Source organism: Myotis yumanensis, unplaced genomic scaffold, assembly GCF_028538775.1.
Source record: "Myotis yumanensis isolate MYYU_CA2020_CCGP unplaced genomic scaffold, mMyoYum1.0.hap1 SCAF_10, whole genome shotgun sequence".
NCBI lineage: Eukaryota > Metazoa > Chordata > Mammalia > Chiroptera > Vespertilionidae > Myotis > Myotis yumanensis.
In genome coordinates, this window is record NW_027223761.1 from 40,097,248 (window position 1) to 40,241,426 (window position 144,179).

General features: G+C 37.2%; 12 protein-coding genes across 12 annotated transcripts; 3 read left to right on the forward strand and 9 right to left on the reverse strand.

Annotated features, from left to right (window-relative positions):
- The first annotated feature begins 365 nt into the window (after positions 1-365).
- On the forward strand, positions 366-1,304 carry LOC139018088 (olfactory receptor 52E8). Its single transcript, XM_070426729.1, has one exon. The coding sequence runs from the start codon at positions 366-368 to the stop codon at positions 1,302-1,304; it is 939 nt and encodes a 312-aa protein (XP_070282830.1).
- Positions 1,305-9,796: 8,492 nt separating this feature from the next.
- Positions 9,797-10,738, forward strand: LOC139018087 (olfactory receptor 52E8-like). Its single transcript, XM_070426727.1, has one exon. The coding sequence runs from the start codon at positions 9,797-9,799 to the stop codon at positions 10,736-10,738; it is 942 nt and encodes a 313-aa protein (XP_070282828.1).
- Positions 10,739-21,432: 10,694 nt separating this feature from the next.
- On the reverse strand, positions 21,433-22,377 carry LOC139018395 (olfactory receptor 52E4-like). The gene has a single exon (XM_070427009.1). It carries the CDS (start codon positions 22,375-22,377, stop codon positions 21,433-21,435), a length of 945 nt encoding a protein of 314 aa, XP_070283110.1.
- Positions 22,378-29,913: 7,536 nt separating this feature from the next.
- OR52N2 (olfactory receptor family 52 subfamily N member 2) lies at positions 29,914-30,879 on the reverse strand. The gene has a single exon (XM_070426730.1). It carries the CDS (start codon positions 30,877-30,879, stop codon positions 29,914-29,916), a length of 966 nt encoding a protein of 321 aa, XP_070282831.1.
- Positions 30,880-38,383: 7,504 nt separating this feature from the next.
- LOC139018090 (olfactory receptor 52N2-like) lies at positions 38,384-39,346 on the reverse strand. The gene has a single exon (XM_070426731.1). The coding sequence runs from the start codon at positions 39,344-39,346 to the stop codon at positions 38,384-38,386; it is 963 nt and encodes a 320-aa protein (XP_070282832.1).
- A 13,790-nt stretch (positions 39,347-53,136) lies between these two features.
- On the forward strand, positions 53,137-54,102 carry LOC139018396 (olfactory receptor 52N5). The gene has a single exon (XM_070427010.1). The coding sequence runs from the start codon at positions 53,137-53,139 to the stop codon at positions 54,100-54,102; it is 966 nt and encodes a 321-aa protein (XP_070283111.1).
- A 6,024-nt stretch (positions 54,103-60,126) lies between these two features.
- LOC139018397 (putative olfactory receptor 56B2) lies at positions 60,127-65,087 on the reverse strand. The gene is made up of 2 exons (XM_070427011.1): positions 65,070-65,087; positions 60,127-61,083 (listed from the first exon to the last, which is right to left on the reverse strand). Exons 1-2 carry the CDS (start codon positions 65,085-65,087, stop codon positions 60,127-60,129), a joined length of 975 nt encoding a protein of 324 aa, XP_070283112.1.
- An 18,508-nt stretch (positions 65,088-83,595) lies between these two features.
- LOC139018091 (putative olfactory receptor 56B2) lies at positions 83,596-84,555 on the reverse strand. The gene has a single exon (XM_070426732.1). The coding sequence runs from the start codon at positions 84,553-84,555 to the stop codon at positions 83,596-83,598; it is 960 nt and encodes a 319-aa protein (XP_070282833.1).
- A 16,826-nt stretch (positions 84,556-101,381) lies between these two features.
- On the reverse strand, positions 101,382-102,341 carry LOC139018092 (olfactory receptor 52N4-like). Its single transcript, XM_070426733.1, has one exon. It carries the CDS (start codon positions 102,339-102,341, stop codon positions 101,382-101,384), a length of 960 nt encoding a protein of 319 aa, XP_070282834.1.
- An 11,613-nt stretch (positions 102,342-113,954) lies between these two features.
- On the reverse strand, positions 113,955-114,929 carry LOC139018398 (olfactory receptor 52N4-like). The gene has a single exon (XM_070427012.1). It carries the CDS (start codon positions 114,927-114,929, stop codon positions 113,955-113,957), a length of 975 nt encoding a protein of 324 aa, XP_070283113.1.
- Positions 114,930-125,551: 10,622 nt separating this feature from the next.
- LOC139018399 (olfactory receptor 52N4) lies at positions 125,552-126,526 on the reverse strand. Its single transcript, XM_070427013.1, has one exon. It carries the CDS (start codon positions 126,524-126,526, stop codon positions 125,552-125,554), a length of 975 nt encoding a protein of 324 aa, XP_070283114.1.
- A 6,494-nt stretch (positions 126,527-133,020) lies between these two features.
- LOC139018400 (olfactory receptor 52P1) lies at positions 133,021-134,034 on the reverse strand. The gene has a single exon (XM_070427014.1). It carries the CDS (start codon positions 134,032-134,034, stop codon positions 133,021-133,023), a length of 1,014 nt encoding a protein of 337 aa, XP_070283115.1.
- Positions 134,035-144,179: the final 10,145 nt, after the last annotated feature.

Sequence of the window (144,179 nt, forward strand, 5' to 3'; positions counted from 1 at the left end):
TATATTTCATATACATTAAATACAATGTATGTAACACCAGAAAATACAAAAAAACAAAGACCTTTATTATTTCTACTCCTTACCTTGAATATCAACTTCATGGGTATTCTCCTCTCTCTTCTTGTTCAACCTTTTATGAATCAGAATGATCCGAGGAAGAGTGGAACTGGCTTGATTCCTGGAGCCATCTGATGTCCAGGTAAGAATGGCAGGATAGTTTTAATAATATTGAATGAGAGAAAATGAATATTACAGTTATTTTGAATTTTATCAGGAGACTGGGAAAGAAGAAGTGGAGCAAGCATCCTTCATGGGAAGATGACATCTAACACCAATATGCAAAATCAACAACAGTGGCAGGAAGGATGTCTATGCCTAATGACACCCGGTTCCATCCTTCCTCATTCCTTTTGCTGGGCATCCCAGGCCTAGAGGACGTGCATGTCTGGATTGGATTGCCCTTTCTCTTTGTGTATCTTGTTGCCCTCCTGGGGAATGCTGCTGTCCTGTTCGTGATCCGGACTGAGCATAGCCTCCATGAGCCCATGTACTACTTCCTGGCCATGTTGGACACCATCGACCTGGGCCTGTCCACAGCCACCATCCCCAAAATGCTGGGGATTTTCTGGTTCAACCTCGGGAACATATCTTTTGAAAGCTGCCTTTCCCAGATGTTCTTCATCCACTTCTTCACTGCTATGGAGAGCATTGTGTTGGTGGCCATGGCCTTTGACCGCTACATTGCCATTTGTAAACCCCTTCGATATACCATGATCCTCACCAGCAAAGTCATCAGCATTATTGCAGGTATTTCCATTCTGCGGAGCCTGTGCATGGTGGGCCCACTGGTGTTTCTCCTCCTGAGGCTGCCCTTCTGTGGGCATCACGTCATCCCTCATACTTACTGTGAGCACATGGGCATTGCCCGTCTGGCCTGTGCCAGCATCAAACTGAATATAATGTTTGGCCTTGGCAACATTTCTCTCTTATTATTGGATGTGCTCTTAATTATTCTCTCCTATGCCAGGATCCTCTATGCAGTCTTTTGCCTGCCTTCCTGGGAGGCTCGACTCAAAGCCCTCAACACCTGTGGATCCCATATTGGTGTTATCTTAGCCTTTTTCACTCCTGCCTTTTTCTCTTTCTTGACACACCGCTTTGGCCACAATGTTCCCCAATATGTCCATATTGTCTTAGCTAATCTATACGTGGTTGTTCCACCAGCCCTCAATCCTGTAATCTATGGGGTCCGGACCAAGCAGATTAGGAATCGAGTTTTGAGGATTTTTTTTAAAGATGGTTAAAAATTGGTAATCTTAGAATATTTTATTGTTCATATTTTCTCTATATGCTCATTAGAAGGGGTTTAAAAGGAGGGAGCAAAGGCAAATAATCCTTTGAGTTTAAGGATAATAATTAATTTATTGATGATAATTTTATAATTTTAAGGTTCGCATCTTTTAGAAAGGTTTATGTTTGTACTGATAATCAAGACTGCCATATAATGTAGTTATTATAGTCACAACTTTTCCAATGAAAACTTGATATTTAGTTGTTATATATATAATTATATAATTGTTATATAATTCTTCTGAAAATCCAGCTGTTAGTGGGAGGTAGATTATTAAATAGGGTCGTTTTTAAATTGGTCCACTTTCTGAATCACCAAAGGAAATATGAAAGTAGCAGAATGAAATTTGCTCAGGGTTGTAGGTAATTTTGGTGACAAAATTCCCAAACTAATAACAATGACATTATTTAACTCATTAGCATATACTGTTCTAAATAATTTGCTGATTTTAGCACATCTATTTCGTATGTGAATTCTATGATGTGGTTACTCTTAGTATTTGTATTTTCATACGAGTAAAGTGTGGATCAGAAGATCCTTCATAACAAACTATTATCCAGATTTTGGCTCCTGGCACCTACAGAAAGAGAAGAAGGCACACATTTAGAAACAAATAAAGAGAGCAGGGAATAATCATGCATAATTCTAAAATATATATTCATTAAATGAATATTAATGATAGGCAGATGAAAATACAGAATCCTATGTCACAAGAAACTTATGCTATAGGATAGTATATTTATTTACATTTGGGAGGAACATTTTAGAAACTTTGTAATGATATTCAATAAATATTCCAAATACTGGGCCAATATATTTAAGATATCCACATAAAACTAGAAATATATTTGACTTGTTTTCACTTTCTAAAATAATCATATGGAAATTATTGATCTAGTCAAAAAGAAATTGTTATTTGAAACTACATACAAGAGAGTCTGCCTAAGTTATGTTATCTCTTTTACTTCACCTAAAACTTCTTATTTTTTCCATATATGAGCATAGAACTTCTACTTTCTGAGAAGAAAATATAGATATTGCCTTCTAAAAAATTAGCAACTGCCTTCTAAATCTTGTAGTTACATATAGCAAAATATTGTAAGTAGGACAGCTATTGGTCCCTTCACAAGCAAAAATAATATAATATTCAGATATAAGTGGATGTGAAAATTAATAACAGTTTACAGCAACTTGAGACTTTGGATAAAAGAATTACAGTAAGAAAAAAATTGTCTGAAGACTTTTGAGGAAGAATATACAACTTGCAAATACGTGTTTTAATAATCAAAGGCTGAAAATAAAAAAATATTTGTTTGGCATACTTAAGTTGGACATTTCCTGTGCTTATTGACATTTCCAGTTTTCTCTTTTTTCAAGGAACATGAGAGATTTATGTGTCCAGACTCTTGCAGTTAGATTTGGCCATGGGTCTTCAAGTATAAATAAAGTATTTGTAGAAGTAACCTGACTAGTGTCAATGCTGAGAGGGAATATTTAAGAGTGATGATGTACTTCATTTTCTTTCCTCTGTTCTTGTGTACCCTGGGGTGGCTCATTTGGTTGGAGCATTGTCCCATACACCAAAAGGTGGTGGGTTTGAGTCCCAGTTGGGGCACACACCTAGTTTGCAGGTTTAAACCCTGTTTGGGGAGAGTACAGTAGGCAACCCATCCATGTTTCTCTCTCACGTCAATGCTTCTCTCTTTCTCACTCTTTCTCCCTCTTTCTCTCTCTCTAAAGTCAACAAAGATATCTTCATGTGATAATAAAAAATTATATAGATTTCAAGTATACAATTTATAATATAGCATCTGTATATTGTATTGTGTGTTCATCATATTTAACCAAATATACCATTAACAGAGAAACTAGGCAAGCCAAATTGTATTACAGAATATTTAGGAACTCCTATAATTCTATAAGAAAAAGGAACACCCCACATAGAAAAATTAGCAAAGGACTTGTATGGAGATTTCACAAATGAGGATATCCAAATTTCTAATGAACATGAAAAGCGTCTCTATTTTCTTAGAAGAGAAATACATTTAAAATCACTGAGCAGTGCTACTTTGTCCTAATCAGAATGAATAAAATGAAAAATGTTAAGTAGTAGCCAATATGTTGGAGCAACTAGAATCTTCATATATTTCTGGTGAAAGGTAAATTGCTAAAATTATTTTAGAAAATTGTTTAGCAATATCTCAGAAAAGAATTGTGTATATATTCTATGACCAAAATTCTGCTCCTAGGAATATCCCAACAAAAACATTGCATAAAGCCATCTGAAGATACATCAATGATCACAGAAGCACTATATGCAATCATCAATAACTGATACAAGTCAAATGTACATTAGTAGTAGAATTTGTAAAGTAAGTGTGATATATTTAAACAGTAAAATACTGTACAGCAATTAGAATGAACAAATTGTAAGTATAAACGGCAAATAAGCCAGATAGAAAAAGATTACATCTATTTGGAGGTTTTTTTAAAAAAAGGAGTGCTAACACAAGAGCTGAATTGTCCAATCAGATTCACCTAAATGAATACCAAGGATTTATCCTTATTGTTTACCCTTAGAGTCATTGTTTTCTGTGGGCCATCCAGGGAAGAAAGAAAAAATGGTTTCAGGTCTGCTTTGCTTCCTAATCTATTTGGTGTACCGGTTAATAATGCGGATTTTGTAATCAGAGAAAACAATACAACAAAACAGCATACATATCAAACCGCAGATATATGTGTAACTCCATCTATTGAAAAAATCCGAATTAGTAACCGGTACACCTGGTACTGATCGCTACTGACAACAAATAATCAATTTGAACCACGCTTTGATTGTAAAGTGACCAGAATGGGCCAGAAGACACAGCAAAGTAATTTTGCTTCATGATAACACACCATCACACACTTCAAAACCAGTTAAAAGCACGTTAAAAGATCTTGCCTGGGAAGTATTAACCCACTCGCTGTATTCACCAGACCTTGCTCCTTCAGATTACCACTTGTTCCGATTGATGGCGCACACATTTTCTGAGCAGCACTTCAAAACATACAAAGAAGTGGAAAATTGGGTCTCTGAATGGTTTGCCTCAAAAGAAGAAAAATTCAATTGGGACGGTATCCACAAATTACCCGAAAGATGGGGGAAATATGTAGCTAACGATGGACATTACTTTGAATAAAGCACTTTTGATATTTCTCTTGAAATTATCATGTTTTATTTGATTACAAAATCCGCATTATTAACCGGTATAGTGTTAAAAGTCAGGTAGTAGTAACTGGGTGCTGATATGAAGTGGCTTCTGAATTACTAGCAATATTCTGTTATTGTTTTTTAATCTGTTTGGTGTTGGTACTTAGTGAAAAGGTATTAACCTAAACTCAGCATCTTATGCATTTTCCTAGAAGTCTGTTACACTTTAATGATAATATATTAACATATATCTCAAGAAGTGACAGAAATTTTAAAGGTAATACCTAAAACATTTAGAAGAACACATGAAAAAAATCTTTGTTTAATGCCAAGTATTCTTAATTATAACACCAAAGACACTGTTCTTTTTTCCTACTAAATTATAAATTAAACTAATACATTATTTAAGTAACAAAACCAAACCAAACCAAGGCACTATTGTTAAAAAAAAAAAAAAAAAAAGAAGGTGAGTTGGACTTTCTTAAAGTGCACTATTGAGGGAAGAAAAAGACAAATCACAGAATGGGCGAGAATATTTGCAAAACACATATTTGGTAAAAGACTTGTATCCAGAATATATAACAAATTCTCAAACTCAATAATAAGAACATTTTAAAAATGGGCAAATGATTTGAACAGGCATGTTACCAAAGGAAATTGTGTGGTTGGCAAATAAACCGATAAGAAATTGCTCAGCATCAGTTGACTTCAGGGAAATGCAAACTACAAGCGATTAGAATGGTTTAGAAACAATGCCGAGAATGCCAATTTCTGGTGAGCATGTGGACCCACTGTTACTCTATACATAGGAAATATCTGTGCCCTCTAGCCAACAACCACCAGGAATACTACATTTGTAGTAAAGGAAAAGCAGGGTTTGTTACTTGGTACAATAGGTGACATCACATGCAGTGAGGAAATATTAGGGGACTCAGAGTGTTCGAGAAAGGATTTGAGGATGAATTTGTGCTTGTTTTGGGGATGTTTCTCAGAAGCAGGTGATTTTTTTTTTAAAAGAAGGCTAATTTATATATTGGGTATCTTCATAATATCTATAATAATAAAAGCATAATATGCTAATTAGACCAGAAGTCCTTCTGGACTTCCTTCTGGACAACCATCCAGATAAAGCCAGGGCTGCGAGAGAAGCCCGGGTCCCAGTGCCAGAGGGAAGCCAGTGTTGGCAGCTGGGGGAAGGAAGACCTACTCTTGCATGAATTTCGTGCATCGGGTCTATAGTTTATATATAAAAAGTCAGAGGAATGTAGTGGAGACTAAAGGTATGTTTGATAAAAATAACCAGTCACTAATATTTCCTGGGAGGACAGTTCTTGGGGAAGGGGCAGTATATATATTTTCTCTTTGCTCAGGCATGATTATGGAAAGGTCTTGTTTTCATTTCACTACATCATCATGAGCACAGAGTAACCTTGTCTGATGTTCATATTTTGTGAAATTGTATTTTTTCAGTGGGTATCACCATGGTCAGGGTGTTGGTACCACGCCAGCTTTCATCTGACAGCTGTTAGAGCTGCCTTTTTTCCTTTATATAGAAAAAGCCATTCATTCTCCTGTGATTCTTTACTTATCCAGGCTACACACGATATCCAATCTTTCTGTAATGTTCTCAAATAATATCTGTTTCTATCTTACTTTGCAGTTTCTATTGTGCCACCTTTCATTTCCTTTCTAAAAGAAATTGAGTTAGAAAGCCTGGAAGATGTACTGGTTATCTGCATTTCTGTATCTCTATAGTTAGCACCAAATAACTTAAAACTTAAGTTTTGCATATTTATGTATTAGTGGTTACCGTAGACCAATTCCAGCATGTCATAATTTTAAGAGTTTCATCAAAAGGTTGATGAGACTTGGGACTCAACAGGGTTGAGTCACACATGTGGTCACCATCTGGGAATGGCTAAAGGCATTTCCCCAAACCTGAATAGTAAATTGATTGTGGCTGCCAGACAGTTAAAGGGCATCTTAATCTACATGTTATTGCCTCCTACTGGCCAAACACCTGAACAGCCGTAGGCTATTCCCCCATTCTGACAATGGACTCTGTATCCTTTGAAACCTTACCCTTTGAAGTGTATTATCTCCACCTTGCCTTAGGACAAATTGTGTTAATAAAAGCAAGGGTCCTAGACAAGGAAGGAGTTTTCAGTTCCTTTAGCTGAAGGTCCTCTGACCCCCAATGCCTTTCAAAATTACATCTCGTCTCCAGACTCTTTATTAGTCTCTGGATTTCTATGTCATCTACGTGCAGCCCCTTTTCCAGATTTCTGAACCCTTCTTGATGCTGGAACATAAACCCCTGAATAAATGAACGCCCGAAGTGGGACAAGAGAGACAACAATAGTGGTTAATATCTACTCACCCAGAATATAAGCTTTGGAGTGGGGGAAAGATCTACAGATGCAAAACACATCTGAGCAATACTTAATCTTAAATAAACAAGTGCACACTGGCTAACCTGACTTCTAGATCAAGTAAATAACATTTTTCTGGAAAAAAGTGACACAATCATTAGAGACTATAACAACCCTGGTGACAAGATGGAAAATTATAGGTTGGCTCAGACATTATCCTTATGGGACTGATGGCAAGAGAGCAATTAAGGATTGTTGGGAAATGAGAAATTCTTGCAAGTTGAGAACCTAAGGGGAGAGACTTGAAAGTCCCAAAGGATTCCTTTGCCCATGTGCTTTTCATATGCTCATAAACCTGTGTGAGAACTTGTGAATTCATTGTCTTCCATGCTCTCATCCCATGCAGCCCAAGAAGAGCAGCTGCTCCTGCTCAGGGAGAGGACTTTCAATCCCAGTGTAAACTTTTCTGCTTGAACCACAGTGATGATGCTGAAACATGCTTGGAGCAGTGATTAGTCTGATTTGCAGAATTCTTTCAATATTGGTTATACCTGGTGAGTTTTCAATAGCTTAGCTCCTATAGGTATTTGAATGTATAGTTTGGGAAGGTTTGGACTTGAATCTATTGATTTAATATTCTTATTCACTTTATGTATGATATAAATATTAATTTGAAGGTGATAAAGCAAAATAATTGCATGTTCATTTCAAGAAATTCAACATATTTTAGTGTTTTATCATTTTTTTCACAAGTATACCTACTTGTAATGATAAGGAAAGAAAAAGGAAAGGCTAAGCAAACAAGCAAGTTGTTTTGTTGATTATTGTTGAATTTATCTCCTCTTCTTTCTTTTCTCTCCCTCTCTTCCGTCTGTCTTCCTATTTCTCGCCTCTTCTTTCCTCTCCCCCTTTCCCTTTTTCCTTCCCCCTCTCCTATTCACTCCCCTAACCAATCCTTCCCTCCTATTTCTAATTCTCGTTTTTAGCCACTTCCTGCTCCCCTCTGTAATTGCACAAAGCTCTGGGAACTTGGGCATTGATTATGTACCCATACAAAGAGCTCTGTGGCAGAATAAGAGGGTCCTGAGAGAGAATATTAGCAGTGATACATTGATTCCAGTGAATGTGTCTCTGAGAATGGGTGTCTAAGGTGCAGACCTTGAGGACTAACAGCAGGATAATGCTGGTTCCTCTTGTCTTTTCCTCACATCTGTTTTGGGGATCCTTTGAACAGGTACATTTCCATTTTTAGAGATTTTAACTTTCTTACTTGTCTTTCACAGGGTCATGCCTCTTGCATTCCTAAAATCTACTTTGATTTTCTAAGACCTCAAATACATAGTGTACTATGCAATGTCTCCACTTCCCTTGCTTCTAGGAAAAGGTCATGTCTTCCATTATTAATATTGTTTCAACTTCTTCAATGGGCTATTTTTTAAGAATTATAATTAAGAACTTACTTTTGGTTCCCTCTTCTTTAAAAATGTGTATTTAGACCAATTATATTAGTAAAATTCTCAAAAAGTTGTAGAGAATGAGGAAAAGTAAATTGGGAAGAAATCTAGGACCCACACACAAACAAGAAATACACTTATTCAGGAACCAGAATCTGTCCTGTTTCTTGAGGCTGATATGAGTAGCAAGTGGTATGATTTATCTAAAATTTTCTTGTGAAACTGAAGTAATGTTAAATTCTGGTTTAACACTATTTTTTATAATTGTTCCTTTCCTTCTAATAGCAATGATAACAACAATATCCCTGATGCCCCACTTAGAAACTAAGTGGGAAATATTGCAGATTATTTAGAAATGAAATTAGTTCAAGTTGTCTGCTATGAGGAATAGGGGAAATAAATGGGGAGCCTGAAAGCTTCAGTCACTGCCTTAAGCCTGAGTCAATCTCTCTAAAAAATGGTGATTTCATATTTAAGATTAATTATGCTGCATTGAATTTTGTGAAATCAGTGGCCATGTAAGGCAAGGCTCTTGTTTCAAAGAACAAAGCAAATATCTTCATTCACTGATGACAATAATAAAAAGTAACAACACAAACTAAGAAGGAGCAAAAAATATGCTTAGATTTTAATCAAAGTTATTTATAAGCATGTTGAGAAATAAAGAGAGGCCCTCTTAAGTAGCACATTATAAGTGGAAATGCTCAGTGGTATTTAATGGACTCATATTTCTAATTAAACATTCAAATGATATTAAAGAATGCTCCTGAGATCTACAATATTGACAGCGCTCATGGATTGTAATCACTTATTCATGGGATATAAATTTAATATCCAGCCCTAACCAGTTTGGCTCAGTGGATAGAGCGTCGGCCTGCGGACTCAAGGGTCCCAGGTTTGATTCCGGTCAAGGGCATGTACCTGGGTTGCGAGCACATCCCCAGTAGAGGGTGTGCAGGAGGCAGCTGATCGATGTTTCTCTCTCATCGATGTTTCTAACTCTCTATCCCTCTCCCTTCTTCTCTGTAAAAAATCAATAAAATATATTTAAAAAATAAATTTAATATCCAAATTTATAATTAAATATTTTAAAGAGTTAGAACCTAATATAGAATCTTATATCAACTGAGTTGGTATACATTCACACTAAAATTAATTTAGATCATCTTGTGCAATGTCCAAATATCCATTTATTTTTTTAAGGAATCTTCTTCACTTTATATATATTAATGAAAGTAAATGAGAGAAAAAGAAATCTAAGAGAAAACATGATCTTACATCTGTGTTCCTAGATAAAATGTACCAATTACATATTTTTTTTGTTCTTATTCACTATTAGCAGTATTGATGAGGCACTGGGAACCTTTATACAGAACAAAAGATTCCTTCAAATGAGTGGATGTGACCATCAGAAGCCCTTGCCAGTATGTCTCCAGCCAACACATCATGTATTCACCCCTCATCCTTCCTGCTGCTGGGAATTCCAGGACTGGAAAACATGCAGCTCTGGCTTGGCTTCCCATTCGGTATAGTGTATCTCATAGCCTTCTTGGGGAATGTCATCATCCTCTTTGCGATCCACACTGAGCACAGCCTTCACCAGCCCATGTTTTACTTGTTGGCCATGCTGGCTCTCACTGACCTCGGCCTGTCCACTGCCACCATTCCCAAAATGCTGAGTGTTTTCTGGTTTGGCCTCAGTGAGATTGCCTTTGGGGGATGCTTAGCTCAAATGTTCTTCATACACCTGTTTACAGGCTTTGAAACATTCATGCTTGTAGCCATGGCTTTTGATCGCTATGTTGCCATATGCCACCCACTTCGTTACAACACAAGTCTCACCGACAGAACTATTTGTATTATTGCTGTTGTAGGCATGTTGAAAAATTTTGTGTTTGTTTTTCCACTTGTATTTCTCCTTTTGAGGCTTTCATTCTGTGGGCATAATATTATACCCCATACCTACTGCGAGCACATGGGCATTGCCCGTCTGGCTTGTGTCAGCATAAAGGTCAACATAATATTTGGATTAATCCTTATCTCCATGATACTGCTGGATGTTATTTTGATTGCTATCTCATATGTGACGATTCTACTTGCTGTCTTCAGACTCCCATCCTGGGAGGCCAGGCTCAAAGCTCTCAATACCTGTGGTTCCCATATCTGTGTCATCTTAGCTTTCTTCACTCCAGCCTTTTTCTCCTTTATGACTCACCGATTTGGCCACAATATTCCACGTTACATCCACATCCTCCTGGCTAATTTTTATGTGATAATTCCTCCTGCTCTCAACCCCATTATTTATGGTGTGAGAACCAAGCAGATTCGAGATCGGGTGGTAAAAATCTTCCTTTTTAAGGATGTTTGACTCTGAGCACTTGATTTGGGAATACTCTTCAAATCTTTATCCTTTCCATCCTTAAAAAGGGGAAGTGTCCTTAAGCTATTATGGGGTAAATGCTTTACAGAATATGATGTGAAATACAATGTTCCCTCAGTTATGGGCAACATCAAATTGGAAATAAATTTACATAGCAAATATTTGTTCCTAGACTAAATATAGATTTTATTTTTAAATAAATAAGTACCATTTATTTCTGTAATGGATATTAAAATCAGGGTTTGAAGGTAAAGACTTATTGAAACTCATGTACAGTACTAGTAAACAGTCTCTTTATTTAGAATTCATTGATTATGATAGAGGAGTGCTATGTTGTCAAGAACTATCACAATTGTAATGGGACTGACCCAGGGGTCCTCAAACTTTTTAAACAGGGGGCCAGTTCACTGTCCTCAGACCGTTGGAGGGCCGGACTATAGTTTAAAAAAAAAACTATGAACAAATTCCTATGCATACTGCACATATCTTATTTTGAAGTAAAAAAACAAAACGGGAACAAATACAATATTTGTATTTGCATGTGGCCCTCAGGCTGAAGTTTGAGGACCCCTGGTAGACAATGCTGGGTGTGTGTTCTAGGAGCACTAGTCAAAGAGGTTAAGCACAGATCTTATTTCTTCTATGGAAAAGTTGGGTCTTTTAATCATGTAACCAGATGGAAGAAATAATCAGTAAGCCATCATAGGCATTTTGTTCTTCATTTTTATAAATTTTGAAATAGCAACTGCATCAATTACACAGAGTCAAATATCTGAAAGGACCCGTGAGACTTCACAGGGTATACTCATTTTAGGCTTTAAGGTCAAGGTAAAGCACAGCAGGAGAAAGAAACAGGTACAGCAGGTAAACACAACTTCCGGGGCCCTTTCTTAGTTGCACAGGATGAACTTTATTTTTAACGTGAACCACTCTAAATTGTGTAAGCCAAGGCACAGTTTACTCAGGGTCTTTTAAACCTTACTGGTGGTATAGTCAAAACTATGGGTGGGCCTCATTCAATCAGTTGAGTGCCTGAATAGAACAAAATACTGACCTTCTTCAAGCAAGAGATAATTCTGCCAGCTGTTGAGTATATGTCTTTCAATTATGCTATCTGAAAATGGGTAAATAACCACAGAATGGTTTCTGGGGACACATTAGCTCCCTGTGAGATGAACCTGCACTAAAACTCCATTGATCAACTGACCTTCAAAAGTCCCTACTCTGCATGTACAGACTTCATAAATAAATATATATATATATGTATATATATATATATACATACATACACATACTAGAGGCCCGGTGCACAGATTCGTGCACCAGTGGGGTCCCTTGGTCTGGCCTGCAGGAATCAAGCTGAAACCAGCTCTCTGACATCCCCTGAGGGGTCCCAGATTGTGGGAGGGCATAGGCCAGGCCGAGGGACTCCACTGGTGCACGATTGGGCCCGGGAGGACCATGGGAGGCCTCCAGGGTATGTCTGGCCCATCTCTCCCAGTCCCAATCTGCCAGACTCCAGCAGCAAGCTAACCTATTGGTTGAAGCATCTGACCCCCCGGTGGTCAGCGCACATCATAGCAAACAGTTGGACACAGTATATTAGGCTTTTATTATATAGGATTTCCCAGAACACACTATTAGAAAATAAAAAATGACAGAAAATGAAAGCTCTGGACTGAGAGAAGTTACATGCAACACATAGATCAGATAATGAATTTTTATGCAGAATATGAAAAAAATTTTCAAGTCAATATTAAAAAGACAAAACTCTATTAAAAATAAGGTTAAATTTTAATACGTATTTCACAAACAGTATACAAATAGTCACTAAGTACACATAGTCACATGAAAAGATGCTTACCATCATTGGTCATTAGGGAAATGTAAATTGAAACCACAGTAGATAGCAATACAATTAAAATGGCTAAAATTAAAAAGATTGGCACTATCAAATATAAGCAAGGATATGGAGCAATCAGAACTCTCATTTATTGCTAGTTAGATTCAAAATGAAAAAGATTTGGAGGACAGTTTTGTAGTTTTAAAAATATTGTTTAACATACATCTACCATATGATCCAACTAAAGTACTCCTTGGTATGTACCCCCAAAAAAACAATTGTTCACACAAATACTTGTACCTGGATGTTCATAGTAGCTTTATTTGTAATAGTTTCAAAATGGAAAAAAAAAACAACACTGATAAACATACATGATTTTTCAACATAATCACACAAGGGGAAAAAACTTTTTGATATACAACACTCTGCACATTATACTCTGTATGTACCCTAAGATAACTAGTCAAACATATTTCTGTTAATCAAGAAATGAGCTAAAGGTAAGAACTCAAGGTAGTGCGAAGTTAGACATTATGAATATTGCTAGACTATTGAATATGATTCTTTTTTTGTTTATTTGTTTTTTTTCATAATCATATGCCTTTATTTACACACCTGGGAAAATGACAACCATGATATAGTAAATGGTGAGGGAGAATGAAACCAACATACAAGTCTGGAGTTCTCTCCAGATCTTTCTGTGATAATATCAACTATCATTAATAATTGATAATACTCTGATATTTTAAGGAGGTCTGACAAATCAGATGACCTATCCTATCCTCCTGTTTGCTGAAAATTATATCAATATGGCTTTGTATGGCTAGGTATCAATATGATATATTTCCTTTTTTCATCTCATTCCCTATTAACAGATTAGACTACTGTTTTTCAAATATTTTGGCTTGTGGCCCATATTAAGAACATATTTTATATCATGACCTAAATACATGTAAACCTAAATACAAATATATACCAATTTTTATTTTTATTAAAAAAATTTTTTTTCATTTCTTTGTTTTTCTTTCGTGATGAAGGTATTATGTACATGTCCTTATTCCCCTATTGCCCCCCCTACCCTACTCCCATTCATGCCCTCACCCCTCTGGTGTCTGTGTCCATTGATTATGCTTATATGCATGCATACAAGTCCTTTGGTTAATCTCTCCCCTGTACCCCCATCCTCTCCTACCTTCTCTCTGAGGTTTAAGCATCTGATCGATGCTTCTCTGTCTCTAGATCTGTTTTTGTTCATCAGTTTATGTTGTTCATTATATTCCACAACTGAGTGTGATCATGTGATATTTATCTTTCTCTGACTGACTTATTTCACTTAGCATAATGCTCTCCAGCTCCATCCATGCTGTTGAAAATGGTAGGAGTTCCTTCCTTTTTGTAGTATTCCATTATGTAGATGTATCACAGTTTTTTTTTTTAAATATATTTTTTATTGATTTTTTTTTACAGAGAGGAAGGGAGAGGGATAGAGAGTCAGAAACATTGATGAGAGAGAAACATCGATCAACTGCCTCTTGCACACCTCCCACTGGGGATGCGCTCACAACCAAGGTACATGCCCTTGATCGGAATCGAACCCAGGACCCTTCAGTTCGCAGACCGACACTCTATCCACTGAGCCAAACCAGTAGGGCATATCACAGTTTTTTAATCCAATAATATGCTAAATATGATTCTTAAAATATTCTATATATGCATGTTGAATATCCTATATAATAAAAGGGTAATATGCAAATAGACCAAATGGCAGAACAACTGAACAACCATTCAAATATGATATGCTAAGGCTGCTCAACCGCTCACTATGACGTGCACTGACCACCAGGGGGAAGATGCTCCGACCGGTAGGTTAGCTTACTTCTGGGGTCCAGCTGATAGGCACTGAGCGAGATGGGCCGGACATGCCTGGAGCCCTCCCATGGTCCCTCCCTGGCCCGATCTTGCACTGGTGGGGTCCCTCACCCTGGCCTGCATTCTCTCGAAATCTGGGACCCCTCAGGGGATGTTGGAGAGCCGGTTTCAGCCCTATCCTGCAGGCCACTCCCCTTGAGAGGGTGCCAGATGCAGGTCTCATTGCCGGTGAGCGCTGCTGGGGCTGTGCGAGCCTCTCCCAATTGGGACTGATTGAACATGAGCCCGCAGCAGGCACAGTGGGGCCAGGATGAGCAGGAGCAGCAGGTAGTAACTGCAGGCAGCATTGGACTGTGGATTTCGGCCCGATCCCTGCAGGCCACCCAGAACGGCCCCACCCATGCACAAATTTGTGCACCGGGCCTCTAGTTGTAATATAATAAAATATCTAACTATAAATTTAAGCAGTGAATGTTTCTAGAGTGTTTATATTTAATGGGTGAATATGTACCTTTGTAGGCATTTGGAGAGCTCTGCTAAAATACTCTATTCCAGGTCATTAATATAATATTTTCATCCTTACTTGTTGTTTCTGGAGACTAGGCTTTTACCAAGCACATTTAGTTACTGTAGAATTATATAAAACAAAAGAAACAAAAATAAAACAACCCAAAAGAAATAAAAATAGAATTTTTTCCTACTCAAATGAAGGAAACAGAAACAATTATTAATATTCTCAAATGCTTATTATACTTTAATTCATTTTTAATTATAGTTGTCATATGACGCTATATTAGTTTCAGGTGTGCACCATAGTGATTCAACATTTATATCACTTACAAAGTGATCACCACACTGTCTAGTAAGCATCTGTCACCGTACATAGTTATTACTATGTGATTGGCTATATTCCCTATGCTGTACATTATAACAACATGACTTATTTCATTAATGGAAGTTTGTACTTCTTAATCCTCTTCCTCTTTTCCAGTCATCCCCCTTACTCTACTTCCCTCTGGCAACTATCAGTTTGTTCTCTGTATCTATGAGTCTCTCTCTCTCTTTCTCTCTCTCTCTCTCTCTCTCTTACATTTCACAAATAAGTGAACTCATATATTTGTCTTTCTCTGTTTGACTTATGTTACTTAATGCAATACCATCAAGGTCCATCCATATTATCACAAATGGCAAGATTTCATTCTTTTTAAAAAAAATATATTTCAGAAAGGAAGGGAAATTTCAGCAAGAAAAGGAGAGGGAGAAAGAGATAGAAACATCAATGATAAGAGAGAATTATTGATCAGCTGCCCCCTTCCCCCTGTACGCCCCCTACTGGGGATTGAGCCCACAACCCAGGCTTGTGCCCTGACCAGGTATTAGACCATGACGTCGTGGTTCATAGGTCGACGTTCAACCACTGAGCACACCAAGTGGGCAAAATTTCATCCTTTTTTTTGACATAAAAAAGAATGCCACCTCTTTCTTATCTGTTTGCTTCAACATTTTGGTTATTGTAAACAATGCTGCAATGAACATATGGGTGCATAAATCTTTTTGAATTGGTATTTTTGTTTTCTTTGTATAAATACCCAGAAGTGGAATTGCTAGGTAGCATGGTTGCCATATGTTTATTTTTTGAGGAATCTTCAAACTACTTTTCTTAGTGGCTGCACTAGTTAACAATCATACCAACAGTGCATTATGGTTCCCTTTTCTCCACATCTTCATCAGCACTTGTTATTTGTTGTCTTTTTTATAATAACCATTCTAACAGATGTGATGTAATATCTCATTGTGGTTTTGATTTGCATTTCACTGATGATTAGTGATGTTGAGCAGATAGTCTGTTGGCCATCTGTATGTCTTCTTTGGAGAAATGGCTACTCAGGTCTACTGTCCTTTTTTGTTGTTGTTGTTGTTGCTCACCAGAGGATATTTTTTCAATTGATTGGTTTTTGTAGAAAAAGTGGAAGGGAGGGGAAGAGGGTGACACACACACGCACACACATACACACACACACATTGATGTGAGAGAGACACATCAATCAGTTGTCTCCTGCACATACCCCGACTGTGCTCAGGATCGAACCTGCAATCCAAGTATGTGCCCTTGACTTAGAATCAATCCCAAGATCCTTAGGTGTGCCGGCCAACCCTCTAACTACTGAACCACACCAGCCAGGGCCCTCTGCCCATTTTTTAAATTGGATTGTTGTTTTCTTTACTGCTGTATTTTTTAACTATATATTTTTATTTTAGTTTTTCCATCACCATTTATCCCCTCTATACCCTCCTCCATCTCCACCCATTCCCCTCTCGCTTCTACTCCCGGGAATCACTACACTGTTGACTATGTCCATGGGTTCTTTCTCTTTTGTTTTTCTTTTTTGCTCAATCTTTTCACACATATCCCCATCCTTTTCCCTCCAGAGCTGTGAGCCTGCTCTCTATCTATGAGTCTGTCTCTATTTTGTTAGTTCAATACATTCCACGTATGAGTGAAATCATATGGTAGAGACCCTAGCAGCTATGGGACATCTTTTCCTGATTTGGTGACTATTGAGATTCATGGTTATGTTCAGCTCTTCAGACAGGTCTCATTCCACTTTAAATGAGCTTGACCATAGCCTTAGTCTACTATTTCCTCCAATTAATTACCCCATTCTTGACATAACTACTTAAAGTCTCACCCATTCAGATTTATGATGGGGTAGCCTATATTTCTAGCTCAGGTCCTGAAAAATTAAGGTGGAATTGAAGAGTCCAGCTTTAAGCTGAAAATGTACATATAATTTTTTGGGCCCAACCATTGGCAATTACCTCACAGGGCAGGCCTCCCATGGTTAAGCTGCCCCCCCCCACAGCAGACTTGGTACATGGCCAGTTCATTGCTGCCTCAGCCATGCTCTTTTGCATAGTTATATTCTTAGCCCAGGCCCCTCCATTTGGAGGTCTCCTCATGGGGAAAGCTTGAAGACACTTTTCTGCACTCTGATTCAGTGCTCTGTATTTTTTTTCACTCCTAGCCCTTCCCCATTTGAACTCCCTGTAGCCCCCGTGTTCAAAACTGCAGGAGGTTTTTATTCAAGGCTCCCTTGGCAGTGAGTCAATCCCCATGTCTGTGCTGATCCACCTGACCCTCAGCTTGTGAACCGTGGGGCGAAATGGAGTGGAGAAGTTAGTTCTTCTTCCTGTTTAGCCTCTGCCTTATGCTATTGTAATAAATTATTCAAGGCTTCACTGTTCTTTTAATTTTGTCATGTTTTCAATTGGGTACTCTGATACCTGACGGCTTAGTCATCTCCAGTGCAGCAGAGCTCTGACATTCTCACAATCCAGGTATCAGGTCTAGGGCTTTCCCCTCTGCATTACCTCTGGACTTCTGAATGGCAATCAGAGCTCCTTGTACTGCCGGGCCATTAATGAGTGAGGAGGGTGAGCCCTGTGGGAAGCTTGGGTGGGCTCAAGAGAATCTCAGGGCTTAAGAAGCTTTCAACCTACAAGATCATCCAGGAAAGAGTGACTGAGAGAATAAATTAAGGTAACTAGAAGGAGAAGCACAAAAGGCAGTTCAAAAGAAAGAGAGCTGTCAGAGGGGATCCCACACTCAGATGATACTGCAAACCACCAGGATATGTGGAAGCAGGCAATGTATATATATATATATATATATATATATATATATATATATATATATATATATCAACATAGCCTCAATATATAAAATATTAACTAAGAAGCAAGGAAACATTAACAAAACAAAATGAGACATTTAAATACACCTATTATCATTAACAAATCTAGAGATTAAGATGAATAAAGAATAGTGAGTTTAACACACATAATTTACAAATTGTAAAGCTTGCAGAATAATGGCTACCCAAATGATCTCCTCATCCTAACACCTTGTGATTGTGTTAGGGTACATAGCAAGGGGGAATAGTTTCAGATGACTGTCAGATAATGCATAGACCTGAAAATGTGGAATTATCTTGGATGACTCATTGGCTCCAATGAAACCACAGGGATTCTTAAATGTAGAAGAGGAAGGCAGAAGAGGAGAGTCAGACGGAAATGTGAGTATGGGTGGAGGGCAGAAGTAACACTGTTGGCTATGAATATGGAGAAAATGGGCTTCACAGGAAAAGATATTCTCTTCCAGAGCTTCCATAACTGAAAGCAGCCTTCTCAACACCTTGAGTTGAGCCCAGTGAGACCTGTGCTGAACTTCCGAATTACAAAAACTATCTATGTATCTATCTATCTATCTATCTATCTATCTATCTATCTATCTGTCTATAAAAGGCCAGTGACCAGAATGGTGGAATGACCAGAATGACCAGTGGCTATGACAGGCACTGTGGCAGCCAACCAGCCTGATCCGGGCCCTGATCGCTGCCCCCTGGCCAACCTGGCCCCCGATCAGCCCCCAACACTCCAATGGGGGGCAGGAGTGGCTGGCCAACCACCCGTGGCCCCTCCCCCCACCAGCCTGGCCTGATGGGCCCCCATCGTGGCGGGCTGGCCAGACCCCACCCATGCACAAATTCATGCACTAGGTCTCCAGTAAAATAATAAATTTGTGGTGTTTTAAGTTTTATGGAATCTGTGGTAATTTGTTATAATTGCTATAGAAAACAAATATTCTGCATTCAATAAAAAAGGGTATTTGTATTTTTTATTAAGTTATAATTGACATATAACATTATATTAAGTTCAGGGGTGCAACATAATGATATGATATTTGTAAATATTGTGAAAAGATCATTAAATAAGTCTAGTTAACATCCATCACCCACATAATTACAATGTTTTCTTGTGATGAGAACATTTAAGAACTACTTTTTAGCAACTTTCAAGTGTACACTACAATATATCTTTTACTATATTTACTATACTCTACATTACATAGTTATGACTTATTTATTTTTATGCCTGGAAGTTTGCATCTTTTGACCACCTACCCATTTAGCACCCATCCACACGTTTAGCACCAATCTATTTCCTTTATCTGTTTTTGAGCTCAGTTTTTTTTAGATTCTACATATAAATAAAATCATACAGTACTTGTATTTCCCTGACTAACTTACTTCACTTAACATAGTGCCCTTAAGGTCCATCAGTGTTGTGGCAAATGGCAGAACTTCCTTTTTTATGGCTGAGTAATATTCTATTGTCTATATACCATATTTTATGTATCCATTCATCCACCAGTGGACACTTAGATTGCTTCAATATCTTGTCTATTGTAAATAATGCTGCAATAAACATGAGGGTGAATATATCTTTTCAAGTTAGTATTTTTATTTTCTTCGGGGAAATTTCCAGAAGTGGAATTGCTGGATCATATGGTAGCTCCAATTTTAGCTTTTTGAAGAACATTAATACTATTTTCCATAATGGCCGCACCAATTTGCATTCCTACCTGCAGTGCAGAAGTATCCTCTTTTCTCCACATCCTCACTCACCCTTATTATTTTTGATAATAGCCATTTTAACAAAAGCAAGGTGATTTCATATGTGTTTTTGATTTGTGTTTCCCTGATGATTAGTGGTGTTGAGCACCTTTTGATGTGCGTGTTGGCCAGTTGTTTATCTTCTTTGGAAGATAATATTTTTAAGTAAAAATTCAATTATTAAGCACTTTCACTGTGAGTAGCAATATATCATTAGGTAAACATTAACCAAATGCATATCATTGGTCAAAAACTATAAAACATGGATAAGATACTGAGGCTAATCTGATAAGCCACAAAGAAGTGCAAATGGAAAGGTCTCAACATTACAAGGCACTTAATAATTAATGAATTCATGAATGAATAAAATGTATGAATCTAAAAATAATTACTATCTCTAGCATTAGATTTGACCTTTGAAAACATAATTGACATGTATAGGATTTCGCCCATTTTGGAGTGTTCATTCTTGAGCAATCTATCTTCCTGCCATATTGATGCTTCTATGAAGTTCTCTATCTCTCACTCTCTTCCCTTTCTCTTTCTCTCAATAGAGATGGAGATAGATTAATTAAAATATAAATATATTTACATTTATATATGTTTTGAAGTATTGCATATATACACATCTACAGGCAGACCAGTTTACTTTGAACAATAAGTTACTTAATGGGAAGTTTGCATCTACATGATGACTCTGGGAAAATTCCACCCAAAATCTCTCCAAATGCTTCTTCTTATAAGACCCTTAAGATTTCATGTACATTTCTATATTTATATTTATATGACATCAGATTCTGGTACATAATAAAGTATCAATAAGACTGTGGATAAAAATAATTAATCAAGTAAGAAAGGAATGAATGAATCTGTTACAAGTATTAAATACCTGTAGTCCTGCCCTAACCGGTTTGGCTCAGTGGATAGTGCGTTGGCCTGCGGACTCAAGGGTCCCAGGTTCGATTCCGGTCAAGGGCATGTACCTTGGTTGCAGGCACGTCCCCAGTAGGGAGTGTGCAGGAGGCAGCTGATCGATGTTTCTCTCTCATCGATGTTTCTGACTCTCTATCCCTCTCCCTTCCTCTCTGTAAAAAAAATCAATAAAATATATTTAAAAAAATAATAAAAAAATAAAAATAAAAAATAGAGTTAAAAAACACACACAACAAAAACAAAAAAACCTGCAGTCCTTGATGTAGGCAAGTGCATAAATTTGGCAATGTGGCCAGCACAATTGACTTCCTGCAAATAAAAAGAAGCATTTTATTCCACACAATCCATTTATAAGACCTAATCCTAGTAAAATCTTATAACTTAATTATCTAAACATTGTAGGTATTCCATAAATTTTCATGATTGCTTTGACAGTAATCACATTATATATTCTAGTTAGGATGTCTAGAGCAATTATAAATAAAATAATAGTAAGGTCAAAGTCTTTTTTTGTTGCAAGAGTCTGAAATTGAGAAACACATTGTTTTTTCCTATTTTAAAATGAGTATCTATAAGAGTGTTTATGTTGATCTTTTTTTCAAAAAGAAGCTTGAAACCCGCTCCTGAATCTGTTTAGTCCTCACTCCATAGATGACAGGATTTAGGGCCGAAGGAACAACAACATATAAATTGGCCAGGAGGATGTGAATGTATGTGGGAACATTCCTGCCAAACCGATGGGTCATGGAGGAGAAGAAAGCTGGAGTGAAGAAGGCTAGGATAACACAGATATGGGAGCCACAAGTATTAAGAGCTTTGAGCCTGGCATCCCGAGAGGGAAGGCGAAAGACAGCTCGGAGTATTCTCACATAGGAGATGACAATCAGAACCATATCAACAAACATGATTGATATGAGAATTAATCCAAATATCATGTTTGCCTTTATATTGGCACAGGCCAGCCGAGCGATCCCCATGTGCTCACAGTATGTGTGGGGGATTCTACGGTGTCCACAGAAGGGAAGCCTCAAGATGAGAAACACCAGAGGGATAACCAAAATGAAACTGACACCAAACATCACAACAAGGATGAGGCCAATAGTTCGGTTGGTGAGAATCAGGCTGTACCGCAGAGGGTTGCAGATGGCAACATAGCGATCAAAGGCCATGACAACCAATACAAGAGTCTCCATAGCAATGAACATATGAATAAAGAACAACTGGGTGACACAACCCCCAAAGCTAATCTCGTTTAAAACAAACCAGAATATGCCCAACATCTTTGGGATAGTAGACGTGGACAGGCCCAGATCAATGGAGGCTAACATAGCCAGGAAATAAAACATGGGCTGATGAAGACTGTGCTCATTCTTGATCACAAACAGGATAGTGATGTTCCCCAAAAGGGCAATCAAATATACAGAACAAAAAGGAAACCCGATCCAAAAGTGCATCTCTTCAAGGCCTGGAACTCCCATCAGGAAGAAAGAGGAGGGGTGGAAGTTGGTGTCATTGGAGGGGGACATTTCCTCTCTGTTTATTTCTTTGGAATCAAATTGAAAAACAAACACATTATCAAAACATTTAAAGTCAAACCACATCAAATAAAACAATACAATTAATTTGAAGCAGCAATGAGCAGGACATTGTGAAGATTATATACCATCCTTGAAAGTATGGATTCATTTAGATATGAAAAAACACTAACAATTCTGCTAAGTATAGCAAAGAAATCAGACAAAATCTCTCACTCCATAATATTAAATATTATTAAAAATATGTATCATTATGTAAATGTGTAATAGATAAATAGATAAATATAGATGTAGGAGATGTAAGTGCCTTAAAGGAAAACAACGATGACAATTGGGTAATGCTGAAACTGGTGTAATTTTAAATTTATCATGGGGGAAGTCCTAACAAAGTGACATCTAAGCAGATATAAAAGTGCAATATGGGGATGATTTAATGTAAAATTAATAATAAACATTAAGTATCTTTAAGACATGGGATGGCATTTCAATTTAAATTCTAGAAGGAATATTTTTTTAGCCCTCTGGTATGTGAACAGCTTTAATAAGCTGTGAAACAAGGGCTTTAGGAAAGTCAATAGCTTTCTGAGGAAACAGGAAGCAGGTTTGTGAGGAGGAGTAAAGGAAAAATCAAACTCTGCCTCTTCCTTTTCCTTATTTTTTTCTTCTGTGATACATGGCTGGTGTGGTAAGTCAGAGTTAGGGGTACTTTTGCTTGAAAGGTTCCCTTAGCTAAGTGAGACTCAGGTAAGACAAAGGAAGAACTTACTTCCAAGGGCTTTTTAAAGTTTTCTATTGAAATTTATATAGAAATTAACTCTACAAATTCTGGATTGAAAGAAAATGTACGTTAAAAAAGATTAACCAAAGAACTTATATGCATATATGCACAACCCATGGACACAGACTATAGAGTGGTGAATGCCTGGGGAGGGGGCGAGAATGGGATGGAGGGGGGTTCAATGCGGGGGTGGGGGTCGGGGATGGGATGACTGTAATACTTTCAACAATAAAGATACATTATAAAAAACACACACATTCTGTTTGACCTACACTTTAAAAAAACTGAAATTAAGAAGAAATAAAGTAGGACATGGTGCCCTACCAAGAATATTAAAACAATACCTACCTTATAGGCCTATGTTTCACAGCCTCAGTTTCAGAGGTTTCTAGTTTGTCACTTATTTCTCAAACCTCATTTCTGGTGCCTCACTCCCAGAGCTCAGCCTTGAGTAGCATCACCTGTCTTAGCCATGACCAGGATCCTTTTAGGATCAGATTATAGCAGTATCTCTCCTGACTTTATTTGTCATGCCTACAAAGGAACATCAATGTTTATGCTGCAATAGGCTTCCAACTCCCAGCCCATCTCCCACAGGACCATTAATCCTTAGGGTCTGGAAGGTTCCTCTTCCTGAAAGAAATAGTTTATTCTCCTGTGACTATATTTCTGAACCATGGGATCTGTGGCTACCACCTTCCATTATTAGTCTCCACTTGGACCAACCCCACAGACTCCACCCCTGAGTTTCACCTTTGGCTTAGCAGCATTAAACTCTCAAAAGATGTTGGCTTTCATTTACATTAACAGAAGCATGATAATATAATTGGGAATGTATAATATATACTGGAGAAACAATAAGTATAAAAATAATGCTAATGCCATGACATGTAAAAAATGGTCTGGAATAGCAGTGAGCAGATAGGCTCTAAGGCAGCGGTTCTCAACCTGTGGGTTGCGACCCCTTTGGGGGTCAAACGACCCTTTCACAGGGGTCGCCTAAGACCATCAGAAAACACATATATAATTATATATTGTTTTTGTGATTAATCACTATGCTTTAATTATGTTCACCTTGTAACAATGAAATTGGGGGTCACCACAATATGAGGAAGTATATTAAAGAGTTGAGGCATTAGGAAGGTTGAGAACCACTGCTCTAAGGCCTCCTGAAATATTCCTACTCTGGGTTAAGTAAGGGGAAATGGCCAGACAATGCACAATGTCAAATCTTCTAGAATTATGCTGATTAGTGGAATTTCATGGAGATTGGAGCAGTAGCAGGTTTTTAGGTCATTACAAATTATGGTTGGACCATACACAGAGATCCAGAATCCCTTTTCCTGGGACCCAATACCATTGTGATTGGAAGTATCAGCCCTATTTAGCCATGTCAGAATTCAGAGCTCAGATATTCCTTCTCATGCTCTCAAAGTTCAATGTCCTTTTTGTTCAGACCAACATATAATAGCCCCAAGGGTCGAGACTGCACCATGGATGAATAGGTTTACCAAAGCAGGACAACAAAATAATTGGAGGCTAGGAATCTTCCAATATATAAGTGCATAAAAGTTAAATAGATGCAACATGAAAATCTGAGAAGCCAGTGAGACATGGGAGAATAAGACAAGGGGAATAAATAGCAGAGAAATAAATAATTTACTGCCCTATGTGACATGGCCAACTACTAACATTATCCACTTTCTCAACATTCTTCCATCATTTAATTTATTACTCATTTGTATCCAGTTTTCATGGCATTCTATAGGAGACCAGCTGCTTCTCTGAGTGACCAACCTGCCGGAAATCTGAAAGATTAACCCTTACTTATCAGTTGGACCACTTATTCTCAAGAAATGGTCTCTACTTGTCATACTCAGTTCCATCAGAAACCCAGGTTATTGAAATATAGAAGGCTGAGATGTGACAATTTGAAGATGATACTGGTCAATGGTGTTTCGAATATACTCATAAACACTGCCAAAGAATGACTTTATTCAGGGTGTTTGTATCACTAGGCAAACGGTTCATTTAATTCTTCAGGGGAAGCAGGCAGTCTTTGCGTCAGTCTTTGTGTCAATGTTCTCTTACCCCCAGACCCATGGGAGATACGAGGCATGAAATAAAAACTACAAAAGTTTGGATATCCTAGTGGTAATTATTTATCTTTACAGTGCTTCAATTGGTATGCAGTGGTGTCTACAGTTGGAAGTCAGTAACTCTGATTCAATCATCAGATAACTCTCCCAGGGAGACCTTTGGCATGGGATTCATCCAAGCTTACGTCTGTGGAATAACTACTTAGCAATTCTAACCTCAAAGGGATAGAGTACAATTTTGTAATATTCATTGTACTCATCTTCCAAATGGTTTACAGTCTCCATTATCATCCTCTGTATGCTATGAACTAAGTGATTGGTGCATGAGCAGAAAACCCTTTAACAATCATGGGAAGAGCCCCTTCATTCCAGTGTTTTCTTCATAAAACAGGGTTGGGAATACAGTAAATCTCATTACATTTGTCCCCTTAACTAGGGAAGCTCAGCTGTAAGTTCAGTGAATTCACTTGGTTTCCCTTGCAATCATTAACTTCCTGACTCGGGGGAAGAAGATGGAAGATCACAATCAAGTGGTCACATGTACCAGACACTGTAAGCCTCTCTCCTGGTTCCCATTTAATGGGGTTGAATATCATTGCGATGATAGTGTGCTAATATAACCGAACAATCAATGGGTCCGTGCTGCCTGTCACTACTTGAGCCAATTAAGCAGAGACAGGGTTGAATCACATATGAGCGTTTATTCGAATAAACCTGGCAGTATGGGAGAGCAGAAGGTCATCCACACAAATCTTCTCTGCAACAGCTGCTTATATTGGGTAGAAGGGCAAAGATTACATGGGGAAGTAGGCAAAAGTTATGCTAAATGGGCAGTTTATAAGTAATTCAGGTTGGAGATTTGCAAAGGCCTGCAGGTGTGCAAAGGCTGGGGGTCTTCAAAGCACTGGCAGCTCTGGTTTCTGCAACAAGGCTTTTAATCTTTCCATGATAATAGGCAGCTCCTTGATGGGGAGGATGGGCTGCATTTCCAGGTGAGCTCCCAGGTCCTGTCCCACACCCAGCCAGGTTAGAATGTGCCCTCTTTAACCAGAACAAAACAATCGCGGTTAACAGAGCATGATTAATATTTCTTACCATTATTGTTGGTCCCCAATATTCTATTTCTGCTACTATCAATAAGAGTGAGCCTCTCAGTTTGAGGATAAGAGTCAGGGAATTCACTTGTTTCACTTTGGTATGACATAGAGCAGGGATTTCAACCAGTGTGCCACAAGAATTTTTAAAACATGCAATACCTGGCTATTTAGTCAGGATCACTGACGTTTTTTTCCCTTAGATTGTCAAATAAAAAAATTGACCACAGCCAACACAACAATAGCCACCCTTTGTAAATGAATCAACATTATACTTATTTTTGTCAGATTGGCAAAAATAGAAAATGTTTTTGGTGTGCTGCAGAATTTTAGTAATTAGTTTATGTGTGCCGTGAGATGAAAAAGGCTACATGAATGTTGACAATTTACTGAGCTTTGTGCGCTGTTTTGCAAATGTGTTATAATTCACTTATTCAAAAAGTAAAGATTTAAATGAAAGAAACAATATAGAAGAAAATATGGGAGAATAATTTTTTTAAAAATATATTTTATTGATTTTTTACAGAAAGGAAGGGAGAGAGATAGAGAGTTAGAAACATCGATTAGAGAGAAACATCGATCAGCTACCTCCTGCACATCTCCCACTGGGGATGTGCCCGCAACCCAGGTACATGCCCTTGACCGGAATCAAACCTGGGACCTTTCAGTCTGCAGGCCGACGCTCTATCCACTGAGCCAAACCGGTTTCAGCTACTTTTATTCTAATCAGCTCAGATGAGCAAAAATCATTATAAACCCGGGATGAAACTTAGTAGTCATTAAAGAAAATAGTAATACATTTGGCTCTTTAAAAAATTTCTTATGACAAAATAGCCATAAACAACATCAAGAGAGATATGAGGGCATGGAAGAATGTGACTCATATCATGGGCAAAGGAATAAACAGCTAAATAAGTAAAGAGATCTACCAATTAATTGTTAAATGCCTAATAAAACACCAGTCAAGGTTATAAATAGGTAGCGTGCATAAAACTAAATAAATTATAAGCAGATAGAAATCTGGTTAATTTAATTCAAAATTGGGTAACATGTAAATAACAGTTATATTGTTTTACATCTCCAAATGGCAAAATATTTGAAACTTATTAAAATATTACTTAATGGGTGTTGGGGAAATGTTGATCTTCTACTTTACAAATTTGGGGTACCAATTGGTAATACCACCTCTCTAAATAAAGTAACAATGTGCCGTGATCTAGCAATTATTTCTAGAAATAGTTTTGAAGCTTCCAAATGGACAAAGTAAGCTTGGTAAAGTTTATGCACCCCAACATTGCTCAGACACACTCCAAATGTAAAAGAAAAAAATGTTTATACAAGATAAAAGCTGTTCTATACAGAGAGATATGGGATAAAAGAATATCACAAAATATTGTTCAATAAAAAAGAGTATTGTGTATGATATCATTTGGATTTTTAAAAGCCTATCATTGTGGAAGAATCTGGAAGAACATACAAGACTTGATGATGGTGGTTGGCTCCAGAGAGGAATAGTAGGTTGTGGTAAATTTTATTTTATTTACTACATAGAATTTGATAATTTTAAATATTGAATTTTGTACATATGTGACATATATATATATATATACATATATATATATATATATGTATATATATATATATATATATAGCTGAAGGAAACCAGGATTTAAAAATTATTCTGTGCTGAAGACAACAAAGAAGCAATAAGTACAAAATATTAAAGAAAGTGATATATATATATACATACATATATACATACATATATATATATATGAAGCAGTAAGTACAAAAATAGAAAAAGCGCTCCCTCTTTTTTCCTAGAGGCAGGAAATAGCTTCTTTTACTGGAGACAAACTCTTATTAGCCCAGCAAAGGTACCAAAGGAATCTGCTAACAAAACCTTGTTAAACTGTTATCTTCCTAGTTACTTCTTCACCATTTACTTCCCTAGTCCAAAGGTTTGTCAAGTTTTATTACAATTATTTTTTGTTTGTTTTACAAATATATTGTTTGCCTAACAAGTGTCAAAGCTTTCTTCTCTAGTCACTTCTTCAGGACTTCATTTTCTTGTGAAGACTCCTGTGTACATGTAAAAATTCAATACAGTTTGTATGCTTTTCTCCTGTTAATCTGTTTTTATCCATTTAACTTTCAGATCCAGCCAGGGACTCTAAAAGCACTGAGAAAAACTTTTTCTTCCCTTACAAAACAAAACAGATCACTTTCTAAAGCTAAAATTTTAAGTTGGAAGTATACTGATTGGCATGAAAAATGTTGATGGTATGTTAACCAATAAAAATCTGAGGCTGTTTTAAAAGTTTATTTTGGGGTCAAATCCAAGAGATGCAGATTCAGGTAGCAACCCAAAGTGTGCTCTAGAGAGAACAAGGAAAGGTGGGAGGATGAAAACTACAAGGAAGGAAGAGAAGTTCATATGTGTCCATGTTGCTCCAGCATATTTATGGCTCCAGGATGTTTCAGGGTTGTCCTTGAGCTGAGTTTAGCAACAAGTTTAGCAATTTAATAGAAGCTCTGAAAACTGAGGCACAAGATGTGCACAGGCCTCACTTCCTTAGTAGCCTCCTGAGTCTATTTTAAGTGTCTCTCTTAGCAATGCTTTTCTCTCTCTCTTTCCCCTCCCTTTATACTGCATCCTTTTTTAAAAAAAGTTATCCCTCATTTTTCTTTCATTTATGCATCTTTTTGTGTATCCCTGGCCAAAGTCTAGATTCTGAGCTATCTGAGGCCAGGGATTGTATCCTATTTCTCTCTCTCTCTCTCATTAAACCCTAGGTATGACCAATAATATCACCTACATAAATATATATATCAGAAAACGAATGAAGAATTGGATACATTTATTACATACTAATAATTTAATCAATGATTTTGGCTACTTGACTAGTAAAATTACAATTATATTTTTTAGGTGTAAAATCATGGAGATCCTAACCTGATGAAATGGGGAATACAGAACACTTAGACATGTCTTACATGGAATGTAGAGTATTTAAAATCAAACAAACATTTAGCCAATAATTAAAATTGGAAGATTTCACAAAACATCTAAGTCTAGATAGTCTTAAAAATATTGAAAAATTTTGCAATACTGGGCCTATGGTATCCCATGGCAACCATGTGCTCGAATGCTTGAATGGAATAGAATTTGTCCTTTGTGTAGAGGACATGCTTGCTCCACATCACCACAACTTCCTTTTCTTATAGGCAATGCATACACTACCACCAGGCCTGCAACCCTCATTTTGTTTCCTGTCTGTTCTCATTAGACATATGAGTCTATACATCCCTATGTAAAACATAAAATTTATGAGGAATAGATATGTTATCTCTTTCATCTGCATTCTCTTCTTTGGCAGATTTTTACACAAAAGAAACATTTCATAATATATATGTACTCACAAATGCTTCAGAGACTCTATACATGAGGACTCATGCTTTGAATACCATTTTTTCTCACATCTTTTACAAATTTCTCCTCCACCCATTTTTTTTTTTTATCCCCAACACCCCAGCAATATGTCTGCTTTATGATTTAGTTGTCTTGGGTAAAGACAACCTTGTCTCCAAGTAAAAATTTGATGACACCTTCCCGAATCTGTTTGGTTTTGACTCCATAAACAATTGGGTTCATTGTCGGGGGCAGTAGCAGATAAAGGTTGGCCACAATAATGTGTATGTGGTGGGGGATAGTGTGTCCCCCAAAACGGTGAGTGAAGAAAGTGAAAAAAGCTGGAACATAGGTGATCACAATGGCACAGATATGCGATGTACAGGTGCTGAAGGCTTTTTGACGAGCATCTGCGGATGACAAGCTCACGACAGCTCGCAGGATCATGGTGTAAGACAGGGAAATACAGCAGATGTCAAACACACCAATAAGGAGAGCAACCATCAGACCATAAATAGCATTGACCTTGAAATTGCCACAGGACGCCTTGGCCACAGACATGTGGTCACAGTAGGTATGGGGAATGAAGTTGCCCTGGCAATAGGGCAGGCGCTTGGTGAGGAATGTGAATGGGATGACGAGCATCACACCCCTCAGAAAGGTGGCAAGACCGGCCTTGGCAATGACAGGGTTGGTGAGGATGGTGGAATAACGTAAAGGGTAGCAGATGGCCACATAACGGTCCAGAGCCATGAGCATAAGCACCCCAGACTCCATCCCCGTCAGCATGTGGACAAAAAACATCTGAGCCAGGCAGGCATTAAAGTCAATCTCCTTGAGGTTGAACCAGAATATGCACAGCATATTGGGGACAGTGGTGGTGCACAGAATGACATCTGTGAAGGAGAGCAGGGCCAGGAAGTAGTACATGGGCCGGTGCAGGGCCTCCTCATGGCTGATGAGGTAGATGAGCCCACAGTTCCCCACGACAGCAATGATGTACATGAAGAAGAAGGGCAGGGAGATCCAGATGTGTGCAGCTTCCAGCCCAGGAACACCATTCAAGATAAAAAATTTGGGAGTCAGGCTGGAGCTGTTGGCTCCCCACATAATGGCTGACAGGAGGTGGGCATTTTACTTCCTTTAAAAGTGGAAGTTTGCTGGACAAAGAAGTGATTCAAAAGTGAGTAGAGGACTTGGAAACTAAATGCAAAACAAACGAACAACAACAGAAAATCCCACTAATAACATTTTGAATGTGAAGTGATCAAGTTGCCCTGGAGTCACATTGTCAAACTGTACATTCCATCTTGTTACCTAGTATGTGATACTGACATTTTTTAAACCATTTTGTGGCTCAGTTTTCTCAATCTAAAATGGGGTTAATAATTGTGCCAAACTCAGGAAATTTTTAGATTATTCAAATAAAGCCAGTTATGTACTGTGCTAAAATTGTGTGGAGTATATGATAAATACTCAATAAACATTAGCTGTAATACTACTGCGATTACTACTATTAGTATTATTTTCTACCACAGTATAAAGCGTCCCATGTGATCAAACTTAGCTTTATTAATATATCAAGAAAATTCAAATGAAGCTGCTCAACCCCACTGTAACTCCAGTGCCATTGTGTACTTTATGGTGGGAAAGGTAGTATGAGATTTTGAAAATTGCAGTTACATGGGGTGATTGAGAAGTGAACTTTAGAAAGCAAATGCTACTTACTAGGGACTCCAAGAGACTAAAATACATTCTCACATTTTAGACAGCAAACATTGTAAATGTCTCAACCCTGGAATGAAACCCGGGGACATCTTGTCCAGTTCAATCCCTGAAGGGCTCCTGCTGGTCTAGGTAACTAAGCACGTGGACACCGGAACTTCTGCAGAAAGTGAAAAAAGCTGAGATGCCACCTCTGAGGTCTACCTCCTTCTAAGACAGCCAGAGGGCACTGGAGCCACAAGACTGAAAAGAAAAGGCCAGGATATTCAGCTGTCAGAGGAAGAATTTTTGTCTTTGCAGGACTGGCTGGTAAACTCAAACTGATCATCCATCATGGAAAACCTCAGGCTCTTCCAAGCTTCAACACCATTTAATTAAACCATTGATCCACACTCAAATCACAACCAAACAACGAGCAGATAAACTCTGGGCCAGTCCTCCCCCCGACCCCCCTCTTCAGTATATGATCTTTCTTTATCCCTTCCCGGCCAGTTCTTTCTCAAAGAGGCACATGAATTCTGCGATTAGAGCATATTCCAAAGAAGGAAAACAAAACAGATGAGTGCCTGCTCTCAGAATATGAGAGCAGAGCTTTATTGCATGCTTGTTTATACAGACATGAACATGCAGACTCCATGAATTTCTAATACTAACTAGCTGGATGGACTTGAACAAGCTCGGCCGTCCTTTTTATAATTTTGTGACTTTTAAAGGAGGGGGGGGTGATAAAAATACACATTATAAGGTGTTAGAATGATTCAGTGAGAGTTAATCCTCCAAATGGTACCTGGAATCTAGTAGGTAATCTATGTATATTATCTATTATAATAATCAATAACAATTGCCATGTTATGTGCTAACACTTATTTAACAGATCTTTATTGATTGTCTTTCACATGCTAGGTATCCTTCTAGTTTCCAGGAATACATTACTGAACCAAACAGACAAAACCCTCTACATTTATGGAGCTAATATTTAATCCTGTATTCAAACTTACAAAAATGCCATGGACATATGTTTTTATCCTCATTTTATACATGAGGAAATGTAAATCCAGGGTGAATCAATAAAATGCCTAAGTCCACAAACAGTAAAAGTTGGTAGAGCCATGATTCAAATCCAGATGATTTTGACTTTGAAGCCATGGGTTTTATCAATCTATACCTGTTTTCCTAGCTTACTGATTATAATTTTAAGATATAACTGCATAAACTGAACATAACTAGGTTAAACAAATCATGATGGCATAGAAGAAAGCTTATTTTTAATAATATATTAGGGAGGAGATAGAACAAATGTATAAAGTCACAGAAAGTTAGTCTTTAGTAAGGGAGCTCTCTACATAGAGAATGCCTGTCTGTGAGAGAAAACTTGTCCATGAGAGAGAACCTGTCTGTAAGAGAGAACCTATCTGTGAGATAGTTGCCATCCTATTCCTGGACTTATCCACATACACAGAGTTCTATGGAAAGATTTTTATAGGGAAGCCCCTTCCAGAAATCTCTCTGGGATTCAAGTCTAATCTATTACTTATTCGCAAAGAACATTTCCACCAGAAGCTATTCTGATTAATATTGATATTCATCAATTCAGGAAAAACCCTCTTTTTTCCAAGTTGTTGGAGTCTACTATTGTCTAGACATTTTTATGTTCATGAAATTATGAGGTAATTTAAAATTTACTTCACAATGAGGGGAACTCTGCTTTTCTTCTTAGTCCCACAAATGGTCATCTATTCTGGTTGGAGTTAAGAAGAATTACTGAGCTTCCAATCAACCACATCTCAAACACTTGTATTTCTTGTACTACAAGCTTTACTTATATTTGGAGAAAATACAAGTTTTGGGAAATCATTTAAACTCACCTCAGTGTTGGCAAAGACCAGACTCATGGGCATGGCTGAGACTCCAGAGCATCAAAGAGTTCTACAACAACCAGGTTCCACTCTGCATAGCACATCTATACCCTTTGAGGGCTTTTTCAGAGGTGAGTGTCTACACCTGATTGGATCTCCATAGTAGATGCCCTCAAGAGGCTCTGGTGAGAGTAAAGATCCCTTGGGACTTCTGCGATTATTTCTATATTTATCAGCTTTTTAAGCAGAAGTAAAGATCAAAACAATAAATGTATTAATGTTAAATTTACTTAGGAAAATGCCCTACTTCACACACAACTCTTCCTGCATAGCACCTCTCCACCTCCTGGCACCACTTTGCACCCTCAAACCCATACACATTTGCCTACAAACTCTTTATTCCCTACTGTTATGTGGGATATTGGGTGTATTTGGGTGCATAAACATAGCATTAGTTGGAAAAACCAATCTGTGCTGTGAGAGTCTAACATAAAATCATCCAAAATATAGATAGGTATGCATAGTTTCTACAGATATTAATCGCTTCAAAGGAATCAAGGGAGAATCTCAGACCAATATTAAACCACTTTTCTATTGACTAAAGTACTTTGATTTCTGATCTCTAATATAAAAATGTTAAATTCAAAATTCTCATCTCTGATTCTCATCCTACAAAAGCCATTCTTGTGCAATCTTGTTAGTTTTTCTATAAAACTGGTTTGGAAATAGTTTTAGGTTTTGTTTTTGTTTTTGAAAGACAAGCCATGTCTATGGTATTTTTAATTTCAAGGACAAGTAAATTTGCTATTCACTGTTGAGACAGAACTCAGGGTGTGAGATGAGATTCCAATGATATATTTGACTTAATATTGCCACTTGGTAAAGCATAAACCACAACTGTTAGTGGAGGCCTTGGAGAGGGTCGTATAGAATGCTCACTGAACTTTGTGTTCTCCCATTTGTATGGTTTGGTTTTGTTGTTTCCTTTGCCTTACCTCTGTACATCTACACATATGACCAGTCTGAAATGGTTGTCCAAATGGTTCTAGAGATTCTTCAGGAACAAGATAATTTTCACGAGTCTTGGTATTACCTTATAATTTCCTTCCACTTCCTTTGCTTTGGGAACATTAATGTCTCATAGTTTGAAAGAAAATATGCTTTAGCTAAATTGAAATGTTGGCATGAGAGGTTTGGGCATTTCTGCCAGGCCCACTGAGCTCTGCCTTGGTTTCTAGGGCAGGAGAGGAAATTTGAAATGAAGTGTCTTATGCCATTTTCCCAGTCCTTACCTCTCCCATTCTTTCTTTTTCTCTCCCCTTCATTCTCTCTCTTCCTGTGAATAGTGAGTAGAATTTTCTTTCCTCATCATCCACCTTATAATTATTTTTTTAAAATTTCTCAATGATTCTGGCTTGCTTGCTCTAATTCAGTTGTGAGTCTTCGTTTTTAAAGTTGCATGTTATTCCCCCCAGGAAGTCCATTTTTCCATTTGCAATGAGGAAGATGACAAAATTAATTGGAGATTGTTCCTAAAATAAATTTTATTTTTTACATTTTATTTCTCCATATTTTTAAGTTTATGTTCCAGTGTACCTTGTTGCTTATGCTGTTATTGTTGCCCTTGACATCCCTTGCACACAGCATACACCTATTAACATATGATATTTAAATTATAATCTTAATGTTCTGATACCCATGCAATCTTCCTATTTTTGTAACTCATAATCTTTATCTATAAAATAAAGATCATTACAGTAACCCCATAGTTTGGAGGTAAAAGTTTAATGACATGATTTATGAAGCAGTTTAGGAAAAATAATGTCTTAATTTGTTTGCTACTACCTTGGTGTGGTTTAAGTGAGAATACCTGATGAACAAAATCTACCAAATCCAAATCACAATTCCAAGAGATTGCAAATGAACTGATTACACATTTATAATCTATCCTGAAGGAAGGCATTTTATAATATAAATATTTTTATTTTATTTTACTTTTTAATTGTTAATGAATTTATTAGGGTGACATTGATTAATAAAATTATATAGGCTCCAGGTGTACAGTTCTATAATACATCATCTGCATATTGTATTGTGTGTTAAGAACCACAAGTCAAGGCTTCTTTTATAACCATTTACCACCCCATCCCCCTTCTACTTCCCCTCAACCTCCCTTCCTTCTTGTGATCCCCATAGTGCTATTTGTGTCTATGAAGGTTTTTTTTCTTAATCCCTTTAACTTTTTCAGCCATCCCCCCAACACTCCTCCCCTCTGACAGCTATCAGTCTGTTTTCTGTATCTATGAGTCTGATTCTATTTTATTTATTTGTTTATTTTGTTCATTAGATTTGACATGTAAGTGAAATCATATGGAATTTTATTTCTGTGACTGACTTATTTCACTTAGCATAATACTCTCCAGGTTCATCTGTGCTGTCATGAAAGGCAAGATTTCCTTCTTTTTTATGGCTGAGTAGCATTCCATTGTGTAAATGTACCTCAGCTTTTTAAAAAATTTTTTATTGATTAAGATATTACAAATGAGTCTTTATCCCCCCATTGTCCCCTCATCCCCCGAGTCTTGCCCTCACCCTCACCCCCTGTTGTCTGCGTCCATCACTTTTGCTTATATGCATGCATACAAGTCCTTTGGTTGATCTTTCCCCTTTACCCCCACCTTCTCTTACCTTCCCTCTGAGGTTGGAACATCTGATTGATGCTTCTCTGTCTCTATATCTGCTTTTGTTAGTTGGTTTATGTTGTTCATTATAGTCCACAAATGAGTGTGATCATGTGATATTTATCTTTCTCTGACTAACTTATTTCACTTAGCATAATGCTCTCCAGCTCCATCCATGCTGTTGAAAATGGTAGGAGTTCCTTCCTTTTCACTGCAGCATAGTATGCCATTGCATAGATGTGCCAAAGTTTTTTAACCCACTCATCTGCTGATGGGCACTTAGGTTGATTCCAAATCTTAGCTATTGTAAATTGTTCTGCTATGAACATAGGGATGCATATATCCTTTCTGATTGGTGTTTCTGGTTTTTTGGGATATATTCCTAGAAATGGGATCACTTGGTCAAATGGAAGTTCCATTTTTAGGTTTTTGAGGAAACTCCATAGCCAGTGATGGCGAGCCTTTTGAGCTCGGCGTGTCAGCATTTTGAAAAACCCTAACTTAACTCTGGTGCTGTGTCACATATAGAAATTTTTTGATATTTGCCACCATAGTAAAACAAAGATGCATATTTTTGATATTTATTTTTTATATTTAAATGCCATTTAACAAAGAAAAATCAACCAAAAAAATGAGTTTGTGTGTCACCTCTGACACACGTGTCATAGGTTCGCCATCACTGCTCCATACTGTTCTCCTCAGTGGCTGAACCAGTCTGCATTCCCACCAGTGCACAAGTGTTCCTTTTTCTCCACATCCTCGCCAGCATTTGTCATTTGTTGATTTGTTGATGATAGCCTTTCTGACAGTTGTGAGATGGTGCCTCATTGTCATTTTGATTTGCATCTCTCTGATGATTAGTGACTTTGAGCATGTTCTCATATGTCTCTTGGCCTTCCTATGTCTTCTTTTGAAAAGTATCCATGTACCACAGCTTTTTTATCCACTCATCTAAATATTTTTAACATATGTATATTTTTATTGATTTCAGAGAGGAAGGGTGAGAGAAAAAGAAAGATAGAAACATCAATGATGAGAGACAATCATTGATTGGCTACCTCCTGCATGGCCATCCGTGGGGATTGAGCCCACAACTCGAGCATGTGCCCTGACTGGTGATTAATCACTGACCTCTTGGTTCATAGGTCGATGCTCAACCACTGAGCCATGCCAGTTGGGCTAAATATTTTTTTAAACACAGGTTTTGCTTTAAAATATATGAAAATTATAAAAATACATGGTATGATTAATATATTTTATAATCATTTAACTATGTAATATATTAAAATATATTTTCATAATAGCAGATAAGAATATACTCAATCAATATAACTTAATATTTTTACCTACATATGCATATGTATCCACACCTGATCACATTGTGTTACTCCAATTTCCTGTCAGATATGCTCTTATTTTTTCTCGCTTTTCATTCTATCTTACTATTTTTGCATACCACATTTACATTCCATTGTTTTCTTTGTTATATCCAGAAATGTAAATAAAGTATTCCTTTTCCCATTGTTCCTGAGCACTCAACTGTTTCTCCTTCTGTATTAAAGTCAAGTAAAGCACTGAAATGCAGGCATCCTTGATTGATGAATTACATTAGATTTTCTTCAAGTCTCCTTTCTACTATTTATAGATCCTTCCCACAAACAGCTGCCAAATAGTATCCACAATGTCTTTCAAAATTCTGCTTCATATTCACTCCAGGGAATGCCTACCAGATTATGATAAACTCCAGTGATCTTATTTCCTCCAGCTTAATTTGCATGTTCAGTAGTATATTCATAGGAATACAAATAATTACCTAGGTAACAGTTGCCAGAGATAAAATGAGCAGACAAGGATTTGTTTCTAAAGTTACACAAATTTCACATAAATATGAAATTAAAAGGACCTCTGGAATCCAGCACAGACATTCTGGGGAAGTATTTCTTGCTTTCTCCTGTAACACATAGGAACAGTTTGCTTATGTGCCTTTCCCAATCTTCCAGTGACTCCCTAAGCTATCTGACCTTCTTTATCCCCACACTGCCTAGACCACAGTGTATGAATCATTAGGAGTTTGCTTGAAGCTGAATATCCTAACTATTCCACTCTGTGTCCATTTCACAGGTTTTAACTAAAGTCAAACTGTGCAAAAAATATAATTATTTCTTATTTTATTTTTTCTGTTTAATTAGAGGTCTTAGGTTAAAAATTGCATGATTGCTACATACATTTCATAACAAAATATTAATGTATTTTCTCCTGATCTTGTGATGGTCTAATTTTGCATATACTCTTCTTCTACTATAACTTTTTTCTTTATCTTTATGCTAAATTCAGAATTCTGCCCTCATAGGTTTATCTCATACTCAATATATCTTTCTCTCTAAAGAACAATTTGATAACTCCTTCACGGATCTGCTTGGTCTTCACTCCATAGACAATTGGATTTAAGGTGGGAGGCAACAACAGGTAGAGATTGGCTATGAAAATGTGGACATGGTGTGGTATGGTGCGTCCTCCGAAGCGGTGAGTGAAGAAGTTGAAGAAGGCTGGGACATAGGTGATGACAATAGCACATATGTGTGATGTACACGTGCTGAAGGCTTTGTGTCGAGCATCTGCAGATGACAGATTGACTACAGCACGAATAATCATAGTGTAAGACATGGAGATCCAGAACATATCAAACCCCCCAATCAATATGGCAGCTATGAGACCATAAATAGCATTAATCTTGATGTTACCACAGGATAATTTGGCCACAGACATATGGTCACAGTAGGTGTGGTGGATGAGGTTGCCCCTGCAGAAAGGAAGACGCTTGATCAAGAATGTAAATGGGATCATGACTAACACACTTCGAGAGAAGGTGGCAAGCCCAACCTTGGTAATTGTGGTGTTGGTGAGGATGGTGGAATAGCGCAGAGGGTAGCAAATGGCCACATAGCGATCCAGGGCCATAAGCATGAGAACCCCAGACTCCATGCCTGTCAGCATGTGGATGAAAAACATCTGCACAAGGCAGGCATTAAAATCAATCTCTTTGAGACTAAACCAAAAGATACCTAACATATTGGGGACAAATGAAGTACACCCACTAACATCTGTAAGTGACAGCAAGGCTAGGAAGTAATACATGGGTCGGTGTAGGGCCTCCTCATGGATGATGAGGTAGATGAGACCACAATTTCCCACGAGAGCAATGATGTACATGAAGCAGAATGGCAGGGAGATCCAGATGTGTGAGGCTTCCAGCCCAGGAATCCCATTGAGGATGAAGTATCTTGGTGTCAGGCTGGTACTGTTGGCTCCATGCATAATGGTCAATTGCAAAGCATGTTACCTTTCCAACTAAGAAAGATGTCCTATACAAGAAGATAGTAGTGGTTTTATTTTTAGCTGAAGATAAAAGATGAATAAAGTATTTTTGCATACTATCTATAATAATAAAAGGGTAATATGCTAATTATATCGGGCATCCTTCCGGACATCCTTCCAGATGATCTTCTGGACAAAGCTGGGGCTGCGAGGGAACCCCAATCCCAGGTGCCAGATGGAAGCTGGTGCCGGCAGTCAGAGGAAGGAAGGCCTACTCTTGCATGGATTTTGTGCATCAGGCCTCTAGTAAATAATAATTTCAGGAGAGAAATTATCTTTTTACATGCAGACTGTGTTCTTTGATTCTACTTAGAGGTCTTGAGTGTGTAACTAAATCAAAAGAATGTAAACATAGTGCAAACATAGTAACAAAGCCATGGTCTGTCTTACTTTTATACTGTATTATAAACTCTTTCTGTATGTACCTGCTTAAATTCCCAGTCCAGTCACTAATACTTGCTTTTGGCCTCTTGACCAATTTCCAAATTATGGACCTTGTTTAAATAACACTGGTTCCATTCATTCCTCACATAATTTTCCTTCTTCCAATAAGTTCCTTCAGATGTGTACACTGGATTATAGCCAATTAAATTTTGTGACCACCTACTGATTGCACACAGATATTATGTAGCTGAGGAAAATCTATCTATAAGTCTTAACCTGGCAAGTCTGGATTTTCCAAGTCAGAATAATCAAGGACAGATTTGGTAGGTAAAAAATGAATATACTGCCCAGCCAGAGTGGCTTAGTGTTGGTTGAGCATCGTCCAGTTGGTTGAGCATCATCCTGTGCACTGAAAGGTTGCTGGTTTGGTTCTCCATCAGGGTAATTACCTGGGTTTGGGGTTTGATCTCTAGTTGGGGCACATACAGAAGTAACCGAACAATGTTCTTTCTCACATGGATGTTTCCTTTTCTCTCCCTTCCTCTATCTAAGCATATCTATGAGTGAGGATTTTTTTAAAAAAATTTTATACTGAGTACAACTTAAAAATATCACATGGCTACTCTGGGACAGGGGGTGGGTGCAGGCTAGAAGGGGTCAATGGGGAACAAAAGGGAACATCTGTAAGACTTTCAACAATAAAGATAAATTTTTAAAAAACATGGCCATGTGCACTTTGCATTATATCTTTTTTGTTTCTTGCTGGTAAACAGGAAAGATTTTAGTATTTACATTTTACCAATGACATTATTGAGCTATAATTAATTCTCATTAATTTTCTCAAATCACTATGTAGATAAGCATGGCCTATATCTCTAAATATTTATAAATTTTGTGTCTTCTTTTGGTGTATTATTTTTAGCCCCCAAATGACTATGAAAATTTATATTGGATAAGATAGAATCTTCATTCATTAATTATTTTGATAACACTTAATTTTCCATATTTCTACTATATTCTGGGACAAGGATTTATTTAACCTGAAAGCTTTTTTTTTTTTTAATTGAAATAATAAGACTCCAGGAACTTTTTTTTTTTTAGAAAAATCTTTATCCTATGTTTCTAAAACTTTTTCCTTGGATATTGTTTGGTTGAGATCATGAACTTGGATCACTTATGATCAATCATCTTATCACAGCATAATATTGTACATTTTATAGCATTTTCAACAATTATTCTATAGAATAAACTTTTCCAATGTTTTAATTCTGATTGCTTCTCTTTTCTCTCTTTCTCTATTTTATTTGGGATGGGTAGGGGGCTGATTTAGCCAAGGTTTTCTATATAAGTGTTTTTTTTTAAAAACCATTAGTTTTAAACAGTAGAAAACTTTTAAAATAATGCTATATAAATAATATCAGCATATAAAAGAGATACAAGCAGGAAAATATTAAAGCTGAGTTTATAAAGCAATTTATTCAACTGTCATATGCTGTAAACTCTAAGTGGAGTAAACCATGGAGATTTTCACCACAGCTTTGAACATAACAAACAAAATATATAGTACAGTCACAGTATTGTTAATATTATTACCCTTATTGTGCTTTGTAAAGTAAATGTGAGTAAAACCATGTCTATGCACTCCTTAAACCTCCAGTTGTCTTACATCTCTCTCAGAGCAAAAGCCACAACATCCTACACTATTAAGACCATTTTAAATCTCTGAATGAGTCTTCCCCTATTCAAACTCTGACCTTCTCAGTCTATTCATACATACTGGAGGTTTCTCAATCTCAGTAAACATGTGTGCAATACAGGGGATTTCCACTTGCTATTTCCAATGCATGATTGTGCTATCCCAGATAATAGCATGGCACATACCTTCAACAGTTCCCAGTCTCGACTCAGTGTCAACCCCAAAGCAAAGCTTACCTCCCAATTTAAAATTGTAACCCCAGACCCCTGCCAATCTTGGTATAAAATCTCCCTTTCCATATTTTCCTTACTCCACTGCAATTAGTATTGCCTCTGGTCCCTCCAGGAATTTCTGTTATTTTGTTCACTGCTATATATTTTGCACTTTAAATAGTGACTGTCACAAGAAAAATGTTGTGTAATGAGTAAATGATTCTCAAAACCTTCTTTTTGGTTGTTCTTCTTACTTATACAAAAATACCTTTAGAAATTAGTGTGCATATTGAAAAATAAGAGTGCATCAGAGGAAGGCAAGCATAGTTACAAGATATCTGAAATCTTAAAGATTAAAAGAATGAAATTGGAGATATTTATAATTGGGATGAATACACACATTAGATGCAAATAACTGCCTTTTCTATTATTTTGTACATGCTAAGGGAGGGAAAGTTATAGGAATGTAGATTTGGGTCCAAGGAATGTTGTTGCTTCATGCAGATAGAAATGTCCAGTATATAAAAAATATCATCAGTTGGATGCAGCAAAGGAAGATAACATGTGTCATGCATGATATAAGAAGTTGGACTACATGATCACTGGGATTCCTCCAAACTCTTATACTAATTCATTGTCATTGTCTTTTCCAGAGAAAGAGTTTTCTATCTATCAAGAGCAAACACGTGTTTCTATTATGGTATGGAAATGCACTTGCCTATAACGTTATCCCTTTCTCCTGGTCACATCAGCATCATGGAGTCTCCTCCCTCCACTACCTAAGCTGCATTTAACATTTCTCCCTTCTTCTTCTCCCTTTTTAAGGCAGTTTGCCATGCTCTTTGTTTTCAGAAGTCTAAAGAGTGACATAACACAAGTTTTCCTTGATCAACTACCCTCTGACTCAAATTCCTTCTATTTAGTTGCACATTTTCTGTGCATCTTACATATTTTTCTTTTGTTACCCAAACTCACCCTGATGTCAGATGTTTTAAAATTTCCATTCATGATGATATTGCTCAGAAAAATTGCACAGTACTGGTTGGGAACCGTATTTAACAACACTTAGTGATACCTCTGGGGATTTTCCAAGCAAAAGGGGAATGAATATTTCTTTATGGCTCCTAGATAAATGTCCCATAGGTCCTTAATCGGAGAGGAGGTGAATTTAGCTTTGTTGAAACTACATCTGTATTTTAAAATATATTTGAGCAGGGGGAAAGTAACCGTAATAATTATCCTAAAATTTTGACAATTTTTTTAGAATAAATATATGAACTGTGTCTGATAGCTATTGAAGTATAAGCCTGGAATTGTATCTAACTTCCCAGTACACTTCAATTTCAGTTTTTTAACTTTTGCTGTAACTTTACCTATGTAGCATGTATAGGTCTCAAAGCTTTCTCAAAAGTGTTTAATAAATAATTTCAGAATAATCTGTACTAGAAACTTACTAAAATATAGTTTATTTAATACATTTGTTTAATATGTTCATTTGAAACATTGCACTGTTAAATGGAATGTTTCTCCTCTGCCTCAATAGAAATACAGTTTTCCTTAAAGTTGTAATTATTTTTTAGTGGATGTTGATCAAGCCTAAGGAGACACAGAAGACTGGATTGAATGTTTTCAGTAGTGAAGGGATTTGGGGGAAGGAAGCAGAGAACAACATGACAATTTAATATCATCCCTTTGGTTTGTATAAATGAGCGCAGGCTATATTGGAAGGTGAAAACAGTGAGAAGGAATCTGGTGAAATGGTACATCTTTCTTCTAGAACAGGCAGCTAATGGGCAGAAACCCAGCAGATCCAGATTTTTCTTTTGCAGTGAATGGAATCATTCACTAAAGCACATAAGATAAAACAAAACTAGCTCTATACCACAGAGCTTCTACCCATAGTAAATTGTCAATTATTGAAAGTACAGGAAGTACAGCTTCATTCCAAAGCAGAGAGTTACAATAAGTGAAAAGCCTAGAGGCAAGCCTTCCTCTTGAAGTAGGCTTTGTTTCAAGATTACTAGCATTAGGTAATATATTATTTAAATGGCATAAACAATAAACTAGCAGATGGCAGACATACTCCAAGTTTCTTAAGGTAGAAAATCTTTGAAATATGCTTGCTTAAAATATTTTTGTCTGTTTTTCTAATTAAAAACTATATTAAGCAAGTATACATGCTTATAAATATTATCATGTAAGAACTTATAGGTGTGAAAGGTGAAATGAAATCTGTTTATATATAGTTCTTAATATCAGCTAGGGGGGTACAGAATCATATGCCATGATGTCTATTAAAGACCATTTCTCCATATTTATGAGAGGATTTAGAAGGGAAGAAATGAAATGCATAAGAGGTCCACTTGATAAGAGGAATTAGAAAGTTGTTGCCCAGTCAGCCTGGCTCAGTGGTTGAGCATAGACCAGGAGTTCATGGTTCCATTCCTGGTTGAGGCACATGCCCGGGTTGCAGGCTCATCCCTAATGTGGGGTGTGCAGGAGGCAGCTGATCAATGATTCTCTCTCATCATTAAGGTTTCTGTCTCTCCCTCTCTCTTCCTCTCTGAAGTCAATAAAAAAATATATTTTTAAAAAAGGAAAGTTGTTTTTCCTATATATAACTGAAAATAGGTTTAGTGTTATTATATGCAGAATAATATGAATATTGAGTGTGAATGTATATTACTTTACAACAAAGACAAGACTATATTTCCCTCTGTATTGGTCAAATATCACCATCCTTACTATTTTTTTCAGGAAAATATTTTCAGCATCAATATCTTTCAGAAATATCTGATAATATATTTCACCCATAAAACAATGAAAGAATTTCTATAAAAAAGAAGCAAGTAGACAATTAGAAACTAACTTTTATAAGGGAAAAGAATGAATGATGGCAAAATATTTAAGGAAAGAAAGATAAAGTTTCAAAAATTTTACAGAAAAGAAAGAAAAAGACAAAGCAATTAAAAATAAATTAAAAAGGAGAGATGTAGAAATTCTTTCCAGGAAACAAAAGTTTAACTTTTAGGATTTACATTAAAAGAGAAAACTACTAAGGCAAAGGAAGAATTTACCCAAAAATAAATTCTTAATAACAGGATTTCTCAGTATCAGAAGTTTGTTATATGAAAATGTTTTTATTATTAATTATTTTTTCTTTTGAAATTAATGAGTGTAATAGTTGAGAATTTAGAATAAAAAATAACTAAACACTTGTAAAATAGCACACATATATGCATTTTGCTTTATTTTAATTATCATAAATTCATTGCCAAATTATGAAAGTTAAAGTGCAATAATGGTTAAAGACCGTAAGTCATGATGTGTCTTGTTTATCATAAGATATTAGCTTTTTTCTTTGCTTTATCATATTAGGGTGCTTATATGTCAATGCTGAAAATCCTGTTTGGTATAATAGGTATAAAATAAATTTTGTGAAAGAGGAAAAAGATTGGATGAGCGGTTTCAACTTCTAATCCTAATGGTGCCATATCTGTACCACGTGAATTACTTTCTGGACTGCCCTCAATTAGAGGCCAGCTATGCTTGGGGGTTTTATTTTCCCCTAAATACATATTTGTACCATGCTTTTGTACCATGCTTTTCCCCAGGGCTATGTGGTCCCTGGGGGCTTTTAAGCCCTGTTTCATATTGAGATTTGGGAGTCTCCAAGATATGATATTATGAGATTATGTGTGTTTCCTTTGGGAAGTCAGCTAGACTAAGCACTTCTGGCTTATGGTTTATAAGGTGAAAACAGGGTGCCACCATTTTATGCATTCCTGGGCCCTCTCCTTGGCATGAGCACCTTTCACATTACTTCTTGTCTGGAGCTATATTTTGGGTAAGTAAAGCCTTTCAGACATGTTGATCCTAGGCTTATTGTGTGACAAAGCCTAGTCTTGTTCCATTCTGCCTGTGTGTAGTCACAGGGATGAAGGGCATTGTTATATAGAGGATGTTTGGTGATTTCCTAGTCTGGGGAAAAAGAGGAGGAACATGTTCACTCCACATTCAAAGCCCAGACAATGTCAGCAAAGGATGTGTGTTCCCGTGTGGACAAGGGAAAAGCTAGATGCTCTCAACATCTCCTTTAGAGTATAAGTAATTCTTCTCTTTATATTCATTCATTTTTGCAAATACATTTATAATGACGTGACAGAGAATTATACAATAATAACCTTACCATGTCTCAGATCAGGAAAAGAGAAATAGGTACTTCCTTTTCCCTCCAAGTCACTAGTCCACCCTTCCCCACCCCATTTCTTTTCTTCAGTTCAGTAACGTAACTTAAAAATAACCAATCACACTTCAATTTACTTTTAAAAAAATATCCAAGTTCTGTCCTCACTCATGAAGTAAAATAGGTGGCAAACTTGGCCTATGTAGTAAAGGGGTATGATAATTATACAAGTAGTTCTAGCACAAGTCCCCAGGTCATCACCATTATGAAAAATGGGGAAACTATGAGAGTAACAAAGAGGAGCTTTCAAGTATAAAACCTGATTTGGTTTAAGAGAGAAAGGAATGTATTTCACCAGTTTTCAGTGTAGAGAGCACAGAATTCGGTATTTTGGGGCAAGCTGCTGAACATACTGAATCTTGGTTAGATAAACTGGCTATGATAATATTGAACTGGTTGATTCCTTATAGGAATGTAATTAAATCAATACAAAAATTTAAATAATGAATAGGTGAATATATTTAAATAGGTAAATACAGACAACCAAATAGTACTGCTGTTTTTTTTTTTGGATATAAAAATATAGGTAAATGTTTGAGTTGGTATGCCAGTTGGCTATTTATGTATAAGATAAACCTAAAAGACCTAGAGTAGAGGCATCGAAAGTCCTATGCTAAGTGCCAAAGGGTTCATTGCCTGGCACATAATGAAGGATTAATGGAATTTTAGAAAATTTAACAAATGATTCTTGTCGTTTTCTGTCTGATTTATTTCAATTAACATGTTATTCTCAAGGACTATTCATGTTGTTGCAAATGGCAGTATTTCATTCTTTACTTATGATTGAGTAGTATTCCACTGTAGACATGTTCCACATCTTCTTTATCTAACCATCCATCAAAGGACACAAAACAGAAAGCAACAATTGAATAAATTGACAAACTCTCAGACACAGACAATGGTATGGTAACCAGAGGGAAAGAGGGGGAGGGTGTGGAGGGTAAAGGTGGTCAAATATATAGTTCCAGAAGGAGACTAGACTTTGCACAATGCAATATACAGATGATGTGTTATAGAATGAATTGTACACTTGAAACTTATATAATCTTATTAACCAATATTGAGAAGGCTAACCCCTACTTTGTAAAACTACTGTTTGGAATTCTCTGCTATTCTTTAGATTGCCTCTTATTCTAAAAAAATAACTTTGCTTTCTAGCCTGCTCTAGCCTGCTTGAATAATGAGGAAGATAAACTTAGCTGTCTGACCTTGAAGGCCAGAGACTAGATATGCCCATACTCTCAATGCCATGCCAGCTGTATTTTTTAATTGGACAGAACTGTATAGTTTTCAAGGCCACCAGCGAGATAACCACTAAGCACAGTTAGGGCTGGATCTTTAATAAAAAGGGAAGTTCCGCTTGTAGCTCTGCTTAGAATTTGAATTCATTTTCTCTAAGCCCACCCCAGTGAATAAAGTGTGACTCCAAACTCTCTGAGCATTGCTTGATTTATTCCGGTTCTCTGTAACAATATCACCCCAATAAACTTAATAAAAATTAACAAATAGAATTGTTTAACTATAGTTAGAGTCTATACACTTGCAATATTCAGGTTTAGTGATAACACTATGTATCTCCCTCCCCCCCAAAAAAATTTAAATTGGACATTTCAGGAAAAACATTTCAGAACAACAACAAAATGATGAAACAGTCTCAGAAAATCTAGAACTCTTTCTAACTACAGCTTTTTCCTGACATCCCTCTTCAGGACATCAGGGAGAAGATTATTCAAATGATTAATAGTATTTTATTCTGTGTCCGAGCCCCTACCTTCCTCTAAAACTATGCGATCTTAGGCCATCTCTAGAGAAGCATGGCATGGAAGTGAGAAAGCAGGCCTTGTTGGCCTTCCTAGATGATTCATCCTAATTATTTTGGGCACTGGGGTTAAGTGATAATCTAAAGGGGCCTGTTTTCTGTTTTAACAGCCAGGGGCAACAATGGGTGCTGTACATACTTTGTGCCAAATGGCCGCCCAGAGTGGGATGAGGAAATAGCAGAAACAGCAATGAGTGCATCAATCATCAGATCCCGGAAACTAAGGCATGTGGATCAGGTAATGGAAACTACCGTCATCAACAAGGAAAGAGGAACTGTGATTGATATGAGGTGGTATGGTGTGGAATATCTTCTTGTGGTATGCTTTTTGTAGTATAATGCTGCTTTGTTTCTTTCATTGAAAAAAGGTTCACTGTAAGACTGAAAGAAAACCTTGAGATGGACTTCTCTTCCTGAGCTTAAATCATTATTGTACTAATAATTTCCTATATTCTATCTCCTTTTTGCTTCCCCAGAACCACAGGCAAAAATAATGAAGTGGAGGAGGTTTGGGGTAAGTCTGAATGGTACTTGTAACCAAATCACCTTCTCCTTTGAAAAAGACCGTATAACTCATTCCATACAACCCTCTCATTCTTTACCTGGGAGGTGGCTGAAATACTGGGCAAGCAGAAATTATAAGAAACAGGAGCTGTAGAGGTCTCAAGTCAGAAACAGATGGGAAGGGGGTGAAGCAAACACAAAAACAAATAAATGAGAAAATAAGTCACTGATTCACTGTTTGTTAGCCTTTATAAAGGATTTGTTTTAGCTAAACAGATATGAGTCTGAGCTAGAAAAACCTGGATTTCACTTTCAGTTAATTACTAACAGCTTTAGGCAAGCAAATTAAACATCCTGTGCCTGGGTCAGGGGATTTAATGACAACACTTACCCTGAACTCTGGAATACACAGTACTCGTTAAAGGAAATGACATTCTACCTTAGAGTTTAAAAAAGACTTATCAAGATGAGTATATGACAGAGTGACTTTCAAATAAGAAAAATAAATTGAGCAAAGCCAAGATAGTATTGAAGTATATGTTGTATTTTGGGATTAGCAAGTAATCTAGCAAAATTTAAGCATGGAATGTTAGGATATAGTTTATCATTCAAACCAGTACACTTTGGATGCTTAGGGAATGGAAAGAAATAAAATGGAAATGAACTTAGATAAAGTATAAATTTAATTTTATTGAATGCTATGCCAAAAAATTTGAGCCTTATCCTCAAATTTGTGGGGAGACATTGAAGATTTTTAAGCAGTTGATTAAAATGTCTTCAGAATTTTGCTATAAGACAAAATTTATTTTAAAAGAGACAAAGCAGAAAAATAGATGGATGTATCTAGGTGATCTTTAAAAGACAGTAGAGTGGTAATAGAAAGGAAGAGCTGACTTAGACTATTTTTGGATTAAAAATAGAAGTTTTTCTTATCTGAAGATAGAGAACAGATGACAGGCATGCTGATGTGACCTGCTTAGATTAAGAACCAAGACACTTTGAGTTATAAAGAAATTTTAACTAAGATGAGGTAGAGAGATACTTGATGAGATCACAAATATTCTGGTAGGTCATGTGGTAGATGATGGCACTATTATCCAAAAAACAAAACCCAGAAATAGAGCCTATTTGGCATGGGGTAGAGGATTAAGTGACGAGTTTAGTCTTGTACATGATCAATTTAATCTGTCCATGGAAATATCCTGTATGCACTTAGAAGGAGTGCACAATTGTGACATAACCTTATTAATAAATTCATTATCTGAAAATTCTTTTCTTTTTTTTTGGCGGGGGGATATATGATAAAATTCTATTTATTGGAGGTTAATTTTTTATTTTAATTAATCTTTATTGTTGAGATTATTAAAGATGTCCCTCTTTCTCCCCCCCCCCCCGCCCTGCCGTAGCTCCCCTCCACCTGGTTCCCACCCCACCCCAGGCCCTCACCACCCTGTCTGAGTCTATAGGTAATGCATACATGCAAATAAGATCTTTGTCTAATCTCTTCCTGCACGCCCCCACATCCACTCCTCTCTGAGAATCATCAGTCTGTTCCATTTCCATGCCCCTGATTCTATTCCATTCACCAGTTTATTCTGTTTATCAGATTTTTTTATTCATTTGATTTTTAGATTCAATTGTTGATAGAATGTATTTGTTGTCACTTTTTTGTTCATATTTTTTATCTTTACCTTTTTCTTCTTCTTCCTCTTCTTAAAGAATACCCTTCAGCACTTCATATAATACTGGTTTGGTGGTGATGAACTCCTTTAGCTTTTTCTTGTCTATGAAGCTCCTTATCTGACCTTCAATTCTAAATGATGGCTTTTCTGGGTAGAGTAATTTTGGTTGTAGGTTCTTGCTATTCATGACTTTGAATATTTCTTGCCACTCGTTTCTGGCCTGCATAGTTTTTGTTGAGAAATCAGCTGACAGTCATATGGGCATTCTCTTGTCGGTAACTGTTTTTCTCTTGCTGCTTTTAAGATTTTTCTTTGTCTTTAGCCCTTGACATTTTAATCATGATGTGTCTTGGTGGGGTCCTCTTTTGATTTCTCTTGTTTGGGGTTCTCTGTGCTTCCTGGACTTGTAAGTCTATTTCCTTCACCAGGTAGAGGAAGTTTTCTGTCATTATTTCTTCAAATAGGTTTACAATATCTTGCTCTCTCTCTTCTTCTTGCACCACCATAATTCAGATGTTGGTACGCTTGAAGTTATCCCAGAGGCTCCTTACACTATCTTCATATTTTTGGATTCTTTTTTCTTTTTGCTCTTCTGGTTGGGTGTTTTTTGCTTCCTCATATTCCAAATCATTTATTTGATTTTCTGGATCCTCTAGTCTACTGTTGAATTCCTGTATATTATTCTTTATTTCGGTCAGTGTGTGCTTAATTTCTGACTGGTCCTTTTCCTTTTTTTTTTTTTTTTTTTTGGCATTCTCACTAAGATCCTTGAAAGTCTCACTAAGTTCCTTCGAGGTTTCTAGAAGATTCTTGAGTAACCTTGTAACTGTGGTTTTGAACTTTATATCCAGTAGTTTGCTTTCTTCCATTTCTTTCATTTGTGACATGTTTCTTTGTCTCCACATTCTGGCTGCTTCCCTGTGTTTGTTTCTATGTATTGGGTAACTGCTAAGTCTCCTTGAGTTGGTAGAGTGGCTTTGTGTAGTAGGTGTCCTATAGGGCCCAGTGGTTCAGCCTCCACAATCACCTGAGGTAGACACTCTTGCTGCACCCTTTTGTGGGCTGTGTGCACAGTTTTGTTGTAGTTGAGCCTTCATTGCTGTTGGTATCGCTGGGAGGAATTGACCTCCAGGCCAGTTGGCTGTGGAGATCAGCTGTGACTACAGTGGGAGAGCTGCTTTGCAGCAGACACACTTATGGAGCAGGACTTGCTTCAGTGGGGCTTTGGTGCTCACAAGTCTGCCCCTTGAGTGGGTTGCTTATGGACGTGAAGAGTTGTAATTTGGTATGGTCTCACACTGACCACTGGGTACACTGGATCTTGGGTGTCCAGATAGGTGCAAAGTCATCCACTGCCTGGGACCACTCAGCAGGAGCTACAGAGAGATCTACAGATTCCTCCTCTTTGTATTGGAAGTGCCCAGACAAGGCCCAGCTGTGAAGCAAGGCAGGCTGGTGCTGGTGTCAGGCCTTGGGCTTTTATTGATAGGTTTGGGGCTCCTTGACACAGCTGCAGCTTGTTTGACAGAGTTTTAGCCTGACAAAGGGCAGACCATTCGTATGCAAAATCCACTGCATACAGCTTGGTTGTAAATTGTGTGGGTCCGGGGTCTCAAGGAGTCACCAGGACAGAACAAACAGAAATGGCTGTCAGTCAGCCCTGCACTGGGGAGGTCCTAGCACAAGAACAATGACTGCTGTGAGCACCTCGGTCTGGAAGAAAGCAGCCCCCAACAGTCCAGTTCCTCCCCGTATGTGTCTGGGTCCCCCAGAGCCTTGCCCCACTGCTGGAGCTCAGAGGAAGTGGGAGCTTGTAAATTCAGTTCGTGGTGGCAGCCTTTTAAGAGGAGCAGCTGGGTCTCCAGCAACCTGTGTGTCACTCAGCCCCAATCTGCACTGGTTTTTATAATCCATAGTTTTTACTGCCTGTAGGGACTTCTTTCCCCAGCTCTGGAACCCCTTGCTCCTCTGGATGGCCTCTGCAGAGGCAATCTCCCTCCCGATTAAAAAAGCGTCACACCCAGGTGCTGGTCCAGCCCATTCTGTGCCTCTGCATCTCCTAACTGTCTCAATGTGCTTTCTTCTTTACCTCTCTACTTCTAGTACTTCCACTCAGACAGCTTTCTGGCAGTTCTGGATGATAGTTTTTCTGTATTTTAGTTGTAATTTTGATGTAGTTGTGGGAGGCAGCAAGTACAGGCATTTACCTATGCTGCCGTCTTGGTTCTCTGAAAATTATTTTCTTGTTGGCTATACTTAAAGTCATGAGAGTGGACATTATTCTAAGAAAGAGAATAAAGAGGGAGTCCAGAGAATATGCTTTTTCCAAATTGTGTTAAAAGAAAAGACATGAAAAGAAAATAGATGACCTCAATGACGTTGAGGGATTACAGGTTTTTTAAGAAAGAGAGATTTCTTATTTTTTCTCTTTCATGGGACAATAAAGCTAGATTGAACTTCTTGACCACTGTTTGTGCATCTCATATCCATGTAGCATCTACATTTGCATTTTGAGTTAGTATATCCAATTCCAGAGGATACTAACCTAGGTGTAAAAATCAACTTTTGATTATTTTTTATAACTCTCAGGTAGCTATCATTAACCTCATTATATATGAGCAACTGATGTTTCAAATGTGAAGTCATAAAATTGGTATGGAAAGACCTGAAATTTGAATAAGATCATATTTGGTTTAAATAATCATAATCTTCACAAAATGCAATAAACAAATTTCAGGCAATACTTCTGCAATTATAACTTGCTATTTATAAGCCATATACTCTGTCAAATCAGGATGTAAAGACATTGCGTGAATGTTAGTGTCATATATGAATATCATTTCTGTCCCTGAATCTAATTTTGTAATGTTCAACGTTATTGGATCTCTCTGTACCTCAGTTTCTTCTTCTATTTTGATGATGATAAAATTACAACTTTGTAACTATGACTTTAAAAAATACATTTAGGCTGCTTATAAAACTTTTAAAATATTACCTGTAATATGACATTATTCAATAAATGGTATATTTTCAGTCACTATTATTAAAATTATTAATGCTATTATAAATGCAATTTTATTCCAAACTTAAGTTTGCCTTCTCAAGGATGATATTAATTAAATTTCTTCTTAATTTCTACTCAGAATAAATACTTCTGGAAAACTAGCATTCATCTATTGAATTAGTTATGCTGGCTGCCAACAATTCATATGTGGCTCCAAAATCTTTTATTCTTGATGGAATTCCTGGTCTGGAAAGAGTACATGTATGGATCTCCCTCCCATTCTGCACAATGTATATCATCTCCCTTGTGGGAAACCTTGGCCTTGTGTACCTCATTCATCATGAAGAGTCCTTACATCGTCCAATGTATTTCTTTCTGGCCATGCTCTCCCTCATTGATCTCTTCACCTGCACCACCACTCTACCCAATGCACTCTGCATCTTCTGGTTTAATCTCAAGGAAATTAACTTCAATGCCTGCTTAGTTCAGATGTTCTTTGTCCATGGGTTCACAGGTGTGGAGTCTGGTGTGCTCATGCTCATGGCTCTGGACCGCTATGTGGCTATTTGCTACCCATTGCGTTATGCTACCATACTCACTAACTCTATCATTGCCAAAGCTGGGCTTGCTACCTTCTTGAGGGGTGTGTTGCTAATGATTCCTTTTCCATTCTTGGTCAAGCGTTTGCCCTTCTGCCAAAGCAATATTATCTCTCATACATATTGTGACCACATGTCAGTGGTGAAGTTATCCTGTGCTAGCATCAAGGTCAATGTCATTTATGGTCTGATGGTTGCCCTCCTGATTGGAGTGTTTGACATTTGCTGTATATCTGCATCTTACACTATGATCCTCCGTGCAGTCATCAACCTTTCATCAGCAGATGCTCAGCAGAAGGCCTTCAGCACCTGCACTGCCCATTTATCTGCCATTATCATCACCTATGTTCCAGCATTCTTCACTTTCTTTACCCACCGTTTTGGAGGACACACTATTCCCCCTTCTCTTCACATTATCGTGGCTAATCTTTATCTTCTTCTTCCTCCAACTCTGAACCCTATTGTTTATGGGGTAAAGACAAAGCAGATCCGTGACAGTGTCATAAAGCTCTTCCGGGGTGAGAAAGGTGCAAGTATTCAGGACAACTGAAATTGGAGAGAAGAAAAATGAATGGAAAACAACAAAAAGAAACCCATGAATGACATCATGTGTTTACTCATATATGGTATCATTTATTTCCCATAACCTATCTCAGATGTATGTTTTCTGCAACACTAGTGGAGAAATTTATAGCTATTTCTGGATTTATATTCTGGTGCCTTTCTCTTATTTTTTTTTCTCCATCACCAGTTTAATCAGGTCATTGATATGGGGCCACTACAACTTTCTACTAATGTATTCATATAAGATATTTTATTAACCTTTTGAGGGAATCCCTAAGTGTCTCGTCTATGTTTGTAATTCTCCTCATAGATATAAAGTGAAGTGGCTTCTCATGCAGTACATTCCAGCCCGGGCAGTCCCTCATGCCAAAATTCAGCTTATAAAGCTGACAAAATATAAGTAAAAATGGCAGTCATGGGTTTTAAGAGGATGACATTTAGTAGAAACCATGTTGTAAAAAGCTGTGCAGATGAATTTTCTCAATAAATAAAGAACATGTATAATATATAGGTTAGTCCTCAAAAATAATTTATTTTTCTTGAGTTATTTACTGATATTGGAGTTTTTTCTCTATTATATAAAATTACTTATTAAGAATACCCATGGACACTTACACAAACAGTGATCACAATCATCGGTTGTGTGAAAACTTCTTGGACATAGCCTCTCCATTATAAACTCTCAGTTCAATAACATCTCTTTACTTGCTCACTGATCAGCAGTGATTTGCATCCAGTTTCCTCCACTTTTACCTCTGGAACATCTAATATAACACTTGAGGTATTGTTATTGGACACCTGGGGGCCTCAAGTCTATTTGGGGAATCTATAAAGTCACAAGAATATGTTTTATGGTAACATGATAGATTTGTTATAGTGACTTTTTAATCAATTAATAAATACTTTAGAGTCTGATCAAGAATTTGAATAGGGTCTGGCCAGTGTGGCTCAGTGGTTGAGTGTTGACCTATAAACCAAGAGGTCATGGTTCAATTCCTGGTTGGGGCACATGCCTAGGTTGTGTACTTGATCCTCAGTGTGGAGCATGCAGGAGAAGGAAGCTGATCAATGATTCTCTCTCATCATTGATGTTTCTATCTCTCTCTCCCCCACACACTCCCTTCCTCTTTGAAATAAAATAAAAGAAATAAATAAAAATGTCACACCCTAGGCAATATTTTAAAGAAGAATTTGAATAGGAAGGCTTCTGATCAGAATGGCAGAGTAGGTAAATGCTATGCTCACCTCCTGCCACAATCACATCAAAATTACAACTAAACTATAGAACAACCATCATTGAGAACCACCTAAAGTCTAGCTGAACAAAAGTCCTATTACCAAGAATAAACAGAAGAAACCATGACAAGACTGGTAGGGATGAAGATGAGAAAAGTTATGGTCTCACACCTACATGTGGCAATTAAAAATCAGGAGGGATATCTCGGCTGAAGCAGCCCCACCCTGAGGAATGAGGGATTCCAGTCCCACACCAGGCCCCCAGCCCAGGGTTCCAGAGCCAGGAAGTGGAGACCCCATAACTTCTGGCTGTGAAAACCAGTGGAGATTGTGGCTGAGTGAGATGGAGTTCTGCTGAGACCCATGCATTTTTCTTAAAGGACCCATGCTCAACCTTATTCAGACTCACTTTCTCTGAGCTCTCTAGTGCTGGGGTAGCAGCTTAAAAGGTGCCAGGGACATACGGGGAGGAACTTAATTGTCTGGGTTCAGAGGGAGGGCTGGAGGTTCAAAAATCCTAAACAAGCAGTATCTGGCCTTAGCATTACACGTACCGCTTGCTAAGCAGACCCAAGCTGGACACAAGTGGTAGCAGGGCTCAGTTCACTGCTTAGCCTCTCCCGGGCACCTCCAACTCCAGAACAAATAGAAACCTTCTGCTTTGTAACTCATACCAAGTGGCCTTGATCAGGGCACAGGCAGAAGCTGATCTTGGCTTGCACCAGAGTTCCTCTCAAGAGGTACCAGAACCAACACATATGGGGTCCACTTTAGATCACACCAGAGCATTATCCAACAACCTCCACAAACAACACCATCCAAAGTGGAGACTGGACAGGTACCTCAGACCCACTAAAGCAAATCCTCCTCAACAGTCCCCCATTGTATTTATGGCCAGGCCTCATAACCAACTAATATGGGAGTCAGTCCCTTCCACTGATGTACCAACAATAATCAAAGCTCAACTACAACAGGAAGGCACACACAGCCCGCACCTGGAACACCTGGCTCAAGGGACCACAGAGGCTACACCACTGGCCCATTGGACAACTACTACATAAGGATATTATACCAAAACTAAAAGATATAGTAGCTCTACCTAAAATGTAGATACAAAAAAGGGAGGTAGCCAAAATGAGGAGACAAAGAAACATACCTCAAATGAAAGAACTGAACAAAACTCCAGAAAAAGGACTACATAAAAGGAAGTCAAGGAATCTAACTCTAACCAGATGTAGATTTATAAGAATGCTCAGTGATCTCAGTGAGAACTTCAATGAAGAGATAGGAAACATAAAAATGGAGAAAGAAAACATAAAAAAAACAACCCATCACAAATGAAGAATACAATAACTGAAATGAAGAATAAATTAAAGGGAATCAGCAGTTGATTAGATGAAGCAGAGGACCAAAACAGTGATTTGGAAGTAGAATAACAGAAAGCACCCAATCAGAACAGCTAAAGGACAAAATAATTAATAAAAAATGAGGATAGTTTACAGGGCCTCTGGGACAACATCAACCATATCTACATTCACATTATAGGCACACCAGAAGGAGAAGAGAGAGTGCAAGGAGTGTGAAACCTGTTTGAAGAAATAATGATGTCAAACTTCCCGAACCTGGTGAAGGAAACAGACATACAGGCTCAGGAAATGCAGAGAGTCCCAAACAAGATGAACCCAAAGAGGCCCACACCAAGACACAGCGTAATTAAAATGCCAAAGGTTAAAGACAGAGAATCTTAAAAGCAGCAAGAGAAAAGCAGTTAGTTACCTACAAGGGACCTCCCAGAAAACTGTTGGCTTATTTCTCAATAGAAACTTTGCTAGTCTTCTAGGATCAGCACAGAATATTCAAAGTGATGAAAAGCAAGATTATTCTACCCAGCAAGGCTATCATTTAAAATTGAAGGACAAATAAATTGCTTTCCACCAAGCCAATATTACAAGAAATGTTAAAGAAATAATAAAATGGCAAAAACCACATATCTATTAATAATTTACTTTAAACATAAATGGTTTAAATAGTCCAGTAAAAATGTAGAGTGGCTAAATGGATAAGAAAATAAGACCCTTGAATATGTTGCCTATAAGAGACTCACTTCAGATCAAAACACAAAGATAGACAAAATAAAGGGGTGGAAAAAGAGATTTCATGAAAATGGAAAAACAAAAAAGCTGGGTAGCAATACTTATGCTAGACAAAATAGACACTAAAACAATGACTATAACAAGAGACAAAGTAGGACCCAGCAATTTCACTTCTGGGTATTTATTCACCTAAAACACTAATTTGAAAAGACATATACACCACATTATAGCATTATTTGCAAGAGCCAAGATCTGAAAGTAACCAAAGCGTCCGTCAATAATGAATGGATAAAGAAGTGGTACAAATGCACAATGGAGTATTACTCAGCCATAAAAGAGTGAAACCTTGCCATTTGGGACAACATGGATGGACCTTGAGAGTATTATACTAAGTGAAATAAGTCAGATGGAGAAAGACTAACTATGTGGAATCTACAAAACAAAATAAATGAACAAATGAGACAGAAACAAACTCATAGATACAGAGCACATTTTGATGGTTGCCAGATGGGAGCAGGTTTCATGAATGGGTGAAAAGGGGAAGGGATTAAGAAGTACAGATCGTTAATTAGAAAATAATCATAGAGATTTACATCATAGGGACTGTAGTCAATAATATAATAGCTACATATGGTGTCAGATGTGTTTGAGATTTATTGAGATGATCACTTCATAAGTTATATAAATGTCTAATCACTATATTATACTCCTGAAACTAATGTCAGTATTTAATTACAGTAATAATTGTAGTAAAAATTAAAAATATTTTTAATTTTGAACACAGTTCGTATTTACAGATATAGACCACAAAAACAAATGCTCTTTGTGGTGTCAGTAAATTTAATATGGTAAATTGTAGCAATTTTTAAGAAAAAATGGTATTAATTTCTTTGTGTTTTTTATTTAAGTTCTTTATTGTTTAATGTATTATATAAGTCTCCTATTTTCCACATTGACCTCTCCTGTCCACCCCCAACCCCCAACACATTCCCTCACCCCCAACCCCCTGTCTGTGTCCATTGGTTATGCTCATATGCATTCATATAAGTCCTTTGGTTGATCTCTTACCCCTTTACCCTCTGCCTTCCCTCAGCATCTTTGTGAGTTTTTATAACTTATATTTCATTGCTCATATTTCATTTAGACCCTATTTCTGCCAATTTCTATCTTTGCCAATTTATCAGTAGCATGCTTACAATCTACGTCACTTCAACTGTTAAAATTGTGTTAGGGTAAATTAACAAAAGACAGTAAATAAAAAACAGATTTATGTTGGCTCCAAAATGACTTAAAGAAGCCCCCATACAATATTGGATTGAATAGGGAGGATGGCTTCAAGTAGATGAAGCCTCCATGAAAAAGTGAGAACTCTGGGATAGAAGAATAAAAGCCTTTAGAAATGACAAGAAATTTATTCCTGAGCATGACTAAGGTATTTTGGCTATAATCATTAAGAATTTCTAAAGAATAGCGCCATCATGGCATTGGCAATATGAAAAAAGAGTCCTGATAATTCTTTATTCATAATGTTTGCTATACTAGTATAGGTTAGAAACAGTAAAATTATGAGTGCATCCCCACCAAATATAAATTACATTAAATAACTAATTTAATGTAATTTAATTAAATTACGTTTATTCACTTTGCTTTCTTATTGCCCACATTCCTCAGTAACATTCCTGATCTTTCTGGGAAATGCCCTTTCAATCTTCCCTGTTTATCAACAGGGTACCAGAGACAGTCACCTTACAATTACACAATCCCTAAGTACTGAATAATTCTAAATATAAGTCCAAAATATGAAAATATAAACTCTTTTAAAGTTTTATTAAATTGTAAAGATATGTATTTATGTTGATGTTCATAAAGATTATTTTCTAGACATTTACATTGCAATATTTAATTGTACAATAAAAGTGTACTATTCTCATGATTTTAAATTATTTTTTACTGGAATCCAAATGCATACTTATTCCCCTTATGGAGTAACATATGAAAGATATGGCTCTTGGACAATGGTTATTTATTTCAGAAAGCATTTCCCAAACAAATCTTAATAATAAAAATGCTTCACTGGCATGTATAATAAGAAAAATAATTATTCCAATTGATTATAAAATGTCTTGAGTTAATGAATAATCAATTATGGCAATAATTATTTTCATTCTTGTGAACTAAGAAATGGAGAAAGACATTACAAACCAAAAAAGGGGGGCAGAAGAGGCATAGAAAGACAAGCTATATAAAACAAAAAGGAAATTCAAATAGTATTTTATTGCATTTCCTTTATATTCCTTGAGAGAACAGGCAACATAATGTTCCTGATTTTGATGAAGATTTTGTTGAAAACCCAAAATTTCAAATGTGTCACCATTTTTTCTTTCTTTGTTTTTAGATTTATTGGGGTGACATTGGTTAATAAAATTTTACAGATTTCAAGAGTACAATTCAATGACACATCAGCTGTGTATTGAATTGTATGCCCACCACTCAAAGCCCAATATCCTTCTGTCAACATATACTAGTATTTGACCAACTTTATGTCTTAGTTGCTACCACTGATACATTATAATTACTGAAAGCTGAAACAGTGCCTCTTTTCTTTAGTTATTCTGCCATTAAGCACTTACTGGATATTACATTGAGTATATATCTGGAGAAATGGGAAAAAGAAGCATCATCTATGCATTAGTTGCTCTTGATGTGTACTTTAAGAACCTATGTAAACCCTGCCTCAGTTCCTTGTTCTTGAGAGCATATACCATGGGATTGAGGGCAGGAGGAATGACATTGTGTAGTACATTGAGTAGCACTGGAATGATGGGAACTGACATGGAGGCACTATGGGTAATGGAAATGACAATGACAACTGTATAGAAGAATAAGATCAGAATGAGGTGGGACGTGCAGGTACTTAGGGCCTTGGACGCAGCTTCTGCTGACTTCAGCTTCAGCACAGAGTGAAGAATCAAAGCATATGATAAAATAATCAAACCCAGGTCACTTCCCATGAGTGTCCAGGCCAGAAGAAGCTGGTAAATGCTGTTGATGGTTCTGTCATCACAGGATAGACTAGTGACACCAAGATTAGAACACAGACAGTGTTCTATTTGGCTCTGGGAGCAGTAGTGTCTCTGAGCAGCCAATACAGGCACTGGGATGGTACTTATGGTGTTTCTGAGTGCCATGAACACAGTTGCTTTGACCACAAAAGATTCAGTAATTATTGATGGATAGCGTAGTGGTCGACAAATGGCTACATATCTATCTATAGCCATGCATAAAAACATGCCTGACTCCATGCCCACAAAACAATGTATGACATACATCTGTAGAAAGCACTCCAGGAGACTGATGGCTTTAGCATTGAACCATAAGATGGCCAATATCTTAGGCATGATAGTGGTAGCCAGCCCCATGTCTACCACAGCCAGGATGCCCAGGAAATGGTACATAGTCTGGTGCAGTGTTGGCTCTTGATAGATGATTATCAGGATAAGGATGTTGGCACTGAGAGCTAAGAGGTAGAGCAGAGCCAATGGCAGGGAGAGCCAGTGTTGCCAGCTGTGAATGCCTGGGAATCCCATCAGAATAAATTCAGAGACTTGGATCTTAGAGATGTTGGAGGCTTTGAGATTCTGGAACATTCTTTAGTAAGAGAAAAAATATTCAAGGTTACCATTCTGAAGAATGTCTATGACAGTATTTGAACAGAAATATTAGAGGTTAAGATTTTTAAAAATTATTTATTTTCTGTTTATTTTTATGGTAATTCTTTTTATTTTTAATTACATTTATTGAAATGACAGTGGTTGATAAGATTATATGGGTTTCAAGTGTACACCTCTAGGATACATTATCTGGATCTTGCCATGTGTTCCCACCATTCAAAATCATCATGTATTTGACCCTTTTTAACTTTTACCACTTCCAAATCTCCTTTCCCTCTGGTAAGCACTTCATTGAGATGAGGATTCTTCATTATTAATCTTCATTATACTCATTCTGCACTAACTTTATTGGATATTTCTAATGAAACAGGAACTGCAATAGTACATTTTTGTTAACAATCATCACCAAAACTACACAAGGCAGATCACATTATCTTCACCCTCTTGTAATTATGGGTTAGAAAGTGGTTGGCAAACCGCAACTCATGAGCCACATGTGGCTCTTTGGCCCCTTGAGTGTGGCTCTTCCACAAAATACCACATGAGAGCACGCACATACAGTGTGATTGAAACTTCGTGGTCCATGTGCAGAAGTCGGTTTTTGGCCTGGGCGAGTCTATTTTGTAGAAGCGGCTTTAGAAGAAGTGGGGGATGTTGGTCAGTCGGTGAAGGGAGATGCGGCCCATGGGAGAGGCGCTCTCGATTTATGCACGAGTTGAGTGAGCCAGTCAGTCAGCAGTCTCTTTGTGTGGTGGTTAGTGCTAGTCACATCTGAAAATCGTGGGCGGGTGACAAAAGTACTTAAGCATAAAGTTACCTGCATTTTTCCAACCAGCTGCAAATCCTACAGGTATTTTTGTCATCAATTTAAGAATTGTAATTCTTTTGTGTTGGTGGCTTTATTATTATAAAATAAAACTTTTTTTAGGTGCCCTGTTTGACATGGCTACAAAGAAGAAACAAAGAAAAACTGGAAGACGAAAACCGTGAATTTAAAGTTGAATGGACCGAGACTTTCGCGTTTATTCAAAACTTAAATGGCCTTCCGACCTGTCTTATTTGTCAGGAAAAATTGGCGCATAACAAGAAGTCAAATTTGGAGAGACACTTTACAACTAAACACGTGTCATTTAGCACTAAATATCCTGTCGGTGATGCAAGGAAGAAAGCAGTTGAGGAACTTCGGAAGAGTCAAGAACAATTAAGTTCTGTATTTAATTACTGGATGCAATCTTTCAACAATGTTAATATTACAAGTTTTGTGGTTAGTCAAGAGATTGCTAAGAGAGGAAAACCATATACAGATGGCAAATACATAAAAAGTTGTTTTATAAATGCATCTGAAGAGCTATTTCGGGATTTTAAAAACAAAGCAGATATTCTAAAAAAAAAAAAAAAATTAAAGAGTTACCATTGTCTGCTAGAACAGTGAAAGATAGAACAGTCAATATGTCTTTGAATATAACCAACCAGCAAGTCGAAGATCTTAAATTGGTTTCAGTTTTATCAATAGCAGTTGACGAGTCTTGTGACATAAATGATACAGTGCAAGTTTCACTTTTTCTATGATTTATTTCATCTACAAGTCCTAAAGAAGAACTTAGGATTATTGCCACTCAGAGGTCAAACACGTGGAGAGGATACAGCAAATGCTGTGATTGAGTGCATTGAAAAACATCATATTCCACTCGATAAAATTGTCTCAATTTCAACAGACAGGTTGAAAAGTATAACCGGTGTAAGAAATGGGTTTGTTGCTATTTTGAAAGAAAAAATTAATCAGGAGATACTTACCATTGCATCATTCATCCAGAAGCACTTTGTACGCAGACATTTCCAGAAGAAATTTGCAAAGTTATGGAACTGGTGATTAAGATTATCAACTCTATTATAGCTAAAGCTCTTAATCATCGCCAATTTAAAGAATTTTTAGTTGAAATGGAGAGTGAGTATGCAGATCTTCTGCTGCATAACAAAGTACGTTGGTTATTAAGAGGAAACATTTTGAAACGTTTTGCTTCCTTATTAACAGAAATTAAAGCATTTCTCCTTGAGAAGGGTGTTCACTATTCAGAACTAATGAACGATCAGTGGATCCAAAAATTTTATTTCATGGTAGATGTTATGTCTCATCAAAATCAGCTTAATCATAAACGGCAGGGGAAAGGAAACACAGTTTTTTCGATGCTAAAATAAGTTATTTCATTCGAAATCAAATTATCTCTTTTTGCTCAAGATTTTGAAAGAGAAACTTTGATTTACTTTCCAAGCCTGTTGAAACATTGCCAAGAAAATAATTCTGATATTGACATTTGCTATTTCAAAACAACACTTTTAAACATGAGGGAAGCTTTTCTCAACAGGTTTCAGGAATTCAGAAACAGCAAAGCGATATTAGCCTTTCTTAAAAAACCTGTCAATGCTACTGTAATATAATTACATTTTTCTCCCTTTAATATTGAAATTGGTAACTTTGGAATGCAATTGTTGGATTTAAAAAACAAAGAACTGTGGAGCTCAATATTTGAACGTCTTTGTGCTGATATAGGAATATTGGAGAAAAACAAATGTGAACTTAGTTCACAGCACAAGTGGTCTGCTTTGAAAGACCTGGAGAAGGAAGATATGTTGATTTTTAACACATGGAATAGTATTCCTGATTCATATAATCAACTGAAAAAACTAGCATTTGCTGTTCTTTCCTTATTCGGGTCTATATATTTATGCAAACAATCATTTTCAAGCATGAACTTTATCAAGAGTAAATTGAGAAGTCGTCTTATTGATGAGAACCTGGAATCGTGCCTACAATTAAAAACAACAACATACAAACTGGACTTACCCAAACTTTGCAAGAAGATGCAAGGCTATTGTTCACATTAGTGTCTGTCAGTCATTGTCATGATTTAATTTTATGGATATTGTAAGATAAATTGTAAGGAATTTAATTTTATCAATAAATAATATTATTAAGTATGATATCAAGTTTTATTCAACGTACCTATAGTTTAACTAAGACTTAAAACTTTTAAGTAAAGTTTATTAAGTTAATTTTAGGGAACATTGTGGAGTGAAAGAAGATGTAGTGTCGAGGATTGAGAAAGGTATGTTGAGATAGTTTGGACATATAGAAAGGATGAACAAAAGGAGATAGACGAGACAAGTATACAAGATGAGTGTGGATGGGAGAGTTGGAAGGAGTTAACCTCAGCGAACGTACCTCAATCAGACTGAGGATGTTTTTAGCAAAGACCAGCTTAGGAGTACCCTAATTAAGTTAATAACAATGTACCTACCTATATAGCTTAAGTTTAAAAAATTTGACTCTCAAAAGAAATTTCAATCGTTGTACTGTTGATATTTGGCTCTGTTGACTAATGAGTTTGCCGACCTCTGGTTAGAATATCAGAGATATCAGGGCCTTGTTCATTCCCTTCCATATTGTAAGTCATGGAAACTGGACAACACGGAAGTGATCTGATGTGTGGCCTTGCCTCTTACCTTTAGTTTTGCTAAAGGATGACTTTATTTAGGGCCTTAATGTATAGAATTGAGAGTAGAGAAATTTATGCATGGAAATACTTAGATAACAGATCAGATCGAGACTATTGAAAAGAACTTATTTTAAGAACATCAACAGTTTTGAAGAATACATCAATAATATTAATGTTACAACAGTGGTTGAATCAGAGATATGAAGTGTTTACTGACTCAGCTGTTATCCCTGTTTTATCTCTATTCACAATGAAGGATGAAAGGTTATATATTTCAACAAGCAATTATTTTGGAAACAGCAAAGTAACCAAAGGAAGACATAATTACAATGCTCCTCAAAGACTGATGTAGTATCACCACAAACTGAGTCATGCAGGAATGGACAGAATAGTAACGGAGCAAAAATGTGTAGGAGCTCAGAAAGTTTTTCAAAGAGGAAAAGGCAAAGGCTTTTAGACCTGAAGCATGGTTAGCATTCTGCCAGATTAGAGTTCTTTACTGTTGCTATTTGCTATTCACTCTCACATTACACTGCCATTCTTAGCTTGGTAATTTAGCAACCCTCTATTTTCTTTTGTGCATTCCCACCACTGAATCTAGCTTCAACCATCACCTTCTTTAGGAAGACTGAAGTTTTCTTCAGGGAGGATAAAAAGTTACCCTTTAAATCTTCTTAACATGATGTCATTGGAACAGTGGCAGGTTTCTTAGGAAAGGAATATATTTGTTGATGGATCAATCCCCTTTTCTAAAGTGTAACATGATGGTATTATAAAACCTATTTATATTCTTAAATCAACCATAGTTTATCCAAACCTCTAATATTTTGATATATTGTATTTACATTTCTATTTGAAGTTTGTCCAAGACATTTTGCACATATTTGATCTCAATAGATGTTTTTGAAGGAATGTACAAATTAATGTAGAAATAATTCAATTTTCATAATAAACTTTTAAGAATTATTATATTGTAGTCTAAGCAATATGTGTTTTGGAAAGCATAAGGGGAACCACCCGAAGAAATAAAATCATGATGTCTATTTCATGAATCAACATAACACCTAAATTTCTAAAGAAAATAATTTTCTCTCATAAAATAGGTAAATCAAAAGGAATTTTCAAAAGAGAGGAAATTGAATAAGTCAGGTCACAACAAATATGTTTTGGTTTGGACAATAAGGATAAATTAATTAAAATATCCTGCAAATTGGTCATATTTCACAGAGATTTTAAATACAAATTTATGCTATCAGTACAAACATTTAAAAATTAAAAATATATTATAAATAATAAAAAATGTGCAAAGCAAACCATACATAAAGTATGCATAAAGATTTTCTGGTGAAGGAAAATTATACTAAGAATAAAAACAATTGGCCCCAAATCAGTTGGGAATTATTAATGTCAGACAAAATGGAAATTAAATAAATAAAGATTGGATCAAGATTACTTTGAGAAACAGTAAATGATATGGTTGAATTAACAGTGGAGTTTATGCTGATTGCATTAAATTGTTTCATCTCCAGGGTTGCTAAGCTTTTCCATAAGCAAAATAATAGAAATACTGAAATTATTCTTTTCACTCCATTAGTTCATGGTGGAAATTTTTAAAACTGTACATGTAGATCAATGGCAACTTATTAGCTAACCTATTTCCTGTGTACAGTTTAATATTTTCTGTTCTCTATTCTCATTTCCAAGCCTCATGGCTTCTCACTAGATGATCTCCAATTTTACCATCCAAAGTCTTTTGTCAATAAGATAGTGGGTTCCTCCAGCTGGGTTTTGCCCTATAAAGTGGATGAAACAGGCACAAATAACTCTGTCTAGAATAAAAGCAAGTAAATTAGATTCTCATTCGGAGATCAATGGGAGGGCAGCTAAAAAGCATGAGTGTTCTGACCACGATTGAGAATCATTCTCTAGCTGTTCCATTTCTTGTGAATCATGGTGGTGGATCATACCTGACTTCCGCTTCAACAGAACCAATAATCCCTGCTGGGTTGGCAAAATAACAGCAATGTTTACATTCATAATGGAAAGAGGCACTGAATTACAATCTGAAAATTGGGGAATTAACATTCTCCAACCCCCTTCTCTTATCTTTTACAACACTTATGCCTTCAAATGTGTGTATGTAATTAAGTCTGTGGATTTCTGAGATTATAATCAATTCATAAAGACTCTACAATTAATCTTAGTACTAACTACAACAAAAATCTTAAGCAGTCCCACTTTTGTATGCCCTTTAATACCTGAGATTCTTGGTAGAGAAACAGAGGGCTGAATGCAATTAGGTCAGGTGCTCAGGGTATTATTTAAAATATGTCACAACTCTGCCATATATATACTTGCACAGCCATTAACCTCTAACTCCCTTGACATCATATTATTGACCTGAGTTTTTAAAGAAAAATGTGTTGTAGATATCCAGGGAATATTATAGAATATTGGAGACATGGGTGCTGGTTTAGAAATCAAGTTAAACACTATTTGAGGAGGAAAAGAGTGGGAGTTTTAAATTCTTACTGTCTACCCAATGATCCACAAATAAGAAAACAATTTCATGCATGCATCTATATCAGTTTGCCTGTGTGTGAAGAATTATATGTGGGGGTGGGGAAAAAGAATGAACAAGAAATTATAATGAAAGTTAGTGATTTTAATCTTTATGGAAGAGTTTGTTTCTTTCTGAAAGAATGTTTAGGACACAAGTGGAAAGAACTTATAATGTTTCAGAAAGTTTCCATCACTGTCATACACATATGTTCTTCTATTTATTTTTCTTTCAAAAGTTCAAATTATTATGCATACATATATGTCAGGATTATCTTGATGCTCCAATTTTGAGATTATAATGGATAGTGATTTTTTCAATAATGGTAAGATACGATTTTATAAGACTTTAATTAAATACTAAGAGTCATCCTATATAATAAAAGCCCAGTGACCGTAACAGCCAGAATGACCAATTGACCAGTCGCTATGAGGTGCATTGACCACCTCTTGGTCCCTCCCCCACCCTGGCCTGCAGGCTCTGATCACTGGATGGCGAATGGGGAACCATGAGGAACTGGGGTGAGTGGTGACAGGGTGGTACTGGGGACTGGCGAGGGGGCAGAAGATGGCCCTGATTGCAGGCTAGGCCTAGGGACCCTATCCATGCATGATTTCGTGCACGGGGCCTCTAATTCCTGTATAATTTTATTAATTAGAAAAATTTAAATGAGTAAGAAAGAGATAAATAGAACTCATAATCTACATGAAGAGGTATCTTCTGGTACACTTCTTTATATGCCTTTGTTATACAGTATGTTTTTTACAAAGATTGGATAATACCATACTAGAACAAAAGTTCTGCCATTTTCAATTAATGCTATACAATAATCCCATTCAAAACAAAATGGTCCAGTAATACTATGATTAAAAGTACATCACGGTATCTACACAATTTCTTTAAACATTTTTAAATTCTTAGACATATGTATTCTTTTATTTTACAGAAAATTATAAAACAAATGTATAGTAGAGAATACTTTAGCAGTGTTTTTTTCTACTTTATCTTTTACTAGAGGCCCAGTGCACAAAAATTTGTGTACGGGGGGATGGGGGTCCCCTCAGCCCGACCTGTGTCCTCTCACAGTCTGGGACCCCTCAGGGGATGACCACCTGCTGGTTTGGGCCCACTCCCGGGGGGGTTGGACCTAAGCTGGCAATCAGACATCCCTCTGGCAGCCTGGAAGCTCTTGGGGGATGTCCACTTGGCAGTGGGGAGCAGACCTAAGCTGCAGTCGGACATCCTTAGTGCTGCTGAGGAGGCGGGAGAGGCTCCTACCACCACCGCTGTACTGGCAGCCATCAGACTGGATTGTGGCTGAGCAGAGCTCCCTCTATGGGAGTGCCCTGACCACCAGGGGGCAGCCCCTGCATTGAGCGTCTGCCCCCTGGTGGTCAATGTGTGTCATAGTGACCAGTCATTCCCAGTCTTTCTGCTGATAGGGTCAGTTTGCATATTACCTTTTTACTATATAGTATAGAGGCCTGGTGCACGGGTGGGGCCTGCTGGTTTGCCCTGAAGGGTGTCCTGGATCAGGGTGGGGGTCCCACTGGGGCGCCTGGCCAGTCTGGGTGAAGGGCTGAGGGCCGTTTTCAGGCTGGCCACTCCCCCTTTAAGGTGGGGGTCCCACTGGGGTGCCTGGCCAGCCTGGGTGAGGGGATGATGGCTGTTTGCAGCTGGTCACACCCCCTTCAGAGTAGGGGTCCCCACTGGGGTTCCTGGCCAGTCTGGGTGAAGGGCTGAGGGCCGTTTTCAGGCTGGCCACACCCCCTTTAAGGTGGGGATCCTGCTGGGGTGCCTGGCCAGCCTGGGTGAGGGGATGATGGCTGTTTGCAGCTGGTCACACCCCCTTCAGAATGGGGGTTCCCACTGGGGTGCCTGGCCAGTCTGGGTGAAGGGCTGAGGGCTGTTTTCAGGCTGGCCACACCCCCTTTAAGGTGGGGGTCCTGCTGGGGTGCCTGGCCAGTCTGGGTGAGGGGCTGATGGCTGTTTGCAGCTGGTCACACCCCCTTCAGGGTGGGGGTCCCCACTGGGGTTCCTGGCCAGCCTGGGTGAGGGGCTGATGGCTGTTTGCAGCTGGTCACACCCCCTTCAGGGTGGGGTCCCCACTGGGGTGCCTGGCTAGTCTTTTATAATTGAAACTTTGTAGCTTGGGGCCAGGGCTTGGCTTCCTCCATCGCCAGGGGCAACCCAAGTCTCCAGCTCTGTGGCCACTGCTGGCTGAAAGCAGGTTTCTGGGTTTGTTTAGCTTCTATAATTGCAACATTGTTGCTTAGACTGGAGCTCAGAGCTGGGCCAAGACAGGTGGGGAACCTTGGCTTCCTCCATCACTGGAGCAAGCAAACCTCCTGCTCGCTTCAGCTGTGTGGCTGCCGGCCACCATCTTTGTTGGGTTAATTTGCATATACTGCTGATTAGCCAATTGGAAGCATAGCAGAGGTATGGTCAATTACCATGTTTTTCTATTATTAGGTAAGATGGGGGGGTGAAATGCACATTTCAAAAATTGCCCATTTAAACCATTTGAAAATTGCTGGGGTCCAATCCCAGCGGGTCCAGGGGTCCCCAAAGGTGTGGACGGAGTCGGCGAAGAAGGAATGACACGAAGACAGCCTTCAGTTGATCAGCAGCCTAGTCAGGACCTATAGCCAGGATTTCCAGCCAAAGTTCTGGTCTGAGCTCTGGTTAGGAACTGATGAGGTTCTGATGTTTATTGTCTTGTTACATTCGTATTTATACCAGCCGATTTTAATCCTGCCAATTCTATTACAAAGGTTAGGGCGTTTCTTATCTCCATTCCAGGGAGTAAAGATTATGTAGCTTAACTACCCGCCTGGCACTTAATTAAGGGGTTTTATCCCCTCCCTAACCTCAGGGAAAGATCCCCACCTGGGGAAACAACCTTACTCCGAGAGGTGACCTTGGTTAAAACACATGGCGCTAAAGGGAGCAAACATATTAAGAACAGTATGCTATATATGCCAGGTCCATTGAAACATATGCTGTGCAGATGTTTCTTTCCTTCAGCGACTGTGTCAAGCAGCAAGGATGGACCGGCTTCTGGCAGAAAATGTACAATTGTCTTTCAGTATTTTTGCAATGCTGTACAACAATCATTCCTATGTAGTTGTAGCACAATTCCATTACCTCCAAAGGAAACCCCATAGCCATTCATTAGTCACTCCTTAATGCCCTTCTCCTCCAGCTCCTGGCAAAACCTATTTGTTTTTCAGTGATGAACACTTTTAAAAAATTGAAGTTCTACTTGAATTGACATTTTAAAACAGTTTAGTATTCATCCAGCTTTATTCATTTCATTTTTTGAAAAGTAATAAACATTTATCTGCTTCTTTAAATGGAATTCTTTTGTTTTATTTTTATTGAGTGTATTAGTGTATTAGGGTGACATTAGTTAATAAAATTATATATTAGATAGGTTTCAAGTGTACAATTCTATAATACATCATCTGTTTATTGTATTCTGTGTTCACTATCCCAAGTCAAGTCTCCTTCCATCACCATTTAGTCCCCTAGATACCCTCTTCTATCCCCCCCCCACCCACATACACAATTCCCTTTCGTTCTGGTAATCACCATATTGCTATCTGTGTTATGAGTTGTTGTACTTATGCTTAATCCCTTCACCTTTTTCACCAGCTCAGCCCCTTTCCTCCTCTGACAGCTGTCAATCTGTTCTCTATGTCTGAGTCTGTTTCTATTTTGTTTGTTAGTTTATTTTGTTCATTAGATTTCACATATGAATGGAATCATATAGTACTTGTCTTTCTCTGACTGGCTTATTTCACTTAGCATAATGCTTTCCAGGTCCATCCATGCTGTCACAAAATTTAGGTTTTCCTTCTTTTTTTACAACCAAGTAGTATTCCGCTATGTAAATGTACCACAACTTGTTGACTCACTCATCTACTGATGGACATTTGGGCTGCTTCCCACTCTTGACTATTGCAAATAACATTGCAATGAACATAGGGGTGCATATATTCTTTCAAATTAGTGTTTCAGGTTTCTTCAGATACAGTCCCAGAAGTGGAGTCACTGGGTCATGAGGCAGTTCCATTTTTAATAGTTGAGGTAACTACATACTGCTTTTCATAGTGGCTGCTCCAATCTGTGTTCCCACCAACAGTGCACTAGGGTTCCCTTTTCTTCACATCCTTGTCAACACTTTCTGTTTGTGGATTTATTTATGATAACCATTCTGATATGTGTGAGTTGATACTTCATTGTGGTTTCAATTTGCATTTCTCTGATGAATAGTGATGTTGAGCATTTTTTCATGTATCTATTGGCCATCTGAATGTCTTCTGTAGAGAAGAGTCTACTCAGGTCTTTTGCCCATTTTTTTAAAAATAAATCTTTATTGTTAAGATTATTACAGTTGTTTCTCTTTTTTCCCCCCATAGTTCCCCTCCACCCAGTTCCCACCCCATCCTCTGCCCTTACCCCCGCACTGTCCTCATCCATAGGTGTACGATTTTTGTTCAGTATCTTCCCACACACCCCACACTCCTCCCCCACCCATGAGAATTCAATCCACTCCCTTTCTATGCCCCTGATTCTATTATATTCAACAGTTTACTCTGTTCATCAGATTTTTTATTCACTTGATTTTTAGATTCACTTGTTGATAGATGTGTATTTGTTGTTCATAATTTTTATCTTTACCTTTTTCTTCTTCTTCCTCTTCTTAAAGGATACCTTTCAGCATTTCATATAGTACTGGTTTGGTGGTGATGAACTCCTTTAGCTTTTCCTTATCTGTGAAGCTCTTTATCTGACCTTCAATTCTGAATGATAGCTTTGCTGGATAAAGTAATCTTGGTTGTTCTTGCCCTCCCTTCTGGCCTGCATAGTTTCTGTTGAGAAATTAGCTGACAATCTTATGGGTACTCCCTCGTAGGTAACTGACTGTTTCTCTCTTGCTGCTTTTAAGATTCTCTCTTTGTCTTTTTCCCTTGGCATTTTAATTATGATGTGTCTTGGTGTGGTCCTCTTTGGATTCCTTTTGTTTGGGGTTCTCTGCGCTTCCTGGACTTGTAAGTCTATTTCTTTCACCAGGTAGGGGAAGTTTTCTGTCATTATTTCTTCAAATAGGTTTCAATATCTTGCTCTCTTCTTCTGGCACCCCTATAATTTGGATGGTGGTACGCTTGAAGTTGTCCCAGAGGCTCCTTACACTATCTTCATATTTTTGGATTCTTTTTTCTTTTCTGGTTGGGTATTTTTTGCTTCTTCATATTTCAAATCTTTGACTTGATTCTTGGGATCCTCTTGTCTGCTTTTGGGTCTCTGTATATTATCTTTATTTCAGTTAGTGTATGCTTAATTTCTAGTTGGTCCTTTTTCATATTCTCGAGGGTCTCACTAAATTTATTGGCGGTTTCTAGAAAATTCTTGAAAAACCTTATAACCGTGGTTTTGAACTCTATATCCAGTAGTTTGCTTTCCTCCATTTCTGTGATTTGTGATCTGTTTCTTGGTCTCTGCATTTTGGCTGCTTCCCTGTGTTGATAGTGGCTTTGTGTGCTAGGTGTCCTATAGGGCCCAGTGGCTCAGCCTCCCCAATTACCTGAGGTGGACACTCTTGGTGCACCCCTTTGTGGGCTGTGTGCACAGTCTTGTTGTAGTTATGCCTTGATTGTTGTAGGTATCACTGGGAGGAATTGACCTCCCAGCCAATTGGCTGTGAGAATCAGCTGTGTCTACAGTGGGAGAACTTCTGTGCTGGAGACACCCTTTTGGGGCAAGACTTGCTTCAGTGGGGCTTTGGTGCTCACTGAGTCTGCCCCCTGAGTGTGTCCCTCATGGATCTGAGGAGTTGTAATCTGGATGGTTCCACTCTGACCACTGGTTACACTGGCTCTTGGATCTCTAAGGAAGTGCTAATTTAGTCTCTGCCTGAGGCTACCCAGCAGGAGCTATGGAGAGATCTTCAGATTCCTCTTCCTTGTTTGGGATTTGGAGGTGCCTAGATGAGGCCCAGCTGTAAAGCAATGCAAGCTGCTGTGGGGCCTTGAGCCTTCTTTTGGATGTTCTGGGTCTCTCTGACCCAGCTGCAGTTTGTTAGGTAATTTTAGATTGCAAAGGGTCAGGGCATTCATATGCAAAAGCCTCTGTGCACAGCTTGGGTGGAGCGGGGTCTCAGGGAATCATCAGGGCAGAGCAAGCAGCTATGGCTGATCCTCAGTCCTGCCCTAAGAGGCCCCAGGGACTCAGTGTCCCAGTAATCGGTATCGCTGCAAGCACCTCTGAGAGAAAGCTGCCCTCGAGTTCCGACCAATGCCAGACAGTCCTGTTTCTCCCGTATGAGTCTGAGTCCCCAGAGACTTGCCTGGAACTGGAGGTCAGAGCCCTTGGGAGCTTGAGACTCCCTCCTGATTGAAAAAGACCCCCGGCGTCTTCCATTGCAAGCCCTTTCCGCATGCGCCTCCGTACCTCTGCACTTTACTTCTGCACCCCCTCTGAGTCTCAGTATGCTTTTCTCTTTCCTTCTAGTTGTAGAATTTCCACTCAGCCAGCCTTCCTGTGGTTCTGGATGATGTCCGCTTTGTCTTTTAGTTGTAGTTTTGAAGTGGTTGTGTGAGGCAGCAATTTCCGGTGTTTACCTATGCTGCCATCTTGGTTTCTCCCCCTTTTGTCCATTTTTTAATTGGATTGTGTTGTGTATGGTTTTGTGTTGACTTTCATAAGTTCTCTATAAGTTTTGAATATTAATGCCTTATCAGATATATAATTGTTTAATATGTTCTCTCATTCAGTGGGATCTCTTTTCATTTTGGCTGTGCAAAAGCTTTTTAGTTTGATGTAGTCTTGATTATATACTTTTTCCTTTGTTTCCTTTGCTTGAGGAGATATATCAGAAAAAATATTGCTATGAGAAATGTTTGAGATTTGATTGCCTATGTTTTCTTCCATGATTTGTATGGTATTGAGTCTAACATTTATGTCTTTAATCCATTTTGAGTTTATTTTTGTGTATGGTGAAAGAGGTGGTCTAGTTTATTTTTTTTCATGTATTTACAGCACCATTTATTGACTAGACTATCTTTGCTCCATTATGTGTTCTTTTTTATTTGTTAATTTATTTGTTGCTTTACCAGACTCTATGCCTGTCAGCAAAGGATGAAAAACATCTGCACAAGGCAGGCATCAAAATCAATCTCTTTGAGACTAAGCCAAAAGACCCTTAACATACTGGGGACAAATGAAATACACCCACTAACATCTGTAAGCGACAAAGGCTAGGAAGTATTACATGGGTCGGTGTAGGGCCTCCTCGTGGCTGAAAAGTTATAGAAATGTAGATTTGAGCCCACAGTTTCCCACAAGAGCAATGATGAAGCAGAATGGCAGGGAGATCCAGATGTGTGAGGCTTCCAACACAGGAATCCCATTGAGGATGAAGTATCTTGGTGTCAGGCTGGTACTGTTGGCTCCATGCATAATGGTCAATTGCAAACCATGTTACCTTTCTGACTAAGAAAGATGCCCGATACAAGAAGATTGTAGTGGTTTTATTTTCAGCCAGAGACAAAAGATGAACAAGTATTTTTTGCATACTATAAACAATAATTTTAAGGAGAAAACTCATCTTTTTGTACCCAGACTATGTTCTTTGGTTCTACTTAGAGGTCTTGAGCCTATGACTGAATTGAAAGGATATAAGCATAGTGCAAACATAGTAACAAAACCCTGGTCTTTTATACTATACTCTACACTCTGTCAATATTATCGGCTTAAATTCCCAGGCCAGCCATTAATACCTGGCCAATGTCCAAATGATAGACCTTGTTCAAATAACACATAGTCTCTTCAATCCTCATGTAACTTTCCTTCTTCTGAGAAGTCCTTTCAGATGTGCCCACTGGGTCATAGCCAATCAAGTTATATGAGCATCTACTGATCGCACATAGGTATTATGGGGCTGAGATGATCTATCTACAAGTCTAAACCTGGCAGGTCTGAATTTTCTCAAGTCAGAATAATCAAGAACAGAAGATTTGATAGGCTAAAATTTTATATATTAACTGCAACTTAACAAAGCATGTCCATGTGCATTTTGCATCATATCTCTAATTGCTTCTTCTGGAAAACTTTAAAGATTTTAGTATTCACATTTTACCAAATGACATTATTGAGCTCTAATTAATTCCTATAATTTCTATTAATTTTCTCAAGTCTCCATGTAGAAAAACATGACCTATGTCTCAAAATGTTTATAATTTTTAAATCTTCTTTTGGTGTATTATTTTTAGACCTCCAAATGACTATGAAAGTTTATACTGGACTAGAGGCCCGGTGCACAAAAATTTGTGCACCCGGGGGGAAGGGGGGGGTCTCTCAACCCGGCCTGTGCCCTCTCGCAGTCTGGGACCCCTCGGGAGATAACGACTTGCTGGCTTAGGCCTGCTCCTGGGTGGCAGAGGGCAGGCCCAATCCCTAGGTGCAGCCCCTGGTCATGCACAGAGCAGGGCGGATTGGGAGGTTGCAATGCCACCCTCAGTCACACTCAGGGTAGGGCCGATTGGGGGGTTGGGGCACCGCCCCCTGTCACACACAGAGCAGGGCAGATCAGGGGGTTGGGGCGCTGCTACTGTCACACTCAGGGCAGGGCCAATGGGGAGGTTATGGCTCTACCCCATCACACACAGAGCAGGGCCCATGGTGGGGAGGGGGTTGGGGCGCTGCCCTCTATCACCCACAGAGCAGGGTCAATCAGGGGGTTGGGGCGCTGCCCCCTGTCATGCTGATCTGGTGCCAGGAGGCCTCGAGACTCCGCTGATCCCGGTGCTGGGAGGCATATTACCCTTTTACTATATAGGATAGAGGCCTGGGGGCCGGCTGGTTTGCCCTGAAGGGTGTCCTGGATCAGGGTGGGGGTCCCCACTGGGGTGCCTGGCCAGTCTGGGTGAGGGGCTGAGGGCTGCTTTCAGGCTGGCGGTTGTTGATTGAACCTCCCAACCGCTCCTATTTTTTCTCTTTTTTTTATTTTATTCTGGGCCAGCTTTAACTCTGGCTCTAGCTCTGAGGCTTCTGTTGCTGAAAGCAGGTATCTGGTTTGTTTGCGTTCTATAATCGAAACAATGTATAACTCCAGCTCTGAGATCCCGGGGTTTTGTTTAGCTTCTATATTTGTTACAAAGTTTCAAACTGCCAGCTCAGAGGCCAGCAGCGCAGGTGGGGAATGTTGGAGTCCTCCTTCACTGCAGCAAGCAAGCCTCATGTTTGCTTCCAGCTGCCTGGCTGCCGGCCGCCATCTTGGCTGACAGTTAATTTGCATATACTCACTGATTAGCCAATGGGAAGGGTAGCGGTCGTAAGCTAATTACCATGTTTCTCTTTTATTAGTGTAGATAAGATGGAATCTTCATTAATCATTTTTTGAGAGGACTTATCTTTCCACATTTATTCTATATTCTGAGACAAGGATCTAGTCTGAAAGCTTTTGATGAAAATAATAAGACTTCAGGGCATTTTAATTTTTTTGAGAAAATTCTTCTTTATCCTGTGTTTCTAACAGACTTTCCTTAGTTATTATTTGTTTTGAGATCATGAACTTGAATCATTCATTTTACCACAACATTATATTATATATTTTAAGACTTTTCAAAAATTATTTTATAAAATCTCCTGTTTTAGTTTAATCTTTCCTAAATAATAACCTTTTCCAAAGTTTTAATTCTGATTGCTTCTCTTTTCTCTCATTTTTTTGGGGGGCGGGGGTGGGACATGATTTAGCCTAGGATTTCTACATAAGTGTTATTTTAATCAGTAGTTTTTTTTTTTATTGCTTAAAGTATTACAAAGGTATTACATATGTGTCCTTCCCCCCCTCCCCCCCGGCCCTTGTCAATCCCCTGGCCTCCCCCACCCGCCAGTATCTTATGTCCATTGGTTATGCTTATATGCATGCATACAAGTTTAACCACTAGTTTTAAGCAGTAGAAAACTTTTCAAATCATGCCATATAAATAATTTTAACATATAAAAGAGGTAAAAGCAATCTTTTTTTTTTTTAATATATTTATTGATTTCAGAGAGGAAGGAAGAGGGAGAGAGAGATAGAAACATCAATGACAAGAGAGAATCATTGATTGGCTGCCTCCTGCACGCCCCCCACTGGGGATCGAGCCCACAACTCAGGCATGTGCCCTTGGCCGGAATCGAACCTGGGACCCTTCAGTCCGCAGGCCGACGCTCAATCCACTGAGCCAAACCGGCTAGGGTGAGGTAAAAGCAATCTTTTTCAGAAAACAGGAAAAGATTAGCACTGCCTTTATAAACCAATTTGCTCAACTGTAAAATGCTGTTAACACTAAGTGGAGTAAAACCAAGGAGATTTCCCCCACAGCCTGGACAGTATTGTTAGTATTATTACCATTATTTTTCTTTGTAAAGTAAATATAAGTAAAACACATCTAGGCACCCCTTAAACCTCCAGTATTCTTACATCTCACTTTCCTATATTGCTCTTTACAACATCCTACACAATTAGGACCCTTTTAAATTTCTGAATGTGTCACCCGGTACTCAAACTCTGACCTTCTCAGTCTATTCATATCTACTGAAGGTTTCTCAGTCTCAGCAAACATGTGTGCAATTCAGGGCATTTCTATTTAGTATTTCCTCTGTGTGTATCGTCCTTTCCTAGGTAATACCATTGCACATACCTTCAATAGTTCTCAGTCTCAACTTAGTGTCAACCCCAAAGTAAGGCTTCTTCTTGCCTTCTAATTAAGATTTGCCCACAGACCCCTGCCAATCTCAGTATAACATCTCCATTTCCTTACTCCACTGCAATTTTCTATTTATTTGGCTCACTGCTGTATCTCTGCACTTAAAATAGTGACTGCTGCAAGAAAAAAAGTTGTATAATGAATGACAGTCCATACCTTCTTTTTGGTTGGTCATCTCACTTATACATAGTTACTTTAGCAAATTAGTGTGCATATTGAAAACTTAGAATGCATTAGAGGAAGGTACACATGATTATAAGTTGGCTGAAATCTTAAAGATTAAAAAAATGGAGATATTTAGAATTGGGATGAGTGCACAAATTAGATGCAAATAATTGCCTTTGCTTTTATTTTCTACATGCTAAGGGCATATATGTGATGAATAGGAAAGTTATAGAAATGTATGTTTGGGTTCAAGAAATGTTGATTCATGCAGGTAAAAATCTCTAGTTAGTTAACAAGGTTACTATCATCAGATGGATTCCAGCAAAGGGAGAATGATGTGTGTCATGAATGTTGTCAGGATGTTGAGCTACGTGGTCACTGGGATTCCTCCCAACTCTTACACCAATTCATTGTCATTGTCTCTTCCAAAGGAAGACTCCTCTATCTATGGAGAGCAGAGAAGTGTTTTTATTGTTGTACAGAAATGTGCTTGCTTGTAACATTATCCCTTTGACCTTGCCACATCAGCACCATGGAGTCTCCTCCCTCCACTATCTAAACTACATTTAATACTTCTCCCTTCTTCTTCTCCCTTTCCAAGGCAGTTTGTCATGTTCTTTGCTTTCAGGTGTCTAAGAGTGACATAATCCAAGTTTCCCTTAACTGACCACCCTCTGACTCAAATTCCTCCTATTTAGTTGCACATTTTCTGTGCATTTTCTGTATTTTTTTCTTCTGTCACCCAAACTCACACTGATGACAGATGTTTTAAAATTTCCATTCATGATGATATTGCTCAGAAAAATTGCACAACACTGGTTGGGAACCTTATTTAACAATACTTAGTGACATCGCTGGGGATTTTCCAAGCAAAAAGAAATGAATATTTGCTTGGGGTTTCATAGATATGTGTCCCATAGATCTCTAATGGAAGAGGAAGTAAATTTAGCTTTGCTGAAACTACACCTGTATTTTAAATATATTTGAGTGGGGGAAAAGAAACCTTAATAATTATCCTCAAATTTTAACAACATTTTTAGAATAAATATATGAACTGTGTCTGATATCTATTGAAATATAAACCTGTAATTATATCTGACTTCCCAGATTGCTTCATTTCCAGTTTTATAACTTTTGCCATATCTTTACGTACATATATAGGACTCAAGATTTCTCAAAAGTTCAATAAACCATTTCAGAATCTTCTGTACTAGAAATTTATTAAAATATAGTTTATGTAATAAGTTTGAATGATATGTTCATTGGAAACATTGTATTGTTAAATGCATTTCCCCATTTCTGCTCCCCTCTACCTCAGTAGAAATACAGTTTTCTACTGTACATTTTTTTTTAGTGAATCTTGATCAAGTCTCAGGAAACATAGAAGACTGGGTTAAAATTCTTTCAATAGTGAAGGGATTTGGGAGAAGGGAGCAGAGGACATATGACAACAATTTAATATCATCTCTTGGGTTTGTAGAAATGAGCCCAGGCTATAGTGGAAGGTGAAAACAGTGAGAAGGAATCTGGTGAAATGGTACATCTTTCTTCTAGAACAGGCAGCTAGAAAGGGCAGAAACCCTGCAGATCTAGATTTTTCTTTTACAGTGAATGAAACCATTCACTAAAGGACATAGATAAAACAAAACTAGCTCTATACAAAAGAGCTTCTACCACAGTGAACCTTCTATTATTGAAAATTTAGGAAGTATAGCTTCATTCCAAATTAGAAAGTTACAATAATTGAAAAGCATAGAGGCAAGCTTTTCTCTTGAAGTGTGATTCATTTCAATATTACTAGCATTAGGTAAAATATTAATTAAGTGACGTAAATAGCAAACTGGCAGATGGCAAACATGCTCCAAGTTTCTCAAGGTAGAAAATATTTGAATGAGATATATTTCCTAAAAATCTTTTTCTTTTTTGTCTGTTTTTCTAATTTAAACCGTATGGAGGTTCCTAAAAAATTTTAGAATAGAGTTACCGTATGACCTAGCAATCCCTCTTCTGCATATCTACTGGAAAATTTAAAAACATTTATATGTACCCCTGTATTCATAATTCAAGGCGACCAAGACATGGAAACAACCAAATTAGATGATTGGATAAAGAAGATGTTGTACATATATACAATGGAATACTACTCAGCCATAAGAAAAGATGAAATACTGCCATTTGGAACAACGTGGATGAATCTTGAGAATATTATGCTAAGCAAAACAAATCAGATAGAAAAACCCAAGAAACACATATGATTTTACTCATATGTGCGATATAAAACTGAAAGCAACAAACAAGACAAACAAACAAATAAAAAAATCAATGACACAGACAACAGTATGGTAGTTACTAAAGGAAAAGGGGCACGAAGGGGAGGTCATAGAGGGTAAGGGGGTTCAAACACATGGTAATGGAAGGAGATTTAACTTTGAGTGGTGAACACACAATGCAATGTGTAGATGATGTATTGTAGAATTGTACACTTGAAATTTATGTGATTTTATTAATCAATGTCACCCTAGTAAATTTAGTAAAATTAATGAAAACAACAAACCACTAACATTATCACATGGATGGATACTCAAAAAATTATGCTTGGTGAAAGAAACAAGGTACAAAGGAACACACTATATTACTCAATGTATATTTATATATAGTTAAGAGTAAGCTAATATATAGTGTTCAAAGAAGATCAGGAGTTATTTAGGACTTGAAATCTGTTGAGGATTGACTAAGAAAGGGCACCAGAAAATTTGAGGGGAATGATGCAAATTTCTATATCATAATTGTGCAATAGTTGCATAGGGGTATATATCTGTCAAAACTTCTTAAATAGTGTCTTTACAATATCTGCATTTTACTGTATGTGAATTATACATCAATAAAGTTGATTTAAAACTAATGAACATAAATCAATGTTACCAGTAAATGGAAACTAATCATATGATCATCCTGATAGATATAAGCTAATAATGTTATAAAATTCAAAATCCATTCGTAAGAAAAAACCTAGTATCTATGTGATTTTGGAATAGAAGGGAAAGCATATTTCAACTTTATTTAATTGACATAATCACTTGAACACTCCCAAACTTATTTCATGAGGCCAGCATTCCCCAGATACCAAAGCCAGATATGGACACTAGAAGAAAAGAAAAGTGTAGGCCAATATTTCTGTTGGATGGAGATGCAAAAAGTATCAAAGTGCAGGCTAACCGAATTCAACAGCACATGAAAAAGATCATGCAGCATGATTCAGTAGGATTCATCTTTGGGATGCAAAGATGTTTCACAATATGCACATCAATAAACACCACATTAATAAAATTAAAGGCAAAATTCAAATGATGATCTCAGGAGATGCAGAAAAAGCATTTGGCAAAATTCAACATCCTTTCATGATAAAAACTCTTAAATTGGTTACAGAGAAAATGCCTGAAGATAATAAAAACCATCCCTTATAATAAAGAGCTAATATGCTAATTAGATGAAACAGCAGAACGACCATCCGGACATCCTTCCAGACAAAGCCAGGGCTGCGAGGACCGACCGAGGCTGCAAGGGGCTGTGAGGGCCGAGTCCTTTGCACGAATTTCATGCATCGGGCCTCTAGTATGTTATAAACCAACAACTCTATTAAATTCCATAGTGAAAAATTGAAAACTTCCCCTGGAAGATCAGGAACAAAGTAAGAATGCCCACTCTGACTGCTCCTATTCAATACAGTATTAAAAGTTCTAACCAGAGCAGTTAAGCAAGAAAAAAAAAGACATCCAAATAATAAAGGAAAAAATAAAACTGTCTGTTTAATTATGACATAACTTTGTATAGAGGGAATCCTAAAGATTCAACAAAAAAATTGCTAGACATGATAAAAAATTCAGTAATGTTTCAGAATACCAAGTTAGCATATAAAAATAAGTTGTATTTGTATGCACTAACAATGAGTTATCTAAAAAAGAAATAAAACAGTCATACTTACATTAATATCAAAAATAATAAAATGCTTAGGAATAAATTTAACCCAGGAAGGTAGAGATCTATATACCAAAAATGATAAGATATTGATGAATGAATTTGAAGAAGACACAAAAAATGGAAAGATATCTCAATGTTATTGGATTGCATGAATAAATGTTAAAATGTTCATACTACCCAAAGCCACCTATAGATTCAATGCAATCATCAAAATTCCAATGACATTTTTTTTACAGAAATAGGGAAAAAATCCCAATATTTGTATGAAACAATAAAAAAAAACCCAAACAGCCAAAGCAAAGATGGGAAAGAACAAAGCTGGAGGCATTACACTTCCTGTATTACAAATATGTAATAACCAATACAGTCTAGTAGCTCCCCTTATCTGTGGGAAATATAATCTAAGACTTCCAGTGGATGCCTGAAATAGTGACAGTATCAAACCTTATATATACTATGGATTTTCTTCTACGTACATACCTATGTTAAAGTTTACCTTATAAAACTAGGCACAGTAAGAGATAAAGAGAAATAACTGAAAACATACAGAACAGTTGATCTGATCATCAAGACAGCTACTAAGTTAATGGACGGGTAGCATGTTCAGTGTGGATAAGCCGGACAAAGTGGTGATTTGAAATGTGGGCAGGATGGAGCAGGACAGTGTGAGATTTTTATCATGCTACTTGAAATGACACACAATTTAAAACTTAAGACTTGTTCGTTTCTGGAATTTCTCACTTAATATTTGTGGACAATTATTGACCACCAGCAACTGAAACCAAGGAAAGCAAAACTGTGGATAAGAGGGAACTACAGTACTAACACAAAACTGACATTACTCTATTATTCCAATAAATGACTAATGGAATAGAATAAAGAAATAATCAAGTTGTAAAGACATATATTTATGCTGATGTTCATAAAGGTTTCTTTTCTAGACATTTACATTGAATATTTTAATAGTACAATAAAGGTTTACTATTCTCATGATTTTAAATTCTTGTTTTACTGGTATCCAAATAAATATATCAGCTGTATATTGATTGCATTGTGTGCCCACCATTCAAAGTCAAGTATTTTTCTGTCACCATATATTTAACCAACTTTTTGTGTTCTTTTGTTATTGTTATTAATCTTCATCTGAGGATATTTTATCCATTGCTTTTCAGAGAGGGTGGAATGGAAGGAGGAAGGGGTGGGGAGAGAGAAACATCAATGTGAATGAGATACATTGATTGGTTGCCTCTTGAATGTGCCCAGACTGGGGGCAGGTAGAGAACCTGCAACCCAGGTAAGTGCCCTTGACCAGAAATCAAACCCATATTCCTTCTGTACACTGTCTGATGCTCTAACCTTTGAGCTCATTGGCCAGGGCCTACTTTCTGTTTTAGTTTTTGCCACTGGTACATTATAATAATTGAGAGCTGCAACAGTGCTCCTTTTCTTTAGTTCTTCTGCCACTAGGCACTCATTGAGTATTACATTGAGTATATATCTTATATAAACAAGCATCCTCTATAAATTAGTTGCTCTTGATGTCTAGCTTAAGAGCCTTATATAAACCCTGCCTCAGCTCCTTGTTCTTGAGAGCATACACCATGGGATTGAGGGCAGGAGGAATGACACTGTGCAGTACATTGAGTAGCACTGGCATGATGGGAACTGACATTGCGGCACTATGGGCAATGGACATGACAATGACAATTGTATAGAAGAATAGGATCAGAATGAGGTGGGATGTGCAGGTACTTAGGGCCTTGGACGCAGCTTCTGCTGACTTCAGCTTCAGCACAGAGTGAAGAATCAAAACATACGATAAAATAATCAAACCCAGGTCACTTCCCATGAGTGTCCAGGCCAGAATAAGCTGGTAAATGCTGTTGATGGTTCTGTCATCACAGGATAGACTAGTGACACCGAGATTAGAACACAGAAAGTGTTCTATTTGGTTCTTGGAGCAGTAGTGTCTCTGAGCAGCCAATATAGGCACTGGGATGGTACTTATGGTGTTTCTGAGTGCCATGAACACAGTTGCTTTGACCACAAAAGATTCAGTAATTATTGATGGATAGTGTAGTGGTCGACAAATGGCTACATATCTATCTATGGCCATGCATACAAAGATACTTGACTCCATGCCCACAAAACAATGTATGACATACATCTGCAGAAAGCACTCCGGGAGACTGATGGCTTTAGCATTGAACCATAAGTTGGCCAATATCTTGGGCATGATAGTGGTGCCAAGGCCCATGTCTACCACAGCCAGGATGCCCAGGAATTGGAACATAGGCTGGTGCAGTGTTGGCTCTTGATAGATGATGATCAGGATAAGGATGTTGGCACTGAGGGCTAAGAGGTAGAGCAGAACCAATGGCAGGGAGAGCCAGTGTTGCCAGCTATGAATGCCTGGGAATCCCATCAGAATAAATTCAGAGACTTGGATCTTAGAGATGTTGGACGCTTTGAGATTCTGGAACATTCTTTAGTAAGAGAAAAAAAATATTCAAGATTATAATTTTGAAGAATATCTATGATAGTATGTGAAGAGAAGTAAAAGACAATTAGAACTTTTAATTTTTATTTTATTTCTTTATTTCTATTTTTTCATGGTAATTATTTTATTTTTTAATTAAATTTATTATGGTTATATAGGTTTCCAGTTCATACTGCTGTGATATATTATTTATATAATGCATGTGTTCCCACCATTAAAAGTCAAATCTCCTTACAGCATCATGTATTTGACCCTTTTTAACTTTTACCACCTCCCCACTTCCTTTCCCTCTGGTAAACACTATGTTGAGATGGGGAGTCTTAATTACTAATCTTCATTCTTTTCATTCTGCACTAACATTTATTGGATATTTCTAATGAGGCAGGAACTGTGGTAGCACATTCTTGTTAACACTGTTAATCATCACAAAAACTCTGTAAGGCAGGTCACATTATCTCCACCCTCTTATAATTATGGGTTAGAATAGTAGAGAGATCAGGGCCTTGTTCATTACCTCCCATAGTCGTAGTCATAGAAACTGCACAAGAGGAAAATGATCTGACGTTATAGCCTTGCCTCTTAACTTTGGTTTTGCTAAAGAGTTTCTTTGTTTAGAATCTTTATTTAGAATTTAGAGTAATTTATGCATGAAAGCACTTAGGTAACAGATCACATCATAGACTATTGAAAAAACCTTCTTGAAGAACATAAACATTTTGAAGAATACATCAATTTTAAATTTACAATAATGGTTGAATCAAAGAGAAGAAGTGTTTCCTGACTCTGGTTCTATCCCTACATCCCTGTTTTATCTCTATTCACAATGAAGGATGGAAGGTTATATATTTCAACACACAACTATTTTGGAAAGAGCAAAGGAAGATGAGACAATAAGCATGCTCTTCAAAGGCTGATCTGGTATCATCCCAAACTGAGTCATGCAGGAGTGGACAGAATAGCAATGATGCCAAAATTTGTAGGAAATCCCTTCCTCTCTGTAGAAAATCAGGAAATTTTTCAGAGGAAAACAAACACTCTTAGACCTGAAGCATGGTTAGCATTCTGCCAGATTAGAGTTCTCTACTGTTACTGTTTGCTATTCACTCTCACATTAACTGCTATTCTTGGCTTGGTGATTTAGCAACCCTCTATTTTATTTTGTGCATTCCCACCACAAAATCTAGCTTCAACCATCAGCTTCTTTAGGAAGACTGAAGTTTCCTTCAGGGAGGATAGAATGCCATCCTTTAAATCTTGGTAACATGATGGAATTGGAAAAATGGTAGGCTTCATAAGCAAGGAATATATTTGTTGATGGATCAATCTTTTTTTGTATTTTAACATGATGCTATTATAAAACTTATTCATATTCTTGAATCTATCATATTTTACCCAAACCTCTAATATTTATACATATTATTTGGAGTGTTTAACATGACAACACACACATACTAGATGACAAAAGATGTTTATAAATGAATATAAAAATTAATGTGGCAAAAATTCAATTTTCATAAGTTTTAAGAATTATTATATTGTAGTCTAAGGAATATTTTTTAGAAAGTATAAGAGAAACCACCATAAAAAGTGAAATAACAATAGCTATTTTATGAATCAACATAAAACCTAAATTTCTAAAGAAAATGATTTTCCTCATAACATAAATAATTCAAAAGAAATTTTCAAAAGACAGGAAATAGAATAAGTCAGCAGATAAAGGAAATATTTTTGTTTGGACAATAAGAATTAATTAATCAAAATATACTAAAAATTGGTCATATATTACAAAGATTTTTATGTGCAAGTTTATGCTATAATATAAGTGCATAATGTAAAAATTAAAAATATGTTTTAAATAATAAAAAATGTGCACAGCAAACCATACACAAAGTAAGCATAATGAATTTTTGGCTAATGAAAATTACACTAAGAAACCAAACACATGGTCCCATTTCAATTAAGAAATATTAATATCAGACAAAATGGAAATCAAATATGTAAAGGTTGGATCAAGATCATTTTGAGAAATACTAGATGACATGATTGATTGACACAGTGCAGTTAATGCTGATTTTATTAAAAACTTTCATTTGCAGGTTTGATAAGTTTTTCCACAAGCAAAATACTAAAAATACAAAAATTATTCTTTTTAGTCCATTATTTCATGGCAGGAATTTTTAAAATGCTAAATACATTTAAATAAATGGCAACTTATTAGCTAGCCATCAATTTCTTGTATGGACGATGGAAGCTAATAATTATAAGACTAACAGAAGCCTTGTAATTAGCATTGAAGATGCCCTAACTGGTTTGGCTCAGTGGATAGAGTGTAGACCTGTGGAATAAAGGGTCCCAGGTTCAATTCTGGCCAAGGGCACATGCCAGGGTTGCAGGCTCGATCCCCCTCCTGCCCACCCCCACCCCCCCCCAGTAGGGGATGTGCAGGAGTCAGCCATGCAATGATTCTCTCTCATCATTGATGTCTCTATCTCGCTCCCTTCCTCTCTAATATATATATATATATATATATATATATATATATATATATACACATATACATATATATACATATATATATGAAAACTATATATAAAGACATATATAATATATATACACATATATATAAAGATAATAGAATGCTATGAGTTTACAATACAAAAATGCTTCCTTATGTATAAAAATTGTTATCAAGTTTCCTTTTGTCTGGCTTGAAAATTTCTACTTCATGTTTGTATACAAAATCATATTTTTACATTCCTTTTAAAAACTATCATTAGGAAAGAAAAGTGTAACAATTCCTATGTATGTATAAACATATATAGCTACATACACTTATAATTAGTTACAGTGGAAATACAACTGAAATGTTTTATTGATAAATATTTGACTAGTTATACAAATTACCAATATTTGACTGATTCATACAACTTTTCAAAATGTTAGGAAAATGCCATTATTGCCCTAACTGATGTGCCTCAGTGGATAGTGTGTCAGCCTGCGGACTAAAAGGTCCCAGGTTCAATTCCGATCAGGTGCATGTACCTTGGTTGCGGGCATATCCCCAGTAGGAGGTGTGCAGGAGGCAGCTGATCGATATTTCTCTCCCATCGATGCTTCTAACTTTCTATCTCTCTCCCTTCCTCTCTGAAAAAAATCAATAAAATATATATTTTTAAAATGCCATTATTACTCATTATTCCCTTAAAATATATTTGAACAATTGATTCTTAACAATATGTGTACATGTAACAGAAGGATGTACAAAAATTGGGGAACGCATACATGCTCATAGATTAAGAATAGAAAATATACTTCTGAGAGACTTCACCTCTATTCTTAAGAAAATATTTTCTGTATATGAGATAAATATCTTACTAATGTCTCTCTTGCTTTATTTTTATTTTCTAGTGTTGATTAATAAAACTTATATTATTGTTATATGAATAGTTCACATTCATATGCAATGCAGTTGCAAAGCCCTGATTTAAAGATAAAGCATATACCGAGTAATATGATACCAACCACAAATTATGTTAGACTTTTTCTAAAATAAATTTAAATGATTTTGATACCTTAAGTCTTAACTTTTCTGCAAGAAAAATGGACTCAGATTATGTTGTGAGTGGGCAGGTATGTTGAAGTAGTAACATTTACATGCAGATAATGTCATTTAGACTGTACAGTTTAATATTGTCTGCTCTCTATTTTCATTTCTGAACCTCATGGCTTCTCAGTAGATGATCCTTAATTTTTACCATCCAAGGTCTTTGTTAATAGGAGAGTAGATTTCTCCAGGTGTGTTTTGCTCTATAAAGTGCATGAAACAGGCACAAATAACTCTGTCTAGAATAAAAAGAAGTTAATTAGATTCTCATTCGGAGATCATTGGGAGGGCAGCAAAAAGCAAGAGCATTCTGACTATAGATGAGAACTGTTCTCTAATTTTTACATTTCTTCTTGTGAATCATACGTGACTTCCACTATGACAGAGTCAATAATCTCTAATAGGTTAGAAAATAACAGACATTTTCATACTCATTTGGTAAGAGACACTGTATTGCAATAAAAAAAGCCCCAATCTTTTTCAACACATATGCCTTCAAATGTGTGTAGGTAGTCAAATCTGTATTTCTGAGACTATAATCAATTCATAAACACTTAAAGACCCTCCAATTTATCTTAGAACTAACAACAAAAATCTCGTATGGGGTCCCACTTTTGTGTGCCCTTTAATACCTGAGATTCTTGATAGAGAAACAGTGGGCTGAATGCAATTAGGTCCAGGTGCTCTGGGTATTGGTTAGTAAACCTCACAGTTCTGCCATATATATATACTTGCATGGACATTAATCTCTAACTCCCTTGATATCATATTATGAGCTTAGTTTTTAAAGAAAAAAAGTGTTTTATATTTCCTGGGGATATTGCACAATATTAGAGACACAGGTGCTGGTATAAGAATCAATATAAACACTATTGAAGGAGGAAGAGTGGAACTTTTAAATTCCTGCTTGCCAACAAGATGATCTACAAATAAGAGAATAGTTTCTTTTGCATGTATCTATATCAGTGTGGTTGTATGTGACGAATTACATCTGGGCTTAGGGAAAACAAATGAACATAAGAAATTATAATGAAAATTAGTGATCTTAATATTTATTGAAGAATTTTTTTTTCTTTTTGTGGAAGACACTTTAGGACACAGTGGAAACAAGTTACAATGTTTCTGGAAGTTTTCATCACTTTCACACACATATGTCCTCCTATTTATTTTTCCTTCAAGTAATGTTGTCAATGAATAACATGTCATTTTAGAGATTTATCAAAAGTTCAAATTATTATGCATACATATATGTGAGGAATATCTTGATGCCCCAATTTTGAGATCATGATAGATGGTGATATTAGCAATATCATCCCTATCCCAGACCTATTTCATCAAATCTCCAGGGGTGGGGTTCCCCTTCCTCCATATTCTTGCCAACACTTTCTATTGTATTTTTTTAAAAATATGTTTTTATTTATTTTTTTACAAAGAGAGTAAGGGAAAGGGATAGAGAGATATAAACATTGATGAGAGAGAAACATCATTGATTGGCTGCCTCCCGCACACCTCTTAATGGGAATCAAGTCTGCAACCTGAGCCTTGATTGGGAATCAATCCAGGGACCTCTTGGTTCATAGATTGAAGCTCAGTCACAGAACTACACTGGACAGGCTATGTCTTGTCTTTTTGATGGTCGACATCCTAACAGGTACAAGGTGATGTCTCACTGTGATTTCGATTTGTATTTCCCTGATGATTATGATGTTGAGCACCTTTTCATGTACCTATTGGCCATTTGTTTGTCTTTAGTTAAATGTCTACTCAGTTTTTCTACCCATTTTTAAATTGAATTTTTGTTGTTGTTACGGAGTTGTATGAATACTTTATATATTGTGGATCTTCACCTCTCATCAATATATGACTTGCAAATTTTTTCTCCCATTTTGTAGAATGCCTTTTCATTTTGTTGATCATTTCCTTTATTAAACAAACAAACAAAAAAGAAATTGGAGAAGACACAAAGAAATAAATATCCTGAGCCCATGGAGTGGAAGAATTAATTTGTTAAAATGTCCATATTACCCAAAGTGATCTACAGATTCAATGAAATTTCTATCAAAATTTCAATTTCATTTTTCACAGAAATAGAAAAAATAATTCTAAAATTTGTATAGAACCACAAAAGACCCTTAATAGCCAAAGAAATCTTGAGAAAGTAGGACAGAGCTGGAAGCATCATGCTCCCTATTTTCAAGCTATATTACAAAGCTATAGTAATCAAAACAGTATGGTATCAGCCTACAAATAGACTTATATATCAATGTAACAGAATAGAGAGCCTAGAAATAAGTTCACATATATATGGTCAATTACTTTATGACAAAGGAGCCAAGAATATACAGTGGAGAAAGGATAGTCTCTTAAAAAAATTGTGTTGGAAAAACTGGAAAGCCAAATACAAAATAATTAAAAAGAACCACTATCTTACATCATACACAGAAATTAACTCAAAATAGATTAAATATTTAAAGGTAAGACCTAAAATTATAAAACTCCTAAAGAACATAGGCAATAGCTTCTTAGTATCACTCTAGTAATGATTTTTTTGGATTTAACACTAAAAGTAAAAGCAACAAAAGCAAAAATAAACAATTGAGACTATGTCAAATTAAAATATTCATTTATATTTAATGTAAAATCTGAAACAGATTTTCATGATCTGTTTCTACCAAATGTATGATATTTATTACTTGTTTCCTTTTGTTTTTGAAATACTATGGATTTAATATAAAGCATAAAGTATTTGAAAAATATTGTGGATCAAAATTATAGTACCATAGAGGAGCAGTATGGCTATATCCTTTGTGGATATATTCATCCTAATCCAAGTAATGATATTCCATGCCCACTGTAAGTCTATTTTTGTTTTGTTCGTTCTTTTTTTTTTCTTTTTAGATTCAAGATGAAAATGAAATTTGGTATTTGTCTTTTTCTGCTGATTTATTGCACTTGGCATAATACCCTCAAGATCCATCCATGTTGTTACAAATGGCAAGATTTCATTCTTTGTTATTGCTGCATAATATTCCATTATGTATGTGTGTATGTATATAAACCACATCTTCTTTAACCATTCATTTACCAATGGGTAACTAGGTTCCTTCCATATCTTGGTTATCTATCTATCTATCTATCTATCATCTATCTATCTATCTATCTATCTATCTATCTATCTATCTATCTAACTATCTATCTATCTATCTATCTATCTATCTAAAAGCCTAAGCAATCGGACAGCCAATGACCAGATGACCAGATGACCAGCTGGTAGCTATGACTTTCACTGACCACCAGGGGGCAGACACTCAATGCAGGAGCTGCCCCCTGGTGGTCAGTGCACACCCACAGTGGGAGCATCGCTCAGCTGACAGATGGGTGCCAGACGCGGGGCTGACGGCCAGTGAGCACAGCTGCAGTGGCGTGAACCTCTCCCGCTGACACTCCCCCTGTGGGCTAGAGAAGTGGCAGCAGGTGCAGCGGGGTCAGGATGAGCGAGAGCAGCAGCGCCCAGCCAAGGCTCAGGCTCCTCCCCGCCCACCTGTTGCTTCGTGCTGTGTGGGATTGACACGGACAGTGGGCTGGAGCCTGACAAGCTGGCGGGTAAGGTCAGGCTGCGGCAGTGCCAACGTCCACTGATCCCTGCAGGCCAGGCCGAGGGACCCCACTGGTGCATGAATCCATGCACTGGGCCTCTGGTTGTAAATAATGTTGTAATAAACATTTGAATATATCTTTTAAAATTAATATTCTTGTTTTCACTGGAGAAATCTGGAGAAATACCCAGAAATGGAATTGCTAGTGTTATGGGTTGGCTCAACGAGATAGACCACCGACTCAGAATTTAAATTTGAAAGCCTTTTTATTAAGCTGGCCAGCTGACCACAGCCCGTACCTTCCCCCTCTGGGAAGCCTCGCGGCATGTGGCAAAGAGCAAGTGTGCATTATGATTTTTATAACAAAACAGTGTTACCTTAGAAGCTCACAGAAAGTTCATAAGCACAAAGGGGGGGTAAACAGAGTCACACCTGGCTGGTCTAAGACAATCTAGCAATTTTTCTTCCATGGTTCCTAACCCTGCAATTCCCCTCCATACGTCAGTCCCTCCTCCCAGCACATACACAATCCTCATATCCTGGCAACACAATCCTTCTCCATACGTCAGTCCCCCCTCCCAGCACATTCTGTAACATTCTGTAACCCTTCCATGGCGCAGTCCCTCACCCTAGCACACTAGGTCATACAGTATGATTATTTGTTTAGGTTTTTTGAAGAATCTTCATATTGTTTTCCATAGGGGCTGCATCTGTTTTCAATATTGCCTGCGGGTGCCCTTTTCTCCACATATTTACCAGCAAGGATGTGGTAATTCTATTTTTAATTTTTGAGGAACTACATTTTGCTCAATTTTGCATTGAATCTAATTGCTCTAAAACTAAAGCCTATTGAAACATTTTAAAATTATTTTATTTTAATTAAACATTTTGAGGTGACATTGATTAATAAGTTTATATAGGTTCAAGTGTACAATTCTATAAGACATTATCTGTATATTACGTTGTGGGTTCACCACCCCAAGTCAAGCCTCTTTTCATCACTGTTTATCCTCCTTCACCACCCAAAGTCATTTTACAAGTAAAGTTAATATATATCACATAGGTCAAAGAAGTATTTTGTTTTATCTATTTGTAATTTTTTAAAAATTAATTTAAAATAGGTTAAAGGGAACTTCTTTAATATGGTATTACCTAGCAATAGTCAAAGTTTACTTATTTAATGAACAAGACAGGGTTGCCCACTATCTCAATTTCTATTCACGTATTGGAGACCCAAAGGCTAAGGAATCAGTAAGGAAAGAAAATCTTTCCTTACTGTGTCCTTAGCAAATATAATCACCTCTTAGAAAATACACATCTTAGAAAATGTAATCACCTAAATTGAAATGCCAGAGAACTTTAAGAAAACCATGTAAAACATGAGAAATTACTTAGAAGAAAACTCTAGAATGTATTCTTACAATAGATTATATTTATTTATCCAATTATTTCTGCTAAATATTAATATTACATTATGCCTGATATTTAAGAGGACGAAGTATTTTTTCTGTTACAGAGTTTCCCATTAAAACCCACACTTGTGTCTTTCTTATAGTTCAGCAAAAATTCAAATATTTTGGCTGAAACTGTAGCTCTATGTGGCTCCATGAACTTGAAAATCACCTTAGCCTCTAGGATTCTCTGTTCTAGTCTATAAAATAAGATAATTCAGTTCTAGCTCTTGGGCTTGTGTTAAGAATTAAATTCTATTAAAACCCTTCAAAGATAGAGGGAGAATTATATGTATTTGGCTAAATGAAACAATGTTCTGGAGGGCTGTTTCCTCAGTCAGGACAGTCGTCATCCATGCCTGATACCTTAAAACTGCTTATGAGGAGTCACGAAGCTAAGACAAACATGTGCATACATATGTCTAGAAACTCAAAGGAGCTGGAGAATGATGACTTCTGATTAACCCAGCTAAATCACAGGCTTAGAAAATTTTGTGAAGCATTATAAAGATATGAAGTATTTAATAAAATAAAATTGACAAAACTATATGTTTAAAGAAATTGGCGCTATGATACATTATTATTATTATTATTATTATTTTACATTTTAGGCCACAGTGGTTATAGCAATCCTATCATTTTGTCATATTAAGTTTGATAACAATTTTCTGATCTTTAGATTAATTTGGCACAGAGTGCACTTCATGATTTCCATAGAGTCATTGGAGGATTTTATACAGATGCTCCTAGCACAGATGAGTCTTTCTCTTCTATAAGGCATCCCCAAATCTCTGCCAAAGATTGATTACAAGACTGGCTCTGGCCCCATGGGGGTGCTGCACTCAACTCGTCTTAAATAGTGAACTTCAATATACACAGAGCTGGTTTACAGCTATGGCAGATAGATTCTAGGATTTTATGACAAGTAGAGAGAAACTCAGGGCCTGTAGGAGAGAGAAAGCCAGTTCCCTAGGGTTGTAAATCCCCAGGTCAGTTTGAAGTCAGTTAAACACAGGGATTAGATGTAATTAAGGGCAATGATGATAATAACGTCACTTAACTAATAACCTAATTTGTTTTTGATGGAGCTAGCTTTTATCAGACACAGGTGTTAATGTGTTTAAATGTCTAAGTTTCAGAATAGTTTTCCCTCTCTTTAAATATATTTTGGTATTTAGTATAAATAGTAAAGATATCTCCCATTCCCCACCCCCCCCCCCCTCGTTATCACCCTCTAGCCAGCCCCTCCTCCCACCTCCTCCCTAAGGATAGTTTTCTCTTTAAAGACAGCCTTTGGAAGTTTTTGTTGATATTTATTTATTTATATACTAGAGGCCCATTGTACGGATCAGTGGCATCCCACAGCCTGGCCTGTGGGGATCAGGCAAAAACCATCCCAGTGCATGGATTTGTCCAGGGCGGGTCCAGCCTGTCTCGCCCAGTCCTGACTGGGGCTGATAGGGGCTGGCTTGCTAGGGAGGGACAGCAGGAGGTTGGCTGGCCAGGGAGGGACTGCAGGAGGGCTCCAGGGCGTGTCCGGCCCATCTCACCCAGTCCCAATCGGCCAGACCCCAGCAGCAAGCTAACCTACTGGTTGGAGTGTCTGCCCCCTGGTGGTCAGTGTCTGTCATAGCAACTGGTTGAACGAACGGTTGAACAAATGATCAGACACTTAGTATATTAGTCTTTTATTATAAAGGATAGTTGGTATATAATATTATATTTGTTATATTAATCTCAGATGTACAATATAATGATTTGATACTTTTATAACTTACAATGTGATCACTCCATCACTCCACAAATTTTACTAATCATCTGCCACTGTGCAAGCATCACAATATTATAAGCTATATTCCCCATTCACCTTTCACCTTTTTTGTTTGTTTGTTTTGTCTTTTTAAAAAAAGGAAAATATCTCTTCCTCCCTACATTTTAAAAGTTCCATATATACAGAAATTGTAGAGAATTTTCTTGCAATTTTTATCTTTAGGATTTGTCTAATTTTGAGAAAGAGAAGGTACTCTGAAAATAATTGGGTTGGTAAGTTCTAGATATCAAATTATATTAAGTGATTGATAAAGCACCAAAAAATAGAGACTTGAGGTTGTTGCATTGTGTTGTCCTTGGCTTAGGTAATCTGAGTTCCATTATTATCTTCTTAGCTCTCTGATAGGCTGCAGTGTAGCTTAATTCTCTCTGGGTAACCCTATGAATAGTCTTCAGAAAGAGTTCAATCAATCAATGTTTCAACCAACTGAGCCATCTGGCCAAGGCTACATATGCATATTTAAATAGCATAGCATCCACATATCTTCCCAAGTTATTTTCCACAACTGACAATTTTCCCATCATGCAACCTGGATTCAGAACTACATTATCTATTTCATAATAAAAATAGCCAAAACTTTTGTAATTTTTCTTATGTGCCATTAATTTTTCGAAGCATGCTACATATTTTTAAATATTCTCCATAAGAACCTTTATTGAGTTAAGTACCACTATTTTTTCACTTTATAAATGAGGAACCTGATGCACTTAAATATTAAGAAACTTGACTGGCGTCACACAGAATGTGGTAGAGCCAAACTTATAATTCATGTGTTTACTATTTCCCATTTAACCTGTCTACACCAACAATAACCACAAGACTAGATTCAAATCTCTATTAGTCTAATCTCACCCTATTTTGAGGCTTATTCAAAATTTTATTTTATCACAAAACTTCTTTTATTCAAAAGCATATTCCAAATTCCCACACTACTAAAGAAACCAGTACTGCTGAATTTTTAATATTTCCCTCTTTCTCATCACCACATCCTCTTCACAGTTGTAAAATTTCTGAGTACAAAGGTTCAACCTTATTCAAATCTGTCTTGAGTGTCTAGTTAAATATCTGATACTTTCAAACTTCGACTACATAGACTTTCAAAAAGACAAAAATACTTTCATAAAATATAACTTTCTATTGTTGTGTTAGTTTTTCTCACATAAAAAAAGTAAGTACATAACAAAAGTGAGATAAACAATACAATCAAAAAATGGGCAAAGGACCTAAATAGACTCTTTTCTAAAGAAAACATACAGAAGACCAAGAGACATGAAAACATGCTCAAAGGCACTAATCATCCAAGAGATTCAAATCAAAACAACAATGAGGTACCATCTTACACCTGTCAGACTGGCTATCGTCAACAATCAACAAACGACAAGTGCTGGTGAGGATGCGGAGAAAAAGGGACACTTGTGCACTGCTGGTGGGAATGCAGACTGGTGCAGCCACGAGGAAAACAGTATGGAGTTTCCTCAAAAAATTGGAAATGGAACTCCCATTTGACCCTGTGATCCCACTTCTAGGAATATATCCCAAGAAATCAGAAACACCAATCAGAAAGGATATATGCACCCATATGTTCATAGCAGCACAATTCACCATAGCTAAGATTTGGAAACAGCCTAAGTGCCCATAAGTAGATGAATGGATTAGAAAACTGTGGTATATCTACACAATGGAATACTATGCTGCTGTAAAAAAGAAGGAACTCTTACGATTTGCCCTTTGTGGGGCAATCAATTGGGGGGCTCCACAGAACTGGGGAACCAGGAGGTGTGTGGCGGCGGATGTGGGCAGTGCCAGGACAAGGTGGGTGCAGGTGGGGGCTGGGGCTGTGAGGCAGTTGGTGCTGTGAGTCAGCTGGGGCTGCAAGGGCCCCAGCAGCTAGGGCTGCAAAAGCCTACCCTTGTACCATTTTTGTTATATTAACAACATAATGAACAACATAAACTGATGAACAAAAACAGATCCAGAGACACAGAAGCATCGATCAGACCGTCAAACCTCAGAGGGAAGGTAGGGGAGGTTGAGGGTAAGAGGGAGAGATCAACCAAAGGACTTGTATGGATGCATATAAGCCCAACCAATGGACACAGGCAACAGGGGGGTGAGGGCATGAGTGGGGGGGGGGGGGCAATGAGGTGATAAGGACACATATGTATTACCTTAATCAATAAAGAAAAAATTAAAAAAAAATAGAACCAGAGTCATAGAAGCATCAAATAAACCATCCAACCTAAGAGGGAAGGCAGGGGTGGGTGGGAAAGAGATCAACCAAAGGACTTGTATGCATGCATATGCACATAACCAATGGACACAGATAATAGGGGGGTGAGGGCATGGGTTGGGGAGTGGGAGCATCTGGGGGGAAGTCAATGTAGAAAAAAAGGAGACTAATGTAATACTTTAAACAATAAGGAATTTAAATTAAAAAAAAGAAAAAGGAACAACAACAACTAAAAGGTAAGTATAAAAGGTACATTATTTACTCATAAAATACACAAATTTAATAAATATTTAGGAACTTTAACCATATTTAGATATTTTCAGTTGCTAGAAATTTTAAACAATGAACCAATAATCTTGAGTTTGAGAAAATTATTATCTTTCAAAGGTAGAGTTACATGAATATAATATAAATAACATAATATAATATAATATAATATGATATAATTTATATTATAAAAAGCCAGTGGCCAGAATGCCAGAAAGCCAGAATGCCTGAATGATCAAATGACCAGTCACCAAGAGGTGCATTGATGGGTCCTGTGGCTGCGGTGGGTGGGACTCTGGATCCTGCGGCACTGGTGGTGGGACTTCTGGGTCTTGTACAATTTCACTCACTGGGCCTCTAGTATAATATAATATGTGATACATAGAATTCATGCAAGAGTAGGCCTTCCTTTACCTGGCTGCCATCACTGGCTTCTCTCTGGCACCTGGGACCCAGGCTTCCCTCTGGCACCTGAGACCCAGGCTTCCCTCCAGCTGCTGACAGGCACCCGAAACCTGGGCTTCCCTCACAGCCCAAGTTTCATCTGGAAGGATTTTTGGTATAATTAGCATATTACGCTTTTATTATTATAGATAACATAACCTAATATAACATTATACCATAACATGATACAATATATATAATGTACACTTCTGTATTATTAGCAGCACATGAAAATAAGTAATTAGTTACAAGTAATTAAATATGAAAAAATGGTTCTCAAAAGATGTACATTTTGAGATAGGCCTTGGAAGGTGAACAGGGGACCTTCAAAAAGATAAAGTAGAAAAAGAAGTGCATTTCAAGCACAAGGAATTGTATGTGCAGGAAGTATGGCAAGATACATAGGGTAAAATATAATTCTTGTACAAGATGTTAGTTTTCTTCTCTTGCAATAACAACAGTCAACAATTAAGTTTTTTAAAAAACAATCCTATATAATAAAAGGGTAATATGCAAATTGACCCTAATGGTGGAACGACCAAGAACGACCCATCCTTATGATGCTCACTGACCACCAGGGGACAGATGATCAATGCAAGCGCTGCCCCCTGGTGGTCAGTGCGCTCCCACAGTAAGGAGCTCCGCTCAGCCACAAGCTGGATTGACAGCTGCAAGTGCAGCAGTGGTGGTGGGAGCCTCTCCCGCCTCCTCAGCAGCACTAAGGATGTCCCCTGCGGGGAGTGGGCCTAAGCCATCAGTCAGACATCCCCCAAGGGCTCGCGGGCTGCCAGAGGGATGTCTGACTGCCAGTTTAGGCCCGATCCCCTGGGGAGCGAGCGGGCCTAAGCCAGCAGGTGGACATCCCCTGAGGAGTCCTGGACTGCAAGAGAGCACAGGTTGGGCTGAGGGACCCGAATTTTCATGCACTGGGCCTCTAGTATGTTTGTAACATCATCAGAAGAATGTTCCATTTTAGAGTGTGTTCTACTAATATACCAAAGAATGAGAGGAGAAAAGAAAGATAAAGGGAGATAAAAATTTCTGTAAATTTTACCAACTTCTTACAACTAAAATCACAAGCTCAGCCACATTTCCACCTCTTTCCAGCAGCCTGCCTGCTATTATGGAAGTGACAGCTCCTCTTTGTGCTAATACCCCTAGTCATGCTTCTCTTCTTGGATACTTATTTTCTTATCCATTTTTCATCTTCATGGTCTCTATTACAATTTCTACTGCTTTCTCCCTCAAACATTTCAAAGTGTTTAATTCTCAATTAGTTTTATTCTCATTTGAAGAAGAAACTACTCTAATACTTTCCTTTGCTTCAGGGATAAGATTTTTCAAGTAGTGTGGTTAACTCTTCTTCTCTGTCTACTGATAATTCCACTGTTCATTTCTTTCAAGTATCTTGAATGGTCTTTTATTTTTATGTCTGCTCTTTAGATATTATTGTTCTTCAGAATTTGGAATGATGGTCTTATTCCTAACATCCCTCTTCTTATTTTTCATCTCTATATTTTTATAAAATTGATAATTTTATCAATGTATTTATTCAAAAAAATTTTAATGTCCTGTGTATGTATGCAAACATGTGCATGAACTGTGCCTGTAGTTACTATACTGAGCAATAAGAAAACATTTCTTCCCATTTAGAACCTTACAATTTGATTGGAAAGAAACATCAATAAGAAAGTATGTAAATAAGAATATTTAAGAAAATATGAACTTGGTAATAAAATATCTAGAGAAAAACCCTTTATTGACATTAAACCTTAGGTCTGACAGATGTAAGTAAAAAAGACACAAATAGCATAGCAAGTATGAGCAAAGAGGAGATGTAGAACACCACAACAAGCTATGAGAAAACTCACCTATTAACAAGACCACAAGATGTGTGCACAGAAATCAACATACATTGGGTTCCAAGGAAAGTCTCAGTCACCCAAATCCACATCAATAAAATATATTATCTGATTGTAACAGAATAAAATTAGAACTTAATAATAAAAGAACCATTCGGCAAGAATCTAAAATATATGGAACCTGGAGAGTATTATGCTAATTGAAATAAGCCAATCAGAGAAAGACAAGCATTACATGATCTCACTTATATGTGGAATCTAATGAACAAAATTAACTGATGAATAAAATAGATCCAGAGACATAGAAACATGAAACAGACTGTGGAATCTCAGAGGGAAGGTGGGGGAGGGTGAGAGGGAGGGAAAAGATCCACCAAAGAACTTGTATGCATATATGCAGAACCTGTGGACACTGACAATAGGGTAGTGAAAGCCTAGGGTGGGGGGTGGAAGCACAAGGAAGGGCTAGGAGTCAATGAGAGAAAATGGGATACATATGTAATATTTTCAACAATAAATATTTAAAAATTAAAATATATTCTACTAAATAACTTATGGGGGAGGAAAAGGGAAATTCATAAAAATAAATTATATTTAAAGAACTTCATGATAAAATGAGGATGACATAATTAAAATACATATCCAAAGAAGTTTTCTTTTCAGCTTTTATAATCTCTATCAAAAGAAAAAGACAAGTTAGCAATAGTAGAGCAGATATTTTATACAGAAGTCCAGGTAAAGAACAAGTGAATTAACTCAAAAGCAGAAAATAATTGACAGGGGTAAAAATGAGTGCAATAAAAACAGAAAAAAAACCTATGAAAATTAAAGAAGATTAATAAAAACAAAAATTGACTGAAAATATTAAGATAGATACACTTTTTATAAATCTGATTAAAGGAAAAGTTATAAATAAAATGAACAAAGACCAAATTTGTACCCTCTGAAAAACAGAGCTTGAAACCTCATTAAACTAATGACCTCATGGATATTTTATAACTTCTTCATCAGGAAGACAACAGTGAGAATATAGAGAAATTTTGGTATTGATGAGAAAAATACAGCATTTTTTTCCAAAGGAAAGTAACAGTATCTTTCAAACTGGAAATTCCAATCACTATTTGAAAATAGGACAAGCTTGCATCTGATTGTAGATAATCTCCTTCCATCAGGCATTCATCAAAGTTGATTTCATTTTCCTCCATTGTCTCAGCATCCCATTATGCTTATATTTATAGGAACTATGGTTAATGATTAGATCAGTCATTCACAGGATGAGAAGACATAAAACTCACAGGAATAGTTCTGGGCATGCCAGTGATGTTAAGATTCTGAAGACAATGGGAATGCATGAATCAAATTCTCCCTTGTCATAGCCCAAACAGTACTTTTAAGAAGGCATTATTAGACCCTCACTAAACAACCAAAAGAAGTATTCCTTTTGTTCTATTTCCTTCTTTTTTTCCTCTTCTCTCCTCTTCCACTTTGCTTCTCTTTCCTTCCATGACAAATGTCCCTTTCATATGTTATGGAGATTTGGTCATCTTAGAACCTGAAAGGATCCTTATGACACAGTCTCGTATCTGTTTGGTTTTCACCCCATAGACAACAGGGTTCATGGTGGGAGGCAAGAGCAAGTAAATATTAGCCACAATGATGTGGCAAGAGGCAGGAATTATGTGACCTTCAAAACGATGGGAAAAGAAACAAAAGAAGGCTGGACTGTAGGAGAAAACAATGGCACAGATGTGGGCAGTGCAGGTGCTGAAGGCCTTTTGCCGAGCATCCGCCGAGGAGAGGCTGACCACCGTCCGTAGGATCATGGTGTAGGAGATTGTGATGCACAGGATATCAAAGCCCCCAATCAGGAGAGCAACCATTAGACCATAGATGATGTTGATCTTGATATTTCCACAAGATAACTTGGCTACAGACATGTGGTCACAGTAGGTATGGTATATTATATTGCCTCTGCAGTAGGGTAATTTCTTGGTGATGAACATCAAAGGAATGAAAAGCAATGCCACTCTCAGAAAAGTGGCTAACCCAGCCTTTGCAATGATAGGATTAGTGAGGATAGCTGAGTAGCGCAGAGGGTAACAGATGGCCACATAGCGGTCCAGGGCCATAAGCATGAGCACCCCAGATTCCATTCCTGTTGAGGTGTAGATAAAGAACATCTGAACCAAGCATTCATCAAAGCTGATTTCCTTAAGATGGAACCAGAAGATGCAGAGGGCTTTGGGGACTGTAGTAGTGCACATGACAAGGTCAGTAAAGGAAAGCATGGCCAAGAAATAGTACATGGTCCTGTGCAGGGAGTCCTCATAGCGGATGAGGCAGAGAAGTGCACAATTCCCCACCACAGCTACAACATACATCGTACAGAATGGGAAGGAAATCCAGAGGTGCATGTGCTCTAGTCCTGGGATACCATTAAGAATGAATGAGGCTGGAGTCATGTCTGTTTGGTTCAGCATTAGCATGATCAGATTGCTAGAAACATTAAGCAGCTTATAGTTTTTGTGTGTTGCTTAGTTTATATTTTGTTGTCTGATCCTCCAGGATTAGAAAAAAACAAAACAAAACTAAACAAAAAACAAAATACAATCTTAGTCCTGTTCTTTCTCTCACTCTCCCTTTTTCTCTCCCAGTCAAATCTGCATTTCAATATCAAACAAATAGTTTAAATGAGAGAAAATATTTACTTAAACAAGTTAAAACCAAGTAGGTTTTGATTGTTAATTCATTAATTTACCAATTCATTAAACAAATACATATTTAACATCCACTATGTCCCAGGCTCAATCACATATATTGTCTGCATTATTTTGAAACTAAGAAGATATAGATACAATCCTCACTAATTTATTACTCTTAATGATTCATATTCATATACTAAATACTCTGAGGAAGTTGACAAAAATGACTCATTTAATACTCATCGCAAGCCTAGGAATTACATTTATAAATTTGCACCTTATTATTGAGTAAATGGAGACCCTAAAGAGATAAGGCTGCTTAATGTCTGAATTGCTGTACATTTAATACCAACACTAAGCCCTTCTCTGACCACCTCATTTTAATTATTTCTTTTCAATTTTGTCATAGAAATGTGTGTTAGAAAGAAATAGTACTATAGGATAATAATGAAAATAAAAAATAATCCAACTCCATCATTTGTCGAATTCCACCTTCCCACAGGCAGTTACTTAGCGTTGACTTTTTTATCTTAAAATAATTTGTCTAGACGTTTACTTCCTTTTTCCTTTTAAATTGTTTTTATTAAAATTATTACCTAGTGTTTTATTTTTATTTTATATTGCTATTATCCCTGTTAAGTCACATGAAATGACATTTATATCTTGTTCCCTATTAATATTTTTCTTTTGATAATAATTTCATTTATTTTGTTTAGTATCTGATATAGCTATGTCAAAAAATTTTAGCTGATTTTCATAATTGTAAAATGTTTTAAATACAATCTAGCAATACTAGTCCTTCCCACACCATCTGTCTGTTTCTGGGAAGTGCTGACAGAGTCAATCTCTTCTGTCATTTAATATCATGGATTATAAATATTTATTTACTGGAGGCCCCATGCACAAAATTCGTGCAAGAGTAGGCCTTCTTTCCCCCAGCTGCCGGCACCGGCTCCCCTCTGGCACACGGGACCCGGGCTTCCCTCACAGCCCCGGCTTTGTCCAGAAGGTCATCTGGAAGGACATCCTGAAGGGTGTCTGGTCTAATTAGCATATTATGCTTTTATTATTATAGATATTCTTGAATCACCCACAATCAAAAAAACTTAATTTTTTAGATTGTATTTTAGATAGTTATATCCAGTATCTAACAAGCCACCAGACACATTTTACTAGTATATGCTGATAAATATTTTGAATGAATAAAGAGATAAATGAGTAAATGAATAAAATTTTATACTTGAACCACCAGATGAAACAGAACTATAGTGTCTACTTCATAAGTCACCATAAAATATAAATTTCTGTCATCTTTTGTCTATTCTCTTTCCCCCAAACCATAGACAATAAGTTTGCTTTCTCACTGCATAGTCCACAATTTTACCATCCATGTTTTCCTCTCAACATGACATTAAGTTCCTCCAAGTAAGTTTTACTTTTAAAGTAGAGGAAACAGTCACAGATAAGTCTCTCCAGACATGAAGCAAGTAAATTAGCATCTCATTTGGAGAACAATGGTAAAATAGGTAAACAGCAAGGGTTTTCCTACCATGGTGGAGAACTATGGGGGTGATTTGTACCTGCCTTCCACTACAACAGATTCAGTTTGGTTAGGAAAGTAACTTATTTATAATCATAATGAAAAGTTACACTGAATTGTAATCTGACACAGGGAAATGAACATTTTCCCCCCAAACCCAAGCTTTCACAACACTACTGTCCTCAGATTGGTGGATGGAATCAAACTTGTATTTCTAAGAATGTAATAATCAATTAGTATACATCCAAAAACCCTCTTCTCTTGATCGCACTGCCTATAAAATAAAAAACCTTGTTTCTAGTTCCCCTTTTCTGTCCTTTAATACCTTGGTTTCCGGTTATAAAAGCAATAAGTTGAAGGCAATTTGTTCCAGGTGCTCAGGATCTTGGTTAAAAAAAATCATGATTCTACATGAGTTGTTTATTTTTATGTACATATACAGCTCTCAACCTCTAAATCCCTTGATATTTGTACTATTAAACTAAGCATTTAAATTTAAAAAGTGTGTGTTATATATCTCAAGGGGATATTTCAGCACATTAGAGACACAGGCACTATTGTGGGAATCAAGCTAACTCCTACCCTAAGAGAATGAAAACTTTCCTTTCTTACTCCTATGTCTAAATAAATAAATAAATAAATAAATAAATAAATAAATAATTTTATATGTTGTGTGTTTGAGTGTGAGCAAGCATTTATGAAGGGGATGCCCTGGCCCCATAACTTACTTGCTTAGATCATTGGTTTGATACACCAAGGTTAAGGGTTCTATACCTGATCAGGGCATGTAACAACAATCAACCAATGAATGCATAAATAGGTAGAACAACAAATCAATGTTTCTTTCTCTCTGTCTCTCTCTCAAATCAATAAATAAAAATGTAAAAAAGAATGAAAACAAACTTTTAAAAATAAGTATTAGAGATTGTAACATTTATTGCAGAGTTGTTTATTTTTATGTAAGGCTTTGTGGTGCACATGTTGAAAACATGTACATACAGAATCAATCCATTTATTCACAAATCTGTCAATTTCTTCTTTATTTATATTCTTATGTTCCTAATTTAAAAACATGCCCTGCTGGCATTGATCAGTGGCTGAGCATTTACCTAGGTAACAGCAGGTTGCTGATTTGATTCCCAGTCAGGGCACATGCCCGGGTTGCAGGCTGGGTCCCAGTGTGGGGCTTGCAGGAGGCAGCCAATCAATGATTTTCTCTCATCATTGATGTTTCTATGCCTCTCTCCCTCTCCCTTCCTCTCTGAAATCAATATATACATAATTTAGTATTAGTACTCCCCAAGATAGGCTAGGATCTATGAAAAAAGGATGAGATATTATGGGCCTGAGTTTCTAAGAAATCTATTTTCAACTGAAGTAAATGATAAATACTATGGCATTCTAGAAAGTCATCAAAAGTTCAGGCTTATTATGCATACACATTAAGTTTGAAATAATCAGATGCCTAAACCTTCATATAATGATGATGATGATAGTGTCAATAATAAAACACAATAACTGATTCTATTTTTAATTTTTAAAATTCGTTAATTAAATACTACCTATACCTGTGTACATTACTGGAAAGAAATGTTTGGAAGGAGAATAATAGCATTCTTAAATTGTATGGTATAGAGGTAACTTATCATACATTTAAAAAATCTCTATATATTTAAAGCCAGCGACTGTAACGCCATAACAACCAGATCGACCAGTTGCTATGACGCCCACTGCAACCAGTGAACCGGCCAGAACAGGGGCTGGGGCCGACTGGCCAACACACCCTTCCCCTTGGCTCTTCCCTCTGCTGGCCCCAACCCTGATCAGCCTGCCCCACCCTGATCAGCCTGCAGCCTCTCCCCCTGGGCAGCCCCACCCCAATAGGGGGTGGGCCTTTCCCCCTGGCTGGTCCCACCCCTGATAGGCCCCCACTACCCCATTGGGCCACAGCCCCTCCACGCAACCAGCTATACTCCTGATCTTCTCTGCCACACCAGTTGGGGGTGGGGCTGGCCAGCCAACCTCCCACGGCCCCTCCCCCAATTTGCCCCCCACCTCATTAAGGGGCAGGGCCAGCTGGCCCACCACCCACAGCCCCTCCCCACAGCCATCCCCACCCCCAATCAGGGGTGGGGCATGCCAGCCAATCACCTTCGGCCCCCTCCCCCCAGCTGGCCTGGCCCTGATTGGGCCCTGATCAGGGCAGGCCAGCTGGCCAGCCTCCCACTGTCTTCTCCTCCTGACAAGCCCAGCCCAATCCACCCCAATTGGGGCCAGGCTGGCTGGACCCCACCCGTGCACAAATTCATGCACTGGTCCTCTAGGATATACATATGTATCTAGCTAGTGTATGTCTTTATACACACACAGTAGCAATATATGGTTTTGAGAAAAGCCTTATTCATACCATATTAAAGCAAAAATTTGGCTAGTTTCAATTAGCATTACATAATTAGCTAATTCTAATAAGGATTGCTAAGTATTATGATTGAATAAAAGTTCTTCATATGTATTTATATAATTAATTTAATTGCTTTTTTATTCTTACATATGTTGGATTTTTTAAACTTACAGAACACAATACAATACATATGTATGTAATGAATACTTTTATCACAATTTTTAACTTCATTGAGTTTTTAAAAATTAAAGTTTGGCCTGGCTGGTGTGGCTCAGTTGGTTAAGCATCATCCCAAGCACCAAAGGGTCACCAGTTCAAATCATGATCAGGGCATATGCCCAAGTTGGGATCTGGATCCCCAGTAGGAAACATGCAGGAGACAACTGATGGATAATAATCTATTTATGGATAAACTTCATTTTGTTAATTCATTCAGTGGTTGATGGACATGTAGGTTGTTTTTACTTTTTGGCTAACATTATTACTATAATATTTGTGTAGAAGTTTTTATTTTAACAGTTCTTTTAAGTTATGTTGGATATATACTTAGAAGTTGAACTGCTGGACCATATGGTAATTATAGGCATAACTTTTAAAAAATATGCTTTTTTATTAATTTCAGAGAGGAAGGGAGAGGAAGAAAGAGATAGAAACATTATTTATGAGAAAGAATCCTTTATCGGTTGCCTCCTGCATGCCCCCTATTGGGGATTGAGCCTGCAACCCAGGCATGTACCCTGTCCAGGAATCAAAATGCGACCTCCTGGTTTATAGGTTGACACTCAACCACTGAGTAATACTGGCTGGGCGTATCCATAACTTCAAGAAATTGCCATTCTTTTTCCACAGTGGCAACTATATATACCAGGCTTCTACTAACCTCATTAGTACTTGTTATTTTCCATTTTAAAAAATCATTATATCCATTCTAGTGCGTGAATTGGTCTCTTATTATGGTATTGATTTGCATTTGCCTAATGATGTTGAGCGTCTTTTCCTATGCTTGTTGTTTTTTGTATATCTTCTTTGGAAAATGTCTATTCAAAGTTTTGCCAATTAAAATCGATATAAGGCATATTAGGAAAAACAATAGCAAAATGGTAGAAGTCAGTCCTTTCATTGAGTAACTATATTAATTGTAAGAGGACTTATGTCTCCAATTAAAAGGCAGAGATTGGCAGAAAGTTGGTTCTAGCCAGGGCAATTAGGCAACAAATATATCTAAATCAAAAAAGGATGAAGTAAAAATATGTCCATAAGCAGAGGTATATTTTATATAAAGAAAATCTTAAAGAATCCACAAAAATACTATTAGAGCTAATACACAAATTTAGCAAAAATTTTGGATACTAAATCAATGCATAAAAATCAGTGTATTTCTATATACCAGCAATGGAAAATCCTCAGAAGAATATCAGAAACAAATTTATTTTTATAATAATATCAAAATAATAAAATAGTTAAGAATAAATTCTAACCAAATGATGCAGACAACAAGGGGTGAGGGTGAGGGCAGGATTGGGGGGAGGGTGGGAGGGCAATGGGGGGATAAGGACACATTTGTAATACCTTAATCAATAAAGGGGGAAAAAAGAAAAAAAATAATAAATTCTACTAAGAAAGTACAAGACTTGTTCACTGATAATTAAAAAAAATATTAAAAATAAATAAAAGAGCCAAAACTGGTTTGGCTCAGTGGATAGAGCATCGGCCTGCGGACTGAAAGGTCCCGGGTTCGATTCCGGTCAAGGGCATGTACCTGGGTTGCGGGCACATCCCCAGGAGGAGATGTGCAGGAGGCAGCTGATCGATGTTCCTCTTTCATTGATGTTTCTAACTCTCTATCCCTCTCCCTTTCTCTGTAAAAAAATCAATAAAATATATTTAAAAAATAAATAAATAAATAAATAAATAAATAAATAAATAAATAAATAAAAGAACACCAATCTAAATAGAAAAACTTACTATCTGAAAAATCTCAGACATTTCTTATACCAGTGTTTGCTGATACATCTCCTAGGGCAAGGAAAACAAGAGAAAATAAACAAATTGGACTACATCAAACTAAAAAGCTACTGCACAACAAAAGAAACCATCAATACAATGAAAAGGGAGCCCACTGTATGGGAGAACATATTTGCCAAAGATACATCTGACAAAGGATTAACATCCAAAATATATAAGGAACTCATACAACTTAAGGAAGACAAACAATCCAATTAAAAAATGGGCAAGATGCATGGGGGATAGAAGGGATCAGTGAGTGGGTGGATAAAAAGGACATATGTAATACTTTCAACAATAAAGATTAAAAAGAAAGAAAGAAAGAAAGAAAGAAAGAAAGAAAGAAAGAAAGAAAGAAAGAAAGGAAGAAAAAAGAAAGGAAGGAAGGAAGGAAGGAAGGAAGGAAGGAAGGAAGGAAGGAAGGAAGGAAGGAAGAAAGAGAGAAAGCAACCATGTTGGTGTAAAAACAAAAAGATAAAAAATATATATATAAATAAATAAATAGAAAGACTTCCAATTTTCATGAGTTGGAAGACTTATTAAGACTTATTAAGATTATTTTTCAAAGCTATCCATAGATTCAATGACATTTCTACCAAAATTCTGATAGATCCTTTCCACAACTGAAAATCTAGATTCACAATTTTTTATGAAATTGCAAGGAACTCTTAATTGTCAACACAATCTTGAAAAAGAAGAACAAAATTGCATGACCCACACTTTCTGATTTTGAAACTTATTACAAAGCCACAGTGATCAAAAGAGTGTGGTAATGTTATAGGAAAGACATTTATGAACTAGAATTAAAAGTATAGAAATAAAGTCATACATCTATGGTCAAGTTATGTTTTGCTTTAGTTCCAAGGCCATTTAATGAGGAAAGAATTCTCTCTAGCAAAGTTCTGGGATAACAGGATAGCTACAATATAAATAAATTTGGACTCTTAACACAACATATATAAAAATGAACTAGCAATGGGTCAAATGCCTAAATATAAGAGCCAAAATTATAAAATACATAGAGATAAATTTTCATGACTCTTAGAGTTGGTATTGATTATATTAGATATAAAATAAAATTCATGAGCACCAAAGGCAAAAATGAATTGGACTTCATAAAAATAAAAAAATCCCACAACTTTTATCCATTAAAAATAATATCAAGAAAAAGATAATTCATATAATAAGAGAAAATATTTGCAGATTACATATCTGATAAGAGTCTAGTTTCCAAAATGTAGAAAGACTCTTACAACTAAGCAATAAAAATAGAAATATCTCAATTTAAATTACAAAGTAACTGAATAGTCATTTTTCCAAATGATATAACTAAATGGTGAATAAGTACATGAAAATATGACCTACATTATTAGTCATTAGGGAAATACAAATAAAAAACACACTCACTACAATGGTTATGATATTTAGATTGTTTTTATTATAGTTTATTTCTAATATTATGCAATTATGGTCTGAGGAGATGCTTGATATGATTTCAATCTTCTTGAATTTGGAGAGACTTTGCTTGTGACCCAATATGTGGTCTATTTTTGAAAATGTCCCATGTGCACTTGAGAAGAATATATATTCCGTGGCTTTGGGGTGAAATGTTCTGAAGTCAATTAAGTCTATCTGATCTAGTGAGTCATTTAGGATTGTTGTTTCTTTGCTGATTTTTTGTCTAAAGGATTTATCCTGTGATGTCAGTGATGTATTAAACTCCCCTACTATGATTGTATTGTTGTCGATCTCTCCCTTGATATCTTCCAGGATTTTTTTTTATGTATTTGGGTGCTCCTGCATTGGGTGCATATATGTTTATCAGGGTTATATCCTCTTGTTGTATTGATCCCTTTATTATTATGAAGTGGCCTTCCTTATCTTTTGTTGTGGCCTTTGCTTTGAGGTCTATTTTGTCAGATATAAGTATTGCTACCCCAGCTTTTTTTCATTTCCATTTGCCTGAAATATATTTTTCCATCCCTTCACTTTCAGTCTGTGTGAGTTCCTTGTTCTGAGGTGGGTCTCTTGTAGACAGCATATATATGGGTCATGTTTTTTTTTTTATCCATTCAGCCACTCGATGTCTTTTGATTGGAGCATTTAGTCCATTTACACTTAAAGTTATTATTGATAGGTACTTTTTTGTAGCTATTTTTTATTTTTTGTGCCCGTGTTCCTTCTTACTTTTTATTTCTTCTTTTTACACCAATCCCTTTAGCATTTCTTGCATTGCTGGCTTGGTGGTGATAAACTCCCTTAGCCTTTCCTTGTCTGTGAAGCTTCTTATTTCCCCTTCAATTTTGAATGACAGCCTTGCTGGGTAGAGTATTCTTGGGTTCAGTCCCTTATTTTGCATCACTTTGTAAATTTCTGTCCATTCTTTTCTGGCCTGATGTGTTTCTGTTGAGAAATCATTTGATAATCTAATGGGAGATCCCTGGTATGTAACTTTCTGTCTCTCCCTTGCAACCTTTAAGATTCTCTCTTTGTCATGAACATTTGTCATCATAATTATGATGTGTCTTGGTGTGGGTTGGGTATGATATTTAAAAAACAAAAACAAAATATAAAAAATGTCAGCAAAGATTTGAATAAAATGTGACCCTCACACTTTACTGAGGGGATGTAAAATAGTGAAATCGCTGTGAAAAAGAGTTTGGCAGATCCGCATTGGCAGAATCATTGATCGGCTGCCTCCTGCACACCCACACTGGGGACTGAGCCCACAACCTGGGCATGTGCCCTGATCAGGAATGGACCCAGTGACCTTTTGGTTCATGGGTCGATGCTCAACCACTGAGCCACACAGGCCAGGCTGCTTTGTGTATTATTAATATAGCTAGTCCTCCTATCCTTTGATTAATATTTGCATAACATTTTATTTTATTTTTTAAATATATTTTATTGATTTTTTACAGAGAGGAAGGGAGAGGGATAGAGAGTTAGAAACATCGATGAGAGAGAAACATCAATCAGCTGCCTCCTGCACACCCCCTAACTGGGGATGTGCCCACAACCAAGGCACATGCCCCTGACCGGAATCAAACCTGGGACACTTGAGTCCACAGGCACATGCCCCTGACCGGAATCGAACCTGGGACACTTGAGTCCACAGGCCAACACTCTATCCACTGAGCCAAACCAGTTAGGGCTGCATAACATTTTAAATATATTCTACTTTCAACCTAGCTATATAATTATATTTGATACTAGAGGCCTGGTGCACGAATTCATGCATGGGTGGGATCCCTCAGCCTAGCTGGCAATCAGGGCCAATCAGGGCTGTCTCGCCCAGTCGCAATTGGCCAAACCCCAGCAGCAGGTTAACCTACTGGTCAGAGCATCTGCCCTCTGATGGTCAGTGCAATCATAGCTACTGGTCAATTGGCCAGACACTTAGCATATTATGCTTTTATTACATAGGATAAGCTTTTTGTAGATGGTATATATTGTCACTTTTTTTTAAATCCTCATCTGAGGACTTTTATCAATTTTATATAGAGAGGAAAGGATGAGGGGAGAGAGATAGAGAGAAAACATCGATATGAGAGAGAAAAATTGATCAGTTGCTTCCCATATGTACCCTAACTGATTATGGTCAGAGCACATAACCTGCAACCTGGTTATATGCCCTGACCATAAGCAAACCCATGATCTTTTGGTGTACAGGATGACATTGCAACCAACTGAGCCGCACTGGCCAGGGTGAGTCAAGTTTTTTAATTCACTCTACTAATCTATTTTAATTGGTGCATTTAGACTATTTATCTTTAAGAAATTATTGCTATGTTTGGGCTGAAGTTTTATGTTTTGCTTTCTACTTGTCTTCGTTATCTATTTTTCTGCCATCTTGTAGGTCCTGAGCATATTTTAGAAGTTCATTTTGATTTATTTATATTTTACAGTGTATCTCTTTGCATAGAATCTTTTTTTTTTTTTAAACCTCACTTGAGGATATTTTTCCATTGATTTTTAGGGAGAATGGGAAAGAGAGGGAAAGACAGAGAGAAATATCGATGTGAGTGAAATGCATCGATTGGTTGCCTCCTGCACAAGTCCCGACCAGGGTCAGGACCTGGGAGGAGCCTGCAACCCAAGTACGTGCCCTTGACCAGAATTGAACCTTCAGTCCACAAGTTGACCCTCTATCCACTGAGCCAAACCAGCCAGGGCTGCATAGAATCTTTAGTGGTTACTCTATATTCTGTATTCACATACGTAACTTATCACAGTCTCCTGATGCCATCATTTTACAAGTTCAAGTGAAGTATGAAAACCTTATCTCCCTTTTTATTTTTTTACCCTTTCTCATTTGTAATTACTTTAAATATTTCTTCAATATAAATGTAGAACCATGTCGACAGAGTTATACATTTCTCTTCAATAGTCAAACATAATTTAGAAACTTCAAGATAAAAAGAAAAGATTGTTGAAAGCATTACAGATGTTCCCTCTTTTCCCCATTGAAGTCTTCTAGCCCATCTTGTCCCCCACCCCAGGCCTTCATCACCCTATTATCTGTGTCCATGGGTTATGCATAGATGCATACAAGTTCTTTGGTTGATCTCTTCCCACCCACCCTCCCACCCTCCCCTGCCTTCCATGTGAGATTCAACAGTCTGTTCCATGTTTTTATATCTCTGGATCTATTTTGTTCATTAGTTTATTTTGTTCATTTGATTCCACATATGAGTGAGATCATGTGATACTTGTCTTTCTCTGACCGGCTTATTTCGTTTGGCATAATACTCTACAGGTCCCTCCGTGCTGTCTCAAAGGGTAAGAGATCCTTCTTTTTTTATGTATGGTATAGTATTTATCCATTTGTTTTTGCTTACTATATTACTTCTCTTTAATTTAATTACTATTTACACAAATTCCTTTGGTCATTTAGCAGTTTGATAGAGGAGATATAGTCAAATGACTAATTTATTTTCAAATTATAATACAGAGGCTGAAATCTCATTAGAATAATTATCTCATGGTGCATTTACTAGCGCTTTGTCAGGAAGATAATATTGAGAAAATAGAAGAAATTGTGGTAACAATGAGAAAAACAGCACATATTTCCCAAAGAAAAGCAGCACCTATCTTTCAAACAAAAAATTTCAATAACTATTTGAAAAACAAGACAAACTGGCATCTAGCAACAGATTTTCTCTTTCTGACTATTTCCTTTGATAATTTACCCAGCTCTCATTATTCTTTTGTTCATGGAAACTTGGGTTAATGATGAGAGTGGTCCTCAAAAAGCAAGAGGAGGTAGAAAGGCAGAGTGTGAGAGGCCATGTCAGTGATCTAGGAATTCTGAAGACATTTAATGCCCCACTCAGCTCTTTATATTGACATGACAAAATCATACTCTTAAAAAGACATCATTAGAACTTAACTAAACAGCCAAAAGAATATTATTTCCCTTGTTGCCATCCCCTTTCATCTCTTCCATGAACTATATCCCTTTCATGTGCTGAGATTTGGTATCCTTAGAACCTGAAAAGATTCTTACAACGCAGTCTCGTATTTGCTTGGTTTTCACCCCATAGACAATAGGGTTCATAGTGGGAGGCAAGAGCAGATAAATATTGGCTACAATGATGTGGCAAGATGGAGGGATTTTGTGACTCCCAAAGCGATTAAAAAAGAAACAGAAGAAAGCTGGACTGTAGGAGAAAACAATGGCACAGATGTGGGCAGTGCAGGTACTGAAGGCCTTCTGTCGAGCATCTGCTGAGGAGAGGCTGACCACTGCCTGGAGGATCATGGTGTAAGAGATGGTGATGCACAGGATGTCAAAGCCCCCAATCAGGAAAGCAGCCATCAAACCATAGATAACATTGGCCTTGATATTTCCACAGGATAACTTGGCTACAGATAGCTGGTCACAGTAGGTATGGTGTATTATATTGCCTCTGCAAAAGGGTAATCTTTTGGTGAGGAAAACCAAGGGAATGATGAGCAGCACTGCTCTCAGGAAAGTAGCAAACCCAATCTTTGTAATGACAGAATTGGTGAGAATAGTTGAGTAGCGCAGAGGGTAGCAAATGGCCACATAACGATCCAGGGCCATAAGCATGAGCACCCCAGACTCCATTCCTGTGAAGGTGTGGATGAAAAACATCTGGACAAGGCATTCATCAAAGCTGATTTCCTTGAGATGAAACCAGAAGATGCAGAGGGCTTTAGGGATTGTACTAGAGCACATGACAAGGTCAGTTAAGGAAAGCATAGCCAAAAAGTAGTACATGGACCTGTGCAGGGATTCCTCATAGCGGATGAGGTAGAGGAGCCCACAATTCCCTACCATGGCCACAACATACATCGTACAGAATGGGATGGAAATCCAGAAGTGCATGTGCTCCAGTCCTGGGATACCATTAAGAATAAATGAGGCCGGTGTCACATATGTTTGGTTCAGAATTATCATGATTAGGTTGGTATAACTAGTAATAAGCTTGTAGGGTTTTAGTTTCATTTTTGACCATCCTAGATTTGGAAAAATAGAGAAGAAATCTTAGTTGTGGTCTCTCTCCCCTTCCACCTCTGTTAGATATTGCATTTTATATCAAAGAACCAATGGCTTTCAATGCAAGGAAATTATTTAAACATAGTAAGTCTTGTTTGTTAATTCATGAGTTTATCAGTCCATTCAACAAATACGTATTGAGCATCTACTATGGGACAGGTTCTAGCAAAGCTATTGTGTCTACATTGTTTTAGAACAAAAAAACATAGATACAATTCTCATAAATTTATAATCAAGTGTAATTATGTTATGATTTTTCTGATTGACATTTGTTATTATATCTTTTAAAAATATTTATTACTGCCCTAACTGGTTTGGCTCAGTGGATAGAGCGTCAGCCTGCGGACTCAAGGGTCCCGGGTTCGATTCTGGTCAAGGGCATGTACCTTGGTTGCGGGCACATCCCCGGTGGGGAGTGTGCAGGAGGCAGTTGATCCGTGTTTCTCTCTCATTGATATTTCTAACTCTCTATCCGTCTCCCTTCCTCTCTGTAAAAAATCAATAAAATATATTAAAAATAAAATAGAATAAAATAAAATATTTATTACTACGAAAATCTACCTTTGGATATTTTGTTAAGGTGAAGCTCATGAATTACCTCACCAGTGACACAGCAGATATTAGGGTAAGGTTTTATTGTTACTATTCTTAATAATAGTTTATATTTATGCTGCTTTATGCTGCTTTACTATGTACCAGGTACAGCCTAAAATTTTATAAATATTAACTCACCTAATCCTCACTACAAGCCCAGGAAGTATTTTTATTAATCTGCACTTTATAATTAAGTGAACAAAAATCATCTAAATTTCAAATATATTGTCAATCTCCTAGCTTCATGTATAGATATTAAGGGCACCATTCTGATTTTAAAACTTTTTACAAAAACTATTATCCATTACTTTTCTTCATTAATTTGTGTTTTTTACTCCAAAATATTTAAGAACATTTTAAAATTTCCCTGCTTTCAAATTGTATGGTAATTATGGTGATGATATATGTACATACAGGGTGTCCCAAAAATATGTATACATATTTTTACAGTTGATAGCTTAATTTTGAAAACAAAATGTATTTTAATAAACACTGCCTTTATAATCATTCAAAGTGTGTGTATACATTTTGGGGGGAACACCCTATATGTCTTTCGTTGTGTATGCACTTACTAAGCTTATTGGGTTTAGAAATCTATAACCTTTGATTTTGGAAATGTTTTTACATTAACTTTTATTTTTTCTTTTACCTTTATTTTTATTGTTGACACTATTACAGATTTCCCCATTCCCCAACCTCTTTGCCCACCTCTACCCAGCTTCTGCCCACCCCCACCCCACCTTCTTTCTAACTTTTGATAATTTCTTCCTCATTATTTTACAATTACTTATAGTCAGATAATGGATCATCTGGGCTTATTTTGTATTTCTCTTTTAAAAAATGTTTTATATTACATGTCTATTTTTTACCCAGTTTCCTAAAAAGAATTCTAAATTATATCTTTCAAATATGTTGGCATATTTTAGTTGTCTAATATTGCAAATTTCCAAGATCATATTTTTGTCTGAATCTTGTGAATCTGACAAAATAATATATTAATAACATTATATATTTACATATACTTGCATATGTTCTATATAATTATAAGATATTTTCATAATATATATTTTTGTATCAAGTATATAATAATATATTGGCAATAATAATATGCAGTAAATAATATTTTATGCTTCATGTATTAGTTCTATATTATCTAAGTTCAATTATTTATTTTCATAGCTTTTTTGTAAATATACATAACCATTATATTTAGCAAATAAAAAATGTTGTAAAACAAAAATGATAAAGTCTTATAGGGTTTAAAAATAAAGAATATTCAATTCAATTTGTAAAGTTAAATAGTAGAAGGGACTGAAGAGCTCACATTTAAATTATAGTATTGGATTCAAACCTTTCATCTTTTATGAATTCACCTGATTTATACACATTCACAGAATTAGTTAAAGTTTTTCCCCAGAATACACTTCCACTCATCATAAGAAGATAGTTTACAGTTTAAGATAGTGGATGAAACAGATATTTACCTACATCTATGTGTTATCTTTATGTATTTATTCCTCAGGATGGCAGGTTGAATACTGTGAAAGACAATATTTTTGGAAATAGTAAAGCAACCTAGAATGAACATGTTCATATAGTGCTCTTCAAAGATCTCTTTTTATATCATCAAAAAATCTTAGAGCAGAAGTAAATGACAACTAAATAAATTTTGATGCATGTCTGGAAAAGTTTCTAAGAGAAATGGCCAATTGTTCTTAAACTGGAAGCATGCTCAGGTGTTTGACAGATCAAAATGGGCTGTTTTCTCTTGTTGCTGTTTCCTACTGAAGCTGTTATATTTTTAGCTTTATTATTTTCAATCTTCTGTCCTTTTTCTGTCCCCTCAAATATCTTATAGTCTAGTATAACATATTCCAGAAGACTCAACTCTCTGGACAGGTTAGAGAGCCAACTTCTAAAGCCTCTTAACATAATGTAATTTGCAAAGTACCAGGCTTATAATTAAGGGATAGATTTGGTGATGGAATCAATTTCTTTTACTATTTAAGCATCATGCTATCATAAAAATCATTATATTCTTGAATCATCCACAATTTAATAAAACCCTTATATTAGGACAGATTGTATTTTAAATCTGCACCATATAGCAAGATAATACACATTAGATGTCATTACATATTTTGAATAAACGAACAGCTTAATGAATTAATAAATTATAGTTTATTGACTTTAATAATTACTAATTTATTTTAGTAATTATTAAATGAATGCTGTAGTCTAAATATTATTACCTAGAAAGCACAAAGGAGCCACCAGAAGAAAAACAACACAATGACTACTTCACAAAACACTAGAAATCACAAATTACAAAATAAATCATGAAATAGAGAAAACAAAATCCTGGGGAGGGTGGGGGGGAGGGAATGCATTAACAAAAATAAATATACTCGTTTGTAAAGTAAGAATCAATTATTATTATTATTATTATTATTATTCCTCACCTGCAGATATTTTTCCATTGATTTTTAGAGAGAATGGAATAGAAAGGGAAAGACAGAGAGAAACATTGGTGTGAGAGAAACACATTGATTGGTTGCCTCCTGCACAAGCACCAACCAGGGCCTTGGCCAGAGAGGAGCCGGCAACTGTGGTACTTGCCCTTGACTAGAATTGAACCCGGGACCCTTTGGTTGGCAGGCTGACTCTTTATCCACTGAGCCAAACCAGCTAGGGTGAGAACCAATTATTTAAACTATACTAGAAATTGGTATTAATTAAGAGTGTTTTTTTTTTAAAAAAATCTGTATATATATTTTTAAAGGGTGTATCAGAAAGAAGACAACACAAAGTATGCAAAAAGATTTTTTTTGATTAGCAGAAACATAATAAAAGGACAAAAACATATCCAAAATTCTTGTGTCCATTGGTTATGTTTATATGCATGCATACAAGTCCTTCGGTTGATCTCTTACCCTCCTTCCCCCGCCAACCCTCCCCCACCTTCCCGCTGTAGTTTGACAGTCTGTTTGAGGCAGCTCTGCCTCTGTATCTATTTTTGTTCATCAGTTTATAATGGTGTTTATTATCCATAAATGAGTGAGATGAATGGATTAGAAAACTGTGGTACATCTACACAATGGAATACTATGCTGCTGTAAAAAAGAAGGAATTCTTACCATTTGCAACAGCATGGATGGAACTGGAGAGCATTATGCTAAGTGAAATAAGCCAGTCAATGAAAGAAAAATACCACATGATCCAACTCATTTATGGACTCAGCTATTTTTTATTTTATTTTTATTTATTTTTAAGAGGAATTTGGTGGAAGTTTATTTATTTATTTTTAAACAATCTTTATTGTTAAAAGTATTATATATGACCCCTTTCCCTCCACAGGCCTTCCCCACCCTATTGTCTGTATCCTTGGGTTATGCATATATGCATACAAGTTCTTTGGTTGATCTCAGCTATTTTTTATTTAGCATTTCCCTAATTGCTGCAAGCTTTTATAGTTAATATCAGAGCTATGAGAAAGTTGACTCTGATAGGTTTTTTCCTCTAAGTTTATCCATTACTTTTATTAGGAACAACTTTTTAATATCCTTAGTTTTCCATTTTCATTCATGCCACCCACTGTTTACTGGTTTTGTGTAAACATAAGTATTCATTTTTCTAGGATAAATGGTTGGAATTGTAACTACTAAATTGTATGGTAATTCAGGTTTGTGTCTTTAAGAAATTGGCAAAACATTTTCCAGTGTGGCTGTATCATTTTATATTCCCACCATTGATTCAATTTCTCCACATCCTTGCCAGAATTTCATGTTGTTACTAGGTTTTGTTTTATCCATTGTCATGGTTACGTAGTGATATTTATTTCTATTTTAATTTGTATTTTTGTATGTCCTTATCAGTAAAATGACTTTTCATATTTTTTGTCCGTTTTCTAGTTGGACTTTTTTTTGTTGGTGTGTGTGTTTGTGTGTGTGTCTTGTGAATAACTTTTCTCAGTCTGTAGTTTGTCTTTTCATCTTCTTAACAGGGTCTTTTATAGAGCAAAAGCATTTATGTAGTTTAAAATTTAATTTCCCTTTATTTTTATGGATTGTGTTTTGGTATCAAGTCTAAAAACTCTGCCTCATGCTAGATTCTAAAGATTTATCCCATTGTTTTTATAAATTTTTTAAAGCTTTAAATTTTATATTTAAATTCACAATCTATTATTTTGAGTTAATTTTTTCATTGTCTTTTTTGTGATTTTTAAAAAATAAATCCTTTATTGTTGAAAGTTTTACATGTCTCCATTTTCTCCCATTGACCTCTCCTGGCCCACTCCCACCCCACAGCACATGCCCCCATCCCCTATTGTCTGTGTCCATTGGTCATGCTCATATGAATGGATACAAGTCCTTTGGTTGATTTCTTACCCCCCGCCCTTCCTGCCATCCTCTCCTGCCTTCCCTCTGAGGTTTTATGCTTCTATGTCTCTGGATCTATTTTTGTTCATCAGTTTATGTTGTTCATTATATTCCACAAATGAGTGAGACCATGTAATTTTTATCTTTCTCTGACTGGCTTATTTCACTTAGCATAATGTTCTCCAGGTCCATCTATGCTGTTGTAAATGGTAAGAGTTCTTTCTTTTTTATAGCAGCATAGTATTCCATTGTGTAGATGTACCACAGTTTTTAATCCACTCATCTGCTGATGGGCACTTAGTCTGTTTCCATATCTTAGCAATTGTAAATTGTTCTACTATGAACATAAGGGTGCATATATGCTTTCTGATTGGTGTTTCTGACTTCTTGGGATATATTCCCAGAAGTGGAATTACTGGGTCAAAATGGAACTCCCAATTGAGTTAATTTTTATATATGGTATAAACAACAGATTTATGTCAAGAGTTTGTTTTTGTTTGCTATGAATGGCCAACCATTCCAGCATTCTTGTTTTCTTTTAAGGCTACATTTTCTTTATTGAAATGCATTAACATATTTGCAAAAAATTACTTGAGCATATTTGTGGGGGTCTATTTTTAGATACTCTTTTCTGTTCCATTGATTTGCATGCCTACCCTCTGCCAATACCATAGTATTGATTGCTGTAGCTATATGTCTTGAGATTATAAAGACTGTTTCCTCATTTTATTATGTATTTTCATTGTTTAAGCTATTGTAGTTCTTTTGATGCTCCAAATACATTTTAGAATAACATTGTCTATGTCAACAAAAAATCTTGCTGGAATTTTTATAGAATTGCAATTCATTTGTGTATCAGTTGGGGAGAATTGATATCTGAAAGCTGTATGTCTCTCCATTTAATTGACTTTAAATTTTTTTCAAGGGTAATGTATAGTTTTATTAAATATAATAATACTTACATTATTTTAATATACATTGTTCAAATATCTACACTAATAAAAGAGAAACATACAAATTGGTGTCACTCCACTACACCCACCAGCCAATCAGAGTGACTATGCAAATTACCCCAACAAAGATGGCGGTTAATTTGCATACGTAGGCGTGAAGTGAAGACTGAAGACTGAAGAGGCTTGGCTTCTCCACTGCGGCTGGACCAAAGGCCTGAGTCCTGGGTGCTGGAGGAAAACCGGTGCCGGCAGCCGGGGAAGGAAGGCTTATTGCACGAATTTCTTCGTGCAACGGGCCTCCAGTCTACACTAATAAAAGACAAACATGCAAATTGACCATACCTTCATTATGCCTTAAGCCATGCCCACCAGCCAATCAGAGCGACTATACGCAAATTAACCCAACCAAGATGGTGGCTGGCAGCCACGAAGTTGGAGCAAGCAGGAGGCTTGGTTGCCCCAGTGATGGAGGAAGCCAAGCTTCCTGCCTGCCACGGCAGGCTCTGAGCTCCACTCAAGGCAACAGAGTTTCAATTATAGAAGACAAATAAACCCCAGATACCTGCTTTCAGCCGGCCGTGGCCACGGAGCTGGAGTGAGCAGGAGGCTTGGGTTGCCCCTGGCGATGGAGGAAGCCAAGCTTCCCACCTGCCCTTGTTGGCTCTGAGCTCCACTCAAGGCTACAAAATTTCAATTATAGAAGGTAAATAAATCCCAGAATAAAAGAAAAAAGGAAAAAGGAGAGGCTGGGATCTTCCCTCACCAGGGGGCTTGGCCAGCCTGAAAATGGCCCTCAGCCCCTCACCCAGGCTGGCCAGGCACCCCAGCGGGACCCCTACCCTGCTCTGGACACCCTTCAGGGAAAACCAGCTGGCCCCCACCCATGCACCAGGCCTCTATCCTATATAATAAAAGGGTGATATGCAAATTGACCTTAAACAGCAAAACGACTGGGAATGACTGGTCACTATGACACACACACTCACCACCAGGGGACAGATGCTCAATGCAGGAGCTGTCCCCTGGAGGTCAGTGTGCTCCCAGAGGGGGAGCTCTGCTCAGCCACAAGCCAGGTTGATGGCTGCCAGCACAGCGGTGGTGGTGGGAGCCTCTCCCGCCTCCTCAGCAGCACTAAGGATGTCCAACTGCAGCTTAGGCCTGCTCCCTGCTGGTAACTGGACATCCCCTGAGGGCTGCTGGGCTGCCAGAGGGATGTCTGACTGCCAACTTGGGCCCTATCCCCCAGGGAGCGGGCCTAAGTCAGCAGGTGGACATCCTCACAGGGGTCTCAGACTGCAAGAGGGCATAGGCCGGGCTGAGGGAGCCCCCTGAGTGCACAAGTTTTTGTGCACCGGGCCTCTAGTATATTATAATATACTAGAATTTGTGCACCAGTGGGGTCCCTTGGCCTGGCCTGTGGGATTGGGCTGAAACTGGCTCTCTGACATCCCCCAAGGGATCCTGGATTGCAAGAGGGTACAGGCCAGGCAGAGGGACCCCACCGGTGCACGATTGGGGCCAGGGAGGGACACAGGAGTTTGGCCAGCTGGAGAGGAACTGCAGGAGGGCTCCAGACTGTGTCCAAACCATCTTGCTCAGTCCCAGTTGGCCAGACCCCAGCAGCAAACTAACCTACTGGTTGAAGTGTCTGCCTCCTGGTGATTAGAGCACATCATAGTGAACAGTTAAGTCACCTTAGCATATCATTAGCATATTACTCTTTGATTGGTTGAACAGCCGACAGGATGATCAGACACTTAGCATATTAGGCTTTTATTGTATAGGATAAGGTTAAGCACCATTCTACTTTTTGCTTCTTTGAGTTTGATTACATTAAATACCTCATATTAGTGAAATCATATAGCATTTGTCCTTCTGTGACTGGCTTATTTGATTTAGCATGATATCCTCAAGGTCCATATATAATGTAGCATATGACATAATTTCTTACTTTTATGCCTGAGTAACATTCCACTGTTTGTATATACCACATTTCTTTACTGATTCAACCATCCATAGACATTTAGGTTGCTTCTACATCTTGGATATTGTGAATGAGGCTGCAATGAACATGAATACATACATCTCATTGATATCCTGCTTTTAATTCTTTTGGGTAAATACTTGATATGGGATTATTGGTAACTATATTTTTAATTTTTTGAGGAACATCCATACTATTTTCCAGTGTAGTTGCACAATTTTCCATTTCCAGTGACAGTGCACAAGAGCACCAATGTCTCTACTTTCTCACCAACAAGTATTTGTGTGTTATAAAATTTTCTTTATAATTGCCATTGTAACAGTATGTGAGGTGATATCTCATTGTGATTTTACTTTTCATTTTCTTGATGATTAGTGGTGTTGAACATCTTTTCATATACCTTTTGGCCTTTTGTATGTGTTTCTATTAAGCAGGAGTGAAGAAAATCATTTTAAAATATCTGAAGTGGCCCGGCCGGTGTGGCTCAGTGGTTGAGCATCGACCTATGAACCAGGAGGTCACAGGTTCGATTCTCGGTCAGGGCACATGCGAGTTTGATCCCAAGTAGGGGGCGTGCAGGAGGCAGCCAATCCATGGTTCTCTCTTATCATGGATGTTTCTATCTTGCCCTCTCTAAAATCAATCAATCAATCAATCAATCAATAAAATAAAATGCAACATTTTAAAAAAATAATAATAAAAAAATCTGAAGTTAAAAAAACAAAAATGTTTCAAGATATGGATAACATAGAATTGCAGTTGATATTCTTGAGAGGTAGTGTTAGATGAGCCCAGAAAGGGGCCTATTTAATCTGTGAACATGGAAGTCACTGGTGAAATTGGGAAAAGCAATTTTACGTGATGGGCAGGAGCACAGAAAGACAAAATAGGACAAGAGTGACATCAAGTTGAAAAAGTAAAGGAGATATTTTTGACAACTTGTTGCTGAAGGAGGTTATCAGGAGAACATGACCACCAGTTGACCCTGGATCTGGACCTGGGCAATCAAAGACTCTTCACCAACTCCCCAGCCCTTGGAATGTACATTCTGCTGACCATCCCCAGAGCAAGAGCCATTTTCAAGGACACAGCCTTGGGAGAGCAGTGCTTTGTTGAGACCATCTAGATAGTATATGTGACTGAACCCAGTTAAGGCCTCTATGTAACTTTTAAAATTCTGGCGGGAGGGTATGGAGATCTATTTGTCTTTCAGCCACCCAAAACAAGCCTTGTGTATAAGTTCTCCTGTTTACTAAACATGCTACCTTGCCAGTATTGAATCGTCTGCCTCTTCTTTTTATTTCTCCCTGTCCTCCATGCACAGAAATCAGTTTAGGAACCAACTCTTACTTTAGAAATTTTGAGTTTATGGTGAACACAGAAATAGGGTAACACATAGAAAGTAATTATATATTAGGGGGTGAGGTTATTTGTAGGATTTAAGATGTGAGATAGTGAGTAAAGACTAATTAAATAATTAAATAAAATTTGATGAGGATAACTAACTGAATTGGGGAGAGACAATGTGTGCTATTTTATGTTTGACAGAGAAAGATACAAATAAAAATTCAGTTTATACTATACTTCTTATGTAATTGGTTTAGATCCTAAGACATTAATGTAAAAGTGCCATTTCCTTTAATCTCTCACTTTTTTTATTAATTTAGAAGAATCTTACATATTAGAAAGACATTTAATTTTATTTATTAAATTCACAAGTGGAGATAAGATGAAACAAGTCAATTTTGAAACAAGTCCCCACTCATGGGTTTATATATATAATAGTTTTTACATTTGGTGAAGAGATCTATTTACCTCACCCTCCAGATTATATGCTTTCAAAGGCCCTCTTGAAGGAAATTGAATATCAAATTAGTTTGCAGGAAAATAATGTGCCTGATCAGGAAAGGGTAGGCATATTCAGCCTAATAATAGTAAGATGCTCAGAGATTTCAAACTGATTATGTTAGTAACTTCATAGGAGTCTTGCTTGTTTCTCTTTCAGAAAGAAGTCGTTGTAAAAAGGTATTTTGATACTGATCTGAAATATATAGCCAATATTTTCCAGAGGAAAGTAATAACTGTCTCTCAGTCTGTAAATTATAATCACTATTTGGAAACAGAATCATCTCCTTCCACTTTGTTTATCTATCTATATATATAAAAGGCTAATATGCAAAGCATCCCTTCAGGAGCTTGCTATGATGTGCACTGACCACCAGGGGCGGCATGGAACAAAGGGAGGCCCTGGCTGGCAGCCAGAAGAAAGGCACCAGCCAGCAGCTGAAGGCCCCATCAGCCCTGATCACTGGCCAGGCCTAGGGGCTCTACCTGTGCATGAATTTCGTGAACCGGGCCTCTAGTTTTTAATAATTAATGAATAAATTAAGTTTGTCCAAGGAATGTGAGTTAATTATTAGACTAATATTTCAATGGAGTGAGAAACAAAAATAATTCACAGGAGGGTTGGTGGGCTAGCCAGTGATGTTGAAATTCTCAAGATGTATTTAGAAATGCACCATTCAACATGCTTCATTTCCATGGTCAAAGTAGTACTTCTCAAAATATTTTATCAGCTCCTGTCTAAATAGGAGCCCTTTTTTCTCCTGGAAATTATCTTTTCCATATGCTATGAGATTTGATATCTTTAGAACCTGAAAGGATCCTAATGATACAATCTCGTATCTGCTTGGTTTTTACTCCATAGACAACAGGATTCATAGTGGGAGGTAGGAGCACATAAATATTGGCCATAATGATGTGGCAAGATGGAGGGATTGTATGACCCCCGAAGCGGTGGGAAAAGAAGGAAAAGAAAGCTGGACTGTAGGAGAAAACAATGGCACAGATGTGGGCTGTGCAGGTACTGAAGGCCTTCTGTTGAGCATCTGTTGAGGAGAGGCTGACCACAGCCCGGAGGATCATGGTGTAGGAAATTGTAATGCATAGGATGTCAAAACCTCCAATCAGAAGGGCAACCATCAGACCATAGATGGCATTGATCTTGACATTGCCACAGGATAACTTGGCTACAGACATGTGGTCACAGTAAGTGTGGTATATTATATTGCCTCTGCAGTAGGGAAGGCGCTTGGTGAGGAAAGTAAAAGGAATAATAAGCAATACCCCTCTCAAGAAAGTAACAAGCCCAACCTTTGCAATGACAGGATTGGTGAGGATAGTTGAATAGCGCAGAGGGTAACAGATGGCTATGTATCGGTCCAAGGCCATAAGCATAAGCACCCCAGACTCCATTCCTGTGAAGGTGTGGATGAAAAACATCTGGACCAGGCATTCATCAAAGCTAATTTTCTTGAGATGAAACCAAAAGATCCAGAGGGCTTTAGGGATTGTACTAGAGCACATGACAAGGTCAGTAAGGGAAAGCATGGCCAAGAAATAGTACATGGGCTTGTGCAGTGAGTCTTCATAGCGGATGAGGTAGAGGAGCCCACAATTCCCCACCATAGCCACAACATACATTGAGCAGAATGGGAAGGAAATCCATATTTGTATGTCTTCAAGTCCTGGGATTCCATTAAGAATAAATGAGGCTGGGTGCAGGTCTGTTTTATTCAGCATTAGCATAATCAATTAGGCTTAAAATTTATGTGGGTTTTTTTCTAGAGTAAGAAAAAGAAAAGAGAAAATATAATTTATGGTTACTATGTCCCTTTCACCACATGTTTTAAAATTTTCTAGTGCATTTTAATGATCACACAACCATATTTTCTTAGTGCCAGGGAGTAGCTTTTTTTTGTTTATTTGTTGCTCATTTGTTGATCAATTCTTCTGTTCATTTAACCAATTTTTATTAGGTAATCCAAGTTCTCATCACAGGCAATAATTTTTCTTCAATCTCTAAAAAGGAGAGTTTCTCATCCTCAGATAGTTATATTAAAGTGTATCTCTGGTCCGGGCCAGTGTATCTCGGTGGTTATAACGTGACCTGTGCACCAAAGGCTCATGGAATCTATTTCCAGTCAAGGGAATGCATGTGGTTGCAGATTTGATTTCTTGCCCAAGTCCGGGCGCTAGTGGGAAGCAACCAAGCAATGTGTCAGGTCAACATCGATGTTTCTCTCTGTCTCTTCGCCTTCCCCACTCCCTTCCACAGTTTCTAAAAAATGAACGGAAAAAATATCTTTCAGTGAGGATTAACAACAACAAAGTATAATTCTGTTATGACTTCTAGAAAGGAATCTTTGTTAGGATACCTTATTTAACTATTAATAACTGTATACACCTCTCTATTGATATGTCCTTGAAAAAGATTTTTTCATCCCCTTATCAATGACCCAACAGATGATTTCAACTTTATTCTTATTGATAATTAATGGCTGATAATTATTTTTGATTACTAAGGTACTGTTTTAAGTATTTGAAATATTGAATTTTTTATTCTTCTATTGGGCTTGGTGTTTCACAATTCAGTAAAATTTTTTATTCAGTCTTCTCCCTTTTTAAAAATGATACTGTTATTGTTTAAAGAATCTTTATATTTTTTAATATACATTTTTATTGGTTTCAGAGAGGAAGAGAGAGAAATAGAAACATCAATGATGAGAGAGAATCATTGATTGGCTGCCTTCTGTGCGCCCCACACTGGGGATTGAGCCCACCAACCTGGCCATGTGCCCTAGACCAGAATAGAACCTGGGACCCTTCAGTCCCCAGGCTGATGGCTCTATCCGCTGAACCAAATCACCTAGGGCAATCTTCTCACTTTTCAGACCTCCTTTTTCATTATAGCTTATCTTGATGGATTTATAGAAATGCTTTTTATATTTTTATTCAGAAAAAAATGTATAATAATAACTGAAAGCAGCTAACATTGCTTCAGATAATAAATCTATCAGTAGTAACAAATTATTTCTTTCCTTCTGTCTTGTAAGCAATCTTTTTGTTTATCTTCAGGCATTGCTCTCTGAGATCATCTGGTGTCTGTAGCAAACACAAAAACATACGAACAAAAAAGTTGCATGGTATTATTATATCCTATTAACAAGATCAACATATTTTGCTTCAATTAGGCTAGTTTCTCCTGTAATATTTATAATTTAATATATGTTGACATCTTCAATTTTTATTATTTTCTCACTTGTTCTCTCTGACCTTTTGGATTTACATTTTTATAACTTTAACAATGGAAACTATTTTAATTGGGTTCTAGAGGGAGTCAATAGAAATGTAATTTTATATTTTTACTTCTAACCACACAGTAAATTTATTTCTCATCCAAAAGAAAAATTAATTAATCCCAAATTCTGCACTTACACCAAAATCTTACTTTCAAGTTAACTAAATATTTGGGGTGAAGAAAAGGCATCTCATTCTTTTATTAGTCTCTTTATTTCTCAGAAATATTTATGTGACAATATGGGGACACATTTTCATCATTTAAGACTAGACACATTTTTATCTTTTAAGGAGCTCAGAATTTAGTGAAGAGATCAAGATATATACAAACAATCACAGTAAATGTAACAAGAACTAAAACAGAAGTTTGTGCAAGACACTAAGTGAGCACTAGACTATTGACTATGTTAAAGAAAAAGTGTTTGATATCTATTTTGAAAAAAAGACAAATTGTAAGGATACGCATCTGTATAAGGATCTCCAGGGAGAAGAATCAACATGTAAAAATATAAAAATCAAAACAATCAAGTCTGTGAGAATTCACTAGTGTGGTGGGGGAAAGTCATAAGCTAAACATTTGGCCGGGAGCTAGATCATAAAGAATCTTGTAATTATCAAATAATAGAAAATTTCTTGGTAATGGAGAATAAATAATTCACAAGAGTCCACAGGGTCATAAATTAACTCTATGGTGCTTAACAAGTGTGTTAAGCAGTGAAGTCAGAATCCTCTTTCTACTCTCAAGGAAAATATCCTCCATCCCCACTCCCACCCGCAGCAGTGAGGGTAAAAAAAGGGAAGGGAAAAACACTGAGATATTGTAGTCTCTGCCCAACAGGTAGCAAAATAAGAATTCATGGGAAATACAGGCGAATTAGAAAGGCAGATAATCCTTTAGATAGCACAGCAACAAGAAATTTTATGTAAGTTTTCTGCCCACTAGCATGAAAGTAACTCCATGACCAAATTTCCCAAGCAACCCAATTGGCTTCCATTAAACACCTTTCCAATACTCCTTCAGTTACCAGAAACAGAAAATGGTGTATCTGATTTTCCATAAAAGCATTTTCAAATAATGTGGTGGAAATGCCACCAATTTCTTAGAACACCTAAATTTGATTACTGATTTTTTAATTCACTTAACATCTTTGAGGGTTTTTTGGCCTCTCAAATTATCTAAGATCAGGAGTTCAAAAAAAGTAGTATCTTAATGAAATATATGTGTCTTAACCTCATTTTTCCAATTCCTAAAATAAGCATATGGAAAATTTATGTGACTTCCTTAAATAACAGATTGCCCATCCTCTTAACTATGGATAAAAATGCTTTTGCAAGAAATAAAAGGTCCAGAAACCAAATATTGATGCACACATTAAAACATTTAATTTATAACAAAGGGAACACTGCAGATTGTGGAGAAAAAAATGTTATTTTCAATAAGTATTACTGAGTCAATGAATATATGTGAAAGAAAAAGAAACATATTTTGTTCTCTAAATCATATCATACACAAAAACAATTTTAGAAAAATATTGAGTTAAAGGTAAAATGCAAAACACACATCCTCTTTGATATTTGGAATAGGCAAATGTTTGAAAACAGAACACAAAAATGCTACCATAAAAGTGACATATTGAATTAAGTTAAAATTAAAATTTTGTGTATTCTCAGACCAACAGTGATTTTGGCTTGCTTACAAAAATTAACATCATAGGAAGCAATTGAGTGTCCCTAAATAAATTCTGTATCCCATCAGAAGAAATGGTCATTCTACCCTTCATTAATAAAATTGACTATTTTAAAATCATCAAAGTCATCATCTGATAGAGTATGAGGAAAATTCTACAGCATAAAGTGACACCAAGAGAGCACAGCTCAGATTTTCCAAAGGTAATTTGATTTGGAAATAGAAAGTAAACACAGGCTGAACATGCTAGTAAGCATGCTCTTCAAGGACCTCTCCTCATGCCTTACAACCTTAGAATTATAGCTCAGTCTCCCCGGAAAATAATCAAGAGAGACTACACTATAATTTGGAGGAATAAGTTAGGGACAGGTAAGAAGCAAAAGTAATCTGAAGATTGCTCTAGTAGTCAAGAGCTATTTTCTATGCTCCTATTTCTCCTTGTCATGATTTCTTCCGCTACTGAAATAAAGATTCCTATTTAGATAAAGAAAGAACACAGACAGTCATGATCAGTATGACATTAGACTGCATTTATTGCCATATTTTTGAAAGCACATGTTTTCTAGGAACACTCAATTTTACACAACATGTCTGCCTTCAAATTGTGTGAATGTAATAAAATATTTATTTCTGAAAAAAATAATAAGCAATTGGTGTATATTCACATCCCCTCTCCATTTTATCTTACTGCTGAAAAAAAATGTGGCAACTAACCTCTCTTTTGTATGCCTTAAATACCTTAGTTTCTGGATAGCAAACAGTGAGTTGAATGCAATCTGGTCCAGGTGTTCAGGATCTTGGTCAAAATAATCACAATTGTAGAATAAATGTGCATGTGTAGCTGCCAACCTCTAACTTCCTTGTTTTCTTTACTATTGAACTGAGCCTTTAAATGAAAATGTGTGTTATGTGTCCCAAGGGGATATTTTCAAGTATCATAGATACAGGTGTTGATATGGGGATCAAACTAATCTCTATGGGAAGAAAAAAAAGAGAACTTTCCACTATTAATGCCCCCAAAATGATACATATTTAAATGAATAAGCACATGTGAGTGTATGTTTGTGTGTTAGCATGTATTTATGGGAAGGTAAAGAATGAAAATGAGCACAGTTATTTTCAATAAAACTAGGATTTAATACTTATCACAAATTTATATTTTCCCACTGCTCTGTGAAAAAATAGATCAAAAGCATTTAATAGGAAATATTTTAAATTCACACATTGATTCATTTTTTATTTTAAAAACATATGTAATGTTTCATTTCTCTATTTAATTAATGCTTATTGAGATTTTTCTACTCTCCAAGATAGTCTAGGAAATATGTAAATATGACCCCTGATTTAAAAGGCTTACTTTCAAGGAAGAAAAATGATGAATGTTATGAAAGACATCAAAAGTTTAGGCTAGAAAAGAAAGACATTAACAGTTTAGGCTTATTGTATTTCCACATTATTTAAAAAATTAGATGGAAAAATTAGATGAATATGTAAAACTTAAAATAATAATCATGACGACAACAATAATTGTAGAAAGTAACTGATTCTAATTTTTTACCTATTTAAAATAGATAAAAATAATACCAACATATATTAAATAATTTGGAATAATAGGTATTTTATTTTATTGAATTTATTGGAATGACATTGATTTGCAAAACCATGCAGTTTTTAAGTGTACAACTTAATAAAACATCATCTACAGAGTCATCTTGTGCCCAGCACTCCATGTTAAGTCTTTGTCACCCCTATTTTACCCTACTCTGCCCACCTCCACATGGGCCCCACCCCTCTTTCCCTCTGGCTCTCACCACACTATTGTCTGTGTCTATGTGTTCTGTATACATGTTTTCTTGGCTAATCCTTTTAAAGGTTACTAAAAAATATTCATAATTCTACAACTTAGAGGAAACTTCTGGTATATCTTTATCTTGATTAAAAACACACATATGTAAATGTATTGATATATATTTATTATATGTGTATTAACAAAAAATGATCATAACATATTATAACATAGACTGGTATTTTCATTTAAACTTATGTAAGTCCAAAACAGTGTTACTAGAATTAAATAAAAGTATTTTATAGATGAATTTGATTCCTTTAAACATATTCTTATACTTACATATCCCTCTAAAAGAAACATTATAATAAGTAAGCATGTATGTAAAACTTATATGACATTTTTTAACAGATTATTTCCTAAAAATGAAATCCTATTATGTATTAGAGATCCCCTTCTTTCATTCCAATAGTTGCATGACAATTTGCTGAGACTTGCTGGCTCCTTGTCATTTAACCACGGTGTTGGATGAGTTTGCTTATATTATTTCTCTTTATAAGGCTTGTTGATGGTATGGTGTGATCTCATTAACAAGAATATGATGTTCTGGTTAAAGTGTTATATTTTCCTGAGAAGAATGAATCTTGTCTCTTACAGGGGTGTAAGCTCAGTATATGTTTACAGGAAAGATCTCATTTATTAGGCTTATTTATTCTGTATACTCTTCATTAGTCTTGGACAAAATAACAGTGTACTCTAGTCTCCCACTCTTAGTTTTAATGTATTTTTCTTGCATGTGTGTTAAGCTGGGAAGTAAAATGCCATCATGCCAAATAACACAAAAGACCGGCTTACTATGTTTAGCATAATACTCTCGAGGTCCCTCCATGCTGTGTCAAAGGTTAAGAGATCCTTTTTTTTAACAGCTGCATAGTATTCCATTGTGTAAATGTACCACAGCTTTTTCACCCACTCATCTATTGATGAGTACTTGGACTGTTTCCAGTTCTTAGCTATTGTAAATAACGAATAATGCTGTTATGAACAAAGGGGTGCATATATTCTTTCTGATTGCTGTTTCAGGCTTCTTATGTTCTCTTGTAGCTCTAATTTCTTTCACTCTTGCTGTATGGTCCCATCTTCTGATCCTTGTAGATGGCAAAATAGCAGCTATAGCCTAAAATATAGGTTAGAAATCTATGCCTCTGTATTTGGAGAGGGCCAAGAACTGAGGAAAGTTTCTTTGACTATGCAGAGGCTCTTATAACCTAGGTTGGAAGGCTCTCCCAATGTCATGCTTTCTTAGATGGAAGTTAAAAATGCTGAACCAACTTGATCTCCTCTGTGATTTTTTCAACCTTGGAAATGATCTAAAAGGTACTGTGGAGGGCATCATCACCCTATTAAAACTTTTTTCCAGTTTCAAACACTGAGGATAATTTAATTTTAAAAAGCTTCCTTTCTTTTGGACTAAGTCTCTTCTATATTCCTGGATCGCTCAGATGCCTTGACCCCAGTTCCCTGCCCCTTTTGGAACACCTTGACCACCTTTTCCCGAATCTCTTTAGTCTTAACTCCATATATCATAGGATTAAGAGCAGGTGGGAAGAGCAGATAGACATTGGCCAAAAGAATGTGAATATGGAGTGGAACGTGGTGGCCAAAGCGATGAGTAAAAAAGGAGAAGAGGGCTGGTGTATAAGAGATTAGGATGACACAGACATGGGAACCACAGGTCCCTAGGGCCTTGGACCGAGCTTCATGAGATGAGAGGCGAAAGACAGCTCGTGCAATAAAGGCGTAGGAGAGACCAATGCAGAACAGATCAACCCCAATGACCAGCAGTGCTGCTGTCAGTCCGTACACACGGTTAGGCCTAGTATCTCCACAGGCTAGCTTCACTACAGCCATGTGCTCACAGTATGTGTGTGGGATTACATGGCTTTGACAGTAGCTTAAACGCCCAATGAGGAAGGGACATGGGAGCATGAGCATGGAGCCCCGCACCATAGCTACCACTCCAATGCGGACAATGATGGTGTCAGTAAGGATAGTGGCATAGCGGAGGGGGTAGCAAATGGCCACATTGCGATCAAAGGCCATGGCCAGCAGCACGGTGGACTCCATCATGCAGAAGGCATGAATGAAGAACATCTGTGCCAGGCAGGCAGAGGCAGAGATATGTCCAGCTCCACACCAGAGGATGGCCAGGAGCTTGGGAACTGTGGAAAAGGAGGCAGCCAAGTCAATGGTGGAGAGCATGCATAGGAACAGGTAAACAGGCTTGTGCAGGGCTGGTTCGGTGGCAACAACAACCAGGATGGTTATGTTGCCCACAATTGTAGCAGTGCCCAGGCAGCACACGGGGAGTGAGAGCCACAGGTGGAACTGTTCCAGACCTGGGATGCCCAGGAGGAAGAAAAGAGAAGTGTCCAGATTAGTGTGATTTGGAGACTCCATGGTCTGGCCAAGAGTTCTGAGCATGATAACTGGTCAGAAGCTCACACACTATATCACATTACCTGAAGAGACAACACAGAACAGGGATATCAGTGACAGTAGAGTAACACTTATTAGCTATACAATGTTAGGCAAGCTTTATCATCTATCAAATGGGGTTAATAAAGTACAATCCCCTAGGATTGATAAGAGAATTGTATGAGTTAAATTTTGTAAAGAGCTTTGAATAGTGCCTGATATACCATACTTGTTAAATAAAATTGATGAATGTGAGACAGGGCTCAAATAAGCATTTATATTAATTAGAGTTGTTTTCTAGCTAAGATCTGTTGTCCTCAAAAGTACTAGACCTCTCTCTTTTTCTCACTCTCTTCTCTTTCCCCCCTTCCCCCATCTCCTTCTCGCCTTTCTTTTCTGGAGTATGGGGAGAGATTAGGCAGAACCCAAACTACCAACAGTTCCCTGAATGAAGATGGACATCATTTTGTTTAGTTTTGTTTAGTTTTTGAACTTAGAATGGGTTCTGGTTTGGGACCTAGTGCTTGATAATTATTTATGATCATAAGATTAACATAGTTGTTTCCACTGCTTTCACTAACCAAGAGATAATCCCAATATCCCCGATGAACTTTCATTTGACATTCCAGAACATGCTTTATGTACCTTCACATGTCCAGTTTCCACTTCCTAAGATTTTGAAGTTAATCCTAAACAGGGTTTTACTTCTGAAACAGACACTTCCAGTCTTTTACAGTCTACTTCTGCATTAAACCTTTATTCACATTTTATCTGTGGTTCTTGGTGATTTCAAAGATAAGATATAGCCCAATCCTTCTCAATCTGGTCCTTTCACAATGTCAGGAAGTCAGTTTCTAATTCGACCTTAACTTGTGCCTGGACAGTGAAAAATCTTTGTGGAAAAATCTTACGCAACTACCTCATTCATCCCACCTTTCCCTTACCTCAACTCCCTAGGACACAGTTCAGAGCAAGGAGTACTTAAACCCAAAGTAATTCTGCAGATTATGTGAAATCATGATGGTAATGGGGTAGAAACGAAGGTCTATTCATTAAGATAATATCTGAGAAATCACTTTAACTGGAAGTTTTCAAAATGGGAATGAACTTGACTGACTAGAAATTCATATTCACTTATTCAACCACAAATATTTAATGGGAACCTCCTCAATAAGTCTCTTTATTCTCAAAGCTGGGTAACCAGTCCTGCAATAATCACTACAAAAAAATAAAAATAAAAAAGCCACAGGTTCTAGGACATTTGAGGAATGAGAAAATAGTTATCAAAGGGGAATCAACTCTGCCACATGTACCTAACTCTGTCAGGTGAGAAGAGATGTAAACTCTCCTATCACTTAATAGTCCAGGTACTGTGTATGCATAGTCACTGGAAAAGAAAATCAGAGAAGTTCCTTTATTTTTGGACAGCAGATTATTCCTTACTGTGTAGGTGGTTTTAAAAGACAAAACAACACTTGATAGCCCAAACATGCAGGTAAACAAAGTTAATTATTGTTTTGTCTTCATAGACATGGGGACTAACAGCAGGAGAGGAGATTGGTGAGAAATGCTATTTGAATCACAGCTCAAGGCCAATAAGCCACATGACTTCCACAGAAAAGAGAGAAATGTGGCTTGTACCAGTAGATGTGTATTGAGAGTTTTGTTGGACATACTACTCTGTGAGTATATATCTGTGAGTGCAGATGCAGCAAAGATCTAAGGTTCTCATCAATTTGACCCAGGGTCCTAACTTCCCTAAGGAAAAAACACATCAAGGTTAAAGTTTGAACTTGTCCAAAAATGTGACTACTGTTGATGTGATTTAAGCTCTTGAGACCACCTCATATTCATATAAAAGTATACTACAGATTTCATGCTTGCTTTCAACATATTCTTTGAAGAGGCAAACATTTTGAAGGCATAGGACCTTTGAATTTTTAAAGCAGGAATGTGTGGTGGCAAAAAAGACTGTAGCCATTGGCATCCATAAAACTGGCAACAAACTTTTGTGTTTATCTTTTGGTGACAGTGATGCCTTGGACAAGTTAATTTTCCTGTAAGATCCTATAGTTTTCTGACCTGTAATATGGTAATAATAATACTCTATAAGGTTGTTGAAATGAAAAGAACCTTTTATTTCATTGAGAACCTTCGAAAGTGCTTAATAAATGTCATCGCCTTCCTTTTAATAGGAAAGTGACCTCATATCTCATACAGAATCCTCACACAGTTTCCTTAGCCAACTAGAGTCTATTCTTAGCTTGAACATTTATATAATGAGATTGTTCCATTGTACGGCATGCTTGCTGATAAAATAAATTTTCTTTTTTTAATTTTTTCTATATGCTCTCTATGGTCACCTAACAATCATTAGGAGATAGGAAAATAGCTCCCCTGTCTGCTCTCAGCCAAACTAGATGCACTCAGTTGTGGTTTTGATGACATAGGTTTGCTTTCTGAGCTAATGTTGCCCTGCCTATGCTCAGCTGGGTAGCTCAAGAGAGAATGGAGCTAGAGTTAGAGGGAGAACCAGAAAAGCCATGCTCACTACACCACCCCAATCACTTTGTTTATGCCAGACATTCCTACAGTTTTCAATCATCTCACAAATTCACTCACCCAAAGCCAGGAGGCCTAACTTTATTCTTCATTGAGGCTCCTTCCTGCTCTTTAGGTTTTTGATTCTATGCTGTTTTTTAAAACTGAACTGAGCACAAATTACTAAAAATCACTGGAATAGATTTACTTCCTAATTTGATTAATGTAAGTGAACATTATTTACAGTCCCTGTAATTTGTAAGGAATTCCAACCTTTATACACACCAGCTTCTTTATAGAGCTGTGTATGCTTATCATGTCACCCAGTCCCATCACCATCCCATCCAACTCACAGGCATGAGTCAGTAGTCTCACACCATCTCTTGTATAAAATGTGATATTAATAGCTATTTGTGACCATTCTTACCCAGTTTGAACCTGTCCGCCTGGCTCAATCTCTAACCAATTCTAATTGTGACATTAAAGTCAATGTCACCAGTAAGATAAAAGTTGTGACACAAGTTGGAAGAAAGGTTGAGGATAAAAAAGACTTATAGTTCTGAAACTGCATCACAGCCTAAGGCTGTCATTCTATCTGTATAACAACAGTTGAACTTAAGCTACCTCTGCCTATTGTGAGGACACTGGAGCACATCAAAGCTCAAGATAATCACTGACATCCAGCTGATTCACCTGCCCAATTTATTACCGGTGGTCTCTGCACTGTCGTTAGGCACACACACTTCTCAAGTGCTTAGTGAGTAATTATTTCCTTTTAGTGATTTCAGGAATAGCATAGCAAATGCTTAGACTTTCTTCACAATGCCTCCCATTTTCCTGGTCTAGCTAACAAACCACTTGCTTCTTTCTTTGCTGTGAGCTCCCCACTCTGCTCCCTTCCCAGCCACTGAGCCTAATAACAAACTAAAACTATTTTAGGAAGCCAGTTAAGACTACACGGAAGTGTTATTCAGCAAAATCCCTTTGCCTGCCCTCTAAATCTCAATCCTCCTGCTTTGAAGTAAACTTCCCTTTACCAATTGCACAGATAGACTTCTGTTAAGAAATGTCTTTTCCATACTTTTTCCTCAACCCAAACTCACATGTTTCCAGCTGCAGAAATTAGAAGGCACAACATTGTGGAAGCATCCTCAGAGGATAAAAGAGCACCACTAGTCTCCCACGTTCAACTATCTGAATGCTGGGACCAGAGGTATTGTACCGATGAAACCTATCTCACAGGCCCACATGGGAGTTTGGTGGGTGGCCCTGGGCTTATGGCTAGAGCCATCTAGGGAGCTTCTGTGTTCCCTAGGAAATCACTCATTCAAGCTCTTCTCTTCTATTTGACCAGACCAGAATACAAAGGTGAAGGTAGAGGCTTTTATTAAAAAGTTAGGGAAAGTATATTTGCAACCTACTTCCTTGGAACAATATCTATTTTTTGTTTGTGTTTTAAATCTCCACATGTCAGATACAACACACACACACACACACACACACACACCTCCTATTGGTTATGTTTTTCTGATGAAAACTTTAATGATACAGAAGCTACTGTGTTATCTTAATTTATTTCATCATATAATTAATGTATACCTACCAGAAATTTGGCATGTTTGAGAAAAGAAAAGGGACAAATAAAAGAAACAAAAAATGGAAAATGATACAAAACAGACGTAGCAGCTATGAAAGTATTATATGATGTTACTCCAAAAACCTAATGAAAATATGTATGAAATCTGAGACATATTATATACTTTTCAAGAAAATATAATGAGAAGAAGGTGGTATTAGATATTTCAATTAAAAAAAATAGAAATGTGTAATAAATCATGAAAATTTGAAAACATTTCTAAATGCTTTTAGAGCAAAAATGCAAGCAAATTCACAATCACCTTCACTCCTTTTATATTGAGCAGTGTACTATATGTCAAATTCATGCACTAAGAAAAAAATAATAAAAGAAATAAGTGTGAATGATATTAGCATTTTTTGTTGTTTGGTTGGTTTTTGTTTTTTATCTTCACCTGAGGATACTTTTTCTATTGATTTTTCAGAGAGACTGGAAGGGAGAGAGGGAAAGAAGGAGAGAGAGAAAGAGAGAGAAACATCAATGAAAGACACATCAATTGGATGTCTCCTGCATGCCCCAGACCAGGGCCAGGGATTGAGCCTGCAACCCAGGTACATGCCCTTGACCAGGAATAGAATCCATGACACTTCCATCCATAGGCTGACACTCTAACCACTGAAGTCACACGGGCCAGGGCATGATATTAGTATTTTTGTAGACATTATACAGAGAATTGGTTAGACTATTAGAGGAGTTCAGCAAGATTGACAGATATAAAATCAACATAAATAGGTGAACAAAATGTATGAAAAATATGTGCAATATAAGAGATTTTATAAACATAACATATGTGCTTAAAGAACACTACAAAGGAGCATATACTAGTATGCATAACCCATAGTCACAGACAACAGTGTGTGAGGGCCAAGGGAAGGGGAGGCTGGGACTGGATGGAGGTGGACAAAGGGGAGGGAGGAATGGGAGGCATCTATAATAGTGTCAACAATAAAATTTTAAACAAATTTTTTAAAATGATAAAATGTGTACTCATATATACAAACCTAAGCATAGTTGAATCAGATCATCCATAATCCAAATATATGTGAAAATGGTAACTGTCATGTTACATGAATTTTACCACATGTCAGCTCCAAGAGTTTTCACCCTAGAGTGCAGGCTAAGGCAACAGAGGCCACCTGGGGCATGCTCTTCTCAGAATAGATCCCTGGCATACAGGGCCAAGCCCAACAGCACAAACACATTTAGGGCCTCTCCTTGTGTCATGTCTGCAGCCTCCCAATGTTCAAGCAAACCATGGTCAAGTCCCACATCGATGGAGTGGGAAAGAACATTCTGCCCGAGGTACAGGGGAGTCATATTTGTTAGAAAATAACTCACACTGCCATACATGTTTTTAATATTCACTGCGTTTCCCTAATAAAGAATTAAAGACTGGTCCTAACTTAATTTATTTAGAACTTTACCAAGAAATGTTAAGTCAGCCCTGGCCAGATGGCTCAGTTGGTTGGAGCATCATCCTGTACACCAAAAGGTTGTGGGTTGAATTCTCAGTCAGGACACATACCCAGGTGGTGGGTTTGATCTCCCATGATGGAACCTACAGGAAGCAACTAATCAATGTTTCTCTATCACATCAATGTCTCTCTCTCTCTCTCTCTCTCTCTCTCTCTCTCTCTCTCTCTCTTCCTTCTTCTCTCTCTGAAATCAATGGAAACATATCTTTTGGAAGGAAAAAAGAAATGTTAAGTCTCTAATGGCAATGTAGCATGTTTTGTTTGAGTTCCCTACACCACTCATTTCTATCCAGCTACATTTGCAACTGTCCTATTTATAGAGACTAACACCTAACTTCACTATATTTCTGTTTCTTATTATGCCTGAATATCAAATATTGGAAAACATACTACTTGTCTTTATTACAAATACTAGAGGCCTGGTACACTAAATGCATGCACTGAGGAAGGGGGGAGGTGTCCCTCAGCCCAGACTGCATTCTCTCCAATTTGGGATCCCTCGGGGGATGTCTGACTGCCAGTTTAGGCCCAATTCTGCAAGGACTGGGCAGTAGGACTTCCCTCTCACAATCCCGGACTGCTGGCTCCTAACCACTCACCTGCTTGCCTGCCTGATTGCCCCTAATCATTTCTGCCTGCCAGCCTGATCACCCCCTAACTGCTCTCTTGCTGGCCTGGTCACTCCAACTGTCCTCCCCTGCAGGCCTGGCCCCCCAAAAGTACCCTCCCCTGCTGGCCCGATGGCCCCCAACTGCCCTCCCCTGCTGGCCATCTTGTGACAATGTGAGGGCAGCCATCCTATGACAATGTGGGGGCTGCCATCTTGTGGTGGCCATCTTGTGATGACATGGGGTGTCATCTTGTGATGATGCGAGGGTGTGAGGGTCAATTTGCATATTACCTTTTTATTATATAGACTGTATTAAACATGCATGTGTATATTACACATATATTTAGGATATATGTATGTATCACATGTTATACATAAATTATTACCCTTATTGCAAATTATTTTGATTCTCTTCTATATTACAACTAGAATACTATATAGATTTTTGTTTATAAAGTAAATTAGGCATGGAATTTTATAATTAAAAATTATGTAAGAATAATTTGGGCTTGGGAGGGATAGATTCACTGTTTAGCATACATTAACACTAAAGAGCAAAATTTTCTCCATACCATCAGATTTTTGCCAAAAATTACAACCATGCCCCCACCATCTCAAAATGAGTAAAAATAATATTAATTAGAATCTTTATCAAAAATAAAGAATTTAATGCCAAATTTAGAAGTCTCTAGAGAATTCTATATCTTTATAGGTTAATGGCATCACCAAAAAGCTATCCCTATTTTGACAGAAATGAGAAGAAAAAAACTACACAAAGGTGAAAAGATTTACATCCTTTAAATGTGGAATCTTGAGAGCTTGCATCAGCATCTCTGATCAGCTGCAACTAAACATGAACATGTTATCAGTTAAAACTTATAAATAGTCCCTACTTGCAGTGCCCAGAATACAACTGCCTATGCATTAACCTCACGCTTCTCAAGAGTGGGTAGAGGGTGTCTCAGAACAGCAGTATCATCACCTGAGGATTTGCAAGACAACATATTATTGGGTCCTACCCCACACCCACTGAATCAGAAATATTGGGGATGGAAATCAGCAACCTATGCTTTTAAAATACCCCTAAAGTTTGAGAATAACCACTTTATTTTTTTTTCAACAGTGGTTATATAAAGAAATTCATTAAGGAGGCGTTAGGATGCAAAATTACTGTCGTTTTGTCTTTTAAAATTAGTGTCCATTTAGAGAATTCTATTCTCAGTTGATAGGAAGTTATCATTTGTTGAATCAGTCCTTCTCTTATTATAATGGCACAGAGGTGCCTGAATTTCCTCACAAGTGGCACAAAGATTAATTGTTTTGCACAAAGATTATAAACTATTATCTATTGAAAAATGACCTTACTCAAAAGTCTCTGTTAAAGGGTTAAAGCTATATCTATACAGGAACATTGAATGGAGGGAAGTCACATAACACCATCATTACATGAAAACTGGAAATGGTCAAAATTATCCCTTTTCCTCTGAGAACTGCTTTTCAGGTCTCATTCTCTTTGAATACAAGGCCCAACGGGATCCCCTAATGAGCTATTTTTTTTCACCACCTTCTTTCCTTGCCCTCTGGAGAGTCATGGCTGTGCTTAGAGTTCTTGGATAATAAAATCATAGAGTTTAAATTTTCCCTTATGTAGTGTGAGAGCCTTGGTCCACTCTAACAAGAAGCCTTATATGTTGTGTCTCAAGACAAAATACAGGAGGAGAGCCAGGGTGGTCAGAAAGCTCCTTCCCAGGAACTAACATCAGCTCAACAATGACAACAACAACAAAAATAAACAGTGTTCCATGAAACATGAGATAGTCAGATTCAAGTTGTAACTTCCGAACAATAAGATTCTGGTTATCAGCAGAAAGGAGGCTGGTAGGAAGAATATAATAGAACATTTCCAGGTAAGTACCAATATAAATAATTAAAACTACCCACACCTCCCCTTTCAATAAGATTGTTTTCTCTAAGTGAAGTCTATCTGTAGCCCCCACAAATTCTGTTTAACTGGTATTTATTTGCTAGCCACTCAGAAACCTCTACCCCAGATACCTGAAAGTACTGCCTTACTTATGAAAGTTGAGCAAGTTTACAGAGGATGTAGAAGGTGAGGGAGAGAAAGATTTCACGAATCAGGTTGATTTCTATATATTTCTTATATAATAGGAAACTAGTAAGAATTGTAGTATCATGTTGCTGATATTTTTTAAGATAATAGGGATACTCTGTGTAGACAATAAGCCATGTGTAGGCAAAGGAGAAGCAGAAAGAGCAGTGAGGAAGTTATTTCAATATTACAAGTGAAAACTAAAGGTGCCCTGGATAGAATTGGAGGTGTAAATGAGAAGAGTGGAAAGTACCACAAGAAAAGGAAAAGGCAATTAGGCAGGGGACATTAGTATAACTGCTGGAAAAAGTTTTGTGTGAGGGAAAGAAAATATGATTCAGTTCAGAAGAAGAACAGTAAACTCTATATAAAAATGAGGCAGGATATTATTTTTAATAGGAAGGTACAGTTTATGGGTACTAATATAATCAGTGCTATTTTGATGGTGGAGAAGTAAGAAATGTATCTTTTAGTTTCTCCTGTGTATTTTTTTTTTAATGAAAAAGAAAGGAAGATCACCTTCTGATTCTGAGGAGAGAGATGGGCATGCTAGGATATGAAGAAGAAAGATAGTAGCATGTCTACTAGTGTGTGAATAAAAATGTTATGTTATGTTTGCCTGGCTATGATGAGAACTCACTTAGGGACTGTGGTAAAACTAGAATCAATGATTATGTTGCATGTTTCTTGGAAGTCATGTTCAGCTGCTCCTGTCTAGATGTAAAGTAGACAGATTTGGGTTTAACAGGATTTTGTTCCTTTACTATAGTAGTACAATTAAGAGGAACAAAGAAGTGGAGAAAAACACACAAGAAAGTGATTGTAATGATAAAACACTAGAAGCCCCATATACAAAATTCGTGCAAGATTAGGCCTTCGCAGGCACAGCAGCTTCCTCGATCCCAAGGCTGCAGCCCCAGCTTCATCCGGAAGGTATTCCAGTCTAATTAGCATATACCATTTTTATTATTATAGATGCTTTCTGTCCTGGTGAAGAGCTAAGATGGCAATAGATAAGAAAGATGGTAATATATATATATATATATATATATATATATATATATGAAAGAGAAAAAAAATCTGCTTAATTCATGATGAGTACTCTTAGGTAGCCCATTGGACTGATTTGAGGTAAACCCTTCATGACTAAGGGAATTAATTTACACATTAGGGCCAGTTGTAATAGAGAAAAGTGCACGTGTCATATAAAAAACTTCAGAGAACTGGCCAAGTGCATAGATGCTTAGCTTGATAAGTAGTGTTTTTTTTATTTGGACAATACATCTCTTATACTTTGTCCAAAAAAAGAGAGCCCCAGGGAGAAATAGAATTATGACCAGAGAGTGAATCCATAAAATAGGGACAACCCATAAAAAGGAAGAAACTCAAAGAAGATTTTCCCCAGTAGCTCAGCACAAATGCAACAGGGATGAGGAATCATATTTCCTTTTTATCTAGGAAGCTTCCCAGTGAGAAAATACTGGTTCTTCTATGGGGTTCTTCTATCCTTTAATCAATAATAAAAACTCAGAACTCTAGAAAAAAATTTAAGTGTAGAATTGCTGAACTGGGAGGGGAAAGAGTAAACGTCCCACATACAGGGTGAAAAGCCTGAACATCATACAAAAGTGACTGTGAAAATAATATAGTGCTTTGATATAGATGTAAAGCCCAGTTGCACACTCTAAGACTTCAAAGAGGTATTCTTCCACCTTAGCAACTTATTAAATGCCAAACTGATAAAAACAACCTACTACCTATGTCTCATTGGCAGGTGTC

Excerpts from the sequence above, each read along its gene's own strand:
- LOC139018088 (XM_070426729.1), top strand. The coding sequence starts at position 366 with ATGTCTATGCCTAATGACACCCGGTTCCATCCTTCCTCATTCCTTTTG.
- LOC139018087 (XM_070426727.1), top strand. The coding sequence starts at position 9,797 with ATGTCTCCAGCCAACACATCATGTATTCACCCCTCATCCTTCCTGCTG.
- LOC139018395 (XM_070427009.1), bottom strand. The coding sequence starts at position 22,377 with ATGTCCCCCTCCAATGACACCAACTTCCACCCCTCCTCTTTCTTCCTG.
- OR52N2 (XM_070426730.1), bottom strand. The coding sequence starts at position 30,879 with ATGTGGGGAGCCAACAGCTCCAGCCTGACTCCCAAATTTTTTATCTTG.
- LOC139018090 (XM_070426731.1), bottom strand. The coding sequence starts at position 39,346 with ATGCATGGAGCCAACAGTACCAGCCTGACACCAAGATACTTCATCCTC.
- LOC139018396 (XM_070427010.1), top strand. The coding sequence starts at position 53,137 with ATGCTGGCTGCCAACAATTCATATGTGGCTCCAAAATCTTTTATTCTT.
- LOC139018091 (XM_070426732.1), bottom strand. The coding sequence starts at position 84,555 with ATGTTCCAGAATCTCAAAGCGTCCAACATCTCTAAGATCCAAGTCTCT.
- LOC139018092 (XM_070426733.1), bottom strand. The coding sequence starts at position 102,341 with ATGCTAATGCTGAACCAAACAGACATGACTCCAGCCTCATTCATTCTT.
- LOC139018398 (XM_070427012.1), bottom strand. The coding sequence starts at position 114,929 with ATGATAATTCTGAACCAAACATATGTGACACCGGCCTCATTTATTCTT.
- LOC139018399 (XM_070427013.1), bottom strand. The coding sequence starts at position 126,526 with ATGCTAATGCTGAATAAAACAGACCTGCACCCAGCCTCATTTATTCTT.
- LOC139018400 (XM_070427014.1), bottom strand. The coding sequence starts at position 134,034 with ATGCTCAGAACTCTTGGCCAGACCATGGAGTCTCCAAATCACACTAAT.